Source organism: Protomyctophum bolini, assembly GCF_963924005.1.
Source record: "Protomyctophum bolini genome assembly, chromosome: 16".
Taxonomy (NCBI): Eukaryota; Metazoa; Chordata; class Actinopteri; order Myctophiformes; family Myctophidae; genus Protomyctophum; species Protomyctophum bolini.
Genome location: NC_137877.1, coordinates 5,995,477 through 6,139,655, shown reverse-complemented (window position 1 = coordinate 6,139,655; position 144,179 = coordinate 5,995,477). Strand labels below are relative to the sequence as shown.

Sequence of the window (144,179 nt, the reverse complement as noted above, 5' to 3'; positions counted from 1 at the left end):
ACGACCTGACATACGCAAAGCCAAGATGATGCTTGGTTGGGAACCTGTGGTATGTGCACAATAATGACAATGTTTTTGTTTTTTTTATGTTGATAATTATGCTAACCCTGCACTGCATGTTGAATTGATTTAGGTATGCTACAGAGCAGTGGTGGAAAGTAAGTACTTTTACTTAAGTACAATTTTGAGGTATTTGTACAAATTTCTTTACCTTTACTCCACTACATTTATTTTAAAACTTTAGTTACCAGTTACTTTGGAGTATTTAAATTTTGATTAGAAAACATACAGTAACCACTTAAACCCAATACATCTCGGCCATTTGAAAATAGCCGATCTACAAGCTCACAATGAGTCGCAAGGCGACGCATTGTGAGCTTGTAGATCGGCTATTTTCAATAGATTTTGTACACATTTTGAACTTGTGAAATGGGTGACATTCTGCAATATGAGCACTTTTACTTTTAGTACTTTAAGTAGATACTTTTGTACTTTTACTCAAGCACATTTTTCAATTCCATACTTTTACTCGTAACGAAGTAGTTCTAAATTGCAGTATTGGTACTTTTACTTAACCCATTCTGACCGGGCACCCTTTTTGGTGTTAGCATCATGTTATGCTTTAGCTATTGAAAAATAGCAGATCTACAAGCTCATAGCGCGCCACCGAGTGGCGCGCTACGAGCTTGTAGGTCTGCTATTTTAGAAAAATCGAAGAGCGACTGACATTTTTAGAATCTGATCTCAGGTCAGAATGGGTTAATCAGACCAGTGTGTGTCCAGTGGAAACCTCGTATGAATCTGATCTCAGGTCAGAATGGGTTAAGTAAAACAACTGAATACCTTTTCCCCCACACTGCTACAGAGTAGTAGTGTTGTTGCACTGATCACTGTCTCGCCCAATAAGAAGCCTCGTTTGTGTTAACAGGTGCCCCTGGAGGAGGGCTTGAATAAAACCATTCAGTATTTCAGTAGAGAGCTGGAGCACCAGGCCAACAACCAGTACATCCCCAAACCCAAAGCGGCCCGCATGAAGAAAGGACGACCCAGACACAACTGAGGACCCGCTAGCGTTGCCACCATTAAAGACTCCTGCAGCAGTGAAGGAATGTAGGACTCTTGTACTCTTGAAGGGGCAATTCTGCTGGAATAGAAGAAGTGCACTTCTTGTGGAACTCTGTGTGTTTCAAGACGCTGAGGTAAAAGTCTTGAGTCCCTGAGACGGCATCTGCTCAATGGCGTTGCTGTTTTGCTGGCGTTTTTTCGGTTGTTGTTGTTTTTTTTTTTCTTCACAGGGAGCCAACAGAATAAGGGCTTCCCTCCCAGAGACATGAAAGTCGCACGGACGCACCATGGCCCTCGGGGGGGGGGGGGGGGGTCCTGGAACTAAAGAACACGAGAAACACCAGGGTAGGGGGACGTTTGGGTATTCTTTTGTGAATTTACGCTTTTGCTATTTATAAATGTCGCATTTGGGAAAAGTGTTAACGCTCGCAGTGTGTGCCAGTGTTTTTGTTTCATTTTGGTTTTTAATTATTTCATGCTGTGTTGTGTCTCTGAGGGAGTAACTCACCCACGACTACAGAAGATTCGGGGGGGGGGGTTTTGCCAGAGGGAAAGTTGTCCCTTCTCTCTCTGTCTTTGAGGACACTAGTGTCGTGCAGCATGCTGCAGGATTGGACAACTTGTGACACCTCAGGCACCTGCAGAGGAAAGACTGTCGATGGATCATTGCATTTGTTTGAAGAAATCACCAATCCCATGGTCGTTTGTGAAAGATAAAATGTCAAAACCGTGAATCTTATAATCAGTTTCAGGTGCAAATGCTATTTTAATAAAAAAAGATCCAATATATACAGTATATATATATAGATTTAGCTCGTTTGCTTTTCTCCATTGTTGTGCTTTTCTGAGTTGTGTGCAGTGTTGTTTTTGTCGGCAAATTTAGATTTTAGTTTTAGTCATAGTCTCTTGAATAGCTTTCATTTAGTTTTAGTCACATTTTAATCACCTGGAATGTTTTAGTGTAGTCTAGTTTTAGTCGACTAAATATAAGATTTTAGTCGACTAAATCTACAGTTGATTTAGTCGAACAAAATTTTTATTTTGGCGGGCCTTGATGCCGTCTTAATGACTTTTTTTCCACTTGCTGTTGCTGTTTTCAGCAATTGTAAAATGACTTCTACTGGATCTCTTGTCCACTAGTCCTAACATCTCGTCTTCCCTTCTTCAGTAGTCATCGTAGCTTGGTTTTCATTTCGTTTTCATCTGTGGAAAAACGTAGTCGACGGACATTTTTCATCTTAGTTTTAGTCGACGAAAACAACACTGGTTGTGTGTGTGTACATCTGTCTGTGCGTGTGCACACAGGCTTGACCTGTTGAATCCCATTCCCAGGTGGCATCGTTAAGCTTCTCCGTTCGTGAGGTGCAGTGGAATGAGACGGTGGAGCCCTACGTCTTTATTTACAAGAATCCTTTGTTGGGAAAACTCAGCAAACACAGGAATTTGAACATGCTTACATACTGTACACACAGTACACACAGGCACTGATTTAGAGTTATTAACCCATTCTGACCGGGAACCCGTTTTGGTGTTGGCATCATGTTATGCTTTAGCTATTGAAAAATAGCAGATCTACAAGCTCATAGCGCGCCACCGAGTGGCGCGCTACGAGCTTGTAGGTCTGCTATTTTTTGAAAAATCGAAGAACGACTGACATTTTTTAGAATCTGATCTCAGGTCAGAATGGGTTAATCAGACCAGTGTGTGTCCAGTGGAAACCTCGTATGAATCTGATCTCAGGTCAGAATGGGTTAATAGAGCGGAGAGACAACGGTGTTCGTTATGGAAAAACATTGGCATTTTAATTTGTTCTCTTCGATTTACATTGTTGGTGGGACAGAATGGTATGATGTACACTAGCATGCTATAGTAGAGAATATATAAATGTCACTGACTAACATTGGTACTGCTCACTCAAAGTGACAGGGAAACATTATTTGTTTCCACACAGGAGAGCAATAGAGGGTATGCGCATGCACAGAGATGAGTGGTATTTAAAATACATGTATTTGAAAGACGTATTTTCTGTATTTGAAAATACATATTTTACATATTAAATTTGTATTTATTTCAGATTCTGCCCATCTCTGCGCATGCATAAAGTGAGTGGCAAAGTGAGTTTAACGTCGTTTAATGAAATCAGATAGGACTTTTCTGTTTGCATGCATGGGCTGTCGAGGCCAGAAAGTAGTTTTCTGCCACTTACGTAGTAGGCGTTCCTGCATAACTTCCTGGTATGATGATGTCACGCGCATACCCTCCATTGAGGCACCTAGTAATTAATTCACAATGAAAGGTGAGCAGGCAGTTTGGGGGAGACGTGGGTTATCTCTTTTCACAAGCTGTTGAAAGTATTCAATCTTTCCAAATGAAGCAACCAGCGGGCGTAACCCAGTGGAACTCTAATTCGTGCTCATGTCATGCACACCCCGCCAGACAGAGTTGAAATGTTTTGGAACTTTTTTTTCTCCTACTCGAGACATAGACACGCACAGGAGAACAGTGCGACTCCGCAGATCCAAGCAAGTATGCAGATGTAATGTGTGTGTGTGTGTGTGTGTGTGTGTGTCAGTCACTGAGGGAGTCAGTAGTAGTCATAGTTAACATCGGCTCCGTGTCTGTAGGTGCCGACGTCTCGCGGAACGATGGGGGAGTTCTCGTCGTAGTGGTGCTGGCGGCCTTGGTCATTGGCGCGTGCATGATCCATCCAGTGGGCCAGGTCAGTCTCCAGCCTCTGATAATGGTGGTGGGTGGGTAATAATGACCTCATTTAGTACTAGTAATTAGTACTCATTATACGCTCAACCCTCAACGTAAAGACGAGCATGAAAGGCCAACATCATTTAAAAGGCCACAGCTGTTCATTTCAGCAATGGCAAATCAATGGCGTCAAACTCCAGATCCATGGGGGCCTTTGATTACATGCTGCCGGCTGGAGGAGGGAATGGAAGCCACAATTGGCCTCCATTCCCCCCTCCATGTCCTGCTGTCCCTTGTGAATTCCTCAGCTCTGCTGTTCTTAACCCATTCTGACCTGAGATCAGATTCATCCACATGCAGATACTGTACGCAGGCCATGTATAAGCCAATTATTTATCGAGCTGTATATTCAAATCAGTCAGTCAAATCAAATTACTGCACGTCGAGATGGCTTAAAACCAAAAGGAGTTTAAACAAGGCTATCAAAGTGAAAGTAATTGAGGAGTGGTGAGTGTATAGACACCCACAGAGCCAGTGGCTGTAAATTCACTGTTCATGAACTTGTGCGTACTAATGTTGAACAATAATTGTAGGCAACTAGGTTTTCCAAAACAAAACTAGATTTCAAGTGCCACTAATAATTTCATGACTGGCGGAGTGACTCAATATATGGAGACTCAGTCTCTGCCATTTATCAAATTATTGGCTCAGGAGTGCGACGACAAAAAAAAATATCGCTTCGTGATGGGGTGTGTAATTGATAGAAAATAAGTCATTTCTTGGGCGCACTACTATTTAAGTTCTGTGAGAAAAAAAACTTATTCCAAATGATGCATTAATCTGACATTTTTGTTCATATTGTGTTGCAAGCTGGTGCAAATACAACAATACATTTGCACATGTTGTACCTATGCATGTAACCCATCCTAACTATTAGGAGCAAGGCAGCTACTGAACAGTACCCGGGGAAACAAACTCAGGAGATGTTTCTATGTCAGTCGTGCTCAACCTATTTTATGTCGAGGACCCCTAGAATCATTATGTATTTGGCCTCCGACCCCCATCACAAAATATGTTGTTCCAGTTTACTCACCTGCTCGTCAAAGCCCATGTACATGAACTGTCTGATCCACTGTTGTACGTCTGGTCTGCTGCGATCCCAGACGTTCCTTTTGCTTCTGCTCAGCGTTGCCAGGAACTCTTTAGCCTTGGAGGGAGTGACCGCTATAGCAGACTTTGAAGGAGCAGAATTCCCAGCGTCTGCCACTTGAGAGAAGCACAGAAGGATAGATGCGTCAGGCCTCATTGTGTCACACCTAGACCCACGCAAGACACACTTGTGTCCTGTGTCTTCTGTGTGTCATGGCCGACACAACCTTGTTGCATGGGGGGGGGGAGGGCAGAAGACAGCCATGCAACAAGGTTGTGTCATCAAACCACGTGACTCCCATTGGAAATGCATTGAGGCGGCCATGACACACAGAAGACACAGGACACAAGTGTGTCTTAGGTGTGAATGAGGTCTAATTAGTGGACAAAAGCATGTGAAATGTGTGCAAAAAAGATTGACGACATTGAACTGAGCCTGAATGCAGCAAGTATAATGTGAGTGTTACCGTCTCTCTTCCTCAAGACCTTGAGCAGGCTGCTTTCACTGGAAACATCTGTCAATAGAGAGTTAATGAGGACTGCCATGTTTCATTGAGACAAACGAATGACATACGACCAGGTTGATCTGCTTTACTAATACTATATAATACATCCAGTCAGCTGAAACCCTCCTAGAAGATACACACAAATGCTTATGCCGTATAATTTAGTCTTAGTGTCATCGTACAGTTTCAGTGTTTGACATTTCTGGTTGTCTGACATTCTGAATGGCTCTATTCTCTCCTTTTTGTCTTGACTAAAGACTAAAGCATTCTTTTTTTTGTGCTAATTCACCCTTTGTCAAGTCCCGCCCGTGGTTGTGCCCCTCTACGCACCCATTGGTTGCTGTTTTGTGGTTGGACAAAAATCCTTTCTCTCCATCCACTATACCATTGAAATAACGTGTTTTTCAGTTGCTTCGTATTGATATTTTGTGCATTAAATTCTTATTTTAAACTTGGTGTCAGTAAAAAAGGAACATCACAGGTGCAGGATGGTGACTGGGCATCATGTTTGTTTATAGTTTTTTCCAAAAAAGATTTTTTAACAAATTCAACATAAACAAGGCAGAAACGGTGCAGAACAAGGCAATTTTCCCATGTAGCTTCTTCCACCATCAGGCTACTGAAGGAACTTGGCATCCATGGACAGGCTCTGCGGCAGACAATCAGAACACTTTCTCAAGCAGCTGAAAGAGGCAGCCAGTGGATCTGGATTAAAAGGAAAGACCCTTGCTGGGCTATAAGAACATGACCCCCCCCCCCCCCCCCCCAAGACACACACACACACACACACACACATCTGAGAACTCCAGTCAAACCCCTCAAACATGAGGGCATATGAGGTATGCGGTCAGCTGCATGGCTGGCTCAGGGAAGAGGACGCCCCTGCCTTGCATAGTCCCGTGGGAGGCAAATCTCAATGATTGGGCATGGGACACAAGCTAAGGCTTGATCACCCTTTAGCTGGCCACCTTTGATGAGGGTGTATAGTGTTGGAAGGCCGAAACACCCGCTGATTCAAAGGCACACTGAGGATGTGTCCCAAAATTGACATCATACCCTAGTTGAAATGCACCTCCTAATGCCACTCTTAACATCAAGGTAATCTCATGTGAGCCCACACCATCTATTGGCACAATGGACAGTCTTAACATCACGTCCCGTGTTTTATGATTCTAAAAAATGTGTTGATCTGACCTCATCAAACCCTGTACACTCAAGACACGCTCCATATTTATATGGCCAGTACATATTTCATTCCATATGTTGATCTGACCCCCATTGCCAAAGCGTCAGCGCTCGCCCAGCAGCCTGCCACTGCCCAGGCGGATGGGTTCACGGGCGAGGTCGCTTCTCGCCCTCAGGGCGTCTTACTGGTTATTGATGATTTTGTGGGTATTTATTGTGGAACGAGAATAGGCGCACTGCGGGTGTTTGGCCCCATCCTACGTGCATCTTAAGGCCTATTCATAGTCTGGTTTTTCGGTTGGTGAGGTGACCACCGCTCCGGTGGTGAGCTGACCACCGGAGCTGAAATAATGTTGAACGGTGGTGAGTAAAAACAGAGAGGCGGTGGCAGTGGTTTGCTCTTCACCGCGGCTCGTGACGTCATGTTGTAGTTCGGTGGTCACCTCACCACCGAAAATCCAGACTATGAATGAGCCTTTACCCATAAACGGAGGTATTAAAGATCAGTGCTGCTCTGTTGATGTGAATGCTATGGCTCTCTGTACACAGTAGAGCCAGCCCCCTACTGGACAAGATGTGCAATCTTGTCCAGTAGGCGGCTGGCTCTACTGTGTACAGAGAGGCAGAGGAATTTTATCAAAGTGAAAAAATTATATGATCGTTGAAAGCTAACCTATTGAATGTCCCAACTTGTGACATACATTTGTGCAAAGTTTGGAGAGAATTGCACTATACTGGTGTGCCGCGAAGAGGCGAACGGATAAACACCGGGTGCCTTGCGGATTCTAATAGTAGCCTAAGAGAAGATACCCCGAACACACACACACACACACACACACACACACACACACACACACACACAATTACATTTTAATGTTACACATGGAGGTATTTAGAGGAAATTGTTTGCAGGAGTGTCTCTCTGTTTCTCTCCCAGTAAATAAAGCAGTGTAACAACAAACCGAACAGTATCTCAGCAGCGTATGAATAAGTTACATTTACATCTAAACTAAAGTCACACTTTGCAGATTTGTACCTGCTGTACTTGACTCATTTATTTACACTGTTGCTCGCTGGAAATGACACATTTAGAAAATCTGTTTTCTGCTTAATCTTCCCCATTAGCCATTGATTCCTTGTCTCCTGATTTAAACCAATCACATGACAAAGACCTTCTGTTTCAAAGATATTTATATAGTTATATAGATAGTAATTTGACTAGTTTACTGTGTGTGTGTCTCTCTCTCTCTCTCTCTCTCTCTCTCTCTCTCTCTCTCTCTCTCTCTCTCTCTCTCTCTCAGAGAGAGGACCGCATTACCTGCCAGCTGCCCAGCCAAGCGCCAACCCACAGACTTGTGAGTAATTTCAGGAAAAAACAACAGTGTCTTAGTAAGGTATTTGGCCGCCACGAGCTGCCAAAACAGCTTCAGTGTGCCTTGGCATAGATTGTACAAGTCTCTGGAACTTAAATGAAAGTGATGGAGCACCGTTCTAACAAAATACATTTCTCCACATCTGAGGAGAAATAGCCAGTGCCTATAAAGGTTTTTGTATATCACTGAACCCTCAAATATGCATTTTGTCTTTGCAATGAGGGGTTTATATACAGTATGCACTTGAAAGCCTTTCTGTAACATCCTCACTATGTAGTCATTAACGGACTGTTGTTGTTGACACCTGTCTGATAATCCTGCACTGACATTCCCAGTACCTGAGAGGAAGGCCTACATTAGATACTGTAATGCGCAATGTCCAACCCTATACTTACTAATGTCTTTGATCAGGCTCTGTGCATGTCTTATAGTTCCCTTTTCCAGAAGGTGGCATGATTCACGTTTCATGTTCCAAGTCAGTTTGTCTCGGCAGCATTTTTGAACGAGAAACGCATAATAAGGTTTCCTTCTGCAAAAGGGAACTACAGTCAGAGCCAATTGAAACACAGTTGAGCAGTCTTTGTGCATTAAGCTCCTTGAGAGACCCGGAAAAGAAATCCCCGTTAACTTTCCTCATATACTTTTCAGAAAGTATTTACTTAAAGACGTTTATGCCGCGGACAAAGCCAACTCTTGTCGTGACAAATCATGACCATAAACACTAATGTTTAGGGCCAAACAGAAAATTTGAAAGTAGAAAAAAACGGCAGGTTACAACACTTTTTTGTTGTTGTTTTTCTTCTTTGTAATTATTTGTTTGGTCCAAAATATTGTGTGTGTTGTCATGATTTGTCAGGACTCGAGTTGGCTTCGTACGACGCTTAAAAGGTCTTTAAATAAATACTTTTTGAAATGTCTATGAGGAAAATGAATTGGGATTCATTTCCTGGGCCTGGTGTCGTCATGAAAGGGGGCGGGGACTGCGACGCTCTATATAGTCTGGATCCAAAATGGAGATGAACTGAGCCTGCTCTGCTCATTTTGTATAGGCTACATGATGCCAGAGAGCTTAACCCATTCTGACCTGAGATCAGATTCATACGAGGTTTCCACTGGACACACACTGGTCTGATTAACCCATTCTGACCTGAGATCAGATTCTAAAAATGACAGTCGTTCTTCGATTTTTCAAAAATAGCAGACCTACAAGCTCGTAGCGCGCCACTCGGTGGCGCGCTATGAGCTTGTAGATCTGCTATTTTTCAATAGCTAAAGCACAACATGATGCTAACACCAAAACGGGTTCCCGTTCAGAATGGGTTAATATGATTAATTTCTTAATTATATTGTGTAGTTCACCTGTATGGAAGTAAAACTGGCATAATTTGTATTGTTGACCTGCTATTTCTACCATCTTAGAGCAGGGGTTTTCAACAGGTGGTCCATGGACCACTGGTGGTCCGTGAAGGTATTGCATGTAGTCCCTGACCATGCATTTAGTAATGTAGGATTTGTTGATTTTTTCTTTCCACTAGTTGAGAAACTGAACTGAATGACCTGGTGACCTATGATGACCGTCCATGTAGTCATTTACTGACAAGTTGGAGACCAAGAAATTCAACAGAAAAAGGGAGTTAGAATCTCAAGAGGGGACAAGTGCACAAGATCTGGTTATTAATTATTAGGACATTATTAGTAGTCAATGGACCATTGGTTAAACAGTGGGATGTATACACTGACATGGGATGCATTACGAAAGCACCAATCACAAAAATAAGTGTAAAACAGAGTAACGGCAACAACAAAAACAACAAAATACAAGACATTAAAGTGCCGTATGTCTCACCTGTGAGGGCCAACAGTGCCAGCAATACAGAAAGCCCCATTAACCTGAAATAGAGCTGCCGAGTAGCCATTGTGTTCCGCTCAGCCTTTGGTACCGACCTTCTAATAGCAGCAACAAACACAACACTGGTGTAGAAGTGAGAGGGAGAGAGGGGGGCGGGAAGCCAGATGCTCAGAGTGGAAACTCGCCCATGGCGGTGGAATGTTGTCTACCTCCTATCCTGCAGATACAGGACTGTCCTGCGCAGCTGGGATAACCTTTCTCCCTCTTAACGAAGTGAATATTCATGTGTGCTTTGGGTATAGTTTTCCGTCTCAGAGGCAGGGAAGGATTAAAGTGAAAATTGGCGCCATTATCTCTGCCTGGAACGGAAAGTCCTACAGTTACAGTATCTGCGCAGGTCAAAGCTTGTTGGAAGAAGTGTGACTTTGAGGACATTCCGAATCCAAGGGCCCGTATTGGCACAAGCCATAGTTCGCTCAGAGGCAGGCTGGTCTTAACATGATGCAGTTTTTGAGTGGTGCAACCACTCCAAGGAACAGCAATGTCCGTGTTGTTCACCTATGTGTCCACCTATGTATGTGACGTTAATGAGCACGAGTATGACTATTCGTACCAGTAGGGGCGCTGTTGTGCCAGAAACAGAGAGAGAGAGATAGTGCTGTACTGTTAACTTTCTTAACTTTCTTTGTAGTTGTTACGTCCACACCAAAGAGGTCCAGGTGTGTTTTTTTTTGCAAAAGCTCCTTATTGGCTATTTCCCCTACCATAAGCCCTAAATGAATTGCATTGAATTGAATGGGAATTGAATGGGGCTATGGGGTGTTGTGCTAATTCGCTTATTTCCATTGCTCAAAATTATAATTTCTTTGTATATATCCTCTCTTCATAATGTAAATAATATCCCAAGCGGCACACTTTACTACTTATTTCGATGGAAATAAGCAAACTAGCATAACACCCCATAGCCCCATTCAATTCCCATTCAATGCAATGCAATTCATTGAGGGCTTATGGTAGGGAAAATAGCCAATAAGGAGTTTTTGCACAAAAAAACACCTGGACCTCTTTGGTGGGGACGTAACAACTACAAAGAAAAGTAAGTAAGAAAGATAAGAAAGCATTCTAGCATGGACTTCTCCTTTAAGTTTACAAACTGTTCCCAGGCTTTTAGCTATAACGTGGGACACAGTGCGTTAGATGCGGTGAACAGAAATATCTTCGCCCACGCTCACCTCCTCTCTCTCTGTCCAACTTCCCTCACTCAAAGTGACAGGTAAATGCCATGAATAGGTAGAGTGGCAGCGCCCCAGCCCCGGTGACACGCCCACTACCTGTGCAGTGCCCATTAAAGTGACATACCTACGTCCATCATAAGGCACATGTAGAATGCAAACACATTACGGCTCCTACATTCCGGCCCCTAATTATGGGAACACAATAATTACATTATAATGCATTATGTAGGAGACAGTAAGAAAAGCTTTAAAGACGAGGTCTTCTTCTTCAGGCCAAAAACAAAAATCAGCCTAATAAAGTGTAATTGTCCATCACTCACTGAGTCAAGTTTGGGGGAAAACCAAAGTCATTGTCTGTGTGTGCAAAAATGTCAATCATGTGTGACAGTGTGTGCAAGTGTGAAGGTCAAGGTCACTGTAGTCCTCAGGGATCTTCTGCTTCCAGTAACCACATACAACACATGTGTATGCCAGTAGATTGCTGAACACTGTTGCCTATTCGCCCGAGCAATGAGGCATATGAACAATCTGGCCAGAGAAAAGAAAAATAAGCTTGGCTGAGAAATGCTGATACCATCCCACCACACTGCTCCCCCCCCTCCCCCCCCCCCCCCCAACTGAATATGTTCAAAATCTATGCCAGTGCTCTATAAAGGACTGGCACAGAAAGTCAATCCTGTCAAACATCAAAATGCATGAATCTAGTATGATGAAGAAGGTCCTAATTTGTTACCACATTGGACATAATGTCCGCATTGTTGTGTCCTATAGGCAGGGCCCCCCTTCACATGCACACGTAAATCTTTGTGCGTGCGCATATCGCACGCACATTTTCATCTGTTTTGGGGCGGTTTTATGCCTATCTATTGGCCAATCTAGCGCATTGTTGCTGCTTTACACACACAATTGCACTTTTCAGCTGCCTTCTCACCAACAACAAAACACTAATCTTTTTAGACACCATTTATGTCATTCGGATTAACAGGGGAAATTTCTGTGGAGGTCCCCTGGTGGTGCCCAGGGGCCCCTGGGCACGTGCCCAAAGTTCCCATATGATAGATCCGGCCCTGCCTATCGGACATATAACACACAACTGGTGAAACGGTTAACAATCAACATTTGGTTAATTTCTGTTGTCCCTGTCTTGTGGCCCCCTACTTCAAGTCATTTTGCAATTGTGGACCCCTGCCTAATCTAAATTAGTTGAATACCCTTTGCTATATATAGTATATAGAAAACAATTATTGGATAGTAGGCCTTGGTGTTTAGCCAACTGCTTAGTGCTTCTTCCTGTGATATAAGAGCCCTGGGTTCAAATCCCCAGATGCATGCTTGTTTTTGTTTGACACCACAAAAGTACATTTCAAATATAGATTATATATTCGGATATTCCAATCAATGATCTTTGCAGTCATTATCTCCGCCAGGCCGGGCAGTTTGCTCCCCTGTTGGTCAGTCCATGTGTCTGTGAGCAGCTAATCTCTGGCACCGAACGAAGACACTTACTTTTCATTAGGCTTTTAGGCCGTTATTGTAGTATACACATTTCTTACTTATGTGCACTTCTAATTGGATTACATTGCTATTCAAGGAGTCTTCTCAAACTACATGTCAAATGTCATTAACTGCTGCATTCCTTTGCATTGTTCATAAGCAACTGTATTTTGATATTTAGCACGCTGCTTTTTCCCAAATTAAGCCTCATTATTGTCATAGCAGTATGCCCTATTACTCCTAAAAAAAAATACAAATATACATCACTATTTCTGAAATCATTTCAGTTCTCTTCAATTCCCAGATTTCCCTCCCTTCCGGTGCATGACGTACTAAAAGCAACGATTTATGACATTGGCATTCAGCTACTGAATTATCAAATGTCAGCCGGTGCCACTTTATTTGTCAATCATTATTCTTCAGCAAAGCCACAGTGAAAAATGTATGTTATCAATTATCATAGCCTCGCTATGCTGCTGAAAGCCTGGGCTGGAACTTAAAATGTAAATTGTGATGTAGTCTAAATTGTGTGTGCATGCAGGCATGCTTTTAACTTACTGTACATGTGACCAGTGGTTTCATTCACAAGTCGGCGCTTTGCAAACATAATTTGAATGCATTATTATTGTCTCCACCAGGCAGAAGGCATGGGGAGAGAGTATGTCTTGCACTCCGTCCGTCTGTCCCTTTGTGTGTGTGTGTGTGTGTGTGTGTGTGTGTGTGTGTGTGTGTGTGTGTGTGTGTGTGTGTGTGTGTGTGTGTGTGTGTGTGTGTGTGTGTGTGTGTGTGTGTGTGTGTGTGTGTGTGTGTGTGTGTGTGTGTGTGTGTGTGTGTGTGTGTGTGTGTGTGTGTGTGTGTGTGTCCTTCCGTGGAAAGCTAATCTCCAGCACCGTTGGCTTGATCGCAGCCATACTCTGCACACTCACACTCAATGAATGCCAAAGCTGAACCTCTGCCCCAAGGTTTTCACATTGGCCTCTTATAGCGCCACCAGGAGGCCGCTTTGTGCAAAAAAAGAATTGGACAGTACACCTACAGATTTTGTCATTCAAAGAAAAGGGTCTTTCAGATTATTCAAAAGCTAATATTGGCCTCCAAAATGCTCAGTTTCAAACAAAATGCCGTACGATATGGGCTATAGCCCACGGTCCAAAATGATGAGAAACGAGGCTAACTTTTTTTTTCAAAATTTCAAAAAACATGGGCTATAACCCATCGTTTTTGTCATTTCGTCATTTTTTTCAAATCCTCAAAAATGATGAAAAACGGCGCGCTATAGTATGCCGTACGATATGGGCTATAGCCCATGGTCCAAAATGATGAGAAACGAGGATAACTTTTTTTTTCAAAATTTCAAAAAACATGGGCTATAACCCATCGTTTTTGTCAAATTGCGGAAATTGCGGAAATGGAAATTGCCGAAATGGAAATTGCGGAAATTGCGGAAAAAACACTTTCAACACTTTCAAAATTTCAAAAAACATGGGCTATAACCTATAACCCATCGTTTTTTTCATTTTTTCATTTTTTTCAAATCCTCAAAAATGATGAAAAACGGCGTGCCATAGTATGCCGTACGATATGGGCTATAGCCCACGGTCCAAAATGATGAGAAACGAGGCTAACTTTTTTTTTCAAAATTTCAAAAAACATGGGCTATAACCCATCGTTTTTTTCATTTTTTCATTTTTTTCAAATCCTCAAAAATGATGAAAAACGGCGTGCCATAGTATGCCGTACGATATGGGCTATAGCCCACGGTCCAAAATGATGAGAAACGAGGCTAACTTTTTTTTTCAAAATTTCAAAAAACATGGGCTATAACTCATCGTTTTTGTCATTTCGTCATTTTTTTCAAATCCTCAAAAATGATGAAAAACGGCGCGCTATAGTATGCCGTACGATATGGGCTATAGCCCATGGTCCAAAATGATGAGAAACGAGGATAACTTTTTTTTTCAAAATGTTTTTTTCATTTTTTCATTTTTTTTCAAATCCTCAAAAATGATGAAAAACGGCGTGCTATATTATGCCGTACGATATGAGTTCATATGAAATCATGAACACATCGTGTGATTTCCGTGAAATTGTGCACGCACATTCCCACTAGGCAGAGGACGAAATACCACTGGAACTCTGCCTCATGGTGGCGCTATAACTGGCAGATTAGTGTTTTCACTTCTAACTGCACGGATCTGTGTAAAACTTTGTATGCACACTCCCTAGAGGCCAAGGAAAAACCTTTGACTGGAATTTTTCACATCTGCTCTTTATAGCGCCACCAAGAGGTTGACATGTAAAACAGTGGTTCCCAAAGTGGGGTCCGGGGACCCCCAGGGGTACCTGAGGGAGTTCCAGGGGTGACCCATCTATTTTTTTTTTCATGTTCATAAAGTGCTAAAGTGTTTAAAGCAGTGGTTCCCAAACTTTTTCATGTCAAGGACCCCCAAATTGACACTACTTAGCCTGTGGACCCCCATTTGAAAAGATATGCCAGGGACCCCCATAAGAGAAGACGTACACATTTAAACGTCTACATTTAGACGTCTACATTTAGACGTCTGCATAAATACAATAAAAGTAGTGCAATTAAAACTAAATAAAAATCACTTATTGCAGGCTTATTTGCATAAGGTGTTCTTTTAACCCTGAATTAATTTTGTATTTGTTATGCAATGAGTTCCATCCTATTACAGCTCTATAGAGATAATCAAAGCTTGTCTAATCATAAGGGTCATGTTCATCTTTTATGTATCCTATACCCGCTCAAAGAAATATAGTTGTTGTTTTTTGTGGGTGTCCTCGTCATGCATGTTGGCAGCTTGTTATCAGACCATTACTTTCAAGATAGTCTTGGATCTGAACATTGGTGCCCATGAATCACTCACAGCAATTATGACACAAAGATGGAGCCATTACTTTGTAACCTTTGTAACCTGCTGATGCACCATGCTCTTCTTCAGCCTTTATAACCCCCCCCCCCCCCCCCCCCCACAGCTAACATACTATACAATTTAATACGGCATGCCAAATTTCTTTTTAGCATGTCCGAAGTGTAGAGAGAAGACTTCCGCACACCTGGTAGGCAATTTGGAGCAGGTGCGATGATGACAGAGAGTATGATCATGTGAAAGGAGGGACATCCGCACACTGCGCACATGTCCGAAGTGAAAGCCTATAGTATATGCTAAATAGTAGGCTGAAAATAGCATACTGTGTGTAGCATTAACATTAACATTAACTACACATAACCAACTATAAAAGTCATACTGAAAACCCATACGCTCAGACAAAACCCCAATTCCCCTCAGGCGTGATATATTAATTATACATATTTGGTTATGGTATGGAGCTGATGGGAGCAGAAATGAGATCACTTCACTTTGCAAAGAATCGTCGTTCGAGGATTTCAGATTCAGGTGAAAAAGTATATAATTCTTCATTTGCAGTACATAGAAGCGTGAAATGAGTCCCCACGCTCTCTGTGAGACTTGGATAAATAGGATGAATCGTGAATAATTGACTACCTAATATTATGAAGTAGTGAATATGGCTGCTTAATGAAGCAATTCATTAATTTGAATTCATCTATCTGTTCCTAAATACCTCCACCACACCCCAGGACTGCGCGCGCGCGCACACACACACACACACACACACACACACACACACACACACACACACACACACACACACACACACACACACACACACACACACACACTACACTTGCTTACTTGATGACGAAAGCGTGTTGACGATGGGAAGTGAGCCCAGAAGGTCCTGGCGAGGTCCTCAATGCGGTTGTATGCGGCCTGGATGCAGTTTGATGAGATAGACTTTTAAAGCAGTTACCATAAGAGTGTGCTTATCAAGGTCACAGAGAGACAGTACGATTTCTATATAGTGTCTGAAAAAGTAGGCCCAAAGACACGTCAGAGCTCCCCAGGACAGACGGCACCTCTGGCCTGTAAGAGGTGCCCCGACCAACGGACTGATATGGAGCGGATAATAGACCCATGATATAACCGGTCGTATCTGCTTGTATCCATGTTCATTTGCTGTTCATATGCATATCACGTGGGCCCATTCATTTCGGTATATGTATCCCGGTAATCATTAAAATATGCCATTTCTTAAGGTCCTATGAATGATGTCTACAGCCTTACTTTTGGACTCTAGATCATTCTGAACCAATACCGACGCATCAAGTTCCTCTATAGCCAACCGACCCAAGTCTCACAATGACATTTTCCAATAGGGCATGGTCCGTTCTGCCCTCTCCTCCAACACTTCATCCCCTTCTGCCCCTGAGAGAGAGAGAATAATTAAACCCTGGCTATACGTTGTTCATCAATAGCAAAAAAATGCGGATCCACAGGCTCACAACACATCATGTTGTGATGTGTTGTGTGTGAGCTTGCAGATCTGCTATTTTTTTGCCAAATGCTCACTTGTGTTCCCCAAATGTTCATCTATTTTTGACAGTCCTTTTTCACTTATTGTGACATTGACAGAAAAGGGACGATAGAGTTCAGGTCTTATCTCCCGTGGTCAGCACCTCCTCACTATTGTTGTGCGCTCCTACCTCTTTTGTTTGTTCTAATTGAACAATTGTTTACTTGCAAAGGTCAATTTGTTGACTCAGACTGTCGAGAGGATTCATGACAGATTTTCCCACAAAGAATGTGATTGAGCTGATGGTGTTACGCAACGCAAGATGTGTTAAAAGCTGTTTACTGACCTGTATGGCAGATGCAACCAAACAGAAAGAAATACAACAACACAGACTGTGCATGCTGACAGGAAATCTATAATGGAGTAAAGATGAGAACACACTAGAACAAACAAACAAAAAAAATAACTGCACAAAAATCGATATGAAGAGTGTAATATCCTGCTACCCTAATAGACCAGGTGGACCCTCACAGGCCCGCCAAAACACATTTTGTTCGACTACATCAACTGTAGATTTTGTCGACTTTAAAATCTTATGACATTTAGTCGGCTAAAACTAGACTAACACTAGAACATTTCCAGGTGACTTAAAATGTGACTAAAACGAAATGAAAACTATTCATTCAAGAGACTACTACGACTAAAACTATAAAAATCTAAATTTGCTGCCAAAAAACAAACAGTTTTGGAGGGGAAAGGAACTGGTTGGAATAAGGTGTTCCTTCCACGCGCTACGTCCAACCAGGGAAACTCCCCCCTGTCAGGTGTAAAGGAGCAACTTGGACACTCAGGCATGAAGGAAGCATGAGTTCAAGTCCGTTGCTCTCCCCTTGTCCCCCATATATGGGGACTAGGTTGGCGGAGGGTGTGTAGAGCCCAGGATCACATTAGATGATTGACACAGGGGTGAAAAATGGGTTACAAAATCGTGGGATAAAAAATGTATAAAAAAAATAAAACAACCACTGATTCATGCCTATGTGACAGGTTACGGCTCCGCCTCCCGTGGCGCCTATCCCCGTGGCAGTAGCTCCGCCCCCCGTGGTGGCGGCCGTCGTGGTAGAGAAGGTCGTGGTGAAAGAGGAACCGCCGCCGGTCCAGCAGCAGTAGCCAGGAGGAGGAGGAGCCTGAAGCCATGGAGCAGCAGGAGGAGGAGGAGCCTGAAGCAGCGGGGCAGGAGGACGCCAGTCACACGGTGACACCACCGGTACGTACTGGACTGTCTGGGGTCACACCACCGGTACACATTTAAGTTGACCATTTACCCATTCTGGTGTTTTAAGCATCATGTTATGCTTTAGCTATTTAAAAATAGCAGATCTACAAGCTCGTAGCGAGTGCCGCGCTATGAGCTTGTAGGTCTTCTATTTTTTTTTAATTTGTGAAAGTGTAGTACAAATCTTTGAATTCAGGTCGCGCTCTATAGTATGCCGTACGATATGGGCTATAGCCCACAGTCCAAAATGATGAGAAACGAGGCTAACTTTTTTTCCCAAAATTTCAAAAAACATGGGCTATAACCCATCGTTTTTGTCATTTCGTCATTTTTTTCAAATCCTCAAAAATGATGAAAAACTGCGCGCTATAGTATGCCGTACGATATGGGCTATAGCCCACGGTCCAAAATGATGAGAAACGAGGCTAACTTTTTTTCCCAAAATTTCAAAAAACATGGGCTATAACCCATCGTTTTTGTCATTTCGTCATTTTTTTCAAATCCTCAAAAATGATGAAAAACGGCGCGCTATAGTATGCCGTACGATATGGGCTATAGCCAATGGTCCAAAATGATGAGAAACGAGGATAACTTTTTTTTTCAAAATTTCAAAAAACATGGGCTATAACCCATCGTTTTTGTCAAATTGCGGAATTGCGGATTTTTTTTTTTTAATCTTCAAAAATGATGAAAAACTGCGCACTATAGTATGCCGTACGATATGGGCTATAGCCCACGGTCCAAAATGATGAGAAACGAGGCTAACTTTTTTTTCCAAAATTTCAAAAAACATGGGCTATAACCCATCGTTTTTGTCATTTCGTCATTTTTTTCAAATCCTCAAAAATGATGAAAAACGGCGCGCTATAGTATGCCGTACGATATGGGCTATAGCCCATGGTCCAAAATGATGAGAAACGAGGCTAACCTTTTTTTTTTTAATTTCAAAAAACATGGGCTATAACCCATCGTTTTTGTCATTTCGTCATTTTTTTCAAATCCTCAAAAATGATGAAAAACGGCGCGCTATAGTATGCCGTACGATATGGGCTATAGCCCATGGTCCAAAATGATGAGAAACGAGGCTAACTTTTTTTTCCAAAATTTCAAAAAACATGGGCTATAACCCATCGTTTTTGTCATTTCGTCCTTTTTTTCAAATCCTCAAAAATGATGAAAAACGGCGCGCTATAGTATGCCGTACGATATGGGCTATAGCCCACGGTCCAAAATGATGAGAAACGAGGCTAACTTTTTTTTTCAAAATTTCAAAAAACATGGGCTATAACCCATCGTTTTTGTCATTTCGTCATTTTTTTCAAATCCTCAAAAATGATGAAAAACGGCGCGCTATAGTATGCCGTACGATATGGGCTATAGCCCACGGTCCAAAATGATGAGAAACGAGGCTAACTTTTTTTTTCAAAATTTCAAAAAACATGGGCTATAACCCATCGTTTTTGTCATTTCGTCATTTTTTTCAAATCCTCAAAAATGATGAAAAACGGCGCGCTATAGTATGCCGTACGATATGGGCTATAGCCCATGGTCCAAAATGATGAGAAACGAGGCTAACCTTTTTTTTCAAAATTTCAAAAAACATGGGCTATAACCCATCGTTTTTGTCATTTCGTCATTTTTTTCAAATCTTCAAAAATGATGAAAAACGGCGCGCTATAGTATGCCGTACGATATGGGCTATAGCCCACGGTCCAAAATGATGAGAAACGAGGCTAACTTTTTTTTTCAAAATTTCAAAAAACATGGGCTATAACCCATCGTTTTTTTCATTTTTTCATTTTTTTCAAATCCTCAAAAATGATGAAAAACGGCGTGCCATAGTATGCCGTACGATATGGGCTATAGCCCACGGTCCAAAATGATGAGAAACGAGGCTAACTTTTTTTTTCAAAATTTCAAAAAACATGGGCTACAACCCATCGTTTTTTTCATTTCGTCATTTTTTTCAAATCTTCAAAAATGATGAAAAACGGCGCGCTATAGTATACCGTACGATATGGGCTATAGCCCACGGTCCAAAATGATGAGAAACGAGGCTAACTTTTTTTTTCAAAATTTCAAAAAACATGGGCTATAACCCATCGTTTTTTCATTTCGTCATTTTTTTCAAATCTTCAAAAATGATGAAAAACGGCGCGCTATAGTGTGCCGTACGATATGGGCTATAGCCCACGGTCCAAAATGATGAGAAACGAGGCTAACTTTTTTTTTTTAATTTAAAAAACATGGGCTATAACCCATCGTTTTTTTCATTTTTTCATTTTTTCAAAATCCTCAAAAATGATGAAAAACGGCGTGCCATAGTATGCCGTACGATATGGGCTATAGCCCACGGTCCAAAATGATGAGAAACGAGGCTAACTTATTTTTTCAAAATTTCAAAAAACATGGGCTATAACCCATCGTTTTTGTCATTTCGTCATTTTTTTCAAATCTTCAAAAATGATGAAAAACGGCGCGCTATAGAATGCCGTACGATATGGGCTATAGCCCACGGTCCAAAATGATGAGAAACGAGGCTAACTTTTTTTTTCAAAATTTCAAAAAACATGGGCTATAACCCATCGTTTTTTTCATTTTTTCATTTTTTTCAAATCCTCAAAAATGATGAAAAACGGCGTGCCATAGTATGCCGTACGATATGGGCTATATTCCACGGTCCAAAATGATGAGAAACGAGGCTAACTTTTTTTTTCAAAATTTCAAAAAACATGGGCTATAACCCATCGTTTTTTTCATTTTTTCATTTTTTTCAAATCCTCAAAAATGATGAAAAACGGCGTGCCATAGTATGCCGTACGATATGGGCTATAGCCCACGGTCCAAAATGATGAGAAACGAGGCTAACTTTTTTTTTCAAAATTTCAAAAAACATGGGCTATAACCCATCGTTTTTTTCATTTTTTCATTTTTTTCAAATTCTCAAAAATGATGAAAAACGGCGTGCCATAGTATGCCGTACGATATGGGCTATAGGCCACGGTCCAAAATGATGAGAAACGAGGCTAACTTTTTTTTTCAAAATTTCAAAAAACATGGGCTATAACCTTTCGTTTTTGTCATTTTGTCATTTTTTTCAAATCTTCAAAAATGATGAAAAACGGCGCGCTATAGTATGCCGTACGATATGGGCTATAGCCCATGGTCCAAAATGATGAGAAACGAGGCTAACTTTTTTTTTCAAAATTTCAAAAAACATGGGCTATAACCTTTCGTTTTTGTCATTTCGTCATTTTTTTCAAATCTTCAAAAATGATGAAAAACGGCGCGCTATAGTATGCCGTACGATATGGGCTATAGCCCATGGTCCAAAATGATGAGAAACGAGGCTAACTTTTTTTTTCAAAATTTCAAAAAACATGGGCTATAACCTTTCGTTTTTGTCATTTCGTAATTTTTTTCAAATCTTTAAAAATGATGAAAACGGCGCGCTATAGAATGCCGTACGATATGGGCTATAGCCCATGGTCCAAAATGATGAGAAACGAGGCTAACTTTTTTTTTCAAAATTTCAAAAAACATGGGCTATAACCTTTCGTTTTGTCATTTTGTCATTTTTTTCAAATCTTCAAAAATGATGAAAAACGGCGCGCTATAGTATGCCGTACGATATGGGCTATAGCCCATGGTCCAAAATGATGAGAAACGAGGCTAACTTTTTTTTTTCAAAATTTCAAAAAACATGGGCTATAACCTTTCGTTTTTGTCATTTCGTCATTTTTTTCAAATCTTCAAAAATGATGAAAAACGGCGCGCTATAGTATGCCGTACGATATGGGCTATAGCCCATGGTCCAAAATGATGAGAAACGAGGCTAACTTTTTTTTTCAAAATTTCAAAAAACATGGGCTATAACCTTTCGTTTTTGTCATTTCGTAATTTTTTTCAAATCTTTAAAAATGATGAAAAACGGCGCGCTATAGAATGCCGTACGATATGGGCTATAGCCCATGGTCCAAAATGATGAGAAACGAGGCTAACTTTTTTTTTCAAAATTTCAAAAAACATGGGCTATAACCTTTCGTTTTTGTCATTTTGTCATTTTTTTCAAATCTTCAAAAATGATGAAAAACGGCGCGCTATAGTATGCCGTACGATATGGGCTATAGCCCATGGTCCAAAATGATGAGAAACGAGGCTAACTTTTTTTTTCAAAATTTCAAAAAACATGGGCTATAACCTTTCGTTTTTGTCATTTCGTCATTTTTTTCAAATCTTCAAAAATGATGAAAAACGGCGCGCTATAGTATGCCGTACGATATGGGCTATAGCCCATGGTCCAAAATGATGAGAAACGAGGCTAACTTTTTTTTTCAAAATTTCAAAAAACATGGGCTATAACCTTTCGTTTTTGTCATTTCGTCATTTTTTTCAAATCTTCAAAAATGATGGAAAACGGCGCGCTATAGTATGCCGTACGATATGGGCTATAGCCCATGGTCCAAAATGATGAGAAACGAGGCTAACTTTTTTTTTCAAAATTTCAAAAAACATGGGCTATAACCTTTCGTTTTTGTCATTTCGTATTTTTTTCAAATCTTTAAAAATGATGAAAAACGGCGCGCTATAGAATGCCGTACGATATGGGCTATAGCCCATGGTCCAAAATGATGAGAAACGAGGCTAACTTTTTTTTCCAAAATTTCAAAAAACATGGGCTATAACCTTTTGTTTTTGTCATTTTGTCATTTTTTTCAAATCTTCAAAAATGATGAAAAACGGCGCGCTATAGTATGCCGTACGATATGGGCTATAGCCCATGGTCCAAAATGATGAGAAACGAGGCTAACTTTTTTTTTCAAAATTTCAAAAAACATGGGCTATAACCTTTCGTTTTTGTCATTTCGTCATTTTTTTCAAATCTTCAAAAATGATGAAAAACGGCGCGCTATAGTATGCCGTACGATATGGGCTATAGCCCATGGTCCAAAATGATGAGAAACGAGGCTAACTTTTTTTTTCAAAATTTCAAAAAACATGGGCTATAACCTTTCGTTTTTGTCATTTCGTCATTTTTTTCAAATCTTCAAAAATGATGGAAAACGGCGCGCTATAGTATGCCGTACGATATGGGCTATAGCCCATGGTCCAAAATGATGAGAAACGAGGCTAACTTTTTTTTTCAAAATTTCAAAAAACATGGGCTATAACCTTTCGTTTTTGTCATTTCGTATTTTTTTCAAATCTTTAAAAATGATGAAAAACGGCGCGCTATAGAATGCCGTACGATATGGGCTATAGCCCATGGTCCAAAATGATGAGAAACGAGGCTAACCTTTTTTTCCAAAATTTCAAAAAACATGGGCTATAACCTTTTGTTTTTGTCATTTTGTCATTTTTTTCAAATCTTCAAAAATGATGAAAAACGGCGCGCTATAGTATGCCGTACGATATGGGCTATAGCCCATGGTCCAAAATGATGAGAAACGAGGCTAACTTTTTTTTTCAAAATTTCAAAAAACATGGGCTATAACCTTTCGTTTTTGTCATTTCGTCATTTTTTTCAAATCTTCAAAAATGATGAAAAACGGCGCGCTATAGTATGCCGTACGATATGGGCTATAGCCCATGGTCCAAAATGATGAGAAACGAGGCTAACTTTTTTTTTCAAAATTTCAAAAAACATGGGCTATAACCTTTCGTTTTTGTCATTTCGTCATTTTTTTCAAATCTTCAAAAATGATGAAAAACGGCGCGCTATAGTATGCCGTACGATATGGGCTATAGCCCATGGTCCAAAATGATGAGAAACGAGGCTAACTTTTTTTTTCAAAATTTCAAAAAACATGGGCTATAACCTTTCGTTTTTGTCATTTCGTCATTTTTTTCAAATCTTCAAAAATGATGAAAAACGGCGCGCTATAGTATGCCGTACGATATGGGCTATAGCCCATGGTCCAAAATGATGAGAAACGAGGCTAACTTTTTTTTTCAAAATTTCAAAAAACATGGGCTATAACCTTTCGTTTTTGTCATTTCGTATTTTTTTCAAATCTTTAAAAATGATGAAAAACAGCGCGCTATAGAATGCCGTACGATATGGGCTATAGCCCATGGTCCAAAATGATGAGAAACGAGGCTAACTTTTTTTTTCAAAATTTCAAAAAACATGGGCTATAACCTTTTGTTTTTGTCATTTTGTCATTTTTTTCAAATCTTCAAAAATGATGAAAAACGGCGCGCTATAGTATGCCGTACGATATGGGCTATAGCCCATGGTCCAAAATGATGAGAAACGAGGCTAACTTTTTTTTTCAAAATTTCAAAAAACATGGGCTATAACCTTTCGTTTTTGTCATTTCGTATTTTTTTCAAATCTTTAAAAATGATGAAAAACGGCGCGCTATAGAATGCCGTACGATATGGGCTATAGCCCATGGTCCAAAATGATGAGAAACGAGGCTAACTTTTTTTTTCAAAATTTCAAAAAACATGGGCTATAACCTTTTGTTTTTGTCATTTTGTCATTTTTTTCAAATCTTCAAAAATGATGAAAAACGGCGCGCTATAGTATGCCGTACGATATGGGCTATAGCCCATGGTCCAAAATGATGAGAAACGAGGCTAACTTTTTTTTTCAAAATTTCAAAAAACATGGGCTATAACCTTTCGTTTTTGTCATTTCGTATTTTTTTCAAATCTTTAAAAATGATGAAAAACGGCGCGCTATAGAATGCCGTACGATATGGGCTATAGCCCATGGTCCAAAATGATGAGAAACGAGGCTAACTTTTTTTTTCAAAATTTCAAAAAACATGGGCTATAACCTTTTGTTTTTGTCATTTTGTCATTTTTTTCAAATCTTCAAAAATGATGAAAAACGGCGCGCTATAGTATGCCGTACGATATGGGCTATAGCCCATGGTCCAAAATAATGAGAAACGAGGCTAACTTTTTTTTTCAAAATTTCAAAAAACATGGGCTATAACCTTTCGTTTTTGTCATTTCGTCATTTTTTTCAAATCTTCAAAAATGATGAAAAACGGTGCGCTATAGTATGCCGTACGATATGGGCTATAGCCCATGGTCCAAAATGATGAGAAACTAGGCTAACTTTTTTTTTCAAAATTTCAAAAAACATGGGCTATAACCTTTCGTTTTTGTCATTTCGTCATTTTTTTCAAATCTTCAAAAATGATGAAAAACGGCGCGCTATAGTATGCCGTACGATATGGGCTATAGCCCATGGTCCAAAATGATGAGAAACGAGGCTAACTTTTTTTTTCAAAATTTCAAAAACATGGGCTATAACCTTTCGTTTTGTCATTTTGTCATTTTTTTCAAATCTTCAAAAATGATGAAAAACGGCGCGCTATAGTATGCCGTACGATATGGGCTATAGCCCATGGTCCAAAATGATGAGAAACGAGGCTAACTTTTTTTTTCAAAATTTCAAAAAAAATGGGCTATAACCTTTCGTTTTTGTCATTTCGTCATTTTTTTCAAATCTTCAAAAATGATGAAAAACGGCGCGCTATAGTATGCCGTACGATATGGGCTATAGCCCATGGTCCAAAATGATGAGAAACGAGGCTAACTTTTTTTTTCAAAATTTCAAAAAACATGGGCTATAACCTTTCGTTTTTGTCATTTCGTCATTTTTTTCAAATCTTCAAAAATGATGAAAAACGGCGCGCTATAGTATGCCGTACGATATGGGCTATAGCCCATGGTCCAAAATGATGAGAAACGAGGCTAACTTTTTTTTTCAAAATTTCAAAAAACATGGGCTATAACCTTTCGTTTTTGTCATTTCGTCATTTTTTTCAAATCTTTAAAAATGATGAAAAACGGCGCGCTATAGAATGCCGTACGATATGGGCTATAGCCCATGGTCCAAAATGATGAGAAACGAGGCTAACTTTTTTTTCAAAATTTCAAAAAACATGGGCTATAACCTTTCGTTTTGTCATTTTGTCATTTTTTTCAAATCTTCAAAAATGATGAAAAACGGCGCGCTATAGTATGCCGTACGATATGGGCTATAGCCCATGGTCCAAAATGATGAGAAACGAGGCTAACTTTTTTTTTCAAAATTTCAAAAAACATGGGCTATAACCTTTCGTTTTTGTCATTTCGTCATTTTTTTCAAATCTTCAAAAATGATGAAAAACGGCGCGCTATAGTATGCCGTACGATATGGGCTATAGCCCATGGTCCAAAATGATGAGAAACGAGGCTAACTTTTTTTTTCAAAATTTCAAAAAAAATGGGCTATAACCTTTCGTTTTTGTCATTTCGTCATTTTTTTCAAATCTTCAAAAATGATGAAAAACGGCGCGCTATAGTATGCCGTACGATATGGGCTATAGCCCATGGTCCAAAATGATGAGAAACGAGGCTAACTTTTTTTTTCAAAATTTCAAAAAACATGGGCTATAACCTTTCGTTTTTGTCATTTCGTCATTTTTTTCAAATCTTCAAAAATGATGAAAAACGGCGCGCTATAGTATGCCGTACGATATGGGCTATAGCCCATGGTCCAAAATGATGAGAAACGAGGCTAACTTTTTTTTTCAAAATTTCAAAAAACATGGGCTATAACCTTTCGTTTTTGTCATTTCGTCATTTTTTTCAAATCTTTAAAAATGATGAAAAACGGCGCGCTATAGAATGCCGTACGATATGGGCTATAGCCCATGGTCCAAAATGATGAGAAACGAGGCTAACTTTTTTTTCAAAATTTCAAAAAACATGGGCTATAACCTTTCGTTTTGTCATTTTGTCATTTTTTTCAAATCTTCAAAAATGATGAAAAACGGCGCGCTATAGTATGCCGTACGATATGGGCTATAGCCCATGGTCCAAAATGATGAGAAATGAGGCTAACTTTTTTTTTCAAAATTTCAAAAAACATGGGCTATAACCTTTCGTTTTTGTCATTTCGTCATTTTTTTCAAATCTTCAAAAATGATGAAAAACGGCGCGCTATAGTATGCCGTACGGTATGGGCTATAGCCCATGGTCCAAAATGATGAGAAACGAGGCTAACTTTTTTTTTCAAAATTTCAAAAAACATGGGCTATAACCTTTCGTTTTTGTCATTTCGTCATTTTTTTCAAATCTTCAAAAATGATGAAAAACGGCGCGCTATAGTATGCCGTACGATATGGGCTATAGCCCATGGTCCAAAATGATGAGAAACGAGGCTAACTTTTTTTTTCAAAATTTCAAAAAACATGGGCTATAACCTTTCGTTTTTGTCATTTTTTTCAAATCTTCAAAAATGATGAAAAACGGTGCGCTATAGTATGCCGTACGATATGGGCTATAGCCCATGGTCCAAAATGATGACAAACTAGGCTAACTTTTTTTTTCAAAATTTCAAAAAACATGGGCTATAACCTTTCGTTTTTGTCATTTCGTCATTTTTTTCAAATCTTCAAAAATGATGAAAAACGGCGCGCTATAGTATGCCGTACGATATGGGCTATAGCCCATGGTCCGAAATGATGAGAAACGAGGCTAACTTTTTTTTTCAAAATTTCAAAAAACATGGGCTATAACCTTTCGTTTTTGTCATTTCGTCATTTTTTTCAAATCTTTAAAAATGATGAAAAACGGCGCGCTATAGAATGCCGTACGATATGGGCTATAGCCCATGGTCCAAAATGATGAGAAACGAGGCTAACTTTTTTTTCAAAATTTCAAAAAACATGGGCTATAACCTTTCGTTTTTGTCATTTCGTCATTTTTTTCAAATCTTCAAAAATGATGAAAAACGGCGCGCTATAGTATGCTGTACGATATGGGCTATAGCCCATGGTCCGAAATGATGAGAAACGAGGCTAACTTTTTTTTTCAAAATTTCAAAAAACATGGGCTATAACCTTTCGTTTTTGTCATTTCGTCATTTTTTTCAAATCTTCAAAAATGATGAAAAACGGCGCGCTATAGTATGCCGTACGATATGGGCTATAGCCCACGGTCCAAAATGATGAGAAACGAGGCTAACTTTTTTTTTCAAAATTTAAAAAACATGGGCTATAACCTTTCGTTTTGTCATTTTGTCATTTTTTTCAAATCTTCAAAAATGATGAAAAACGGCGCGCTATAGAATGCCGTACGATATGGGCTATAGCCCATGGTCCAAAATGATGAGAAACGAGGCTAACTTATTTTTTCAAAATTTCAAAAAACATGGGCTATAACGTTTTGTTTTTGTCATTTTGTCATTTTTTTCAAATCTTCAAAAATGATGAAAAACGGCGCGCTATAGTATGCCGTACGATATGGGCTATAGCCCATGGTCCAAAATGATGAGAAACGAGGCTAACCTTTTTTTTCAAAATTTCAAAAAACATGGGCTATAACCTTTCGTTTTTGTCATTTCGTCATTTTTTTCAAATCTTCAAAAATGATGAAAAACGGCGCGCTATAGTATGCCGTACGATATGGGCTATAGCCCATGGTCCAAAATGATGAGAAACGAGGCTAACTTTTTTTTTCAAAATTTCAAAAAACATGGGCTATAACCTTTCGTTTTTGTCATTTCGTCATTTTTTTCAAATCTTCAAAAATGATGAAAAACGGCGCGCTATAGTATGCCGTACGATATGGGCTATAGCCCATGGTCCAAAATGATGAGAAACTAGGCTAACTTTTTTTTCCAAAATTTCAAAAAACATGGGCTATAACCTTTCGTTTTTGTCATTTCGTCATTTTTTTCAAATCTTCAAAAATGATGAAAAATGACGCGCTATAGTATGCCGTACAATATGGGCTATAGCCCATGGTCCAAAATGATGAGAAACGAGGCTAACTTTTTTTTTCAAAATTTCAAAAAACATGGGCTATAACCTTTCGTTTTTGTCATTTCGTAATTTTTTTCAAATCTTCAAAAATGATGAAAAACGGCGCGCTATAGTATGCCGTACGATATGGGCTATAGCCCATGGTCCAAAATGATGAGAAACGAGGCTAACTTTTTTTTTCAAAATTTAAAAAAACATGGGCTATAACCTTTCGTTTTTGTCATTTCGTCATTTTTTTCAAATCTTCAAAAATGATGAAAAACGGCGCGCTATAGTATGCCGTACGATATGGGCTATAGCCCATGGTCCGAAATGATGAGAAACGAGGCTAACTTTTTTTTTCAAAATTTCAAAAAACATGGGCTATAACCTTTCGTTTTTGTCATTTCGTCATTTTTTTCAAATCTTCAAAAATGATGAAAAACGGCGCGCTATAGTATGCCGTACGATATGGGCTATAGCCCACGGTCCAAAATGATGAGAAACGAGGCTAACTTTTTTTTTCAAAATTTCAAAAAACATGGGCTATAACCCATCGTTTTTGTCATTTCGTAATTTTTTTCAAATCCTCAAAAATGATGAAAAACGACGCGCTATAGTATGCCGTACAATATGGGCTATAGCCCATGGTCCAAAATGATGAGAAACGAGGCTAACTTTTTTTTTCAAAATTTCAAAAAACATGGGCTATAACCTTTCGTTTTTGTCATTTCGTCATTTTTTTCAAATCTTCAAAAATGATGAAAAACGGCGCGCTATAGTATGCCGTACGATATGGGCTATAGCCCATGGTCCAAAATGATGAGAAACGAGGCTAACTTTTTTTTTCAAAATTTCAAAAAACATGGGCTATAACCTTTCGTTTTTGTCATTTCGTCATTTTTTTCAAATCTTCAAAAATGATGAAAAACGGCGCGCTATAGTATGCCGTACGATATGGGCTATAGCCCATGGTCCAAAATGATGAGAAACTAGGCTAACTTTTTTTTTCAAAATTTCAAAAAACATGGGCTATAACCTTTCGTTTTTGTCATTTCGTCATTTTTTTCAAATCTTCAAAAATGATGAAAAATGACGCGCTATAGTATGCCGTACAATATGGGCTATAGCCCATGGTCCAAAATGATGAGAAACGAGGCTAACTTTTTTTTTCAAAATTTCAAAAAACATGGGCTATAACCTTTCGTTTTTGTCATTTCGTAATTTTTTTCAAATCTTTAAAAATGATGAAAAACGGCGCGCTATAGTATGCCGTACGATATGGGCTATAGGCCACGGTCCAAAATGATGAGAAACGAGGCTAACTATTTTTTTAAAATTTCAAAAAACATGGGCTATAACCTTTCGTTTTTGTCATTTTGTCATTTTTTTCAAATCTTCAAAAATGATGAAAAACGGCGCGCTATAGTATGCCGTACGATATGGGCTATAGCCCATGGTCCAAAATGATGAGAAACGAGGCTAACTTTTTTTTTCAAAATTTCAAAAAACATGGGCTATAACCTTTCGTTTTTGTCATTTCGTCATTTTTTTCAAATCTTCAAAAATGATGAAAAACGGCGCGCTATAGTATGCCGTACGATATGGGCTATAGCCCATGGTCCAAAATGATGAGAAACGAGGCTAACTTTTTTTTTCAAAATTTCAAAAAACATGGGCTATAACCTTTCGTTTTTGTCATTTCGTATTTTTTTCAAATCTTTAAAAATGATGAAAAACGGCGCGCTATAGAATGCCGTACGATATGGGCTATAGCCCATGGTCCAAAATGATGAGAAACGAGGCTAACTTTTTTTTTCAAAATTTCAAAAAACATGGGCTATAACCTTTTGTTTTTGTCATTTTGTCATTTTTTTCAAATCTTCAAAAATGATGAAAAACGGCGCGCTATAGTATGCCGTACGATATGGGCTATAGCCCATGGTCCAAAATGATGAGAAACGAGGCTAACTTTTTTTTTCAAAATTTCAAAAAACATGGGCTATAACCTTTCGTTTTTGTCATTTCGTATTTTTTTCAAATCTTTAAAAATGATGAAAAACGGCGCGCTATAGAATGCCGTACGATATGGGCTATAGCCCATGGTCCAAAATGATGAGAAACGAGGCTAACTTTTTTTTTCAAAATTTCAAAAAACATGGGCTATAACCTTTTGTTTTTGTCATTTTGTCATTTTTTTCAAATCTTCAAAAATGATGAAAAACGGCGCGCTATAGTATGCCGTACGATATGGGCTATAGCCCATGGTCCAAAATGATGAGAAACGAGGCTAACTTTTTTTTTCAAAATTTCAAAAAACATGGGCTATAACCTTTCGTTTTTGTCATTTCGTCATTTTTTTCAAATCTTCAAAAATGATGAAAAACGGCGCGCTATAGTATGCCGTACGATATGGGCTATAGCCCATGGTCCAAAATGATGAGAAACGAGGCTAACTTTTTTTTTCAAAATTTCAAAAAACATGGGCTATAACCTTTCGTTTTTGTCATTTTTTTCAAATCTTCAAAAATGATGAAAAACGGTGCGCTATAGTATGCCGTACGATATGGGCTATAGCCCATGGTCCAAAATGATGAGAAACTAGGCTAACTTTTTTTTTCAAAATTTCAAAAAACATGGGCTATAACCTTTCGTTTTTGTCATTTCGTCATTTTTTTCAAATCTTCAAAAATGATGAAAAACGGCGCGCTATAGTATGCCGTACGATATGGGCTATAGCCCATGGTCCAAAATGATGAGAAACGAGGCTAACTTTTTTTTCCAAAATTTCAAAAAACATGGGCTATAACCTTTCGTTTTTGTCATTTCGTCATTTTTTTCAAATCTTCAAAAATGATGAAAAATGACGCGCTATAGTATGCCGTACAATATGGGCTATAGCCCATGGTCCAAAATGATGAGAAACGAGGCTAACTTTTTTTTTCAAAATTTCAAAAAACATGGGCTATAACCTTTCGTTTTTGTCATTTCGTAATTTTTTTCAAATCTTTAAAAATGATGAAAAACTGCGCGCTATAGAATGCCGTACGATATGGGCTATAGCCCATGGTCCAAAATGATGAGAAACGAGGCTAACTTTTTTTTTCAAAATTTCAAAAAACATGGGCTATAACCTTTTGTTTTTGTCATTTTGTCATTTTTTTCAAATCTTCAAAAATGATGAAAAACGGCGTGCCATAGTATGCCGTACGATATGGGCTATAGGCCACGGTCCAAAATGATGAGAAACGAGGCTAACTATTTTTTTAAAATTTCAAAAAACATGGGCTATAACCTTTCGTTTTTGTCATTTTGTCATTTTTTTCAAATCTTCAAAAATGATGAAAAACGGCGCGCTATAGTATGCCGTACGATATGGGCTATAGCCCATGGTCCAAAATGATGAGAAACGAGGCTAACTTTTTTTTTCAAAATTTCAAAAAACATGGGCTATAACCTTTCGTTTTTGTCATTTCGTCATTTTTTTCAAATCTTCAAAAATGATGAAAAACGGCGCGCTATAGTATGCCGTACGATATGGGCTATAGCCCATGGTCCAAAATGATGAGAAACGAGGCTAACTTTTTTTTTCAAAATTTCAAAAAACATGGGCTATAACCTTTCGTTTTTGTCATTTCGTATTTTTTTCAAATCTTTAAAAATGATGAAAAACGGCGCGCTATAGAATGCCGTACGATATGGGCTATAGCCCATGGTCCAAAATGATGAGAAACGAGGCTAACTTTTTTTTTCAAAATTTCAAAAAACATGGGCTATAACCTTTTGTTTTTGTCATTTTGTCATTTTTTTCAAATCTTCAAAAATGATGAAAAACGGCGCGCTATAGTATGCCGTACGATATGGGCTATAGCCCATGGTCCAAAATGATGAGAAACGAGGCTAACCTTTTTTTTCAAAATTTCAAAAAACATGGGCTATAACCTTTCGTTTTTGTCATTTCGTATTTTTTTCAAATCTTTAAAAATGATGAAAAACGGCGCGCTATAGAATGCCGTACGATATGGGCTATAGCCCATGGTCCAAAATGATGAGAAACGAGGCTAACTTTTTTTTTCAAAATTTCAAAAAACATGGGCTATAACCTTTTGTTTTTGTCATTTTGTCATTTTTTTCAAATCTTCAAAAATGATGAAAAACGGCGCGCTATAGTATGCCGTACGATATGGGCTATAGCCCATGGTCCAAAATGATGAGAAACGAGGCTAACTTTTTTTTTCAAAATTTCAAAAAACATGGGCTATAACCTTTCGTTTTTGTCATTTCGTCATTTTTTTCAAATCTTCAAAAATGATGAAAAACGGCGCGCTATAGTATGCCGTACGATATGGTCCAAAATGGTCCAAAATGATGAGAAACGAGGCTAACTTTTTTTTTCAAAATTTCAAAAAACATGGGCTATAACCTTTCGTTTTTGTCATTTTTTTCAAATCTTCAAAAATGATGAAAAACGGTGCGCTATAGTATGCCGTACGATATGGGCTATAGCCCATGGTCCAAAATGATGAGAAACTAGGCTAACTTTTTTTTTCAAAATTTCAAAAAACATGGGCTATAACCTTTCGTTTTTGTCATTTCGTCATTTTTTTCAAATCTTCAAAAATGATGAAAAACGGCGCGCTATAGTATGCCGTACGATATGGGCTATAGCCCATGGTCCGAAATGATGAGAAACGAGGCTAACTTTTTTTTTCAAAATTTCAAAAAACATGGGCTATAACCTTTCGTTTTTGTCATTTCGTCATTTTTTTCAAATCTTTAAAAATGATGAAAAACGGCGCGCTATAGAATGCCGTACGATATGGGCTATAGCCCATGGTCCAAAATGATGAGAAACGAGGCTAACTTTTTTTTTCAAAATTTCAAAAAACATGGGCTATAACCTTTCGTTTTTGTCATTTCGTCATTTTTTTCAAATCTTCAAAAATGATGAAAAACGGCGCGCTATAGTATGCCGTACGATATGGGCTATAGCCCATGGTCCGAAATGATGAGAAACGAGGCTAACTTTTTTTTTCAAAATTTCAAAAAACATGGGCTATAACCTTTTGTTTTTGTCATTTTGTCATTTTTTTCAAATCTTCAAATATGATGAAAAACGGCGCGCTATATTATGCCGTACGATATGGGCTATAGCCCATGGTCCAAAATGATGAGAAACGAGGCTAACTTTTTTTTTCAAAATTTCAAAAAACATGGGCTATAACCTTTCGTTTTTGTCATTTCGTCATTTTTTTCAAATCTTCAAAAATGATGAAAAACGGCGCGCTATAGTATGCCGTACGATATGGGCTATAGCCCATGGTCCAAAATGATGAGAAACGAGGCTAACTTTTTTTTTCAAAATTTCAAAAAACATGGGCTATAACCTTTCGTTTTTGTCATTTTTTTCAAATCTTCAAAAATGATGAAAAACGGTGCGCTATAGTATGCCGTACGATATGGGCTATAGCCCATGGTCCAAAATGATGAGAAACTAGGCTAACTTTTTTTTTCAAAATTTCAAAAAACATGGGCTATAACCTTTCGTTTTTGTCATTTCGTCATTTTTTTCAAATCTTCAAAAATGATGAAAAACGGCGCGCTATAGTATGCCGTACGATATGGGCTATAGCCCATGGTCCGAAATGATGAGAAACGAGGCTAACTTTTTTTTTTCAAAATTTCAAAAAACATGGGCTATAACCTTTCGTTTTTGTCATTTCGTCATTTTTTTCAAATCTTTAAAAATGATGAAAAACGGCGCGCTATAGAATGCCGTACGATATGGGCTATAGCCCATGGTCCAAAATGATGAGAAACGAGGCTAACTTTTTTTTTCAAAATTTCAAAAAACATGGGCTATAACCTTTCGTTTTTGTCATTTCGTCATTTTTTTCAAATCTTCAAAAATGATGAAAAACGGCGCGCTATAGTATGCCGTACGATATGGGCTATAGCCCATGGTCCGAAATGATGAGAAACGAGGCTAACTTTTTTTTTCAAAATTTCAAAAAACATGGGCTATAACCTTTCGTTTTTGTCATTTCGTCATTTTTTTCAAATCTTCAAAAATGATGAAAAACGGCGCGCTATAGTATGCCGTACGATATGGGCTATAGCCCACGGTCCAAAATGATGAGAAACGAGGCTAACTTTTTTTTTCAAAATTTCAAAAACATGGGCTATAACCTTTCGTTTTGTCATTTTGTCATTTTTTTCAAATCTTCAAAAATGATGAAAAACGGCGCGCTATAGAATGCCGTACGATATGGGCTATAGCCCATGGTCCAAAATGATGAGAAACGAGGCTAACTTATTTTTTCAAAATTTCAAAAAACATGGGCTATAACGTTTTGTTTTTGTCATTTTGTCATTTTTTTCAAATCTTCAAAAATGATGAAAAACGGCGCGCTATAGTATGCCGTACGATATGGGCTATAGCCCATGGTCCAAAATGATGAGAAACGAGGCTAACTTTTTTTTTCAAAATTTCAAAAAACATGGGCTATAACCTTTCGTTTTTGTCATTTCGTCATTTTTTTCAAATCTTCAAAAATGATGAAAAACGGCGCGCTATAGTATGCCGTACGATATGGGCTATAGCCCATGGTCCAAAATGATGAGAAACGAGGCTAACTTTTTTTTCAAAATTTCAAAAAACATGGGCTATAACCTTTCGTTTTTGTCATTTCGTCATTTTTTTCAAATCTTCAAAAATGATGAAAAACGGCGCGCTATAGTATGCCGTACGATATGGGCTATAGCCCATGGTCCAAAATGATGAGAAACTAGGCTAACTTTTTTTTTCAAAATTTCAAAAAACATGGGCTATAACCTTTCGTTTTTGTCATTTCGTCATTTTTTTCAAATCTTCAAAAATGATGAAAAACGGCGCGCTATAGTATGCCGTACGATATGGGCTATAGCCCATGGTCCGAAATGATGAGAAACGAGGCTAACTTTTTTTTTCAAAATTTCAAAAAACATGGGCTAGAACCTTTCGTTTTTGTCATTTCGTCATTTTTTTCAAATCTTAAAAAATGATGAAAAACGGCGCGCTATAGTATGCCGTACGATATGGGCTATAGCCCATGGTCCAAAATGATGAGAAACGAGGCTAACTTTTTTTTTCAAAATTTCAAAAACATGGGCTATAACCTTTCGTTTTGTCATTTTGTCATTTTTTTCAAATCTTCAAAAATGATGAAAAACGGCGCGCTATAGTATGCCGTACGACATGGGCTATAGCCCATGGTCCAAAATGATGAGAAACGAGGCTAACTTTTTTTTTCAAAATTTCAAAAAACATGGGCTATAACCTTTCGTTTTTGTCATTTCGTCATTTTTTTCAAATCTTCAAAAATGATGAAAAACGGCGCGCTATAGTATGCCGTACGATATGGGCTATAGCCCATGGTCCAAAATGATGAGAAACGAGGCTAACTTTTTTTTTCAAAATTTAAAAAAACATGGGCTATAACCTTTCGTTTTTGTCATTTCGTCATTTTTTTCAAATCTTCAAAAATGATGAAAAACGGCGCGCTATAGTATGCCGTACGATATGGGCTATAGCCCATGGTCCGAAATGATGAGAAACGAGGCTAACTTTTTTTTTCAAAATTTCAAAAAAACATGGGCTATAACCTTTCGTTTTTGTCATTTCGTCATTTTTTTCAAATCTTCAAAAATGATGAAAAACGGCGCGCTATAGTATGCCGTACGATATGGGCTATAGCCCACGGTCCAAAATGATGAGAAACAAGGCTAACTTTTTTTTTCAAAATTTCAAAAAACATGGGCTATAACCCATCGTTTTTGTCATTTCGTAATTTTTTTCAAATCCTCAAAAATGATGAAAAACGACGCGCTATAGTATGCCGTACAATATGGGCTATAGCCCATGGTCCAAAATGATGAGAAACGAGGCTAACTTTTTTTTTCAAAATTTCAAAAAACATGGGCTATAACCTTTCGTTTTTGTCATTTCGTCATTTTTTTCAAATCTTCAAAAATGATGAAAAACGGCGCGCTATAGTATGCCGTACGATATGGGCTATAGCCCATGGTCCAAAATGATGAGAAACGAGGCTAACTTTTTTTTTCAAAATTTCAAAAAACATGGGCTATAACCTTTCGTTTTTGTCATTTCGTCATTTTTTTCAAATCTTCAAAAATGATGAAAACGGCGCGCTATAGTATGCCGTACGATATGGGCCATAGCCCATGGTCCAAAATGATGAGAAACGAGGCTAACTTTTTTTTTCAAAATTTCAAAAAACATGGGCTATAACCTTTCGTTTTTGTCATTTCGTAATTTTTTTCAAATCTTTAAAAATTATGAAAAACGGCGCGCTATAGAATGCCGTAGGATATGGGCTATAGCCCATGGTCCAAAATGATGAGAAACGAGGCTAACTTTTTTTTTCAAAATTTCAAAAAACATGGGCTATAACCTTTCGTTTTTGTCATTTCGTAATTTTTTTCAAATCTTCAAAAATGATGAAAAACGGCGCGCTATAGTATGCCGTACGATATGGGCTATAGCCCATGGTCCAAAATGATGAGAAACGAGGCTAACTTTTTTTTTCAAAATTTCAAAAAACATGGGCTATAACCTTTCGTTTTTGTCATTTCGTCATTTTTTTCAAATCTTCAAAAATGATGAAAACGGCACGCTATAGTATGCCGTACGATATGGGCTATAGCCCATGGTCCAAAATGATGAGAAACGAGGCTAACTTTTTTTTTCAAAATTTCAAAAAACATGGGCTATAACCTTTCGTTTTTGTCATTTCGTAATTTTTTTCAAATCTTTAAAAATTATGAAAAACGGCGCGCTATAGAATGCCGTACGATATGGGCTATAGCCCATGGTCCAAAATGATGAGAAACGAGGCTAACTTTTTTTTTCAAAATTTCAAAAAACATGGGCTATAACCTTTCGTTTTTGTCATTTCGTCATTTTTTTCAAATCTTCAAAAATGATGAAAAACGGCGCGCTATAGTATGCCGTACGATATGGGCTATAGCCCATGGTCCAAAATGATGAGAAACGAGGCTAACTTTTTTTTTCAAAATTTCAAAAACATGGGCTATAACCTTTCGTTTTGTCATTTTGTCATTTTTTTCAAATCTTCAAAAATGATGAAAAACGGCGCGCTATAGTATGCCGTACGACATGGGCTATAGCCCATGGTCCAAAATGATGAGAAACGAGGCTAACTTTTTTTTTCAAAATTTAAAAAAACATGGGCTATAACCTTTCGTTTTTGTCATTTCGTCATTTTTTTCAAATCTTCAAAAATGATGAAAAACGGCGCGCTATAGTATGCCGTACGATATGGGCTATAGCCCATGGTCCAAAATGATGAGAAACGAGGCTAACTTTTTTTTTCAAAATTAAAAAAAACATGGGCTATAACCTTTCGTTTTTGTCATTTCGTCATTTTTTTCAAATCTTCAAAAATGATGAAAAACGGCGCGCTATAGTATGCCGTACGATATGGGCTATAGCCCATGGTCCGAAATGATGAGAAACGAGGCTAACTTTTTTTTTCAAAATTTCAAAAAACATGGGCTATAACCTTTCGTTTTTGTCATTTCGTCATTTTTTTCAAATCTTCAAAAATGATGAAAAACGGCGCGCTATAGTATGCCGTACGATATGGGCTATAGCCCACGGTCCAAAATGATGAGAAACGAGGCTAACTTTTTTTTTCAAAATTTCAAAAAACATGGGCTATAACCTTTCGTTTTTGTCATTTCGTCATTTTTTCAAATCTTCAAAAATGATGAAAAACGGCGCGCTATAGTATGCCGTACGATATGGGCTATAGCCCACGGTCCAAAATGATGAGAAACGAGGCTAACTTTTTTTTTCAAAATTTCAAAAAACATGGGCTATAACCCATCGTTTTTGTCATTTCGTATTTTTTTTCAAATCCTCAAAAATGATGAAAAATGACGCGCTATAGTATGCCGTACAATATGGGCTATAGCCCATGGTCCAAAATGATGAGAAACGAGGCTAACTTTTTTTTTCAAAATTTCAAAAAACATGGGCTATAACCTTTCGTTTTTGTCATTTCGTCATTTTTTCAAATCTTCAAAAATGATGAAAAACGGCGCGCTATAGTATGCCGTACGATATGGGCTATAGTCCATTGGTCCGAAATGATGAGAAACGAGGCTAACTTTTTTTTTCAAAATTTCAAAAAACATGGGCTATAACCTTTCGTTTTTGTCATTTCGTCATTTTTTTCAAATCTTCAAAAATGATGAAAACGGCGCGCTATAGTATGCCGTACGATATGGGCTATAGCCCATGGTCCAAAATGATGAGAAACGAGGCTAACTTTTTTTTTCAAAATTTCAAAAAACATGGGCTATAACCTTTCGTTTTTGTCATTTTTTTCAAATCTTCAAAAATGATGAAAAACGGCGCGCTATAGTATGCCGTACGATATGGGCTATAGCCCATGGTCCAAAATGATGAGAAACGAGGCTAACTTCTTTTTTCAAAATTTCAAAAAACATGGGCTATAACCTTTCGTTTTTGTCATTTCGTCATTTTTTTCAAATCTTCAAAAATGATGAAAACGGCGCGCTATAGTATGCCGTACGATATGGGCGTTAGCCCATGGTCCAAAATGATGAGAAACGAGGCTAACTTTTTTTTTCAAAATTTCAAAAAACATGGGCTATAACCTTTCGTTTTTGTCATTTCGTAATTTTTTTCAAATCTTTAAAAATTATGAAAAACGGCGCGCTATAGAATGCCGTACGATATGGGCTATAGCCCATGGTCCAAAATGATGAGAAACGAGGCTAACTTTTTTTTTCAAAATTTCAAAAAACATGGGCTATAACCTTTCGTTTTTGTCATTTCGTCATTTTTTTCAAATCTTCAAAAATGATGAAAAACGGCGCGCTATAGTATGCCGTACGATATGGGCTATAGCCCACGGTCCAAAATGATGAGAAACGAGGCTAACTTTTTTTTTCAAAATTTCAAAAAACATGGGCTATAACCCATCGTTTTTGTCATTTCGTATTTTTTTTCAAATCCTCAAAAATGATGAAAAATGACGCGCTATAGTATGCCGTACAATATGGGCTATAGCCCATGGTCCAAAATGATGAGAAACGAGGCTAACTTTTTTTTTCAAAATTTCAAAAAACATGGGCTATAACCTTTCGTTTTTGTCATTTCGTCATTTTTTCAAATCTTCAAAAATGATGAAAAACGGCGCGCTATAGTATGCCGTACGATATGGGCTATAGCCCATGGTCCAAAATGATGAGAAACGAGGCTAACTTTTTTTTTCAAAATTTCAAAAAACATGGGCTATAACCTTTCGTTTTTGTCATTTCGTCATTTTTTTCAAATCTTCAAAAATGATGAAAACGGCGCGCTATAGTATGCCGTACGATATGGGCTATAGCCCATGGTCCAAAATGATGAGAAACGAGGCTAACTTTTTTTTTCAAAATTTCAAAAAACATGGGCTATAACCTTTCGTTTTTGTCATTTCGTAATTTTTTTCAAATCTTTAAAAATTATGAAAAACGGCGCGCTATAGAATGCCGTACGATATGGGCTATAGCCCATGGTCCAAAATGATGAGAAACGAGGCTAACTTTTTTTTTCAAAATTTCAAAAAACATGGGCTATAACCTTTCGTTTTTGTCATTTTTTTCAAATCTTCAAAAATGATGAAAAACGGCGCGCTATAGTATGCCGTACGATATGGGCTATAGCCCATGGTCCAAAATGATGAGAAACGAGGCTAACTTCTTTTTTCAAAATTTCAAAAAACATGGGCTATAACCTTTCGTTTTTGTCATTTCGTCATTTTTTTCAAATCTTCAAAAATGATGAAAACGGCGCGCTATAGTATGCCGTACGATATGGGCTATAGCCCATGGTCCAAAATGATGAGAAACGAGGCTAACTTTTTTTTTCAAAATTTCAAAAAACATGGGCTATAACCTTTCGTTTTTGTCATTTCGTAATTTTTTTCAAATCTTTAAAAATTATGAAAAACGGCGCGCTATAGAATGCCGTACGATATGGGCTATAGCCCATGGTCCAAAATGATGAGAAACGAGGCTAACTTTTTTTTTCAAAATTTCAAAAAACATGGGCTATAACCTTTCGTTTTTGTCATTTCGTAATTTTTTTCAAATCTTTAAAAATTATGAAAAACGGCGCGCTATAGAATGCCGTACGATATGGGCTATAGCCCATGGTCCAAAATGATGAGAAACGAGGCTAACTTTTTTTTTCAAAATTTCAAAAAACATGGGCTATAACCTTTCGTTTTTGTCATTTCGTCATTTTTTTCAAATCTTCAAAAATGATGAAAAACGGCGCGCTATAGTATGCCGTACGATATGGGCTATAGCCCATGGTCCAAAATGATGAGAAACGAGGCTAACTTTTTTTTTCAAAATTTCAAAAAACATGGGCTATAACCTTTCGTTTTTGTCATTTCGTCATTTTTTTCAAATCTTCAAAAATGATGAAAACGGCGCGCTATAGTATGCCGTACGATATGGGCTATAGCCCATGGTCCAAAATGATGAGAAACGAGGCTAACTTTTTTTTTCAAAATTTCAAAAAACATGGGCTATAACCTTTCGTTTTTGTCATTTCGTCATTTTTTTCAAATCTTCAAAAATGATGAAAAACGGCGCGCTATAGTATGCCGTACGATATGGGCTATAGCCCATGGTCCGAAATTATGAGAAACGAGGCTAACTTTTTTTTTCAAAATTTCAAAAAACATGGGCTATAACCTTTCGTTTTTGTCATTTCGTCATTTTTTTCAAATCTTCAAAAATGATGAAAAACGGCGCGCTATAGTATGCCGTACGATATGGGCTATAGCCCACGGTCCAAAATGATGAGAAACGAGGCTAACTTTTTTTTTCAAAATTTCAAAAACATGGGCTATAACCTTTCGTTTTGTCATTTTGTCATTTTTTTCAAATCTTCAAAAATGATGAAAAACGGCGCGCTATAGAATGCCGTACGATATGGGCTATAGCCCATGGTCCAAAATGATGAGAAACGAGGCTAACTTATTTTTTCAAAATTTCAAAAAACATGGGCTATAACGTTTTGTTTTTGTCATTTTGTCATTTTTTTCAAATCTTCAAAAATGATGAAAAACGGCGCGCTATAGTATGCCGTACGATATGGGCTATAGCCCATGGTCCAAAATGATGAGAAACGAGGCTAACTTTTTTTTTCAAAATTTCAAAAAACATGGGCTATAACCTTTCGTTTTTGTCATTTCGTCATTTTTTTCAAATCTTCAAAAATGATGAAAAACGGCGCGCTATAGTATGCCGTACGATATGGGCTATAGCCCATGGTCCAAAATGATGAGAAACGAGGCTAACTTTTTTTTCAAAATTTCAAAAAACATGGGCTATAACCTTTCGTTTTTGTCATTTCGTCATTTTTTTCAAATCTTCAAAAATGATGAAAAACGGCGCGCTATAGTATGCCGTACGATATGGGCTATAGCCCATGGTCCAAAATGATGAGAAACTAGGCTAACTTTTTTTTTCAAAATTTCAAAAAACATGGGCTATAACCTTTCGTTTTTGTCATTTCGTCATTTTTTTCAAATCTTCAAAAATGATGAAAAACGGCGCGCTATAGTATGCCGTACGATATGGGCTATAGCCCATGGTCCGAAATGATGAGAAACGAGGCTAACTTTTTTTTTCAAAATTTCAAAAAACATGGGCTAGAACCTTTCGTTTTTGTCATTTCGTCATTTTTTTCAAATCTTAAAAAATGATGAAAAACGGCGCGCTATAGTATGCCGTACGATATGGGCTATAGCCCATGGTCCAAAATGATGAGAAACGAGGCTAACTTTTTTTTTCAAAATTTCAAAAACATGGGCTATAACCTTTCGTTTTGTCATTTTGTCATTTTTTTCAAATCTTCAAAAATGATGAAAAACGGCGCGCTATAGTATGCCGTACGACATGGGCTATAGCCCATGGTCCAAAATGATGAGAAACGAGGCTAACTTTTTTTTTCAAAATTTCAAAAAACATGGGCTATAACCTTTCGTTTTTGTCATTTCGTCATTTTTTTCAAATCTTCAAAAATGATGAAAAACGGCGCGCTATAGTATGCCGTACGATATGGGCTATAGCCCATGGTCCAAAATGATGAGAAACGAGGCTAACTTTTTTTTTCAAAATTTAAAAAAACATGGGCTATAACCTTTCGTTTTTGTCATTTCGTCATTTTTTTCAAATCTTCAAAAATGATGAAAAACGGCGCGCTATAGTATGCCGTACGATATGGGCTATAGCCCATGGTCCGAAATGATGAGAAACGAGGCTAACTTTTTTTTTCAAAATTTCAAAAAAACATGGGCTATAACCTTTCGTTTTTGTCATTTCGTCATTTTTTTCAAATCTTCAAAAATGATGAAAAACGGCGCGCTATAGTATGCCGTACGATATGGGCTATAGCCCACGGTCCAAAATGATGAGAAACAAGGCTAACTTTTTTTTTCAAAATTTCAAAAAACATGGGCTATAACCCATCGTTTTTGTCATTTCGTAATTTTTTTCAAATCCTCAAAAATGATGAAAAACGACGCGCTATAGTATGCCGTACAATATGGGCTATAGCCCATGGTCCAAAATGATGAGAAACGAGGCTAACTTTTTTTTTCAAAATTTCAAAAAACATGGGCTATAACCTTTCGTTTTTGTCATTTCGTCATTTTTTTCAAATCTTCAAAAATGATGAAAAACGGCGCGCTATAGTATGCCGTACGATATGGGCTATAGCCCATGGTCCAAAATGATGAGAAACGAGGCTAACTTTTTTTTTCAAAATTTCAAAAAACATGGGCTATAACCTTTCGTTTTTGTCATTTCGTCATTTTTTTAAAATCTTCAAAAATGATGAAAACGGCGCGCTATAGTATGCCGTACGATATGGGCCATAGCCCATGGTCCAAAATGATGAGAAACGAGGCTAACTTTTTTTTTCAAAATTTCAAAAAACATGGGCTATAACCTTTCGTTTTTGTCATTTCGTAATTTTTTTCAAATCTTTAAAAATTATGAAAAACGGCGCGCTATAGAATGCCGTAGGATATGGGCTATAGCCCATGGTCCAAAATGATGAGAAACGAGGCTAACTTTTTTTTTCAAAATTTCAAAAAACATGGGCTATAACCTTTCGTTTTTGTCATTTCGTAATTTTTTTCAAATCTTCAAAAATGATGAAAAACGGCGCGCTATAGTATGCCGTACGATATGGGCTATAGCCCATGGTCCAAAATGATGAGAAACGAGGCTAACTTTTTTTTTCAAAATTTCAAAAAACATGGGCTATAACCTTTCGTTTTTGTCATTTCGTCATTTTTTTCAAATCTTCAAAAATGATGAAAACGGCACGCTATAGTATGCCGTACGATATGGGCTATAGCCCATGGTCCAAAATGATGAGAAACGAGGCTAACTTTTTTTTTCAAAATTTCAAAAAACATGGGCTATAACCTTTCGTTTTTGTCATTTCGTAATTTTTTTCAAATCTTTAAAAATTATGAAAAACGGCGCGCTATAGAATGCCGTACGATATGGGCTATAGCCCATGGTCCAAAATGATGAGAAACGAGGCTAACTTTTTTTTTCAAAATTTCAAAAAACATGGGCTATAACCTTTCGTTTTTGTCATTTCGTCATTTTTTTCAAATCTTCAAAAATGATGAAAAACGGCGCGCTATAGTATGCCGTACGATATGGGCTATAGCCCATGGTCCAAAATGATGAGAAACGAGGCTAACTTTTTTTTTCAAAATTTCAAAAACATGGGCTATAACCTTTCGTTTTGTCATTTTGTCATTTTTTTCAAATCTTCAAAAATGATGAAAAACGGCGCGCTATAGTATGCCGTACGACATGGGCTATAGCCCATGGTCCAAAATGATGAGAAACGAGGCTAACTTTTTTTTTCAAAATTTCAAAAAACATGGGCTATAACCTTTCGTTTTTGTCATTTCGTCATTTTTTTCAAATCTTCAAAAATGATGAAAAACGGCGCGCTATAGTATGCCGTACGATATGGGCTATAGCCCATGGTCCAAAATGATGAGAAACGAGGCTAACTTTTTTTTTCAAAATTAAAAAAAACATGGGCTATAACCTTTCGTTTTTGTCATTTCGTCATTTTTTTCAAATCTTCAAAAATGATGAAAAACGGCGCGCTATAGTATGCCGTACGATATGGGCTATAGCCCATGGTCCGAAATGATGAGAAACGAGGCTAACTTTTTTTTTCAAAATTTCAAAAAACATGGGCTATAACCTTTCGTTTTTGTCATTTCGTCATTTTTTTCAAATCTTCAAAAATGATGAAAAACGGCGCGCTATAGTATGCCGTACGATATGGGCTATAGCCCACGGTCCAAAATGATGAGAAACGAGGCTAACTTTTTTTTTCAAAATTTCAAAAAACATGGGCTATAACCTTTCGTTTTTGTCATTTCGTCATTTTTTCAAATCTTCAAAAATGATGAAAAACGGCGCGCTATAGTATGCCGTACGATATGGGCTATAGCCCACGGTCCAAAATGATGAGAAACGAGGCTAACTTTTTTTTTCAAAATTTCAAAAAACATGGGCTATAACCCATCGTTTTTGTCATTTCGTATTTTTTTTCAAATCCTCAAAAATGATGAAAAATGACGCGCTATAGTATGCCGTACAATATGGGCTATAGCCCATGGTCCAAAATGATGAGAAACGAGGCTAACTTTTTTTTCAAAATTTCAAAAAACATGGGCTATAACCTTTCGTTTTTGTCATTTCGTCATTTTTTCAAATCTTCAAAAATGATGAAAAACGGCGCGCTATAGTATGCCGTACGATATGGGCTATAGTCCATTGGTCCGAAATGATGAGAAACGAGGCTAACTTTTTTTTTCAAAATTTCAAAAAACATGGGCTATAACCTTTCGTTTTTGTCATTTCGTCATTTTTTTCAAATCTTCAAAAATGATGAAAACGGCGCGCTATAGTATGCCGTACGATATGGGCTATAGCCCATGGTCCAAAATGATGAGAAACGAGGCTAACTTTTTTTTTCAAAATTTCAAAAAACATGGGCTATAACCTTTCGTTTTTGTCATTTTTTTCAAATCTTCAAAAATGATGAAAAACGGCGCGCTATAGTATGCCGTACGATATGGGCTATAGCCCATGGTCCAAAATGATGAGAAACGAGGCTAACTTCTTTTTTCAAAATTTCAAAAAACATGGGCTATAACCTTTCGTTTTTGTCATTTCGTCATTTTTTTCAAATCTTCAAAAATGATGAAAACGGCGCGCTATAGTATGCCGTACGATATGGGCGTTAGCCCATGGTCCAAAATGATGAGAAACGAGGCTAACTTTTTTTTTCAAAATTTCAAAAAACATGGGCTATAACCTTTCGTTTTTGTCATTTCGTAATTTTTTTCAAATCTTTAAAAATTATGAAAAACGGCGCGCTATAGAATGCCGTACGATATGGGCTATAGCCCATGGTCCAAAATGATGAGAAACGAGGCTAACTTTTTTTTTCAAAATTTCAAAAAACATGGGCTATAACCTTTCGTTTTTGTCATTTCGTCATTTTTTTCAAATCTTCAAAAATGATGAAAAACGGCGCGCTATAGTATGCCGTACGATATGGGCTATAGCCCACGGTCCAAAATGATGAGAAACGAGGCTAACTTTTTTTTTCAAAATTTCAAAAAACATGGGCTATAACCCATCGTTTTTGTCATTTCGTATTTTTTTTCAAATCCTCAAAAATGATGAAAAATGACGCGCTATAGTATGCCGTACAATATGGGCTATAGCCCATGGTCCAAAATGATGAGAAACGAGGCTAACTTTTTTTTTCAAAATTTCAAAAAACATGGGCTATAACCTTTCGTTTTTGTCATTTCGTCATTTTTTCAAATCTTCAAAAATGATGAAAAACGGCGCGCTATAGTATGCCGTACGATATGGGCTATAGCCCATGGTCCAAAATGATGAGAAACGAGGCTAACTTTTTTTTTCAAAATTTCAAAAAACATGGGCTATAACCTTTCGTTTTTGTCATTTCGTCATTTTTTTCAAATCTTCAAAAATGATGAAAACGGCGCGCTATAGTATGCCGTACGATATGGGCTATAGCCCATGGTCCAAAATGATGAGAAACGAGGCTAACTTTTTTTTTCAAAATTTCAAAAAACATGGGCTATAACCTTTCGTTTTTGTCATTTCGTAATTTTTTTCAAATCTTTAAAAATTATGAAAAACGGCGCGCTATAGAATGCCGTACGATATGGGCTATAGCCCATGGTCCAAAATGATGAGAAACGAGGCTAACTTTTTTTTTCAAAATTTCAAAAAACATGGGCTATAACCTTTCGTTTTTGTCATTTTTTTCAAATCTTCAAAAATGATGAAAAACGGCGCGCTATAGTATGCCGTACGATATGGGCTATAGCCCATGGTCCAAAATGATGAGAAACGAGGCTAACTTCTTTTTTCAAAATTTCAAAAAACATGGGCTATAACCTTTCGTTTTTGTCATTTCGTCATTTTTTTCAAATCTTCAAAAATGATGAAAACGGCGCGCTATAGTATGCCGTACGATATGGGCTATAGCCCATGGTCCAAAATGATGAGAAACGAGGCTAACTTTTTTTTTCAAAATTTCAAAAAACATGGGCTATAACCTTTCGTTTTTGTCATTTCGTAATTTTTTTCAAATCTTTAAAAATTATGAAAAACGGCGCGCTATAGAATGCCGTACGATATGGGCTATAGCCCATGGTCCAAAATGATGAGAAACGAGGCTAACTTTTTTTTTCAAAATTTCAAAAAACATGGGCTATAACCTTTCGTTTTTGTCATTTCGTCATTTTTTTCAAATCTTCAAAAATGATGAAAAACGGCGCGCTATAGTATGCCGTACGATATGGGCTATAGCCCATGGTCCAAAATGATGAGAAACGAGGCTAACTTTTTTTTTCAAAATTTCAAAAAACATGGGCTATAACCTTTCGTTTTTGTCATTTCGTCATTTTTTTCAAATCTTCAAAAATGATGAAAACGGCGCGCTATAGTATGCCGTACGATATGGGCTATAGCCCATGGTCCAAAATGATGAGAAACGAGGCTAACTTTTTTTTTCAAAATTTCAAAAAACATGGGCTAGAACCTTTCGTTTTTGTCATTTCGTAATTTTTTTCAAATCTTTAAAAATTATGAAAAACGGCGCGCTATAGAATGGCGTACGATATGGGCTATAGCCCATGGTCCAAAATGATGAGAAACGAGGCTAACTTTTTTTTTCAAAATTTCAAAAAACATGGGCTATAACCTTTCGTTTTTGTCATTTCGTCATTTTTTTCAAATCTTCAAAAATGATGAAAAACGGCGCGCTATAGTATGCCGTACGATATGGGCTATAGCCCACGGTCCAAAATGATGAGAAACGAGGCTAACTTTTTTTTTCAAAATTTCAAAAAACATGGGCTATAACCCATCGTTTTTGTCATTTCGTAATTTTTTTCAAATCCTCAAAAATGATGAAAAACGACGCGCTATAGTATGCCGTACAATATGGGCTATAGCCCATGGTCCAAAATGATGAGAAACGAGGCTAACTTTTTTTTTCAAAATTTCAAAAAACATGGGCTATAACCTTTCGTTTTTGTCATTTCGTCATTTTTTTCAAATCTTCAAAAATGATGAAAAACAGCGCGCTATAGTATGCCGTACGATATGGGCTATAGCCCATGGTCCAAAATGATGAGAAACGAGGCTAACTTTTTTTTTCAAAATTTCAAAAAACATGGGCTATAACCTTTCGTTTTTGTCATTTCGTAATTTTTTTCAAATCTTTAAAAATGATGAAAAACGGCGCGCTATAGAATGCCGTACGATATGGGCTATAGCCCATGGTCCAAAATGATGAGAAACGAGGCTAACTTTTTTTTTCAAAATTTCAAAAAACATGGGCTATAACCTTTCGTTTTTGTCATTTCGTCATTTTTTTCAAATCTTCAAAAATGATGAAAAACGGCGCGCTATAGTATGCCGTACGATATGGGCTATAGCCCATGGTCCGAAATGATGAGAAACGAGGCTAACTTTTTTTTTCAAAATTTCAAAAAACATGGGCTATAACCTTTCGTTTTTGTCATTTCGTCATTTTTTTCAAATCTTCAAAAATGATGAAAAACGGCGCGCTATAGTATGCCGTACGATATGGGCTATAGCCCACGGTCCAAAATGATGAGAAACGAGGCTAACTTTTTTTTTCAAAATTTCAAAAAACATGGGCTATAACCCATCGTTTTTGTCATTTCGTAATTTTTTTCAAATCCTCAAAAATGATGAAAAACGACGCGCTATAGTATGCCGTACAATATGGGCTATAGCCCATGGTCCAAAATGATGAGAAACGAGGCTAACTTTTTTTTTCAAAATTTCAAAAAACATGGGCTATAACCTTTCGTTTTTGTCATTTCGTCATTTTTTTCAAATCTTCAAAAATGATGAAAAACGGCGCGCTATAGTATGCCGTACGATATGGGCTATAGCCCATGGTCCAAAATGATGAGAAACGAGGCTAACTTTTTTTTTCAAAATTTCAAAAAACATGGGCTATAACCTTTCGTTTTTGTCATTTCGTCATTTTTTTCAAATCTTCAAAAATGATGAAAACGGCGCGCTATAGTATGCCGTACGATATGGGCTATAGCCCATGGTCCAAAATGATGAGAAACGAGGCTAACTTTTTTTTTCAAAATTTCAAAAAACATGGGCTATAACCTTTCGTTTTTGTCATTTCGTAATTTTTTTCAAATCTTTAAAAATTATGAAAAACGGCGCGCTATAGAATGCCGTACGATATGGGCTATAGCCCATGGTCCAAAATGATGAGAAACGAGGCTAACTTTTTTTTTCAAAATTTCAAAAAACATGGGCTATAACCTTTCGTTTTTGTCATTTCGTCATTTTTTTCAAATCTTCAAAAATGATGAAAAACGGCGCGCTATAGTATGCCGTACGATATGGGCTATAGCCCATGGTCCAAAATGATGAGAAACGAGGCTAACTTTTTTTTTCAAAATTTCAAAAAACATGGGCTATAACCTTTCGTTTTTGTCATTTCGTCATTTTTTTCAAATCTTCAAAAATGATGAAAACGGCGCGCTATAGTATGCCGTACGATATGGGCTATAGCCCATGGTCCAAAATGATGAGAAACGAGGCTAACTTTTTTTTTTCAAAATTTCAAAAAACATGGGCTATAACCTTTCGTTTTTGTCATTTCGTCATTTTTTTCAAATCTTCAAAAATGATGAAAAACGGCGCGCTATAGTATGCCGTACGATATGGGCTATAGCCCATGGTCCGAAATGATGAGAAACGAGGCTAACTTTTTTTTTCAAAATTTCAAAAAACATGGGCTATAACCTTTCGTTTTTGTCATTTCGTCATTTTTTTCAAATCTTCAAAAATGATGAAAAACGGCGCGCTATAGTATGCCGTACGATATGGGCTATAGCCCACGGTCCAAAATGATGAGAAACGAGGCTAACTTTTTTTTTCAAAATTTCAAAAAACATGGGCTATAACCTTTCGTTTTTGTCATTTCGTAATTTTTTTCAAATCTTTAAAAATTATGAAAAACGGCGCGCTATAGAATGCCGTACGATATGGGCTATAGCCCATGGTCCAAAATGATGAGAAACGAGGCTAACTTTTTTTTTCAAAATTTCAAAAAACATGGGCTATAACCTTTCGTTTTTGTCATTTCGTCATTTTTTTCAAATCTTCAAAAATGATGAAAAACGGCGCGCTATAGTATGCCGTACGATATGGGCTATAGCCCATGGTCCAAAATGATGAGAAACGAGGCTAACTTTTTTTTTCAAAATTTCAAAAAACATGGGCTATAACCTTTCGTTTTTGTCATTTCGTCATTTTTTTCAAATCTTCAAAAATGATGAAAAACGGCGCGCTATAGTATGCCGTACGATATGGGCTATAGCCCATGGTCCAAAATGATGAGAAACGAGGCTAACTTTTTTTTTCAAAATTTCAAAAAACATGGGCTATAACCTTTCGTTTTTGTCATTTCGTCATTTTTTTCAAATCTTCAAAAATGATGAAAACGGCGCGCTATAGTATGCCGTACGATATGGGCCATAGCCCATGGTCCAAAATGATGAGAAACGAGGCTAACTTTTTTTTTCAAAATTTCAAAAAACATGGGCTATAACCTTTCGTTTTTGTCATTTCGTAATTTTTTTCAAATCTTTAAAAATTATGAAAAACGGCGCGCTATAGAATGCCGTAGGATATGGGCTATAGCCCATGGTCCAAAATGATGAGAAACGAGGCTAACTTTTTTTTTCAAAATTTCAAAAAACATGGGCTATAACCTTTCGTTTTTGTCATTTCGTAATTTTTTTCAAATCTTCAAAAATGATGAAAAACGGCGCGCTATAGTATGCCGTACGATATGGGCTATAGCCCATGGTCCAAAATGATGAGAAACGAGGCTAACTTTTTTTTTCAAAATTTCAAAAAACATGGGCTATAACCTTTCGTTTTTGTCATTTCGTCATTTTTTTCAAATCTTCAAAAATGATGAAAACGGCACGCTATAGTATGCCGTACGATATGGGCTATAGCCCATGGTCCAAAATGATGAGAAACGAGGCTAACTTTTTTTTTCAAAATTTCAAAAAACATGGGCTATAACCTTTCGTTTTTGTCATTTCGTAATTTTTTTCAAATCTTTAAAAATTATGAAAAACGGCGCGCTATAGAATGCCGTACGATATGGGCTATAGCCCATGGTCCAAAATGATGAGAAACGAGGCTAACTTTTTTTTTCAAAATTTCAAAAAACATGGGCTATAACCTTTCGTTTTTGTCATTTCGTCATTTTTTTCAAATCTTCAAAAATGATGAAAAACGGCGCGCTATAGTATGCCGTACGATATGGGCTATAGCCCATGGTCCAAAATGATGAGAAACGAGGCTAACTTTTTTTTTCAAAATTTCAAAAACATGGGCTATAACCTTTCGTTTTGTCATTTTGTCATTTTTTTCAAATCTTCAAAAATGATGAAAAACGGCGCGCTATAGTATGCCGTACGACATGGGCTATAGCCCATGGTCCAAAATGATGAGAAACGAGGCTAACTTTTTTTTTCAAAATTTCAAAAAACATGGGCTATAACCTTTCGTTTTTGTCATTTCGTCATTTTTTTCAAATCTTCAAAAATGATGAAAAACGGCGCGCTATAGTATGCCGTACGATATGGGCTATAGCCCATGGTCCAAAATGATGAGAAACGAGGCTAACTTTTTTTTTCAAAATTAAAAAAAACATGGGCTATAACCTTTCGTTTTTGTCATTTCGTCATTTTTTTCAAATCTTCAAAAATGATGAAAAACGGCGCGCTATAGTATGCCGTACGATATGGGCTATAGCCCATGGTCCGAAATGATGAGAAACGAGGCTAACTTTTTTTTTCAAAATTTCAAAAAACATGGGCTATAACCTTTCGTTTTTGTCATTTCGTCATTTTTTTCAAATCTTCAAAAATGATGAAAAACGGCGCGCTATAGTATGCCGTACGATATGGGCTATAGCCCACGGTCCAAAATGATGAGAAACGAGGCTAACTTTTTTTTTCAAAATTTCAAAAAACATGGGCTATAACCCATCGTTTTTGTCATTTCGTAATTTTTTTCAAATCCTCAAAAATGATGAAAAATGACGCGCTATAGTATGCCGTACAATATGGGCTATAGCCCATGGTCCAAAATGATGAGAAATGAGGCTAACTTTTTTTTTCAAAATTTCAAAAAACATGGGCTATAACCTTTCGTTTTTGTCATTTCGTCATTTTTTCAAATCTTCAAAAATGATGAAAAACGGCGCGCTATAGTATGCCGTACGATATGGGCTATAGCCCATGGTCCAAAATGATGAGAAACGAGGCTAACTTTTTTTTTCAAAATTTCAAAAAACATGGGCTATAACCTTTCGTTTTTGTCATTTCGTCATTTTTTTCAAATCTTCAAAAATGATGAAAAACGGCGCGCTATAGTATGCCGTACGATATGGGCTATAGCCCATGGTCCGAAATGATGAGAAACGAGGCTAACTTTTTTTTTCAAAATTTCAAAAAACATGGGCTATAACCTTTCGTTTTTGTCATTTCGTCATTTTTTTCAAATCTTCAAAAATGATGAAAAACGGCGCGCTATAGTATGCCGTACGATATGGGCTATAGCCCACGGTCCAAAATGATGAGAAACGAGGCTAACTTTTTTTTTCAAAATTTCAAAAAACATGGGCTATAACCCATCGTTTTTGTCATTTCGTATTTTTTTTCAAATCCTCAAAAATGATGAAAAATGACGCGCTATAGTATGCCGTACAATATGGGCTATAGCCCATGGTCCAAAATGATGAGAAACGAGGCTAACTTTTTTTTTCAAAATTTCAAAAAACATGGGCTATAACCTTTCGTTTTTGTCATTTCGTCATTTTTTCAAATCTTCAAAAATGATGAAAAACGGCGCGCTATAGTATGCCGTACGATATGGGCTATAGCCCATGGTCCAAAATGATGAGAAACGAGGCTAACTTTTTTTTTCAAAATTTCAAAAAACATGGGCTATAACCTTTCGTTTTTGTCATTTCGTCATTTTTTTCAAATCTTCAAAAATGATGAAAACGGCGCGCTATAGTATGCCGTACGATATGGGCTATAGCCCATGGTCCAAAATGATGAGAAACGAGGCTAACTTTTTTTTTCAAAATTTCAAAAAACATGGGCTATAACCTTTCGTTTTTGTCATTTCGTAATTTTTTTCAAATCTTTAAAAATTATGAAAAACGGCGCGCTATAGAATGCCGTACGATATGGGCTATAGCCCATGGTCCAAAATGATGAGAAACGAGGCTAACTTTTTTTTTCAAAATTTCAAAAAACATGGGCTATAACCTTTCGTTTTTGTCATTTTTTTCAAATCTTCAAAAATGATGAAAAACGGCGCGCTATAGAATGCCGTACGATATGGGCTATAGCCCATGGTCCAAAATGATGAGAAACGAGGCTAACTTTTTTTTTCAAAATTTCAAAAAACATGGGCTATAACCTTTCGTTTTTGTCATTTCGTCATTTTTTTCAAATCTTCAAAAATGATGAAAAACGGCGCGCTATAGTATGCCGTACGATATGGGCTATAGCCCATGGTCCAAAATGATGAGAAACGAGGCTAACTTTTTTTTTCAAAATTTCAAAAAACATGGGCTATAACCTTTCGTTTTTGTCATTTCGTCATTTTTTTCAAATCTTCAAAAATGATGAAAACGGCGCGCTATAGTATGCCGTACGATATGGGCTATAGCCCATGGTCCAAAATGATGAGAAACGAGGCTAACTTTTTTTTTCAAAATTTCAAAAAACATGGGCTAGAACCTTTCGTTTTTGTCATTTCGTAATTTTTTTCAAATCTTTAAAAATTATGAAAAACGGCGCGCTATAGAATGCCGTACGATATGGGCTATAGCCCATGGTCCAAAATGATGAGAAACGAGGCTAACTTTTTTTTTCAAAATTTCAAAAAACATGGGCTATAACCTTTCGTTTGTGTCATTTCGTCATTTTTTTCAAATCTTCAAAAATGATGAAAAACGGCGCGCTATAGTATGCCGTACGATATGGGCTATAGCCCACGGTCCAAAATGATGAGAAACGAGGCTAACTTTTTTTTTCAAAATTTCAAAAAACATGGGCTATAACCCATCGTTTTTGTCATTTCGTAATTTTTTTCAAATCCTCAAAAATGATGAAAAACGACGCGCTATAGTATGCCGTACAATATGGGCTATAGCCCATGGTCCAAAATGATGAGAAACGAGGCTAACTTTTTTTTTCAAAATTTCAAAAAACATGGGCTATAACCTTTCGTTTTTGTCATTTCGTCATTTTTTTCAAATCTTCAAAAATGATGAAAAACGGCGCGCTATAGTATGCCGTACGATATGGGCTATAGCCCATGGTCCAAAATGATGAGAAACGAGGCTAACTTTTTTTTTCAAAATTTCAAAAAACATGGGCTATAACCTTTCGTTTTTGTCATTTCGTAATTTTTTTCAAATCTTTAAAAATGATGAAAAACGGCGCGCTATAGAATGCCGTACGATATGGGCTATAGCCCATGGTCCAAAATGATGAGAAACGAGGCTAACTTTTTTTTTCAAAATTTCAAAAAACATGGGCTATAACCTTTCGTTTTTGTCATTTCGTCATTTTTTTCAAATCTTCAAAAATGATGAAAAACGGCGCGCTATAGTATGCCGTACGATATGGGCTATAGCCCATGGTCCGAAATGATGAGAAACGAGGCTAACTTTTTTTTTCAAAATTTCAAAAAACATGGGCTATAACCTTTCGTTTTTGTCATTTCGTCATTTTTTTCAAATCTTCAAAAATGATGAAAAACGGCGCGCTATAGTATGCCGTACGATATGGGCTATAGCCCACGGTCCAAAATGATGAGAAACGAGGCTAACTTTTTTTTTCAAAATTTCAAAAAACATGGGCTATAACCCATCGTTTTTGTCATTTCGTAATTTTTTTCAAATCCTCAAAAATGATGAAAAACGACGCGCTATAGTATGCCGTACAATATGGGCTATAGCCCATGGTCCAAAATGATGAGAAACGAGGCTAACTTTTTTTTTCAAAATTTCAAAAAACATGGGCTATAACCTTTCGTTTTTGTCATTTCGTCATTTTTTTCAAATCTTCAAAAATGATGAAAAACGGCGCGCTATAGTATGCCGTACGATATGGGCTATAGCCCATGGTCCAAAATGATGAGAAACGAGGCTAACTTTTTTTTTCAAAATTTCAAAAAACATGGGCTATAACCTTTCGTTTTTGTCATTTCGTCATTTTTTTCAAATCTTCAAAAATGATGAAAACGGCGCGCTATAGTATGCCGTACGATATGGGCTATAGCCCATGGTCCAAAATGATGAGAAACGAGGCTAACTTTTTTTTTCAAAATTTCAAAAAACATGGGCTATAACCTTTCGTTTTTGTCATTTCGTAATTTTTTTCAAATCTTTAAAAATTATGAAAAACGGCGCGCTATAGAATGCCGTACGATATGGGCTATAGCCCATGGTCCAAAATGATGAGAAACGAGGCTAACTTTTTTTTTCAAAATTTCAAAAAACATGGGCTATAACCTTTCGTTTTTGTCATTTCGTCATTTTTTTCAAATCTTCAAAAATGATGAAAAACGGCGCGCTATAGTATGCCGTACGATATGGGCTATAGCCCATGGTCCGAAATGATGAGAAACGAGGCTAACTTTTTTTTTCAAAATTTCAAAAAACATGGGCTATAACCTTTCGTTTTTGTCATTTCGTCATTTTTTTCAAATCTTCAAAAATGATGAAAAACGGCGCGCTATAGTATGCCGTACGATATGGGCTATAGCCCACGGTCCAAAATGATGAGAAACGAGGCTAACTTTTTTTTTCAAAATTTCAAAAAACATGGGCTATAACCTTTCGTTTTTGTCATTTCGTCATTTTTTTCAAATCTTCAAAAATGATGAAAAACGGCGCGCTATAGTATGCCGTACGATATGGGCTATAGCCCATGGTCCGAAATGATGAGAAACGAGGCTAACTTTTTTTTTCAAAATTTCAAAAAACATGGGCTATAACCTTTCGTTTTTGTCATTTCGTCATTTTTTTCAAATCTTCAAAAATGATGAAAAACGGCGCGCTATAGTATGCCGTACGATATGGGCTATAGCCCACGGTCCAAAATGATGAGAAACGAGGCTAACTTTTTTTTTCAAAATTTCAAAAAACATGGGCTATAACCTTTCGTTTTTGTCATTTCGTAATTTTTTTCAAATCTTTAAAAATTATGAAAAACGGCGCGCTATAGAATGCCGTACGATATGGGCTATAGCCCATGGTCCAAAATGATGAGAAACGAGGCTAACTTTTTTTTTCAAAATTTCAAAAAACATGGGCTATAACCTTTCGTTTTTGTCATTTCGTCATTTTTTTCAAATCTTCAAAAATGATGAAAAACGGCGCGCTATAGTATGCCGTACGATATGGGCTATAGCCCATGGTCCAAAATGATGAGAAACGAGGCTAACTTTTTTTTTCAAAATTTCAAAAAACATGGGCTATAACCTTTCGTTTTTGTCATTTCGTCATTTTTTTCAAATCTTCAAAAATGATGAAAACGGCGCGCTATAGTATGCCGTACGATATGGGCTATAGCCCATGGTCCAAAATGATGAGAAACGAGGCTAACTTTTTTTTTTCAAAATTTCAAAAAACATGGGCTATAACCTTTCGTTTTTGTCATTTCGTCATTTTTTTCAAATCTTCAAAAATGATGAAAAACGGCGCGCTATAGTATGCCGTACGATATGGGCTATAGCCCATGGTCCGAAATGATGAGAAACGAGGCTAACTTTTTTTTTCAAAATTTCAAAAAACATGGGCTATAACCTTTCGTTTTTGTCATTTTTTTCAAATCTTCAAAAATGATGAAAAACGGCGCGCTATAGTATGCCGTACGATATGGGCTATAGCCCATGGTCCAAAATGATGAGAAACGAGGCTAACTTCTTTTTTCAAAATTTCAAAAAACATGGGCTATAACCTTTCGTTTTTGTCATTTCGTAATTTTTTTCAAATCTTTAAAAATTATGAAAAACGGCGCGCTATAGAATGCCGTACGATATGGGCTATAGCCCATGGTCCAAAATGATGAGAAACGAGGCTAACTTTTTTTTTCAAAATTTCAAAAAACATGGGCTATAACCTTTCGTTTTTGTCATTTCGTCATTTTTTTCAAATCTTCAAAAATGATGAAAAACGGCGCGCTATAGTATGCCGTACGATATGGGCTATAGCCCACGGTCCAAAATGATGAGAAACGAGGCTAACTTTTTTTTTCAAAATTTCAAAAAACATGGGCTATAACCCATCGTTTTTGTCATTTCGTATTTTTTTTCAAATCCTCAAAAATGATGAAAAATGACGCGCTATAGTATGCCGTACAATATGGGCTATAGCCCATGGTCCAAAATGATGAGAAACGAGGCTAACTTTTTTTTTCAAAATTTCAAAAAACATGGGCTATAACCTTTCGTTTTTGTCATTTCGTCATTTTTTCAAATCTTCAAAAATGATGAAAAACGGCGCGCTATAGTATGCCGTACGATATGGGCTATAGCCCATGGTCCAAAATGATGAGAAACGAGGCTAACTTTTTTTTTCAAAATTTCAAAAAACATGGGCTATAACCTTTCGTTTTTGTCATTTCGTCATTTTTTTCAAATCTTCAAAAATGATGAAAACGGCGCGCTATAGTATGCCGTACGATATGGGCTATAGCCCATGGTCCAAAATGATGAGAAACGAGGCTAACTTTTTTTTTCAAAATTTCAAAAAACATGGGCTATAACCTTTCGTTTTTGTCATTTCGTAATTTTTTTCAAATCTTTAAAAATTATGAAAAACGGCGTGCTATAGAATGCCGTACGATATGGGCTATAGCCCATGGTCCAAAATGATGAGAAACGAGGCTAACTTTTTTTTTCAAAATTTCAAAAAACATGGGCTATAACCTTTCGTTTTTGTCATTTTTTTCAAATCTTCAAAAATGATGAAAAACGGCGCGCTATAGTATGCCGTACGATATGGGCTATAGCCCATGGTCCAAAATGATGAGAAACGAGGCTAACTTCTTTTTTCAAAATTTCAAAAAACATGGGCTATAACCTTTCGTTTTTGTCATTTCGTCATTTTTTTCAAATCTTCAAAAATGATGAAAACGGCGCGCTATAGTATGCCGTACGATATGGGCTATAGCCCATGGTCCAAAATGATGAGAAACGAGGCTAACTTTTTTTTTCAAAATTTCAAAAAACATGGGCTATAACCTTTCGTTTTTGTCATTTCGTAATTTTTTTCAAATCTTTAAAAATTATGAAAAACGGCGCGCTATAGAATGCCGTACGATATGGGCTATAGCCCATGGTCCAAAATGATGAGAAACGAGGCTAACTTTTTTTTTCAAAATTTCAAAAAACATGGGCTATAACCTTTCGTTTTTGTCATTTCGTCATTTTTTTCAAATCTTCAAAAATGATGAAAAACGGCGCGCTATAGTATGCCGTACGATATGGGCTATAGCCCATGGTCCAAAATGATGAGAAACGAGGCTAACTTTTTTTTTCAAAATTTCAAAAAACATGGGCTATAACCTTTCGTTTTTGTCATTTCGTCATTTTTTTCAAATCTTCAAAAATGATGAAAACGGCGCGCTATAGTATGCCGTACGATATGGGCTATAGCCCATGGTCCAAAATGATGAGAAACGAGGCTAACTTTTTTTTTCAAAATTTCAAAAAACATGGGCTAGAACCTTTCGTTTTTGTCATTTCGTAATTTTTTTCAAATCTTTAAAAATTATGAAAAACGGCGCGCTATAGAATGCCGTACGATATGGGCTATAGCCCATGGTCCAAAATGATGAGAAACGAGGCTAACTTTTTTTTTCAAAATTTCAAAAAACATGGGCTATAACCTTTCGTTTTTGTCATTTCGTCATTTTTTTCAAATCTTCAAAAATGATGAAAAACGGCGCGCTATAGTATGCCGTACGATATGGGCTATAGCCCACGGTCCAAAATGATGAGAAACGAGGCTAACTTTTTTTTTCAAAATTTCAAAAAACATGGGCTATAACCCATCGTTTTTGTCATTTCGTAATTTTTTTCAAATCCTCAAAAATGATGAAAAACGACGCGCTATAGTATGCCGTACAATATGGGCTATAGCCCATGGTCCAAAATGATGAGAAACGAGGCTAACTTTTTTTTTCAAAATTTCAAAAAACATGGGCTATAACCTTTCGTTTTTGTCATTTCGTCATTTTTTTCAAATCTTCAAAAATGATGAAAAACGGCGCGCTATAGTATGCCGTACGATATGGGCTATAGCCCATGGTCCGAAATGATGAGAAACGAGGCTAACTTTTTTTTTCAAAATTTCAAAAAACATGGGCTATAACCTTTCGTTTTTGTCATTTCGTCATTTTTTTCAAATCTTCAAAAATGATGAAAAACGGCGCGCTATAGTATGCCGTACGATATGGGCTATAGCCCACGGTCCAAAATGATGAGAAACGAGGCTAACTTTTTTTTTCAAAATTTCAAAAAACATGGGCTATAACCCATCGTTTTTGTCATTTCGTAATTTTTTTCAAATCCTCAAAAATGATGAAAAACGACGCGCTATAGTATGCCGTACAATATGGGCTATAGCCCATGGTCCAAAATGATGAGAAACGAGGCTAACTTTTTTTTTCAAAATTTCAAAAAACATGGGCTATAACCTTTCGTTTTTGTCATTTCGTCATTTTTTTCAAATCTTCAAAAATGATGAAAAACGGCGCGCTATAGTATGCCGTACGATATGGGCTATAGCCCATGGTCCAAAATGATGAGAAACGAGGCTAACTTTTTTTTTCAAAATTTCAAAAAACATGGGCTATAACCTTTCGTTTTTGTCATTTCGTCATTTTTTTCAAATCTTCAAAAATGATGAAAACGGCGCGCTATAGTATGCCGTACGATATGGGCTATAGCCCATGGTCCAAAATGATGAGAAACGAGGCTAACTTTTTTTTTCAAAATTTCAAAAAACATGGGCTATAACCTTTCGTTTTTGTCATTTCGTAATTTTTTTCAAATCTTTAAAAATTATGAAAAACGGCGCGCTATAGAATGCCGTACGATATGGGCTATAGCCCATGGTCCAAAATGATGAGAAACGAGGCTAACTTTTTTTTTCAAAATTTCAAAAAACATGGGCTATAACCTTTCGTTTTTGTCATTTCGTCATTTTTTTCAAATCTTCAAAAATGATGAAAAACGGCGCGCTATAGTATGCCGTACGATATGGGCTATAGCCCATGGTCCAAAATGATGAGAAACGAGGCTAACTTTTTTTTTCAAAATTTCAAAAAACATGGGCTATAACCTTTCGTTTTTGTCATTTCGTCATTTTTTTCAAATCTTCAAAAATGATGAAAACGGCGCGCTATAGTATGCCGTACGATATGGGCTATAGCCCATGGTCCAAAATGATGAGAAACGAGGCTAACTTTTTTTTTTCAAAATTTCAAAAAACATGGGCTATAACCTTTCGTTTTTGTCATTTCGTCATTTTTTTCAAATCTTCAAAAATGATGAAAAACGGCGCGCTATAGTATGCCGTACGATATGGGCTATAGCCCATGGTCCGAAATGATGAGAAACGAGGCTAACTTTTTTTTTCAAAATTTCAAAAAACATGGGCTATAACCTTTCGTTTTTGTCATTTCGTCATTTTTTTCAAATCTTCAAAAATGATGAAAAACGGCGCGCTATAGTATGCCGTACGATATGGGCTATAGCCCACGGTCCAAAATGATGAGAAACGAGGCTAACTTTTTTTTTCAAAATTTCAAAAAACATGGGCTATAACCTTTCGTTTTTGTCATTTCGTAATTTTTTTCAAATCTTTAAAAATTATGAAAAACGGCGCGCTATAGAATGCCGTACGATATGGGCTATAGCCCATGGTCCAAAATGATGAGAAACGAGGCTAACTTTTTTTTTCAAAATTTCAAAAAACATGGGCTATAACCTTTCGTTTTTGTCATTTCGTCATTTTTTTCAAATCTTCAAAAATGATGAAAAACGGCGCGCTATAGTATGCCGTACGATATGGGCTATAGCCCATGGTCCAAAATGATGAGAAACGAGGCTAACTTTTTTTTTCAAAATTTCAAAAAACATGGGCTATAACCTTTCGTTTTTGTCATTTCGTCATTTTTTTCAAATCTTCAAAAATGATGAAAACGGCGCGCTATAGTATGCCGTACGATATGGGCTATAGCCCATGGTCCAAAATGATGAGAAACGAGGCTAACTTTTTTTTTTCAAAATTTCAAAAAACATGGGCTATAACCTTTCGTTTTTGTCATTTCGTCATTTTTTTCAAATCTTCAAAAATGATGAAAAACGGCGCGCTATAGTATGCCGTACGATATGGGCTATAGCCCATGGTCCGAAATGATGAGAAACGAGGCTAACTTTTTTTTTCAAAATTTCAAAAAACATGGGCTATAACCTTTCGTTTTTGTCATTTCGTCATTTTTTTCAAATCTTCAAAAATGATGAAAAACGGCGCGCTATAGTATGCCGTACGATATGGGCTATAGCCCACGGTCCAAAATGATGAGAAACGAGGCTAACTTTTTTTTTCAAAATTTCAAAAAACATGGGCTATAACCCATCGTTTTTGTCATTTCGTAATTTTTTTCAAATCCTCAAAAATGATGAAAAACGACGCGCTATAGTATGCCGTACAATATGGGCTATAGCCCATGGTCCAAAATGATGAGAAACGAGGCTAACTTTTTTTTTCAAAATTTCAAAAAACATGGGCTATAACCTTTCGTTTTTGTCATTTCGTCATTTTTTTCAAATCTTCAAAAATGATGAAAAACGGCGCGCTATAGTATGCCGTACGATATGGGCTATAGCCCATGGTCCAAAATGATGAGAAACGAGGCTAACTTTTTTTTTCAAAATTTCAAAAAACATGGGCTATAACCTTTCGTTTTTGTCATTTCGTCATTTTTTTCAAATCTTCAAAAATGATGAAAACGGCGCGCTATAGTATGCCGTACGATATGGGCTATAGCCCATGGTCCAAAATGATGAGAAACGAGGCTAACTTTTTTTTTCAAAATTTCAAAAAACATGGGCTATAACCTTTCGTTTTTGTCATTTCGTAATTTTTTTCAAATCTTTAAAAATTATGAAAAACGGCGCGCTATAGAATGCCGTACGATATGGGCTATAGCCCATGGTCCAAAATGATGAGAAACGAGGCTAACTTTTTTTTTCAAAATTTCAAAAAACATGGGCTATAACCTTTCGTTTTTGTCATTTCGTCATTTTTTTCAAATCTTCAAAAATGATGAAAAACGGCGCGCTATAGTATGCCGTACGATATGGGCTATAGCCCATGGTCCAAAATGATGAGAAACGAGGCTAACTTTTTTTTCCAAAATTTCAAAAAACATGGGCTATAACCTTTCGTTTTTGTCATTTCGTCATTTTTTTCAAATCTTCAAAAATGATGAAAACGGCGCGCTATAGTATGCCGTACGATATGGGCTATAGCCCATGGTCCAAAATGATGAGAAACGAGGCTAACTTTTTTTTTCAAAATTTCAAAAAACATGGGCTATAACCTTTCGTTTTTGTCATTTCGTAATTTTTTTCAAATCTTTAAAAATTATGAAAAACGGCGCGCTATAGAATGCCGTACGATATGGGCTATAGCCCATGGTCCAAAATGATGAGAAACGAGGCTAACTTTTTTTTTCAAAATTTCAAAAAACATGGGCTATAACCTTTCGTTTTTGTCATTTCGTCATTTTTTTCAAATCTTCAAAAATGATGAAAAACGGCGCGCTATAGTATGCCGTACGATATGGGCTATAGCCCACGGTCCAAAATGATGAGAAACGAGGCTAACTTTTTTTTTCAAAATTTCAAAAAACATGGGCTATAACCCATCGTTTTTGTCATTTCGTAATTTTTTTCAAATCCTCAAAAATGATGAAAAACGACGCGCTATAGTATGCCGTACAATATGGGCTATAGCCCATGGTCCAAAATGATGAGAAACGAGGCTAACTTTTTTTTTCAAAATTTCAAAAAACATGGGCTATAACCTTTCGTTTTTGTCATTTCGTCATTTTTTTCAAATCTTCAAAAATGATGAAAAACGGCGCGCTATAGTATGCCGTACGATATGGGCTATAGCCCATGGTCCAAAATGATGAGAAACGAGGCTAACCTTTTTTTTCAAAATTTCAAAAAACATGGGCTATAACCTTTCGTTTTTGTCATTTCGTCATTTTTTTCAAATCTTCAAAAATGATGAAAACGGCGCGCTATAGTATGCCGTACGATATGGGCTATAGCCCATGGTCCAAAATGATGAGAAACGAGGCTAACTTTTTTTTCAAAATTTCAAAAAACATGGGCTATAACCTTTCGTTTTTGTCATTTCGTAATTTTTTTCAAATCTTTAAAAATTATGAAAAATGGCGCGCTATAGAATGCCGTACGATATGGGCTATAGCCCATGGTCCAAAATGATGAGAAACGAGGCTAACCTTTTTTTTCAAAATTTCAAAAAACATGGGCTATAACCTTTCGTTTTTGTCATTTCGTCATTTTTTTCAAATCTTCAAAAATGATGAAAAACGGCGCGCTATAGTATGCCGTACGATATGGGCTATAGCCCATGGTCCAAAATGATGAGAAACGAGGCTAACTTTTTTTTTCAAAATTTCAAAAAACATGGGCTATAACCTTTCGTTTTTGTCATTTCGTCCTTTTTTTCAAATCTTCAAAAATGATGAAAACGGCGCGCTATAGTATGCCGTACGATATGGGCTATAGCCCATGGTCCAAAATGATGAGAAACGAGGCTAACTTTTTTTTTCAAAATTTCAAAAAACATGGGCTATAACCTTTCGTTTTTGTCATTTCGTAATTTTTTTCAAATCTTTAAAAATTATGAAAAACGGCGCGCTATAGAATGCCGTACGATATGGGCTATAGCCCATGGTCCAAAATGATGAGAAACGAGGCTAACTTTTTTTTTCAAAATTTCAAAAAACATGGGCTATAACCTTTCGTTTTTGTCATTTCGTCATTTTTTTCAAATCTTCAAAAATGATGAAAAACGGCGCGCTATAGTATGCCGTACGATATGGGCTATAGCCCATGGTCCAAAATGATGAGAAACGAGGCTAACTTTTTTTTTCAAAATTTCAAAAAACATGGGCTATAACCTTTCGTTTTTGTCATTTCGTCATTTTTTTCAAATCTTCAAAAATGATGAAAACGGCGCGCTATAGTATGCCGTACGATATGGGCTATAGCCCATGGTCCAAAATGATGAGAAACGAGGCTAACTTTTTTTTTTCAAAATTTCAAAAAACATGGGCTATAACCTTTCGTTTTTGTCATTTCGTCATTTTTTTCAAATCTTCAAAAATGATGAAAAACGGCGCGCTATAGTATGCCGTACGATATGGGCTATAGCCCATGGTCCGAAATGATGAGAAACGAGGCTAACTTTTTTTTTCAAAATTTCAAAAAACATGGGCTATAACCTTTCGTTTTTGTCATTTCGTCATTTTTTTCAAATCTTCAAAAATGATGAAAAACGGCGCGCTATAGTATGCCGTACGATATGGGCTATAGCCCACGGTCCAAAATGATGAGAAACGAGGCTAACTTTTTTTTTCAAAATTTCAAAAAACATGGGCTATAACCTTTCGTTTTTGTCATTTCGTAATTTTTTTCAAATCTTTAAAAATTATGAAAAACGGCGCGCTATAGAATGCCGTACGATATGGGCTATAGCCCATGGTCCAAAATGATGAGAAACGAGGCTAACTTTTTTTTTCAAAATTTCAAAAAACATGGGCTATAACCTTTCGTTTTTGTCATTTCGTCATTTTTTTCAAATCTTCAAAAATGATGAAAAACGGCGCGCTATAGTATGCCGTACGATATGGGCTATAGCCCATGGTCCAAAATGATGAGAAACGAGGCTAACTTTTTTTTTCAAAATTTCAAAAAACATGGGCTATAACCTTTCGTTTTTGTCATTTCGTCATTTTTTTCAAATCTTCAAAAATGATGAAAACGGCGCGCTATAGTATGCCGTACGATATGGGCTATAGCCCATGGTCCAAAATGATGAGAAACGAGGCTAACTTTTTTTTTTCAAAATTTCAAAAAACATGGGCTATAACCTTTCGTTTTTGTCATTTCGTCATTTTTTTCAAATCTTCAAAAATGATGAAAAACGGCGCGCTATAGTATGCCGTACGATATGGGCTATAGCCCATGGTCCGAAATGATGAGAAACGAGGCTAACTTTTTTTTTCAAAATTTCAAAAAACATGGGCTATAACCTTTCGTTTTTGTCATTTCGTCATTTTTTTCAAATCTTCAAAAATGATGAAAAACGGCGCGCTATAGTATGCCGTACGATATGGGCTATAGCCCACGGTCCAAAATGATGAGAAACGAGGCTAACTTTTTTTTTCAAAATTTCAAAAAACATGGGCTATAACCCATCGTTTTTGTCATTTCGTAATTTTTTTCAAATCCTCAAAAATGATGAAAAACGACGCGCTATAGTATGCCGTACAATATGGGCTATAGCCCATGGTCCAAAATGATGAGAAACGAGGCTAACCTTTTTTTTCAAAATTTCAAAAAACATGGGCTATAACCTTTCGTTTTTGTCATTTCGTCATTTTTTTCAAATCTTCAAAAATGATGAAAAACGGCGCGCTATAGTATGCCGTACGATATGGGCTATAGCCCATGGTCCAAAATGATGAGAAACGAGGCTAACTTTTTTTTTCAAAATTTCAAAAAACATGGGCTATAACCTTTCGTTTTTGTCATTTCGTCATTTTTTTCAAATCTTCAAAAATGATGAAAACGGCGCGCTATAGTATGCCGTACGATATGGGCTATAGCCCATGGTCCAAAATGATGAGAAACGAGGCTAACTTTTTTTTTCAAAATTTCAAAAAACATGGGCTATAACCTTTCGTTTTTGTCATTTCGTAATTTTTTTCAAATCTTTAAAAATTATGAAAAACGGCGCGCTATAGAATGCCGTACGATATGGGCTATAGCCCATGGTCCAAAATGATGAGAAACGAGGCTAACTTTTTTTTTCAAAATTTCAAAAAACATGGGCTATAACCTTTCGTTTTTGTCATTTCGTCATTTTTTTCAAATCTTCAAAAATGATGAAAAACGGCGCGCTATAGTATGCCGTACGATATGGGCTATAGCCCATGGTCCAAAATGATGAGAAACGAGGCTAACTTTTTTTTCCAAAATTTCAAAAAACATGGGCTATAACCTTTCGTTTTTGTCATTTCGTCATTTTTTTCAAATCTTCAAAAATGATGAAAACGGCGCGCTATAGTATGCCGTACGATATGGGCTATAGCCCATGGTCCAAAATGATGAGAAACGAGGCTAACTTTTTTTTTCAAAATTTCAAAAAACATGGGCTATAACCTTTCGTTTTTGTCATTTCGTAATTTTTTTCAAATCTTTAAAAATTATGAAAAACGGCGCGCTATAGAATGCCGTACGATATGGGCTATAGCCCATGGTCCAAAATGATGAGAAACGAGGCTAACTTTTTTTTTCAAAATTTCAAAAAACATGGGCTATAACCTTTCGTTTTTGTCATTTCGTCATTTTTTTCAAATCTTCAAAAATGATGAAAAACGGCGCGCTATAGTATGCCGTACGATATGGGCTATAGCCCACGGTCCAAAATGATGAGAAACGAGGCTAACTTTTTTTTTCAAAATTTCAAAAAACATGGGCTATAACCCATCGTTTTTGTCATTTCGTAATTTTTTTCAAATCCTCAAAAATGATGAAAAACGACGCGCTATAGTATGCCGTACAATATGGGCTATAGCCCATGGTCCAAAATGATGAGAAACGAGGCTAACTTTTTTTTTCAAAATTTCAAAAAACATGGGCTATAACCTTTCGTTTTTGTCATTTCGTCATTTTTTTCAAATCTTCAAAAATGATGAAAAACGGCGCGCTATAGTATGCCGTACGATATGGGCTATAGCCCATGGTCCAAAATGATGAGAAACGAGGCTAACCTTTTTTTTCAAAATTTCAAAAAACATGGGCTATAACCTTTCGTTTTTGTCATTTCGTCATTTTTTTCAAATCTTCAAAAATGATGAAAACGGCGCGCTATAGTATGCCGTACGATATGGGCTATAGCCCATGGTCCAAAATGATGAGAAACGAGGCTAACTTTTTTTTTCAAAATTTCAAAAAACATGGGCTATAACCTTTCGTTTTTGTCATTTCGTAATTTTTTTCAAATCTTTAAAAATTATGAAAAATGGCGCGCTATAGAATGCCGTACGATATGGGCTATAGCCCATGGTCCAAAATGATGAGAAACGAGGCTAACTTTTTTTTTCAAAATTTCAAAAAACATGGGCTATAACCTTTCGTTTTTGTCATTTCGTCCTTTTTTTCAAATCTTCAAAAATGATGAAAACGGCGCGCTATAGTATGCCGTACGATATGGGCTATAGCCCATGGTCCAAAATGATGAGAAACGAGGCTAACTTTTTTTTTCAAAATTTCAAAAAACATGGGCTATAACCTTTCGTTTTTGTCATTTCGTAATTTTTTTCAAATCTTTAAAAATTATGAAAAACGGCGCGCTATAGAATGCCGTACGATATGGGCTATAGCCCATGGTCCAAAATGATGAGAAACGAGGCTAACTTTTTTTTTCAAAATTTCAAAAAACATGGGCTATAACCTTTCGTTTTTGTCATTTCGTAATTTTTTTCAAATCTTTAAAAATTATGAAAAACGGCGCGCTATAGAATGCCGTACGATATGGGCTATAGCCCATGGTCCAAAATGATGAGAAACGAGGCTAACTTTTTTTTTCAAAATTTCAAAAAACATGGGCTATAACCTTTCGTTTTTGTCATTTCGTCATTTTTTTCAAATCTTCAAAAATGATGAAAAACGGCGCGCTATAGTATGCCGTACGATATGGGCTATAGCCCATGGTCCGAAATGATGAGAAACGAGGCTAACTTTTTTTTTCAAAATTTCAAAAAACATGGGCTATAACCTTTCGTTTTTGTCATTTCGTCATTTTTTTCAAATCTTCAAAAATGATGAAAAACGGCGCGCTATAGTATGCCGTACGATATGGGCTATAGCCCACGGTCCAAAATGATGAGAAACGAGGCTAACTTTTTTTTTCAAAATTTCAAAAAACATGGGCTATAACCCATCGTTTTTGTCATTTCGTAATTTTTTTCAAATCCTCAAAAATGATGAAAAACGACGCGCTATAGTATGCCGTACAATATGGGCTATAGCCCATGGTCCAAAATGATGAGAAACGAGGCTAACCTTTTTTTTCAAAATTTCAAAAAACATGGGCTATAACCTTTCGTTTTTGTCATTTCGTCATTTTTTTCAAATCTTCAAAAATGATGAAAAACGGCGCGCTATAGTATGCCGTACGATATGGGCTATAGCCCATGGTCCAAAATGATGAGAAACGAGGCTAACTTTTTTTTTCAAAATTTCAAAAAACATGGGCTATAACCTTTCGTTTTTGTCATTTCGTCATTTTTTTCAAATCTTCAAAAATGATGAAAACGGCGCGCTATAGTATGCCGTACGATATGGGCTATAGCCCATGGTCCAAAATGATGAGAAACGAGGCTAACTTTTTTTTTCAAAATTTCAAAAAACATGGGCTATAACCTTTCGTTTTTGTCATTTCGTAATTTTTTTCAAATCTTTAAAAATTATGAAAAACGGCGCGCTATAGAATGCCGTACGATATGGGCTATAGCCCATGGTCCAAAATGATGAGAAACGAGGCTAACTTTTTTTTTCAAAATTTCAAAAAACATGGGCTATAACCTTTCGTTTTTGTCATTTCGTCATTTTTTTCAAATCTTCAAAAATGATGAAAAACGGCGCGCTATAGTATGCCGTACGATATGGGCTATAGCCCATGGTCCAAAATGATGAGAAACGAGGCTAACTTTTTTTTCCAAAATTTCAAAAAACATGGGCTATAACCTTTCGTTTTTGTCATTTCGTCATTTTTTTCAAATCTTCAAAAATGATGAAAACGGCGCGCTATAGTATGCCGTACGATATGGGCTATAGCCCATGGTCCAAAATGATGAGAAACGAGGCTAACTTTTTTTTTCAAAATTTCAAAAAACATGGGCTATAACCTTTCGTTTTTGTCATTTCGTAATTTTTTTCAAATCTTTAAAAATTATGAAAAACGGCGCGCTATAGAATGCCGTACGATATGGGCTATAGCCCATGGTCCAAAATGATGAGAAACGAGGCTAACTTTTTTTTTCAAAATTTCAAAAAACATGGGCTATAACCTTTCGTTTTTGTCATTTCGTCATTTTTTTCAAATCTTCAAAAATGATGAAAAACGGCGCGCTATAGTATGCCGTACGATATGGGCTATAGCCCACGGTCCAAAATGATGAGAAACGAGGCTAACTTTTTTTTTCAAAATTTCAAAAAACATGGGCTATAACCCATCGTTTTTGTCATTTCGTAATTTTTTTCAAATCCTCAAAAATGATGAAAAACGACGCGCTATAGTATGCCGTACAATATGGGCTATAGCCCATGGTCCAAAATGATGAGAAACGAGGCTAACTTTTTTTTTCAAAATTTCAAAAAACATGGGCTATAACCTTTCGTTTTTGTCATTTCGTCATTTTTTTCAAATCTTCAAAAATGATGAAAAACGGCGCGCTATAGTATGCCGTACGATATGGGCTATAGCCCATGGTCCAAAATGATGAGAAACGAGGCTAACCTTTTTTTTCAAAATTTCAAAAAACATGGGCTATAACCTTTCGTTTTTGTCATTTCGTCATTTTTTTCAAATCTTCAAAAATGATGAAAACGGCGCGCTATAGTATGCCGTACGATATGGGCTATAGCCCATGGTCCAAAATGATGAGAAACGAGGCTAACTTTTTTTTTCAAAATTTCAAAAAACATGGGCTATAACCTTTCGTTTTTGTCATTTCGTAATTTTTTTCAAATCTTTAAAAATTATGAAAAATGGCGCGCTATAGAATGCCGTACGATATGGGCTATAGCCCATGGTCCAAAATGATGAGAAACGAGGCTAACTTTTTTTTTCAAAATTTCAAAAAACATGGGCTATAACCTTTCGTTTTTGTCATTTCGTCCTTTTTTTCAAATCTTCAAAAATGATGAAAACGGCGCGCTATAGTATGCCGTACGATATGGGCTATAGCCCATGGTCCAAAATGATGAGAAACGAGGCTAACTTTTTTTTTCAAAATTTCAAAAAACATGGGCTATAACCTTTCGTTTTTGTCATTTCGTAATTTTTTTCAAATCTTTAAAAATTATGAAAAACGGCGCGCTATAGAATGCCGTACGATATGGGCTATAGCCCATGGTCCAAAATGATGAGAAACGAGGCTAACTTTTTTTTTCAAAATTTCAAAAAACATGGGCTATAACCTTTCGTTTTTGTCATTTCGTAATTTTTTTCAAATCTTTAAAAATTATGAAAAACGGCGCGCTATAGAATGCCGTACGATATGGGCTATAGCCCATGGTCCAAAATGATGAGAAACGAGGCTAACTTTTTTTTTCAAAATTTCAAAAAACATGGGCTATAACCTTTCGTTTTTGTTATTTCGTAATTTTTTTCAAATCTTTAAAAATGATGAAAAACGGCGCGCTATAGTATGCCGTACGATATGGGCTATAGCCCACGGTCCAAAATGATGAGAAACGAGGCTAACTTTTTTTTTCAAAATTTCAAAAAACATGGGCTATAACCCATCGTTTTTGTCATTTCGTAATTTTTTTCAAATCCTCAAAAATGATGAAAAACGACGCGCTATAGTATGCCGTACAATATGGGCTATAGCCCATGGTCCAAAATGATGAGAAACGAGGCTAACTTTTTTTTTCAAAATTTCAAAAAACATGGGCTATAACCTTTCGTTTTTGTCATTTCGTCATTTTTTTCAAATCTTCAAAAATGATGAAAAACGGCGCGCTATAGTATGCCGTACGATATGGGCTATAGCCCATGGTCCAAAATGATGAGAAACGAGGCTAACCTTTTTTTTCAAAATTTCAAAAAACATGGGCTATAACCTTTCGTTTTTGTCATTTCGTCATTTTTTTCAAATCTTCAAAAATGATGAAAACGGCGCGCTATAGTATGCCGTACGATATGGGCTATAGCCCATGGTCCAAAATGATGAGAAACGAGGCTAACTTTTTTTTTCAAAATTTCAAAAAACATGGGCTATAACCTTTCGTTTTTGTCATTTCGTAATTTTTTTCAAATCTTTAAAAATTATGAAAAATGGCGCGCTATAGAATGCCGTACGATATGGGCTATAGCCCATGGTCCAAAATGATGAGAAACGAGGCTAACTTTTTTTTTCAAAATTTCAAAAAACATGGGCTATAACCTTTCGTTTTTGTCATTTCGTCATTTTTTTCAAATCTTCAAAAATGATGAAAAACGGCGCGCTATAGTATGCCGTACGATATGGGCTATAGCCCATGGTCCAAAATGATGAGAAACGAGGCTAACTTTTTTTTTCAAAATTTCAAAAAACATGGGCTATAACCTTTCGTTTTTGTCATTTCGTCCTTTTTTTCAAATCTTCAAAAATGATGAAAACGGCGCGCTATAGTATGCCGTACGATATGGGCTATAGCCCATGGTCCAAAATGATGAGAAACGAGGCTAACTTTTTTTTTCAAAATTTCAAAAAACATGGGCTATAACCTTTCGTTTTTGTCATTTCGTAATTTTTTTCAAATCTTTAAAAATTATGAAAAACGGCGCGCTATAGAATGCCGTACGATATGGGCTATAGCCCATGGTCCAAAATGATGAGAAACGAGGCTAACTTTTTTTTTCAAAATTTCAAAAAACATGGGCTATAACCTTTCGTTTTTGTCATTTCGTAATTTTTTTCAAATCTTTAAAAATTATGAAAAACGGCGCGCTATAGAATGCCGTACGATATGGGCTATAGCCCATGGTCCAAAATGATGAGAAACGAGGCTAACTTTTTTTTTCAAAATTTCAAAAAACATGGGCTATAACCTTTCGTTTTTGTCATTTCGTAATTTTTTTCAAATCTTTAAAAATGATGAAAAACGGCGCGCTATAGAATGCCGTACGATATGGGCTATAGCCCATGGTCCAAAATGATGAGAAACGAGGCTAACTTTTTTTTCAAAATTTCAAAAAACATGGGCTATAACCTTTCGTTTTTGTCATTTTGTCATTTTTTTCAAATCTTCAAAAATGATGAAAAACGGCGCGCTATAGTATGCCGTACGATATGGGCTATAGCCCATGGTCCAAAATGATGAGAAACGAGGCTAACTTTTTTTTTCAAAATTTCAAAAAACATGGGCTATAACCTTTCGTTTTTGTCATTTCGTCATTTTTTTCAAATCTTCAAAAATGATGAAAAACGGCGCGCTATAGTATGCCGTACGATATGGGCTATAGCCCATGGTCCAAAATGATGAGAAACAAGGCTAACTTTTTTTTTTTACAAAATTTCAAAAAACATGGGCTATAACCTTTCGTTTTTGTCATTTCGTCATTTTTTTCAAATCTTCAAAAATGATGAAAAACGGCGCGCTATAGTATGCCGTACGATATGGGCTATAGCCCATGGTCCAAAATGATGAGAAACGAGGCTAACTTTTTTTTTCAAAATTTCAAAAAACATGGGCTATAACCTTTCGTTTTTGTCATTTCGTCATTTTTTTCAAATCTTCAAAAATGATGAAAAACGGCGCGCTATAGTATGCCGTACGATATGGGCTATAGCCCATGGTCCAAAATGATGAGAAACGAGGCTAACTTTTTTTTTCAAAATTTCAAAAAACATGGGCTATAACCTTTCGTTTTTGTCATTTCGTCATTTTTTTCAAATCCTCAAAAATGATGAAAAACGGCACGCTATAGTATGCCGTACGATATGGGCTATAGCCCATGGTCCAAAATGATGAGAAACGAGGCTAACTTTTTTTTTCAAAATTTCAAAAAACATGGGCTATAACACATCGTTTTTGTCATTTCGTCATTTTTTTCAAATCCTCAAAAATGATGAAAAACGGCGCGCTATAGTATGCCGTACGATATGGGCTATAGCCCATGGTCCAAAATGATGAGAAACGAGGCTAACTTTTTTTTTCAAAATTTCAAAAAACATGGGCTATAACCCATCGTTTTTGTCATTTCGTCATTCTTTTTCAAATCCTCAAAAATGATGAAAAACGGCGTGCCATAGTATGCCGTACGATATGGGCTATAGCCCACGGTGCAAAATGATGAGAAACGAGGCTAACTTTTTTTTTCAAAATTTCAAAAAACATGGGCTATAACCCATCGTTTTTTTCATTTTTTCATTTTTTTCAAATCCTCAAAAATGATGAAAAACGGCGCGCTATAGTATGCCGTACGATATGGGCTATAGCCCATGGTACAAAATGATGAGAAACGGAAATTGCGGAAATTGCCGAAATGGAAATTGCGAAATTGCGGAAAAAACACTCCGCAAATTTAGCCGTTATACAATGACAGCTATGAGCAGCATATAATTGTGTATTGCTCATGGCTATACGGTTGCGTCAAAACCAGTTAAAGCGGGTTGTGTATTATGTATATTTATCTGCTGTTATGGAAACACAACAGTACTGCAGTACATTCTTGTGTTTCTACCAGCATTCTGAGAGGACATAAGTGAACGAGCACTGGAGACACTAATAGAACAAAATTTAAATATGTATACAACATAGTAGGAAGGAAGTGAATGTAGGATTTCCATTTTGTCCATTTGCATTATGTACAGTTTTCAGTTGGAGTGACAGATTCAAAGACTTCAAAGTAAAGTAAGTGGTTCCCAACTGCTTTCCACTGCAGTATGTTGCAGCGTGAGCTCGAGGCCCTCATGACATTTTATGCAATGAACAGGTCGTAAGAAACAAAAGAAAAAAATACATTAACCTGCAAAAAGAAAGCCAAACATTATAGTTAATATAATAGGCAGCTCCTCTTGGAGAATTACACTATGCTCCATGTGTCATTTAGTAGGCCTATATATAATCAAGTGTGCCTTCAATCAATTTATGCATATTGTGTAAGTTTAGACATGGACAGTGTACATGTGCCAGCATGTGTGTGGAGGATGATCACTGACAGAGACACTTGCCAATGCTTTAATGATCCATACTCAGTCTATCCCATGGGGGTCGGCAACCTCTTTCACTTGAAGTGCTGTTTTTATTTTCTTGATAGTTAGTGTGCCATCTCAACATTATGTTGAATTATGACCATTCGCCATAAACATAACATTTCTTTCTTCTTCCTGACTATTTTCTTTCACATCAGGACATTGTAATGATCATTATTAAAACCCGCATTATCTCCCAGACTTTGAATGAATGTGGAATTGTGGCAGGATTTGCATGCATTTGAGAGAGCTTAATTTAATGTTATTTTAAAAAGAAAAATCCTCTCTCGCACACTTATGCCAGTGTGCCTGTGATCACCCTTCACTGTGGCAATGTTGGCACACCCATGCCTAAGGTTGCCTACCGCTGCTCTATCCAACAAGTCCTGTACTGCCATCTTTTGGTGGTTTGTGTGTACTGGACCCACAGCCCAGTCATTTCTCAGACGAGCCATTACCACCGCTCATTAGGACTTCCAGTTTTCTTCCATCATGTTCTTGATTGATTCCTATACTGTGGCTGGTGGACAGACCTCTGTCTTGATAGCTGCCCTTGGTGTTGGGAAAGTAAACTAATTGAACTGCAACATAGTGTATAGAACCACTACCTCGGTAGAGTAGTTTAACGGACATGGATCAATCATAACATCTCAATGGAATCATCCTTTGTGAAATCAATGTCAAGGCTGGCCTGGGCCTATAGCTATAGCCTGTGAACACATTGTCAATACTTTTTCTCTTATAGATGAAGGTCATATTCCACAGGCGTCACATTGAAGAGTGAAGACACATGGCGCACTGCATGTTTGTGCGTCATCTAGTAGTACAACGATGGCTCGTCCCCGCTGACGTAAAGAGACATTGGTAATTTGTTGCGATTGCTCATTGGTAAGAGCAGGGTAAAAATCTATATCTCACACGCCTCGGGTCAACCTGCAGCTGGCTTGGTTGGCGCCCACTGTTTTTGGCAGCACATTTTGATTTTAGCTTTAGTCATAGTCTCTTGAATAGTTCATAGTGGTTAGTTTTAGTCACATTTTAGTCACCTGGAATGTCTAGTCTAGTTTTAGTCGACTAAATATCATAGGATTTTAGTCGACTAAATCTACAGTTGATTTAGTCGACTAAAATGTATTTTGGCGGGCCTTGATCCCGTCGTAATGACGTCGCAGGCAGGGCGCTTGCAGATCGGCTATTTGCAGCATGCAAACCAAGTGTAAAATGACTTATACTGGATATCCACTATAGTCCCTTCCCGAGAGTTTATTTGTTGATGAAATTGTCAGTATATTTAGTCTTAGTTTTAGTCATCATAGATTCATAGCTTAGTTTTCATTTAGTTTTTGTCAGTGGAGAAAGGTAACCTGACGCTGCCAGATCCAAAAAGCTTGCTACACAAATTTGTTTCACAGCTTATTTGGATCTGGGATCGCGGAAGCAAATTCGATGACGGGGCTGTTCCTTTTTTTCAAGATACATGGTAGATGATTGGATGGGAGCGTCTGTCTATCACCGTGTGGGCGTGTAAACACAACCAATCATATCGACGTGTCTATATACCGTCACATCCGCATCCCGCCTTTAGCTCACGCTGATTGGTTCGGTACGAAGCAGATCTGACTCAGGGCTCAACTCCGTCAGAGATCCCAGATGAGTGTTGTGTTGGGGAATATGTTTCCGCAATACCGCCCTCATCTGGCAGCGTCAGGTTAGGAGAAAGGTAGTCGACGAACAATTTGCCTTAGTTTTAGTCGACGGAAAAAAACACTGTTTGGCACCGTGTAGCCTACCTGCCCACCAATGCAGAATTCGGAGGTTAGAATCCACCGCAACGCATCTGGCTTTGAGCGTCTTTCTGTACAAACAATTATTGGCCTGTCAGTCAGCACGTGTTGGGCAGGAGTAGGTGTGATATGTCACATGATGTCACGATGACCTTGGGGCTTGCCTGGGGGTAGAAAAGCAGTAGAAGCAGGCTTTATTTACAGATTGGGCATGTCATTAAAACTCCCTCGGCGCCATTGCCTCCGATTAGTGTCAATTAATTATTAAAGATTAAAATGTTCAACATTTTTCAAAAACAGCAGATCTACAAGTTGTGAGTTTGTGGATCAGCTAAGCATTTTTGGTACAACTGGAAAGGTGTCTTATCAAATCCCCCAAAAAACAAAACAGCGATGAATCACAACATAACAGCAACAGATTTTGACCCCCAAGAACATATTGTTTAAAGTATTCTGCAAAAAACTTTTATTGAACAAAAGTATTTCAATTCTTACCATGTTGTCGGTGGTACAGTACCATATAGCTGGATCAGAACGATTCATTTATGCAGCCGATCTCATTTTGAATATATACATACAGTGGAAATAAGAATTAAATAACAATGTTCAATAACATTCAGAATGATATATCATGTCTTATAAAAGCTGAGAACCCCATGATCCGATACTCTCATTGGTAAACAGAAGCACATAGCCAAAGGAAACAAAACCAAATGAATAAACAAAGGTTTGGTAAGACTAGAATAAATCTTGTTTTTTTTTATACGGCATTCATAAAGCAGAAGTAAACTGAAGACTTTGTTTTATACAACTTTTAAAGACAGAACATCAATGAAAATATGCTTTCAACTTGCTTTGAATCAGCATTGTTTTTTGTTACAGCCAAAAGTGTTGGACTGGTTTAAATTAACTAATTGCTGAGAAACTTGGTTGGTTTATGAATGTATTATTATAATAACATAGGCCTACAGCTTACGATTATGCCTGTTCTTAATACTCTGTTCTCAGGGTCTACTTATAACTAAAGAGAGTCATTGCTATTCCTCTTCTTCGCATCATAGCAATACTTTCAAAAATGTATGCGTTTGATAAATATGAAATCAAGAGGTAATTTTGTGTGTTTGCAGGAGGATATTGCGATGAGCAATTCTACATACTAAGCCATTTCATTTCATATCCGAGCGTTCAGATTAGTCCGTGAACTCAACATATATTATTAAACAAAATAAGCTGGGCCAGGAAGGCTATACCAAAGGTAGGCTTTTCCGTTTTGAAATAACGCCTCAACTCTTTTACATCCGAAGTGTTGGAGAATTATTGGAATTATTTGTTATTGGAGACATATTGGAATAGAAAAGTACCTGTGAGTTTGAATGCGTACAGTTCATTATTGTGGAGCTAAAACGGACAAATGGCAGTGCAGCGAGTGGGGAGGTGGGTGGTGGCACATTTGGTTGGTTGACAGACATTCAAACCGTCTGTGGACATCAGAGTCCTCCTCCTTTGTAGCTAGAATATATTAAATATTAAGCCATACATTTAAAACAATCACTCAAAGGATCAAGAAAGACCGGTTTGAAGGGGAAAAAAACAATATAAGAGAGGAGGAAATAAATACTAGGAAGACAAGTCTGGATAGAGGAGGGGTAGATATCACGTGGACGAATGACGACACTTGGGATTAAAATGTGTGTGCGCGTGCGTGCGCGCGCAGGGGGGTATTACGGTCACTTTGTGAAATCACCGGTGGATGATTGTTCCCTTCAGAGATGGTTAGATTACAGCATAAAAGTGGGTGCCTGGTGGCTCAGCCAGGTGCACAGATTATGCTCCCTGTGAGCTCAAGGACCTGGGGTTAAAATCCGAGCTCCATCTTTTCTCACATGTATCTCCTCTCTCTGTCCTAGGTTTCCCCCGTCTCTCCACCCAGGTAGCCAAGAGAGAGAGTTACGACACTCCCATAGACTATTCCTATCATATTCCTATGATATACATTATTTTCTATAATGTATTGTTCAAAATCAACTCACGACTTGATTTGGAGTTTGTTTGGGGCGTGCTTAGAGATAAGAACAAGAAGAATGCACAAGTATCTCTTGCCATCGGGTGACCAATATTTCCGAACACTAACTGTACAGTTTCAAACATTGAAACCTCATGATGGGTGTTGATGAGGCACATGTGATGCATGGCCCATGTGATCACGGCGAGATTGTCATAACTCTCCGCTTCAACGTTAAACAAGGAATAACAACGCCCCAAATTAAATCTTAAAAAAAAAGGGTTTCAAAAATAATAAAAACACTTTAGTTGAACAAGAATGGAACAAAATACACGCCGGGCAACAATGACAGGAATAACACGAGACAATATAATCTACGGTCCTCCGCCAGAGCACATCCTCTCTCTCAAAATGTTCTCAACACTTGTCCTGGTTGTCCTTATGCCTGGTGGTTTAACAACAATGCTTTAGCGTGTGTGTGTGCGTGTGTGTGTGCGTGTGTGCGTAGGCTAAAAGTCGCGGTGACCCCACAAAACAAGACCTTAAACATTTTTCCGTTAGCAGCTGATGTGCTCACTGACATACTGTAGTTAGCCTCTCACACCAAGACATAAAGAGGGGCTTGGATATGTTGTGCGCCTTAATGAAGGTGTTTTTGAGCATCTTGCTCACACATTGCTTGCCGTCTTGGGGATTCTGGGCTCTATGGCTACAGATAATTTCACCTAATAATTATAAATCCTGAAACAGTAGATGAGAGTGTGGGACGATATCAGCCCCTCCCGTGCTACTGCAAGGCTTGCATTAAGACAGGTAGTGTACAGTAATCTGTGTATGCGCGCGTCATACAAGCATGTTCCAGTGTTGGTGTGTGTGTGTGTGTGTGTGTGTGTGTGTGTGTGTGTGTGGGAGTCACAGTAGCCCTTTGACCAAATACAGCTTGTCACCGTGTTCACTGGTGAAAATAGGAGCTTTCTTGTAGTGCTCCACCAGCTCGTCCATGGAGCTGAAGCGGCGCTGGCCGATACAGTACACTCCCTCCGTCTGCTGCACCTTGAAGTGCTTGTTCTTCCCTGGCGCCTTCAGAGAGACCGAAAAGTCATTGGGCTGAAAGAGAGAGAGAGAGAGAGAGAGAGAGAGAGAGAGAGAGAGAGAGAGAGAGAGAGAGAGAGAGAGAGAGAGAGAGAGAGAGACACACACAGAAGGGTTACAAATGACAAGAGAACTGTGAAGTTTTATGGTTGTACATGCTGCTGTGTAACAGCAGATGGCAGTATACTACAGTGAGTGATGGTCTGTAAACAAAGTCTGTCTCTTTGGTGGCAAAAAGCTTTCCATTCAATGGACAGCGGAGTAACTTTAAATAACAATAATCTATTCAGCCTGTACTCATGAGCTGCACTTTTAATATATATTTTGTGGTTATCTTGCTGCTCTTTTAACCTTGTTCTCTAAAGCACAGTGTAACCCTGGTTCAGCTATACAAATAAATAAATACACTTTCATCATTAACCCATTCTGGGTGGTAACCCCTTTTGGTGTTTTAAGCATTATGTTATACTTTAGCTATTGAAAAATAGCAGATCTACAAGCTCATAGCTTGTGTAGGTCAGCTATTTTTGAAAAATCGTGAAAATCTTGGAATATATATTCTTTCAGAGCGAACTTTTTTTTAAAACTCAAATCTTTGCTTCTGAGGGGTTCCTGGAATCACATATTTTCAGATGGGGGGTCGGTGGCCGATTACACATCATTTTTGGGGTCCTGAAATATTGAGCATCACGGATACAGAAACATAGGTTTCATTTCAGAAAACTTGTCTCACTCACCGATGACTCGCTGTCCCGTATGAGGAAGTCTCCCTCCTCGGCCCTCTGGTTGAGAACGCTCTCGGCCTGGTGTCGGGTGATGTTGCCGTAATACCAGTCCCTCTCGGCGAACTTCCCCGAGCGCGCCGGCCCCAGCGCCGCGTGGCTCTGGGGGGACCCGGGCACGGACGACGGAGCCATGCCGCCGTGGCCCTCGTTCAGCACCACCACATAGTTCTTGGGCACCAGGCCCACCAGGCCCTGCGAGTTCTTACAGCGCCACCACTCGGGGTCGTTCTCCGGCTTCTCCACCACCTCCATCACCTCGCCCTTCTCAAAGTTCAGCTCCTCCTCCGTCACCGAGCTGAAGGGGTAGAGAGTCTGAACGAGCTGCAGCGGCCCACCGCCACCGCCGCCGCCGCGCCCGTTGGCCAGAGGCCCCGGGTCCCCCCCGTGGCCCGCCCGGGGCCCGCCTGGGTGGTCTTCCTCCCTCCCGTCGTCCGTCGGCCCGCCGCCGCCGCCCGGCTCCTCCTCCTGCACGTAGTTGGAGGGGAACCAGCCCACGCGCCCCGCCTGGCTGCCCCGCCACCAGCCGTCGCTGCACTTCTCCATCACCACCACCCGGGAGCCCTTCAGCAGGGTCAGCTCGTCCTCCCTCTCTGCGGCGTAGGCGAACTTGACCACGGCGGGAACGCTGAGGTCGTAGACTCTCTCGGTGGCTCCTCCTCCTCCTCCGTCTCCTCCCCCTCTGCCATTGGACGGGTACTCCGTGTCCGAGCTGGGCGTCGGGGAAGCATCGCGGGCACTCGTCTTCCTCTTGGTCTTTCCCAAGCCTGAGATTATCGGAGATAATCGGGGAGGGACAAATGCAGATGGAAAGAGTCAACTTAATAAATCAGTGAGCGCAGACAGACTACATGTTCTACAATCACCAGTGTGTGAGTTTCTACTATTATACATCTTTGTTACTAAGGCTATGCATGCTATCATAGAGCAGGGTGTCCAAAGTGGGGCCTGCATGCGAGGCCAAATGCGGGGACGAATTTTATATGGCCCCCGCAGCTTCGTACCTGAACATGAATAAAGTGACGTTGTTTAACGTTGGTTACTACAATAATCAGATAGGACTTTTCTGTTTGGATGTATGGGCTGTCCAGAAAGTAAGTTATGTTTTTTTGCCACTCAGTAGGCATTCTTGCATAAGTTCCGGGTACGATGACGATGTCACGTGTATACCCTCTCATTCATTGTATTATGAACAGTATGGGACATTTTTACATTATAGTTTTTTAACCTGGGCATTTTCCCAGAGTATAATTTATCAGTGTTCCTTGTATTTCTTTCTTCTTCTTTTTTTTACCTTACTCGTTACATTTGGTAATGTGAAATAATAAGGCTGAAAAAAGGCAGAATTATACTTTTTGTTTTTTGTGGCCCCGTTTGACCAACGTTTAGACACACCTTCTATAGAGGGAATGTGCGTGACGTGATCATCAGACCCGGGAAGTTACGCAGGAATGCCTACTGAGTGGCCAAAAGAAACTACTTTCTGGCCTTGACAGCCCATGCATCCAAACAGAAAAGTCCAATCTGATTGCATTAACCCATTTTGGACTGAGGTCGATTAAAAAAAAAAAGGCTTCTAAATCCTAATAGTTTTCTGAAAAACCCATTTCTATGTCAGTTGTGCTCAACCTTTTTCATGTCAAGGACTTTCATGTCAACAATTATCTCTATTGGGCCATGGACCCCCCATCTGAAAATATGTAGTTCCAGGGACCCCCCCAGAAGCCAACATTTTAGTTAAAAATGTTCACTCTGAAATATGTATTCAAAGATTTGCGCCACATTTTCACGACTTTTGAAAAATAGCAGACCTACAGTACAAGCTCGTAGAGCGCCACTCAGTGGCGTGCTATGTGCTTGTAGATCCGCTATTTTTCAATAGCTAAAGTATAACATAATGCTTAGAACACCAAAAAGGGGTTCCCGCCCCAAAATGGCTTAAACAACGTTAAACTCACTTCACTTTACTTTCATAAGTTTATGCATACGTGTGGTCGTGTGCATACCCTCTATTGACACGTAAACACTCAGATTGATGGATAAGTATACATCGAAAATCACAGGAAATCAATCACCAGCTACAACAACTATCAGCAGGACTTTATAGGATTTATAAAGTCAGTGAGAGGTTCTGGTGAATGAATCAGCAGATGATGAACAAGCACAGAAAGGTCTGAGTCTCTGCGTGCTTCCACAAACGGAAGCAAACGGATGGTTATTGGGGCAGCAATCCAATTGAGGAGCTGCACTAAATAGGGACAGAGGACATACTTAGAGAACGATTCCCCGGAGGAGGACTGCAGAAGAGACATTCCTGCCAAATATAGCCGGGAGAAAAGTACATCATGGCCATCATTTTGGGAATCCAGTGCTCATTATAACTCCTTGTTCCATCTGTATAATCTCCGCGCTCTTATACTGCAAATCTCTGCTAATCAAAGGGCTGAAAATAGGTTGTTGGAACTAACTTGGTAGACAGACAGGGGTGGGGAAAAAGTGGAGCAGCTGATACTGACAAGCAAGCCACGGGATCAAAGGTGCTTCCTTCCCTATACCTATACCACTCCAACAACACAACAAAGGCGTCATTAAAAAAACACACACACACGTCACACACATCCCACTCGGAGACAACAAAGGCGTCTGTTTAAAACACACAGAGCTTTGGAGGCCACGTGGGAGTCCTACCAGGGCCAACTACAACATCACACAGAAACTAGTTTTTCACCTGTCAAATGGAAGAACGTGCAAAGCAGACTAAGTAAGAAACGATTGCCGCAGACAACGCACAAAGTGAACGTACTGGAGCCAGCGTGAGCTGCTGTAGCACCTACACGCACAAATGCACACACACACACACTCACACACACACACGCGCAGTCGCGCACACACACGCACACAAGCCATTTCATCACATGTAGTACTTAGACTACTAGTCACATCAATGAAGATGGTTTAAAAGGAAAAAAAACATGAAAAAGATGAGAATAATGAGGGAGTTGAAAAGAGAGCGATAAGAGGACAGGAATACTGATCAGGTACAACATAGACCTTGGTGATCTGCATTAGCTCATAGTCATATCATTTGAGACTTGTACAGAATATCATATCCAGGAGCCAGGCTGAAAGGCCATGGGTTCGAAAACAGAGATGTCACTGCGGGTAGCAGACATGCACTCCCTTAAGCCCTCATCAACTCAGCAAAAGCATGCACGCCGTGCACACACACACGCACACGCACGCCTACATTATCCCGTCCCACACCTTCACGTTCACTCCCCAACCTTCACCTATCTCTTCACCATGCGGACATATAGCATGTTATTCAATAAGCAACAGTCCCTTGGGCTCCACCACACGCAGGTCTCCAATGATGCATGTAAAGATCTGGAGAACTTAAGTTCTGGGTCAGAGGCTCCTGGCTGAAGTGAGTCTTCCTATACCAAACATACCATACCAGCATACCCATTGCATTGGGAGCTATGAAATGTGTTCAGTAGTTGGAAGTAAGCCATGCATGCACTACCGATATCTCAACGGCATGATGTACAAGAGCACTTAGGACTCAATGAAATGGAAGATGGACTGTATGGGGTTGGTTTTATCCTCGTGTCATGCAGGGCTGCCCTGTGGTGGTACCGTTCTACACAAACATCTGCCACGTTAAGTTCTCTATCTTCTAGCCCATTCTGTCTGGGAACCCCTTTTGGTGTTTTTAGCATTACGTTTTACTTTAGCTATTGAAAAATAGCAGATCTACAAGCTCATAGCTTGTGGTCTGCCATTTTTGAAAAATCATGAAAATGTGGCACAAATCTTTGAATGTATATTCTTTCAGAGCGAACGTTTGCCAAAAAAAATGGCAACTAAAAAATACGGGGAAGCAGCTTTTTGCTTCTACGGGCCGTCGGCATGGAACAAGCTCCCACTGTACCTTCGTCAGGCAGCCTCTGTAGACATTTTTAAAGCTCAGCTCAAGACCCACTTCTACAACATTGCTTTTAATTGATCTTTTATTTTTTATTTTTGTTATTCATGTCCTCACTGTATTGCATTACTGCTTGTTTTTAATGTTGTTGCCTTGCTTTTCTTTTATTCTCCATTTTTCTGTAAAGCACTTTGAGCTGCATTTCATGTCATGAAAAGGTGCTATACAAATAAAGTTTTATTATTATTATTAACTCAAATCTTTGCTTCTGCTTTCAGATGGGGGTCGGACGCCAATTACATATAATTTGTGGGGTCCTCGACATGAAATATTGAGCACCACTGAATATAGAAACATAGGTATTTCAGAAAACTGTCACGCTTTAGAAGAATTCTTTAAAATTTCCGACGTCAGGCCTAAATGGGCTAGTCTACAGGGCCGTACGGAAACCACTGGAAGTGCTCAAAGTTCACAAAATACGCCAACATAATTTGCAGCATATCCTGTTGACATAATGTGCATGCGAGTGTGTGACAGTCTTTTAAAAATATTTTTTGAGATCATTACAGGCCTGTAATGAAGGCCTTGCGTTATAGATGGATTGTTCACAAACTGGTTGACGATACAATCTATCTATAGTTCAGAAACGCATCCCAAAAGGGAATCCCAGAGATACTTCAAAGATATGGATCTATGGATCATTGTGCCAGACAGTACAAGGAATCCGATTTTTCTTCCTGCTTCATATTCTCTGATACAGTAGAACCCTCACACCTTATGTGGATACACTACGTCAGTACAAAGTGAAAGGAGTCAAACAGGCACTAGTGTGTACTATAGGACGGTAGGACGCTTGTTGAATATCTTTAACTCAAGAGAACAGCGTGCATCCATTTACAATTGAACTCTGCCTTGACTGGGGAGTGGAGACGCACATTATTGCAAGATAAATGAAAAAACTAGCATTGAAAATACGGACATTATTGACCATTTGACATCTGTATTCCACACTAGTGACTGAATTAAGTCAAGATCCATCAGATTCTTCTGTTCTTTTTACGATCCAATAACTCCCATTAGATGACCTTGCCGGGACAGGACTTTAACCCATTCTGACCTGAGATCAGATTCATACGAGGTTTCCACTGGACACACACTAGTCTGATTGACCCATTCTGACCTGAGATCAGATTCTAAAAAAGTCAGTCGTTCTTCGATTTTTCAAAAATAGCAGACCTACGCGCGCTATGAGCTTGTAGATCTGCTATTTTTCAATAGCTAAAGCATGACATGATGCTAACACCAAAATGGGTGCCCGCCCAGAATGGGTTAAGGCCCTGACACTTAAAGTGTCAGATGCTCGTGTCATCAAATGTGCCGAGGAGCTGCAATCATTGATGATTTTCTTAGCAATTATCTTGTCGATGACTTTTTTCGATTTACTGAATAATCTACAAGAGTGTTTTGATATTTTAGTCATTTTATTTATATCAACAAATCAAAAATGTTTCAATCGATTCCACACCGGAGTTGTAAAATGGGTGCAGCCAGAAACCTTGTCTGATGCATCTTTCGGTTCCATTTTGGAGATTTGACACGCAAGCACAGACCCAACTAAGATGGTAGCAGGTCTCATTGAAAATGAACTATAGTAATCCTGGTCTCTAAACTGCCTCCCCCTGGCCAGCCGGGGCGCCTGATGGAGGGGAAAGGAACTGGTTGGAATAACGTGTTCCTTCCACGCGCTACGACCCAACCAGGGAAACTCCCCCCTGTCAGGTGTAAAGGAGCAACTTGGACACTCGGGCATGAAGGGAGCATGAGTTAAGTCCGTTGCTCTCCCCAGGTTGGTGGAGGGTGTGTAGAGCCCAGGATCACAGTAGATGATTGGCACAGGGGTGAAAAATGGGTTACAAAATCGTGGGATAAAAAAGATATTAGGAAAAAAAAGAAAATTAACTATAGGCACGGTTTATCGCTCCCCGTTTCAAAGGTCCTTAAGACCGTTTAAAAAAGGAAAGACAATGTGAACAATGTGACACAACAAGCGTCACTCGTGCTCTCACGTCAATGATTCTTTTTTGTGGGTCAGGGCCTTTAGACCTATTTAGACATCGCCTCATCAGCTAAATGTTCTCACCCGCTGGATTTAATCAGGCTTTTTTAACAATGAAAAATGGAGTGCTAAAGATTGAAACAGAACTAGGCCATAATGTGCTACTAGTCAATAATATGTGACGTGGTCGGGGAGGACAGATGGATAATCCATCATTCCAGCGCTGCCATTAGTGCCAGCGACTCTTCTTCTGATCATCAATCTAGCAGAGAATATACAGTACAGTAACAAACGGAGAGAGGCCAAAGACAGTGACAAAGAGCGCAGAAAAGACGGGTATTGGCCAGTGGTGGAAAAAAGTTTACTACTCAATTGTTTGTTTTACTTAAGTAAAAGTATCAATAATGAAATTTAGAACTAATTCGTTACAAGTGAAAGTATACAGAATTGAAAATGTACTTGAGTAAAAGTATCGGCATCAAAATGTACTTAAAGTATAAAAGTTAAAGTATTCATATTGCAGAATGTCACATTTCACAAATTCAAAATGTGTAGAAAATCTATTGAAAATAGCCGCATTTCGAGCTTGTAGATCGGCTATTTTCAAATGGCCCCGATATGTAAGTGGTCGCCAAAATCGCCAAAGTAACTAGTAACTAAAGTTACTCAAATACTTGCAGTGAAGTAAAAAAGTACAAATGTGGGCTCCGAGATGTAGTGGAGTAGAAGTAAAAGCACTGGAAATTACAGTACAAACTACAAATACCTCAAAATTGTACTAAAAAGTACAGTACTTAAGTAAAAGCACTTGGTTTATTTCCTCCACTGGTATTGGCCTGGGGTTGGGGGCCGGGGCCGAGGTGAGAGAGAGAGAGAGAGAGACACGCTGGTCCTGTCAAAACAGACACGCTGCTCAAGTGAAGGGAACGGTGGCAGGCGGTGCCATGCCATGCCATGCCATGCCATGCCATGCTGTTGGCACACATTGTCTGGTATAGACGTTTCCCCCCCGAGGGGAGTCGAGAGGAAATCAGTGTGTCAGAAGCAGAATACTGTACTCCCTCTGTCGTCCCTCATCTCTCTCTCCTTTTCTCTCTCTCCCCTTCTCATTGTCCTCTTTTCACTGGCCTCGACTTCCTTCCTTAATCCAAATATGACCTCTATTTGGAGAAAAAAAATCACTAGCCTGATTGAATTTTGCCTGGCGTCTCTTTGCCCGTTTGTTTCTTTCTTCTCTTGCAATTTTCTCGTTCTCCGTTTGCTGACAACAAGAGTTGGCCCAATTGCAAGTGGCCCAAAAAAAATAAAATCAATGACCATTCCCCCCCCCCCCCCCTCAGCTCTTTTTTCCTCCCGTTCTCATTCTTGTCGTAGGAAAGCAGACGTTCTTGAGCATTTCTAATCATCTGTTAAAAAATAGGTATTGACACGGACAACCCTGCACTGCACCGCGGTAATCCCTTCTTCTCCAACATAGTTTAAATTAAGTGGAGTTTAATCCATTTCACCCTCAGCTGATTTCAGCTCGTGACACTTCTGTCACTCAGTCCGGCTACATCTACTATTATTCAAGTGATTCAGACAGACAGACAGACAGACAGACAGACAGACAGACAGACAGACAGACTTCATGGTTTCATCTTGCTTAACCCATTCTGACCTGAGATCAGATTCATATGAGGTTTCCACTGGACACACACTGGTCTGATTAACCCATTCTGACCTGAGATCAGATTATATAAAAATGTCAGTCGTTCTTCGATTTTTCAAAAATAGCAGACCTACAAGCTCGTAGCGCGCCACTCGGTGGCGCGCTATGAGCTTGTAGATCTGATATTTTTCAATAGCTAAAGCATAACATGATGCCAACACCAAAATGGGTTCCCGGTCAGAATGGGTTAGTGTGTACCCCCAATAAGGTTATAAGTTTGAAATCCAGGGTACACGGACGACAGACAGACAGACAGACAGACAGACAGACAGACAGACAGACAGACAGACAGACAGACAGACAGACAGACAGACAGACTGACTTCATGGTTTCATCTTGCTTAATTCATGGTTTCGTCCTCAGGCTCAGAGTAGTAGTTTTTGTATTGACTTTCGTTGCAAATGTACCCATTATTCCACATACTGTGAAATACATCAGTCAATCAATCAAACCAGGGCCACATTGAGAAGGGAGAAACGGCAAGGTTGAATTGAATCTAAATATTCTCCTGGAATACTTTTTCAATAATATATAAACACATATTTGTGAAAACCTTTGGGAGTCACTTAAAGGCATAATATTCTTCACCCAATATGCAAATTGCTTTTTAACCCATTCTGAACGGGAACCCATTTTGGTGTTAGCATCATGTTATGCTTTAGCTATTGAAAAATAGCAGATCTACAAGCTCATAGCGCGCCACCGAGTGGCGCGCTACGAGCTTGTAGGTCTGCTATTTTTTTTTTATCGAAGAACGACTGACATTTTTAGAATCTGATCTCAGGTCAGAATGGGTTAATCAGACCAGTGTGTGTCCAGTGGAAACCTCGTATGAATCTGATCTCAGGTCAGAATGGGTTAACGACCACGTCTATCTCCTCCAGAAGGTGAAAGGTTGAGGGGGAGTAGCAGCAACGTTGGAACAACTGAACAGGAAGAGGGGAAAACGAGGCTCCGAAATAAGTAACGATCCCGACGAGAAAAACAAACCACCTCTTCCCCCCTCGGACAAAACACCGACACAGAAACATTTCTCTTCTTCTTACCCAGTGTGTCTTTGATGTTCTTCACCAGCGAGGCCTTCTTCAGGCTGTTCTTGCGCTCCACATAGTTGGAGGGGACGTAGCCCGTCTGGTTGTAGCCGTTGCGGACGCGCCACCACGTCTTGGAGTCGTCCAGCAGGAAGAGACGCTCGTTCTTGCGGATGTCAAGCTCCTGGTCCTGCTGAGCGGTGTAGTCCCACTTGGCTACAACAATCACCTCCTCCGTCATCTTTCATGGAGTCTCCCCTGCAGGCGGGAAAACACCAGGAAGAATGGTCGCGTTAACCCCATTTAGGACAGACGTCAAAAAAAAAAAAAAAAAAAGTCTTCTAAAAATATATATACCGGTATATATATATTCAAAAGTTTGTGTCGCATTTTCACTTTTATCAAAAAATAGCAGACCTACAAGCTCGTAGCGCGCCACTCGGTGGCACGCTATGAGCTTGTAGATCTGAATAAAGAAATCTTTTAGGTCTACTTTACAAATATTTACAGTTTACAAGTATAACTACCACAATCAACATACATTGATTAACCCATTTAGACCTGAGCTCGATTCTCCAAAAGTCTTCTAAATCATGACAGTTATGAAAAATCTATGTTTCTATGTCAGTCAGTGGTTCTCAAACATTTCCATGTCAAGGACCCACAGAATGATGTCTGTGTAGCGACCCCCCATCTGAAAATGTGTTGTTCCAGGGGCCACCCCAGAAGCAAATATATGAGTTACAACGTCTGTGAAAGAATACATATTCAAAGATTTGCACACGTTTTCACAAATTTTCAAAAACTAACAGACCAACAAGCTCCAAAAGATCTACAAGCTCATAGCGCGGCACCGAGTGACGCGCTATAAGAGCTATTTTTCAACAGCTAAAGTATAATATAATGCTTAAAACACCAAATGGGGTTCCCGCCCAGAATGGGTTAAAGATGAATTATTACCAACAAACGTTCTAAATACCATAAACATGAATAAAGTAACCGGCTCACTGAACACATGCTCCTCCCCCACATGCTCTGAGACTAGTCATGAGAGAAGCCAATGAGGCAGAGGAGTCAGTAAGGCTGAAATCAAATGTGGGAAATGTGGCACGCAACTACTGTACATACTGTACCTCAATACAGGCCAGGTTAGCTTGATAAGGCAAATATGTAACATTTCAGTGCAGAGCTGTCAACTCTCATGCATTGAGTGAGTTGACAAATGACCCTATGGCCCCCCCACCTACCCACCCACCCACACGAGAGAGAGAGAGAGAGAAAAGGGAGCCGCCATGGGTTAGAAAACAAGAGATGTGGGCCTGGGCCGCGGTCGAGTGGTCCAGGCACCTGCTGGGGCTGGTAATGCAGCCCTGGCGATGTGTTGCGGGTTCGAGTCCCGGTCCCGACGATCTTTGCCGCATGTCTTCCCCCCCCCCCCCCCCATCTCTCTCCCCCTTTCCTGTCATAATACTGTAAAAACCTATCAATAGAAACAAAACAAAAATAATCTTTAAAAAAAAGAAAACAGAGATGTACATTGTGCAGCCACTGCGGGTAGCCCGTGCACGCACGCACGCACACACACACACACACACACACACACACACACACGCACAACCCCAAACATGTGCAAATGTATCCAGTAACGTTAATGCTCGTTCCTTTGAATTTGACCAGAAGTCAGGCGAGCAACTTGAGCTACATTTACAGAGAGATTCCATACATACACCCCAGTAGTGTCACTCTCAACCTACAGATGGTATGTCTTTGGAGTTTGATAGATGGACAAATCGACATCAAATGCACAACACCTTGTTTGCCACCTCGACGGCTGCATGTGGTGATCCTTCGATATAAAGGCTTATTGATTAATCTGGCGCTCTATAAATTAACTGCAGTCCAATAGTGCTGCGTTCGCAACAGCGGCACAAATGTCACACAGAGCTTGGCCAATCCGCAAAGCCCATGGGTTGGGGTTGGCCCATAATAAAGTCAAGCAGGCTGGATGCCCAAATATGGCATGTAGAAAGATTAGTGGAGAACATTCTGAAGCTTGAGACCAGAGACGTCATCGTTCAGACTGCTCTTTATCTTTATTTAAGGCAGGCCATAAGAATATGTTTTGCCCCTCTGTGTGTGTATACATATACAGTATGTTTATGTGTGGTATGACACATTAATAAATTATCGGGAAGGTTTGATCTAGTCTGCCGTACTTCTGTCCTGTCAAAACGTTTTGATAGGAGAACCGATGGCATGAAAAACATCAGAGCAATCTAGCCTATGTTTAGAACACTGCAAAGCTCACAGACTGGAAAACAAGTAAATGAAGGAAGGAAGTTTGGTTAATATGAGAGAGATTATCTGGAATGATACAGAGTACACAGACTGAAGAAAGCCATTGTTTGTTTTTGTTTTACTGGACACCATAAATCTTGTCTAATTACTACCAATAAAACGAACCGATTGCGCATCCGATCTGAAGAGAATAGAGAGCAATACAAAGCCCTACTATTGTGGGATGTGGTCAATTCTGGAACATTTTTACTTTAGACTTTGCTTCCCAGGGGAAATTCCTTTCCAAATCACTGTACATATTAAATAACCGTTCACAGTTCAACAGAATAATAATAATAACATAAAACATATACAGACAAAAGTATACAAAGTGAGTCCTGGTGTTTAACCCATTTTGCGCGGGAACCCCTTTTGGTGTTTTAGCATTATGTTATACTTTAGATATTGAAAAATAGCAGATCTACAAGCTCTATGAACTTCTAGGTCTGCTTTTTTTTTTTTTTTATATTCGTGAAAATGTGCCGCAAATCTTTGAATATTCTTTCAGAATTTCTGTTTTTTTAACTCAAATCTTTGCTTCTGGAGGGGTCCCTGCCTGGAACAACATATTTTCAGATGGGAGTCCGCGGCATATTACATATAATCTGTTGGGGTCCTTGACATGAAATATTGAGAACCATATCATAACAATCATACGGTTTTTCAGAAATAAATGACAAAATGACAAAATCGAAGTCAGGCCTAAATGGGTTAACCCATTCTGACCGGCATTTTGGTTTAGCATCATGTTATGCTTTAGCTATTGAAAAATAGCAGACCTACAAGCTCATAGCGCGCCACCGAGTGGCGCGCTACGAGCTTGTAGGTCTGCTATTTTTGAAAAATTGAAGAACGACTGACATTTTTAGAATCTGATCTCGGGTCAGAATGGGTTAATCAAGACCAGTGTGTGTCCAGTGGAAAACCTCGTATGAATCTGATCTCAGGTCAGAATGGGTTAAGGTAGCTATGCCAGAAGGTATCAGGCTTTTCCCAAAGCGAGCCCTTTCTCCCCCTCAGTGTCCTAAACTTGCACCCTTACACCATAAATACCCTGGCCCGACCCCGACAACCAAAGAGCACTCGCCGAAGTGGACATGTTTAATGCATCCTTTCCTTTCAACCTGAAACCAGGGTGCAATTGCATCAGCGTACCTTTTACAGAGGTATGAAGGTCTTTACACCATGTTCAATCATTCATGAATAATGTATCATGTGCATAGCAATGCGACGATTAACTATTCATTGTGTTCCAGGCGTGTGTACTATAAACACCTGCTGAGTGAAACACCCTTAACTGGCCTGCGGGTAGGGAAAAGAATACTTTAAACAATTAAAACCTTTGTCGTTTTAGATAGCACAAGCACAAAGCTGCGAGCTTGTAGTGTGTGTGTGTGTGTGTGTGTGTGTGTGTGTGTGTGTGTGTGTGTGTGTGTGTGTGTGTGTGTGTGTGACTGTGTGTGTGTGTGTACTACAAAGACTGAGCATTCCAGAGTAGAATGTAACAGACACACTGTATGAAAACGGGATGCCAGAGATCACACGTCGCTTCCTTTCTCATATTGTCAACTGCACTTTGTTCTTTAACGAGGGGGCATAAGAGTAAAGCCTGGCCACAAAAGAGAATTATGCCTCGTGAGAAGTGCAAGCCTCCCAAATTACACCATAATAAAAGATTCCATTACCGCAGTGAAGATTCATATCTTCTCTGCAGATAATATTGGGAACACTTTGAGGCATTGGGCGTATTTTTTTTTCATTAGAGCAGATATTAAATTCCACTTCAATTAGGGCCAGGGACACAGAGACGGCAGCGCACTTGACAGGGAGGAGAAATTGCAGTTGATCACCGATAGCAGATACTGTAATAAGCTACACTGACAAAACGGAATCAGATTTGTGTCACACGACAGGAGAACATCTCACAAATATATTATGTCTTCTTTCCATATCTACAAACTAGTACGCACAGCTCAGAAGGAGAAAAAAAAACGACGGAATGCTGCGTTGCTGAATGCGCCCATGCTTGTAGTCACTAAAGCTGTCAAACTGGATTCCCTCACAGGCTGGGACAGGGACAGCAGGCGAGGTGAGACAGCGGAGAAGAAGGGAATTGTACAACATGCCACCGGAAGAGGCGAGGCGAGGTGTGGTTAACAATAACTCCATTTGTGTTTCACGGAGCATTATTTATAGGCAACTCTTTCCATTTCAAATTTGACAGTGCCAGCAATAGCGTCCCAGGAAAGAATCCAGATAAGTTCAACTCAGTGCATAATATTCCAAACAGGTCCCAATGTTCAGTCAGGCTGGACCGTTTCTTTGTAAAGTACACATGAAGTAGAACTGGAGAAGATCTTTACGGGGACATGTCGACTGTCCCCCGTGGTATGTGAGCAACGAGCATGTGGCTTCTATCTGCCTCAGGGCCAGCAGGGCCAGAATAGATTGCAACGAGCCAAAATGCCAATTTAATTTCCCCTTTATATTTATCATTTCATTCTAATATAACTCTTTCCTCATAAAATTCCATCTTCCACCCTACCATCTGCCCATGTCTCTGAGATGTTAATCAGCGATTTAACAGATGAGTCGTATCATGTATTTCGTATGCTCCCATCATTGCCAGAGTGTCCCCCTCCCCGCCACCCCCACTCCTCTGTCGCCCTGACAACCATGCTCATTAGGGAGAGTGATGGGAATGCCACCGAGAGAACAGGATCAATCCTCCTCCTGTGTGCATCGACACATGCCAGAGTGCCACGCACGCCATCAGTCTTACACAGCACGCACCGATGGTCTGCCAACACGCCATCACTGTCAGTCTACAGAAATCAGTTAGGAGAGAGCCTTGTATAAACAACTGCTGTAGTAACAGTCTGCGAGGCTTACTCCAGCGTGAGTCATTTAAGCTATGGGCCATAAATGGGTTCATTAAATGGTATGTTTTAGAATCAAAGGGTCTTTAAAATCAATTAGCTCCACCTGCTGTATTGATCGGGGGCCACAGGAAGACATAAGGCGTAAAAAATGGCAAGAGATTGCATTTTAAGAAAAGATTTGTGTATATTGTGCAAGCCCACCCAACCGGATCCACCCCCCTGTGGGTGTGGGTGGGTGTGCATGTGCACACAAGCCCGCCCCAAGATATGGGAGGAAAGGGGGTTAAAAACGGAATAGTGGGAGCGCTTGTGCTCCCTGTGACCCTCCATTCTGAGAGTGTTAAGAGAAGAATGGAGGATCCCACAGACTGCTGAGTGGGACTAGGCCAGCACTTCACAGCTCCCTTCACTGAGGTGGGAAGGGGAGGGGGGGGGGCTCAGAGGCTCTTTTAGCACAAAAGAGAAGAGATGGTAAAAGGAGGATTATGAAAAAAGAGAAAAGAAAAAAAGTCTGGCAGAGCTTTCCGTTTTTGGCATTCAGGTCAACCCCGGCCAGATCAACCAATAGGAGAATGTTTTCCACCCCTCTCAATCAACTCCCTTCATTCCAGCCGTTCAGCACGTTTAAGGGAGAGGAACCGTTTTACCCCCTATGAGCACCACTGAGTGTCTGCAGCTTTTTGAGCAACCTCAAGAGGTCGGAAACATAAGGAAATGCACCCCTGGCATGCTAGTATAGTGCATCCCATTTGGTTGACAGTGAATGGGTGTCTGTGATCAGGAGAGGCCTAATAGACCTCTCTAAATGCTCTGGCTCTCTAAACACAGGCCAGAGACTGAATGAGCAAGCCTAATGGAGGACAAAATATATATCGAGGCAGCATTGTAAATGCAGTCGGTCTGTCTGTGTTAACGTCATGCACTTCTGCTGTGAACACGTCTCAAACAAATGCATCGCCAACAGAGCAAAAACTAAAACTAAAATTGGTGAGTGACAGATCTAATTGTCGACATCATAAAACAGGGATGCTTTTCCATATAACAAAATCTCTCGCATTGCAGAGAGGGCGTGGTGTGCGCGAGCGTTCCTTTGCAGCTCATCTCTGGCTTCCTGATGACAGAGATGGTGGTTTGCTTTTCTTCTGTGTCGGGGTGGAAAATGGGTACCATGCGTGCGTGCAAGAATATCCTCAAAGGGACCAGGATAAAAAACATCAATAGGCTCCCCGATACTCAAAAACCTCTCGAGGAGGTCTTGGGGAAAGACCTCAAGCTGTTCCTTTTTCCACTGCCGGCTCAGAAATAGACCGAGGAGATGAGTTCAGCTACCGGCGCACTCCCACAGACCACAGAATTAGATCCAGGCCTGCTATCATCCCTCGCCACATGACTACGCAGTGGAGGATAGGGCAGCGCTCCGTTTAGAAAAAGATTCTCATTCTGCTGTGCAGAGCCTTCCAACTAAACCCCGACGAGACCAAGGATAGGACAGACAGTCAGACACACAACTATTTTGTATATGAGCCGAATTAAAACAGTTTAACCAATTCGGATGTCTGCGGTTCGAGCACGCACTCGCCTTTAATCTATTTATTGTTCATGGCAAAAACACAGAAGGTCCAGAGCGAGCAAACATCCAGTTTGGATTACATGGGCCAGAAATTAGGAATTCCTTTCTGCCCCCATTCCTAATTTCCTATGCACAGATTTCTCTTTCAAAGCAACTTCTCACTTTCATTTTCGGACTCATGGAGTGAATCTCCATGACTACACTATACGTGTTGGTGGGTGGTCCTGGCTTCAATGGCAGACCCTTTATTACAAGACCGGTCATAATTACATAATTGACCATTCGCAATTATTTGAGGTAATAGCAATTATTTTGTCATAATCATTCCATGTTGAAAAGATTTCTGATCTACTCACTACGCGAGTGACGCGTTGTAAGGTTTTTCTGCAATTGTTTTGAACCTTTTCTTGTATAAAATTAATAAATGTCAGTAATCTCTTGACATCGTCATATCTTCCCTGTGTATCTTCCCCAATGTAATTTTGTATCCGTTATGTTCCAATGTTCAATGCCAAAAACACAATTAAATCATTATCAATTGTCAACTTCAATGTTTAATCGTGACAGCCTGATTTATCCCATGCATTCCACTCTTGTTTTCTAGAATGCATCAACACTCATCATTCGATATTCCTTTTCTTTCTGCTGTTCAATTCGGGACATATAATACGGTTTATTTCATTGGGCCGTTTGACTGTCAAGGGTTCAGCCTCCAGGAAGAAACCCTAAATACAAGGTTAATACACCATTGCACATAAAAACGACTCCAGGGTGTCTAATGAAGTACTGTCACCTCATAGACACGTGGAAAACTGGTAAAATGTTACTTTGGGAAGACCAGGCCACGCAGTTCCGCCGGCTGTACGCCCGGGGCGAGTTGGTCTGGTATTCGCTTGAGTTCCAACCTACTTGTCTCCAAGTTGTTCTCCAACATTTTCTCTTATAACAGAGCTGTGCTGCTGGTTCATCACACAGTCGAATCTCAAATAGCATGCTCTCTCTGGTTCATTACCATATAGCTTTGTAGTTTTCATTTTTCTATCCATTGTGCATCACTTGTTCATAAAAGAAAAGTGTGTTCTATTTCCTTAGGTGATAGCCTGTTACTCGTCTCCTCCCGGCTCTGTGGTATTAAAGCAAAACAAACTGATGCAGCCTGTAGTAGTAAAACAATGGCTTTGATGTGCGGTCCTATTTGTTTATCTCCGGAGGAGTCGGCCGTGCTTGTAAGACAGTATATCTGTTTGTTTGTTTGTTTGCCAGTGCTTTCTAGCAATCAGAAATTGGGGTTATTTCCTGGTCAAATTAGTTACTCTTGAGGCCACAGGCTACAGAACCGAGCACCCGGCTGTACTGTGCTATATTTTATTTTCAGGCTTTGCAAATATTGTGTGCTTTACAACAGAGGAAAACAATCTAGTGAAGAACACAAAAGCCACGAGTCTTCCCCCCCCTCTGTGCTATATTGTATTTTCAGGCTTTGCAAATAGTTTTCCTCTGTTGAAAAAAGCACACACTATCTAGTGAAGAACACAAAAGCCACGATTCTTCTTCCTCCCCCCCTTCATCTCTGAGTAAAACCTAACCAGAAGCAGTGGTGAATTCCAATAAAGTAAAAAAAACTCACTGTAGACGTCTAAATCGAAGCTGCTCCGAAACGTATTGAGAGCACTTTGAGCATCTACTACACTCTGTATTATTGGCTCTTCTTGGGAACACTGCCGAGTTGGAATACGGAAAGAAGCAGGTGGAATCGGATCAATTAAATGGCGTATAAAGCAAAACAAACAACCACAAATTGCTTACGCTGCAGTCCTTCAGCCAGTGAACCAACCAAAGTGCTCGACTGCCAGCGTCTGGCACTAGATGTAACACCATTTAGATGCTTTTAGGACGTGTGAAGTGCCATGCTGCTGCTGCCTGCTCCCTCCGAGAGTTAACGACTGCAGGAGTTATGCAGGGAAGGTTAACCCATTCTGACCTGAGATCAGATTCATACGAGGTTTCCACTAGGACACACACTGGTCTGATTAACCCATTCCGACCTGAGATCAGATTCTAAAAAATGTCAGTCGTTCTTCGAATTTTTCAAAAATAGCAGACCTACAAGCTCGTATCGCGCCACTCGGTGGCGCGATATGAGCTTGTAGATCTGCTATTTTTCAATAGCTAAAGCATAACATAGTGCTAACACCAAAATGGGTGCCCGGTCAGAATGGGTTAAGGAGCGCGGAGACTCATTCCAGATCTGCTAGTGTAAGCAGTAAGCACTCAGGAGGTTCAGCTCCAGCGGACTGTTAACGTTACAGTAATCATCATACACATCCACTTTAAATTGATGAAATCCGACTCTGTTCTCATGTTACCTGCAGATTCCACCTCGTAAAACAGTTACACTGCCCACAATCTACTGCAGGCTATAGCTCTGCACCTCCCATACATACAGTACATCAGGTCATAATATACAGTATACAGTAGGAGCACATGCATAGAACTGTGCACCGTTTGTGTGTCTATACTCCATTCATTCTGCCTGGTGTGTGTCGTTAGTCGACCAAGACTTTGTTAGTTGATAAAAAAAAACCTTAATTCCGCCAGTCTATAACTTTCAATACGCCAGCAGCCTTAAATCAACATTAGAATATTCAGTCCAGGGCTCAACCTCACCAACCATGAAATGGCTGATCTCAGCGTGATTGAATGTGTGCAGCAAACACACATTTACAGAGGATTACATCCATTAAATTGATTAGGCAAGTGGCCAACTCTCCCCGTGTATGAATATTATATATTACCACCTGATATAGTCAACTAAGAGGGCAGCACGCAGCATAATGTAAACCAAAATTTGACTCCAATAAGAACATACATACAGCTTCTGAGAATTCATGCAACACAATTTAGGTCCCTGCAACCAACGGTTCTACACACACACAAGGGTACATTTGTAAGTGAGTTTACTCTGTTCTACTTCTGCTCATGAAATACTCTGCTGTTTCCAACTCCCATCAGGGGACACCACAGCAGTGGTAATGTGTGTGTGTGTGTGCGTGCATGCGTTTTCATGCCAACTTCCTATTCCTGCAACCCTCCCAACGAACGCTTCCCTCCATAAGCCAGTGAAAGATATTTTCCTGTCCTGTTGAATTCAGTACGTCAGTATCACAGCGTCACAGTCCCGCCCCCTTTCATGACAACGCCAGGCCCAGGAAATAATTCCCGATGGATTTTTCCCCATAGACATTTCAAAAAGTATTTATTTAAAGACCTTTTAAGCGTCGTACAAAGCCAACTCGAGTTGTGACAAAGCATGACGGGTGCAGTACTTAGTTTAGACAGTTTTTGGCTTAGACTAGTCATTGGGTTAAACCAGTCATTAGTCCTACAACTACAATCTATCTCAAACCCTCACCCTAAACCTAACCTGATAGTATGCCATATTCAGGTTCATATTATGTGCATATATGTGGATGAAAAGGAAATATATGTCTCTATATAGCTTATGCTATTTATATTTCCCTGTGGGGGGGGGGGGTGCACCAGCTAAGTCGGGAGCTAACAGGGGCATAAAGGACATAAAGAACCCCATTACATCAATCAGCCAAAACGGTTTATTTGACATGATTTGGATCGCACTTAACGCAATGCCAGAATAAGTGAGAAGTGTGCTGTGGACTGCATGGGGCGGGGGGTTACAGTACTCTGACTGGTTCAGCATCACAATCCCTCCATGTAATGATGCCGGTTAACATCTTCTCTGAACCAATGTCCCACTCTACAGGCAATGAGTAGCGGCCACAGAGGCACAGACACTACCATAATGAGGTAACTTGGGGGAGAGAGAGAGAGGTGTTTGTGTGTGTGTGTGTGTGTGTGTGTGTGTGTGTGTGTGTGTGTGAGAGAGAGAGAGAGAGAGAGAGGGATAGGGAGAGAGATTAGCCCTACTACAATACGTGTGAAGGCTGCCAGTCAGAAGTGGTGATGGGAAGCACTGGAGTACGCCCAGGGAACCGTTCCGTCACCTTTCCTGTTCACCATCTATACTTCCGACTTCAGCTTCAACTCCGGAAAACATGCCATCTTCAAGAAGTTCTCTGATGACTCCTCCATTGTGGGCTGCTGTCACTGAGGACAATGATGAGGAGCTGCTATCACTGAGGACAATGATGAGGAGTATACAGAAGCGTGGTGGAGAACTTCATTGGCCCGGGCTGAACAGAACCACCTAACTGTTGAACATCAAGAAGAAAACCAAAGAGCTGGTGTTCGCCGCCATGGGGCGGAGCAAGAGGAGGACCCCAGCACCCTGCATCACCATCCAGGGGGAGGAGGTAGAGAGACTGTGGAGTCCTACAAGTTCCATGGTGTACACCTGAACAAAGACCTGGACTGGAGAGACAATACAGAGGCTGTATACAAGAAGGGTCAGAGCAGACTGTACCTCCTGAGGAGGCTCAACTCAAGTTAAGTCCTTTGGTGTGTGTGTAGCAGGCTACTGGTGATGGTGATGTTTTACCAGTCTGTTGTGGCCAGCGTTCTGCTTTATGCAGTGGTATGCTGGGGGTGGGGGGGCATCAAGAACGGTGAGCTCAACAGGCTCAACAAGATCATAAAGAAGGCCAGCTCTGTTGTTGACCTCCGAATGGAGAGCCTGCAGTCAGTCGCGGAGAGGAGAGGAGAGGAGGATCGGGGACAAACTGAACTCCATGCTGGCTAATCCCTCCCACCCCGTCTATGGTGTGCTGCAAGATAGGGTGAGCACTTTCAGCCGTAGGCTCACACAGTCACACTCCCACCCGAGGATGCATTGCACACGGAACGATACAGACTCTCTTTCATGCCAACTGCTATCAGACTATACACTGCGAATGCATAAGAACTGCCTCCGCCCAAATGGCATTATGGTCCTTGGTGGTCCTCCTGGTCTTGTGTGGTTATGTCCATTTGTGTCTGTTTTTGTGTTCTTCTGTCTGTCCCGTTGTTTTAGCTTTTTATGTGTCACATTATGCTGTTGTAACGCTTCAATTTCCCCTCGGGGATTAATAAAGTATATCTCATCTCATCTCATAGACGGCTGTGTAGAAGCGGTCAACGAATATTCCATATTCAAATATTCCTTTGAATATAAAAAAATGGTGCAACTCCGTGTGGGGGTCCCAGGGGCGGGGGGGACCCACAGGAACGCACCCAGGGTGCCGGCCCGATTCCGGTGAGCCGCCCGCGTCCGAAACGGTTGAGAAATGACAGAGTTACAACCATGCTGTTTCCGTGCTCACACATACCCAGCCAGCCAGCCAGGCAGGGACCCACACACTGACATACTGTACTCACTTAAGGAAGTGGTGTGCACCACTCAAATTAAAATGAACTTAAAAATAATGTGCTGTGCAAATTCTCGCGAGACCCTGTAACCTTACACGGCAGCTGTCTCTCTCTCTTTTTTTAAATACTTTTTGGGCTTTTTCTGCCATTATTCGATAGTTTACAGTAAGCCCGACAGGGACTTGGGTGAGAGAGAGATGGGGAGAGACACGCAGTGAAGGTCGTCGGGATCGGGAGTCGAACCCGTGACACGCCGTCAGGCTGGATTAGCACTGCAGCCTAGGTGCCCGGACCGCTAGGCCAGACCAGGCCCGGGCCGGAAGCCGGTCTCTTGCGAGATCACAGAGCCGTCAATCCGAGAGACCACAAGCAGCAGTTTATACTTCATCATACGTTGGCGTCACGCACAAACAACGTCCACAATGACTGTGTCTCTAATGCAACACATTATATGGGCTTGCAGATTGGCTGTGTTTGCCGCAGGACACCGTCCTACAACGAAGGATAAATCAGCTGCCTTGCTGTAAACACGACTTGACAACGCAGACACACACACACACACACACACACACAAATCGCTCTGCACTAGAAAGCACACGTCATCGTCAAACAAACCAAACTATATGGAAATGCAAGAAATGCATTTGAAGCATTATTTTCATTTGATTTAAACAAAAACAAAATCACGTTTCATGTCAAGGTAAATATTGTTCCAACTTCCCTGGCAGCATAATGAACACATCCTTGGAGCCATGCGTCTCCTTTCTACAGATAATTCTAAACCACTACAGCTTTATTAAAAAGAGGGTATAGAATACATTAGGTATGATGAATCATTCATTTTATCTCAGAAGAGTGCGGGTTTCTCAGCACCAACCAACAAGAGAAAGAAAGAAACTTCTGCGGTCTTGGAATGAAGTTTTACTGCAAGCAACATTTTATATTACAAAATGAAATCGATAGGTTCGAATGGATCAAAGGGAATAATCCATCCATCCATCCATCTTCAACAGGCTTAACCGAGTGCTCCAGACTTCCCTCTCCAGAGCAACATTACTGACTTCCTCCTGGAGGATCCCGAGACATTTCCAAGGCCAGTGAGTCGATGCGTTTCCTCCAACTGCGCCTTGGTCTGCCCCGGGGTCTCCTCCCAGTGGGACGTGCCTCGAGGACCTAGTCCCTAGGGAGACGCCCGAGAGGCATCCTAACCAGATGCCCGAACCACCTTATTAACCCATTCTGGGCGGGAACCCCTTTTGGTGTTTTAACCCATTCTGACCGGGAACCCGTTTTGGTGTTAGCATCATGTTATGCTTTAGCTATTGAAAAATAGCAGATCTACAAGCTCATAGCGCGCCACCGAGTGGCGCGCTACGAGCTTGTAGGTCTGCTATTTTTGAAAAATCGAAGAACGACTGACATTTTTTAGAATCTGATCTCAGGTCAGAATGGGTTATTCAGACCAGTGTGTGTCCTTACATATAGTTTTTGGGGTCCTTCACATGAAAAACTTTGAGAACCACTGACATTAGAAACATGGGTTTTTCAGAAAACCGTCATAATTTACAAGACATTTTGTAGAAGTGTCAGGTCAAAATGTGTTAACCCATTCTGAACGGGCACTCATTTTGGTGTTAGCATCATGTTATGCTTTAGCTATTGAAAAATAGCAGATCTACAAGCTCATAGCGCGCCACCGAGTGGCGCGCTACGAGCTTGTAGGTCTGCTATTTTTTGAAAAATCGAAGAGCGACTGACATTTTTAGAATCTGATCTCAGGTCAGAATGGGTTCATCAGACCAGTGTGTGTCCAGTGGAAACCTCGTATGAATCTGATCTCAGGTCAAAATGGGTTAAGGGAATTAATCAATAATATTCAAAAGTTACAACTAACACCTGCTGAGGCGCAGCAGGTACAGTTAGTACATGCCGGACCAAAGATAATGATGTAAGTATACGAAAATATGTGGTGCAGCCAGCCAGCCAGGACAGAAAAGTACAGAACATGCTCCTCTCTGAACAACTCTGCCCTGAGGAGTCTCTCTGGCCCCCCATGTTCCTTCACGGAGTTAACACAACCCATTGTTGACTCTCGCCCAGCTAGAGCTTTGGCTTCTCCGTGTACCTCCTGTTTCTCCTCCACAGTCCACCCCACAGCTCTGAATTATTCTCTTTGATCAAGTGCAACCTGGTGGCTCCCCAGAGACAAACGGCTTCTTATGGGGAGAGAGAGAGAGAGAGAGAGAGAGAGAGAGAGAGCGAGAGAGCCAAATAAAGTGATGCATCACTAATAGACCTGCTGTAATCCTTGATGCTCCACCAAACCCCTTTGCTCAGGCAAGTACTGTACAATCAAATTAAGATAATCTATCTAGTATTTGGTGTCAGGGTCCCGCTGCATGGACTGAGTTATTATTATGGATCCCACCACAGCTCCAGGCAAACCCCGCCCACAGCGCTGCTCAGAACCCCAATTTCACTGTACACGACAACACAGTCTTAAATTCACACTCTCCTTCAGCAAGTGGCCATTTGGTCCAAATTGTTAAAAGAAAAACAGAATTTAAGGAATTAGTATACATGATTATATTGAATATTTTGGCATGTACAGACGCTAGGAGATTCCTTTACGGAGATCAGATATGAAAACATACGGGCAGGGTTTTCCTGCGTCACCAGGGCTTTGGAGCAGCGAGTGCGGGGTTTTGCCTGGATGCTGCGGTGGGATCCATAATAAAACGCCATTGGACTATCCATCTGCAATGTCTGCCATGTACACTAAGTGGCCCCATGGAAGAAAAGAAATTAGTATCATTATCCCATTCTGACCGGGAACCCGTTTTGGTGTCGGCATCATGTCATGCTTTATCTATTGAAAAATAGCAGATCTACAAGCTCATAGCGCGCCACCAAGTGGCGCGCTACAAGCTTGTAGGTCTGCTATTTTTGAGAAGAATCGAAGAACGACTGACATTTTTAGAATCTGATCTCAGGTCAGAATGGGTTAATCAGACCAGTGTGTGTCCAGTGGAAACCTCGTATGAATCTGATCTCAGGTCAGAATGGGTTATACATCGACCTAAAGTTGCCATATCTGTATCAAGTGTCTAGTATAGGGAATGAGAGTAACGGTATAAATCGTATACGTTTTTCAGGCCCAGGAGGAGGAGGACCCTTCATAGCTGAGAGATAGAATCCTATACATTCAAATTGCTTTAACCCATTTTGGGCGTGAACCCTTTTTGGTGTTTTAAGCATCACGTTATACTTTTAGCTATTGAAAATAGAAAAATAGCAGCTCATATAAGCACGGCACCGAGTGCCCGCGCTATGAGCTTGTTGTAGGTCTGCTATTTTTGAAAAAATCGTGAAAATGTGCCTCAAATCGAGTGAACATTTTAACTCAAATCTTTGATTCTGAGCAGGTCCCTGGAACAACATATTTTCAGATGGGGGGCGGGGGCGGAGGCATATTACATATAATTTTTGGGGTCCTTGACATGAAATATTGAGCACCACTGCACTGATACAGAAAACTGTCAGGATTTAGAAGACTTTTTTTTTTATTTCGACGTCAGGCCTCAATGGGTTAAGAGCGGACCTCTGATGGGGGTCACGACCATGACGCAGCCATAAGCATAATCCTAATGCAGCCACGCCCAAATATGGAATCTGTTGTCCGACCTCAATGTGTCGTCATGGCGTCAGGAAACAAATCAGTCATCTCCACATTATGATAAAAAAGGGCCGTATATGCCCATCTATTTTGGCCAAAAGATGAGATGTGGCCAAGATGTGGCAAGCCAATCAGAGTCACCAGCTCTCAGCCCACACCAGGCCCGCCCCCGGCTCACACGTCACTAGCTCTCAGAAATTCAGAATCTGCAGCGTTCTCTCCGTCTCTCCGCTCTCGCAGGAGAAGACACAAACAAGGAAGGGGAGGAATTGGATTTTGCTTATTCCTTCTAAATGTCTGTATTTAAAATATCACTGACACAGCGATTCCCTGTGGCGAAATATTAAATATTAACATTACACATATATCGCTTTGCCTCTTTTCGCCTGACAGCCAACTGCCCAGTACACATACACAGGGCTGCACGCACACACAGGAATAGCCTGCAGGCAATTTCCTTCTTCCCATAGTGCGCGGCAACGTAATCTGGAATGAGTGTCCGTGAAGCGGGTATTAAATTCTAGTTAGCCATATATAGAAATATACTGATACTACATCTTGAACAACCACACACCACAATAATAACCATGCAGGGATCTAATATGGTAAACCCTAGATTACGTGATATCCCACCGTCTAACTTCAAATGCACATACTGTAAGCCCACATTCACTGATGTCACGGCAAATTCACATGCTGCAATACTGTATATGAAGTTGCACTGATGCCATATTGTCTTATCAACGTGTTGTGTTGACCATTGGCGTTGAGAGACTTTTCCAAGGTTTTTTTTTTTTCTTTTCTTTTCTTTAAAGTGACTCCATGCTGCAGCTTTTGTGGCTTCATAGATTTGTTTGACAATCCTATCGTCAGTCTCAATGTGCACTGCAAATAAAAAGGTTTGTGTTTGTTTACACATTGATAATATTAAAGATTTGGTGGCCTGCCTATAGTAACTCCCTAGGACCCCCTGTTGATGACCACTGGTTTGTGTAAACATTTACATACTACACATTGAGCGTCGCAGTCCGGCCCAGAATGACGAGGGCACCAGGAAATAATTCCCTATTCATTTCCCCATCAAAAAGTATTTATTTAGGTGACGACAACTCATGACAATAAACACGTTCTTTTTGGGACGAACAAATAATTAGAAAGAAGAAAAACAACCAAAAATCTAATTATCTGTTCGGCCCAAAAAAATGTGTTTATTGTCATGAGTTGTGAGCCGAGTTTGGCTTTGTCTGAGGCTTTAAAAAGGTCTTAAAATAAATACTTTTTGAAACGTCTCAGGGAAGACTGAATGGGGAATTATTTCCTGGTGGCCTCGCAGGGGGGCGTGACTGCGACGCTCTATACTGTACAGTATATAACTTTCTTCTCACAGCCCCATGGGGAGATTGGAGAGCTATCCCAGATACTTTAGTACAGTATCTATAATATCTGGCGTGATACTAAAGTCTGGATGCACCCAATACAAATTCCCCTCCACAATTTCTAAAAACAACCTCAACCAGCAGGACCAATATAAGCACACTCACCAGCTGAAAACAGGTGGTCAGCTTCTTTCGTGGTGAATGTACAAACGCAGCAATGAATGAAAACAAGAGGCAACTGCATATTTTCTTAATAAAAACTACTACAATTCACAAAATAGTTTTTTTTATGCAGACCACAATAACAGCTGCACCACGACAACTTCTGCCAGTACCTGGCGCAACAGTTGTTGATGGCACCAACATTTAACAATATCAGGTCCATATTATAGCAAGAGACCGTGAGAGACTTTAGACTTGTGGGTGTGTCGTTTTTCTCACATCGTCGTTCTCAGCCCTACCGGGGAAGGCCGTGCCAAGCCGGTTAAGAGTTAAGGCCAGTGAATTCCAGGAATTATATTTTGGGCAGGCAAGATGTGTTAACTGTCGTCGTCCCCCAGCAGTAGCACTAAAGGTTTTCAAAGAGATATACCTGCCAGAGAGTATAGGATACAAAGGCTGAAAGGCAGGCATTTGCATTCGAATGGGTGATTGAGGGTCGCGCTCTATCGCAACGGCCAGTCCACTAATAGTTCTCAGGTCTTGTTTTTTGTCCTCTGTGTATGGATTCTGGCCAGGCAGAAAATGGATTTGGACAGTCCTTATTGTAGATATGCCACTGGTTAAGGCTCTTTGCTGTGTGATGGCCAATACAGTGCAAACATAAAGAGAGCATGCCAATGAGATCTTATACATTCATAAAATGTAAAAGTTAAGCAGAGATTGAGCGCATCGTTTCTCAACTTATTTTTTACATGCTGAAATTCCTTTTATAATGTGTTTCTCTACTTCATGTTTTATATAAAAGCAAAGCACAGTGGATTGCCTTCTTGTTGAAATGTGCTATACAAATAAATTGGCCTTGCCTGTAGAATGTAGCAGCCATAGAGGGAAGGACTACACTGTTTGATCAACTAATTGCTCCCTCACAAATGCAGTTTGCTGCAGTTACCCGTTACAGTATTTTACCTGTACTAATGTTTTTATTTTTCTTCACTTACAAATATCTTTATGTAACTGTGTTCCTATGCCATTATATAAATATGAATTAAGCTGAATGAATACTACATTGTATTATTGCTCCCTTTTGAAAACAGCCAGAAAATAGGCCAAACGATAATATACCATGTTGTCAAAAATATAAATTATGGAGCTGTATAGTATGGAGTTCAGAAGGTGAATGTGAATTGGACAAATATGTGCAGAATGGACCCCCTGGGCCATCCCAAGCCAAGGGTAGCCAGGAGACGGACACCACCAGGGAAGAGAAAATGAGGCCAAGTTGGCCAAACCCAATGAGACATGGAGAAGATCTATAGTGGAGACGGAAATGAAAGAACTGGGATGGACCTGCGGGGGCCAAGTTGCAGCATTGGCGTAAATTGGCCGCAGACCTTCACCTTAAAACCCATTTAGACCCGAGGACGATTCTACAAATGCCTTCTAAATCCTGACAGTTTTATGGAAAAACCCTATGTTTCTGTGTCAGTGGTTCTCAAACTATTTCATGTCAAGGACTCACCGGAATTATATGTATTTGGCCACCGACCCCATCCCAAAATATGTAGTTCCAGGAGCAAAGATATGAGTTAAAAACGTTCGCTCTGAAAGAATATATATTCAAAGATTTGCGGCACATTTTCACAATTTTTTAAAAATAGCAGACCTACAAGTTCATACGAGCTTGTAGATCTGCTATTTTTCAATAGCTAAAGCATAGCATAATGCTTTAAACACCAAAAGGGGTTCCCGCCCAGAATGGGTTAAGTAAGTGCATATGGATGATTTCAAGTGTGTTTGCTTGCATTCAATTGCGTATGTGTATTTTGATATGTCTCATTTCATTTGGGTCTGTGCAGTGCAAATTTTACTCCTGTCCGTCCGTGCCATTTGTGCCACACTTAAAACACGTTCTGCTACTACTCTGCTACTACAATTATTGTCCAAACCTCAAGATGAATATTTATGTCAGATAATTTGTCATACATCCATTTCTGACTGAATTCAAAACTTTGCAGGCCGGGTAGGCTGGCCTGGTGCCGCCAGGCTGGTGGAGTGCACGTTTCTAGTTAATTTGCTAAATACAGACATTTCGAAGCTTAAAGAATTCCCACCTTCAAGGTAAACAAGAGGACTAACTTGATGCATGTCAAATATGCTTTCAGTGTGTCATTTTTGTATGTGTGCGACAGTGCTCAACCAAGTTAAAAGAAAAGTGGGCATTAGTGTTTTACAGTAAGTTCATTCAGGGAGTATAACATCTGGCCAAAATGTCAAGATGTACACAAGCAACTTGTCATTTGTTATTTATAAACGTGTGTGTTGTTAACTTGTTGATCAGCTATTTTCGGTGCATGACAACAAGTATAAATCCAGCTTTATACTTTTGTATATACTTGTTTTCCACACTGTGTTTTCTGTGTTTTTGACTGCATACCGGGTTGCTAAAACCATTCAATGCCACTGGCACTAGTCATTTTTTGTGGCTTAACCCATTCTGGGCGGGAAGCCCTTTAAGCATTATGTTATACTTTAGCTGTTGAAAAATAGCAGATCTACAAGCTCATAGTGCGGCACTCAGTGCCGCGCTAAAATATCTGCTTTTTGAGAAATCATGAAAATGTGGCGCAAATCTTTGAATATATATATATTCTTTTACAGCAAACGTTTTAAAATCTTTGCTTCTGGGGGGTGCCTGGAACTACATATTTTCAGATGGGGGTCAAATACATGAAATATAGAGCACCACTGACATAGAAACATTTCAGAAAACTGTCAGAATTTAGAAGGCTAAAATGGCTTAATTCTGCCGGGGAGGATGATGTTTCTGTTCCTGACATGAAGCATGCTGGATGATATCATTTCTTCCACAGTGCTCAGTGTGGCCACATAAAAAACACTGAAGCGCCACATTCAGCAAACATCTGCCAGCAGCCCTCCAACACACTGTGCAGACAGAGGTCACACTCAAAACAGCTCTGCCTCTGCCGCAGATAAAGCGTAAATAGGTTGCCAGCAATATACAGTATGTCACTAGACCGGTGTGTTTGTGTGTGGAATACCATGCATGTACTGTACCCTAGTGCCCTGAGGCACTTTGAGCTGTACATCTCATAAATAAAGCATGATTTCTATACAGCACCTGCGTGCATGCGCATGCATACGTACGTGTGTGTGCATGTGTGTGTACTGTATAAAGAAAGCCTATCACTAATACTACTGTATGCCCCGCCATCCAGCAACTCTGAATTCACCCTGAAGCAGCACACTTCAGAATATTGTGTTATTAATATTATATATAATAAGGAGGTATTCTAAGAATAAACTTGGCCTTCCATCTGTACAGATACAATCATTGACAGAAAGCACACAAAGGCCACAACAGCTCTCCGTCTCTCTGCGTTTGTATTTGTTATTCACTGCTCAGAAATTAAACCAGATTTACAGTACATTAATGATCAGAGTGTTGTGCATTCAAGGACCCACTGGGGGCTCCTAAATGTACCACAGCTCCTCTTTGGCAACATGGAACGAGTGGAACTGCAAAACCCACAGAAACAGAACTGAAACATATTGTAATATGACTGAGGCTGTGAATGAGTTTATTGCCCTGTGGGGGTGCATACTTAGTTTAGACTACGTAGTCATTGGTTAGATATGGGTTAAGGTTAGGTTTAGGTGTGCTGCCCCGTGGGAGGTTAGGTTTAGGGTGAGGGTTTGAGATAAGTTGTACTTGTAGGACTAATAACTGGTCTAACCAAGGACTAGTCTAAACCAAAAACTGTCTAAACTAAGTACTGCACCCGCCCTGTGCACTCTGCTGCGCTGGATGTCTTGGCCAGACTAGTTTATACAAACTCCATAGTACGCAGGTACGGTCGGTACGGCCATATTGCTCACAGAAAATACATTTATTTCAACTACTTAAGTATAAGAAAAATTGCTTTATTGCAAGCGACGTCTTGCAATAAACAAAGTATAAATCAAGCTCAAGATATTTAAACTGGTGTGTATGTTGTAGCTCAGTATATAATTGTGACAGCCTGACCTTTGTTTTGCTCAGGCTGGGGTTGGGGCTAACAGAGCATGTGGCAGGTTTTCACTGGTGTTGAATTCCATCTCCCTAAGCTGCCCTCTACTCTCCGACGCATGTCTCAGCAAACCCGCATTCTATTGTGAGACATGAGATTCCTCTGTGGCACTATTTCGCTTTCCCTTTCAAGAGAGTAATGCATTAATGGCACTTCTCTGGATTATGCCGGATCCTGACTGACTGCAAACAATCCTAAAGGAAACCTGGACGCCATGATCTCAACAACCAGCTCAAGTCAAGACGGTCCCACTGATTTGTACTCATTCTACTGTGACTCTTTCACAAGGGGTGTAATTAAAATTATATAAATCTATGATGAGCAACTGGCTGCCCACACAGGCCACATCCGGACCCTGTTACTTATTGATAGTTCTCTCCCATTCATTTTGGGAAACTTGTCAACCTCAATATGTATTTGGAGAAAGTTACATTTCTATTTGTTCCATCTCATTAACATACTTTTCAGATGAAACGGATGCATGCCACCGAAGCTCCAAGACGCTTGTTATTGTGGTTAACAATAGATATATAATAAAATAAATTAGCATATTGTTATATCAAGGGTCCTTCTTCTTAACACAATCTGTGCTGAAACGAGATCATCTCGTGAATAGCTATTGTACCCCACTGTGGCAAAACGAGATTACGAGATTTGATTATTTGGCATTAATCTTTATTTTTTAATTCTTTAAATATTATTATTATTATTTTACGGTAGAACAGTCTAAATGCGAATCCGACGTGCGCGTGCAGCCGTGCACACGCTTATTAGTCCTTTTTTTGCTCAAAATGAGACAGAATCTGACGTTTGGGAGCTTATAAATCCATACTGAAAACATCGCGCTGATCAAAACAACAACGATAGACTAGAGCGAAGCCACACTACAGCTGGCGGGGGCCCAGGGGCTCTTCTTCTACTTTGGTATTTTGCATATTTGACTGGCACTGGCCTCGCGATCCCGCCTAGTGTAACGGCCCAGCAGGCCCAGACCAATTTCAACCAATAATATGATCTGGCACCCGTTCGTTTAATGTCCCTCTTCCACACAAGAGCTCCCGAACACGAGTTAATCGACTGTAGAATAGCTTCCCTCCCAACAGCGAGTTACACGAGTTATGTTTTCATCGTTTAATTGAATTCGCGTTTTTAAGACTTACGGGAAACCATCAGGTGACGCGTTTGGATGACGTCATCGGAAAAAAACATCCATCGCACTGGCATGCAAAGGGTTCTGGGAAATTGAGGCCCAATGCATCGCAAAGGTGGCTGTGGCGGTGGCGCGCAGCGGGCGCGTTCCTCCTCTGCTCCGTTGTTGTGTTGTGATCGCCACTTTGGATTATTTAACACTACGAAAAGCGATTACACTATTTTAAAGCGGATTTTCATGAAAAGCAACGATGATGTTGGCGCAGCAGTTCTTCAAATGTTAGTGAAATCCAGGCAGTGAACGTGGCATTGTGATATATTTAATTCCCGCAGTCAATTCCACTGTTCATTTATGCTAGACAGTAGACGGCAATTCACCGCAGTTGAATCTAAAGGTAGGTGCGTGGTGGTCGGACAGTGCGTTACAATTGACAAATGGCAAAAAACTTTTAAACGTAAACAGTATGCCAACGTATGCATCTGAAACATTTGGGGTTAGAAATAGGCAACGGAAACTTGATTCAGCACTGCCTTGTTGCAGGTTGACTAGAGAAAAGGATGCCCTCGGAAGAGCATGGCATGGAAAGAGTCTACTGCTAATGAGGCTGAAGCTCAGAGGGACGTATGTAACACGGGTCATGGTCCTCTGAGAGGGGACTTGGGAATATGGCTCATTCTGTGGTGTACAGATAAGTAAAGCTCTCATGTTCTGTGTGAGATAACACACAGAGAGAGAAGTGCCTGTGTGTGTGTGTGTGTGTGTGTGTGTGTGTGTGTGTGTGTGTGTGTGTGTGTGTGTGCATCAGCAGAGCCACAAGAGGGAAAAGTCCACTTAATTGAATCAATTAAGACCATGAAGGACCTGCCAATGCCTTCACTAATATGAAATGATAAAGCAGACTCATAAACAATGACCAAACTCTCTTCGCCCAATGGCGTTGTGTATAATGCACTCAGACTGAATGCAGTAACTAGGTACTGCATTGACTTCCTCTTCCATTCAGTTATAACGGAAAGATAAATGGATTGTTGGCGACTTTTGAATTAGGGCTGCAACTATCGATTATCTTCTTAGTAATTATTCTATTTATGGATTCCTTTTTCGCTTAATTCAATAATCGAGAATCAACTTTTTTTCCCCGATTTTATTGATTAGCCACTTAAATGATGTCATTTTATACTTTGTTGCACAACGGTGTCGTGCCAATATTTAAAATAGCTGATCTACAAGCTCACAACGATTCACCACGCAAAAATAAATACAAATCGAGGGATAACTAGTGTGAGCTGTGAAGTGAGGGGCGCTCCGCTCATATCGTAAAACATCATCATAAATCACATTCTGTGCTCAGCCAATAGAATCATCTCAAATTTGGTACACACAAAGCTAGCCAATCAAATCATCTCAAATGTGGTACACACAAACACACAAACAAGCTGGACATAGGACTAGGAGGGGCTGGCGCCCCTCAAAATTTTAATAGCGAATACAAGCTATACATTAAAGTTTGCGAGGCATTGTGATCTTGTAGATTCATTATTTTCACACAACACCGTAATACCACCAAGAAATCAGACTAATCCATTTCAATCTGGTTGAATAGAATGTTTTCTTTTTTTGGTCACGTCAGTTTTGTAGACTGTTGACATAATGCTTCTCGAATAGTAAGTAATTGATAGAATAGCAGTGATGCAAATAATAGCCTGCATCCTTAAGACTCACTAAATTGAGAAAGGACGCAATCATGTCACGCTCCGGGGTCTCCTGGCTGGGATGGAAGACTGTACTCAGTACTGTACTCTAACGTCATTGTAGTAGGACTCATAAAATGTCCCTGGGATCCATCTAAAAGACCATCCCTGGGTCCCGGGACCCATTACATTGAAAACCTATTTACATCACTGAATAGAATAATCACTTGCGAAAATAATTTATAGTTGTGGTTTCGGATAAATATTTAGACAGATTTAGGATCATGGTTCTTACGTCTTCATCTGATGATAATGTTATATAAATCGAAGACACAGTTAACATGTTTCCATGCACCTGTGGGTTTTGAACTTTCACTGACATTTCTCACTGCCTAATAAAAAGCAGTGTGTTTCACCTCTCACCTCTCACCCTGACTCGCCCCATAACATACAAACGTTAGGGCCGGTTAATATGAACCCAGCCATACACTGCAAACTGAAGATAATGTATGGAGGGAGGGAGCACCATCAACCCATAATCTGGGTGAACGGGATTTGGGGGGAAAAGGAGCACCACTAATGATGGTAAGAGTAGGGAGGTGTTTTACAGTCCCTCAACTAATATTTCCCCAGCAGCAACCCTCTCATGGTTTTAATATTCTCTCACATGTTCAAACATGAGAGGCGTGATTTAAGCAAACGTTTTTACTTCAAGGATGCCTAGTCATTTAGCAACATTTCCAGATAAATAAATAAAATCTTGCCATGACCAAGTTGTGCCGTTCAAGTGGTATAAAAGTAAATCAGATACAGACTATAGGAAAGGTCTTCAGGGGGTCCAGGTCAGGCCAGGCAGGGCCCCATTTTTATGTCGTGGGAAAATAACTTGGTAGCAACTAGCAAGCCGGCATTATTTTGTAACAAACCATATCTGTATGAACCAAACTGTTATCTGACTGCCATGATAAAGTCATACTTTTCATAACTGGTTATGATTACTTAAGTGGCCACTGACTGAACGCCAAATCTTGACCTTCTCCTGGCTTTATGGTTTGGGAAAATAGTCCAGGGCTGATAGGGTGAGTGCATGGCAGAGATTACCAGTATATATAATACTATACTATACTATAATACTATACTATGTAATACTAGTGCCAGCTTTTTCCTCTCACTACTGACACACTTCCACTACCCCTCACTCTTCATCTCACACCGACACAGGATAGTGAAACCAACAGTCAGCAAAAGGCAGCATTGGGAGGGATACACCAAATGGACCGAGTCTGTGATGACAAAATGAAAGGACTTTGAGACTAAAACCACAGAAAGTAAAGTATAGTGTGCGCATGGAAGGCTAAGAGACCCACAGAGAGAGACAGCATTTAACAGTTTTCAGACTGAACGATTTTCCTAAAGATTTTTTTAACACATAAGAAAACGGGTGATTTTCTCAAATAAACTAGGGATGCACCGAAAGGGACTTTCTTGGCCGAAACCGAATACCGAATATAAGAAACAGTTGGCCGAAAACCGAATACCGAATAACCGAAAAGATTTAATATTATATATATTTTTGCCTACCATTGCCGTCATTGCCGTACCTTAAAGCTACCTGATTTATGGTTATGGCAAAACTTAACTTCAATAATAATCACTGTTATGGGTCCATAAAACATTTATTCAGCTCATTTGAATGCATTAATTGCATACACTATTCGGTGATATATTTTCTGCCTATTCGGGCCGAAACCTAATAGGCCGAAAATGCTTTTTTAGCCATTTTCTGCCAAATATTTTCTGCGGCCGAATATTCGGTGCATCACTAAAATAAACCACAGGAGGTATGCATGCATAAGGACACCATTTTATTTTAATTGTCAACCAACTGAGCCCATATTCTCTATAGCAGCATAAATCCTCTTTCTCCTCTAGAGGACTCGGGTTATGGGGTCACAGTATAGAGCTTCACCCTCATTACTGTACCCACTGCCCATTTAATAGCTGCCCTGCCCCAGATTTAAGATGATTAGAGACATATAACAATGACAATATAAGATGGCCTTTGTCTCCCTCCCACCCTTCATAAACATATCGCTGTGAGTCCCAACTGTCCATCTGCACTTGTTTATTTCCACAGGGAGGGACAAGTCACAGAGCGAGATCGTCAACTTACACAGCCCACAAAACCCCCCCCTCCCCTAGGGAAGAGCTGTCATGGGAGCCCAAATTGTTTTTTTCAGCGTCACAAATAAATCACATGCCAAAATAATAATTAAAAATAAAAGTCACCATCCCGTAGAAAAATGTGTGAATGCAGCCTTGGTCTTTGATTATCAAATAATATAAGTAAGATTAAGCCTTGTACCTGCATTACAAATATACAATGCAATTTATTCAGATCCTGCATGTCCTCAATCAATGCAAGCAGCAGATGTAAGGAGCACGAGACACTGGCAGACAAAACCCAGATATTATTCATGTTGTAATTCCATGTGAAAGGTCTGATTCCAAAATGAGCCTCCTTTGTTAAACCTAGTGAACCAATACATTTCCCAACAGTACTTCTGTTGCTCCTTTACGCTCAATCCACGGTACTAATAGGAAAAGGGCCCTGTTGATCATCAATGAGCAGCAGTGGTTCTCAAAGTGGGCCTGGGGCCCTTAAGGCTGGGGGTTCCAGGGCATCCCCAGGTAGTTTAGTTAATCAAAATAGGTTCAACCACTTTAACCGTGTATACATTGACTCTTGCATATACAACAAATAGCAGATCTACAAGCTTATACATTTGCCATTATCAAAAAATCTTGGAAAATTTGGGAGGGGGGAATTGAATATTTTGAATCATTTTAACAAAACAAATCTTGTTTGGGGGGCCAAACGCCAAATATTTTGGCGTTTTCCACTTCAACTGGACAGAGCTGCCTTGGACCCTCTTTAAAGCACCTTCTTACCTCCTTCCACACTGATTTTGACTCATTCAAGGTATAGAACTTTGAAAGAATTTGTGTGCTGTTACAACATGAAAAGGTTTGAGAATCCCTTCTCTACAGTATGTCAGCAAGCAGTAAACAGAGACATTCAGGGACATGTATCCAGGATATCTATTACCGATAAATGATAAGTCTCCTGTCTGTACTCAACTCATCTGCACTAGTCAGCAGCTAATGGCATATTCATTGATTTACTTCTTTAAAGTCGTGGGACTTTCAAGTACATGTGCTGCTGAGCCTTTTGTTTTTTGTTTTGTTTTTGTTTGGTACTTCTGAATCTCAGCCAATAAAAGGCTTAACCTGCCCTGAAGCTAAATAAAATTCAACGCGGCTTCATTTGAATGAAGTTTATCAAGGAAGTAATGTCAAAAGAAAAGAATGCCCTTTCTTTCCCAGACATGCCTTCTTCCACATACTTATCATTGCAAAGCGAACCTTTGGCCTATAAAAAACAGTGTTACCATGGTGATCTTAGTGGAGGGCGTGGAGGTAAAATAGGTGTGTCATGAAACTATAGCCTACCTGAACAACAATACTGGCAATCTGAAATCTCTCCCCAACATAGTTACTCATAGATCAGGAACAATGCTTTAGACACAACTTCCATCCCTCTAAAAGTCTAAACATTTCCAAATACTTTAAAGAAAAAAATGTATTGGTGGCTGCCTGGCTGGCTTTGGTGTTGACCTCTGAAGGGAGGGGTACACTAAATCATGCCATGACATGCACCCCCTACAATTAGCCTACACATCCAGTAGAAACCTTGACAAACTAGACATGCAGGGAGTGCAATTAACTATAATCCTATGTTTAGCTGTGTGTCAACTACTGCAGGTCTACCTGCCATTTGACATAGGCAACACATGGCACACTTGACACTTGTAGTAGTAGACTGTAGATAAATTAAGGGGGGGTACTGAGACTAGACTAGACCTGCAGCCTAAACCCAAACTGCAAATAGTACTAGGCCTTACAAGATCGGTCCCACTAAAATCGGATAATTGCAAGAGGGGGCATATCCTGCTACCCTAATAGAAAGGGGTGCATGAGCACCTGGCCGCTCATTCGTGCTCTATCTCCGACCAAGCCACACTTCCACCACACATCTCTCTATGCAAAATAAAACCTGCACACTCCCACAAAAGACATAGACTACATAGCATTCGCCAAAAATGCCTTATTTACTGCTTAAATATTACTTTTCTGAAACACGCTATTCTTGCTCAACCTCAACAGCCTACGTCAGAATCGTCATGTTGGCGTCTACTACGCCAACTACGTTCACTTAATGGGGCCAGTCCTTCACAGTGACACACGCGTTAGATGAACCACGCGACCGGGATGGTTTCTACCCCTCAATGTCGTGCCTACTCTACACTGCCATCCCAAGTCCCCTCCCCCTTTCACTGCTCCTGTGTGTGACCTGTGAACTACACTCTGACTGCACTGTAGGCTACTCACTCCACCAACAACAAAGACACAAACAACAACGACTCATGCTTGCCACCGCCAACTGGACTGGAATATACTCTGCCATCACCCCCCCACAAACACAATATGCCACGAAGAAAACGCAGCGCACTTTCTAAATACACGCGTGCCTCCAAACTTTTGCGAGCCAGTCGCGCAAAACAAACCCAAACAGGTAAATCACACAGCATGTTGCATCCTTCTCAATGTTTCTTGCTTAATCGTTCGTTTGATTTATCCATACATCGCCCTGTGTGTGTGTGTGTGTGTGTGTGTGTGTGTCGCGAACCGAAACAGGTAATCACACAGCATGTTGCATGCTTCTCAATGTTGCGTGCTTAATAATTTCATTTATCCATACATCGCAATTGCGCCTGGGCGGGCTGCAACAACGAATCGATTAAATCGATTAAAATCGATAATTGAATTCGTTGCCAACGAATTATCTTAGCGATTATTATCGCGGGTGTTTTCCAACATTAAAATGCAACATAAAGCTGCTTTCTTTTTACCGTTCAGTAACGGCACTAGGCTGAACGAACAATATGCAACGGGTCGTATAAACACAACACAAGATTGTCTTGAACGTGACCAGAGTGCTCCGCATCTATTCTACCCCTCTCTCTGAGTCTCTCACAACTTCAGTCTCCCCCCCCCCCACACACACCGCAACGATCCTGTTGCAACGTTAGCTTGCTAGCCTAGCAAGGTTGTGTTTACTGTTGATAGCTTTAGCAGCTATCGCTAACATGAGGAACAGCAACAACAAGTCCTCTTTGGCTCTCCGTGTTCATCGGATTCTTTATCTTACATAAAGAAATACGAGCGACCTGTTAAAGAAGTTAAGAACACAGCGTGGGGACAGAAGTCACAGTGACAGACAAAAATGGAACCAAATGGACTCAAAATTGATTTTACAATAGAAATTAAAATATAAAAATTGGGGTCCCAGAGATAGAAATGGAAAGAAAGACAGTCAGCTATACACGGTCAACATTACAGATTACAGTATCATTACAAGTAGGAGTGGCAATGAAATCAAATTGGATAAAAAAGGGGGTAACATATTAATTTTGAAGGAGTATTCATTTTTATTATCTTTATTGTTAGTTACAACATGCCTAAAATAACTTGAAGCTAATTTTTTTAAGTAATTGCAAAAAGGTGCCATAATCCGATGAATCGATTCATCGTTTAAATAATCGGCCGATGAACCGATTATGAAATTAATCGTTAGTTGCAGCCTCACATATATATTTACTACAGTACACTATGCCTACACGCTGGCCCCAGTGTGTGTGTGTGTGTGTGTGTGTGCCCCTCCTCCCTCCCCCATGGCGCTGGCGCTGTGGAATGTCTAAAAAGTTACAGTGAACCTCACCACAGCCATTCACACAAAGCACGCCAATTGTTGCAGCCTACACAGATCTATTCAGGCCCATTCAATTAATCTATCACTACATTAGTTGCCTGTTCAATCTATCATCTTTTGTTTTACTGCCCATTATATGAAGCATTAACACATTTGCAGACTTTTTCTGGTTGGAGGACTATGAAAAACTGGAATTTTGTTTTAGGAAAGGTACTTTTGCTTTGCCAGACTTTTTATGCAGGGCGTGGGAAATAAGGCAGAATGTTTTGTTTGTGTAACAAAAAAAAAAGGGAATATCAACAAAACATATCTGTTTATTGTACACAATGCAATATTGAATGCAATGACATGGTGTGTCCTGTAAGCCCATGTGGGCTGGACGCCTTTGGTGCATGACACAAAAATCAAGAAATCTATCTATCTATCTATTCAGGCCCATTCAATTAATCTATCACTACATTAGTTGCCTGTTCAAAACTATTTTAAACTACGCTTTATGAAATCATTGTTGCAGCCTACACAGATATATTCAGGCCCATTCAATTAATCTATCACTACATTAGTTGCCAATCACTCAGCAACTCCATAACGACTCATCAATTAATTGGAGCAGCCTTACCACAGAAACACAGATTACATGGACATTCAGAATTTCTACACAACAGACATTTGATGCATGGGGATGCCATTATTTCACCTTCAGCTTTGCCAATGTCAATGTATGCTTATTGCTTTCTCATTCCTATACAGCCCATTGCATTGCTCTGTGTGTGCGTGTGACACACAGAGAGTGACACCTCCCCCCTGCTCAGTGTGCGCGTGTGTGTGTGTGTGTGTGTGTACACATCTATGTTACATTATGTATGCACTACTGACATTCTGCAATAACACATTTTACTGACATACAGTTTATCATTACTTCTCATAACCCAATATCTACATTTTTCATCTACCATCTCAGCACAGCAGCATGACGACAGCCACCAAACACGGACACATACCTGTTCATTGGAAACGCCTCTGGCCACAGGTAACTACACACTAATATCATTACCCACATGGTAGTACCAACTTCACAAATATTTACATTGACTGCATTAATGCAACAGCAGCATTATTACATAACTATTGCACCACAGATGATAACATTAGCTATCATAACAACATACAATTTACGTTTCTCCCCTACCATCTCAGCTCCCAGCCATGAGGACAGGACAACTACCACATCACCCCCAGAAACACACATCAGACCACAAAGAAAACGCACATCACTTTCAGCAGATACACGCAACGCCAAACGGAAGCGTTCCACTCACGCAACAGCACCAGAAACAGGTAATCACACGTTCATAACATGTTGCATGTGTGTGCTTCTGACAACTTCTGTCTGTGTTTAATAGTTTTCAAGCCCGTGCATTGTTATCTTTCTGTGCTTGCATGCACTTTCCTATTCTCCATTTTATCAACATACGTGTGTGTGTGTGTGTGTGTGTGTGTGTGTGTGTGTGTGTGTGTGTGTGTCACTTTAATGCAACAACACCATCATTAAATAACACTTCTTCCATTGATGACCTACACTTGCAGTTTATCATTACTTCTAACAACACAATATTTACATTTCACCACTACCTTTACAGCTCAGCATCATGAGGCCAGCCACCACACAACGACACACACCCGCTCATTGGAAACGCCTCTGGCCACAGGTAACTAACTACTCATCTTCTCCCATTACCCCTGTACTGCACTTTTGCTGATAACCATTCACTCCATGACCTAACATGCATACATTTCACAACTCTCATCACTTCTAATAACTCATTAATACTCTCCTATCTACCTTCACAGAACCACAATCACGCATGACCAGACAAAAGACAACACACTTCCGAAAAGCCTGGACACCACCTCAACTACTTACACACAGCAATCCATTACAGACACCTAGGATGGACTCGGTCTGCATTTCATGCCATGCTCTCATGTTCCCCTGGGAGACGTCAAAAGGTCCTGTTGGAAAAAAAACCTTCAGTGCCTGTTGCCGTTATGGCCAAATTCAACTCAAACCATTCATGGACCCACCTCCTGCACTAACATCTCTGTTTGCCAGAACGTCACCACAGTCAAGGGAGTTCTTTGACAACATCAGACAGTACAATGGCTTGGTTTCTATGGCTTCTAAGTCTGTGTCTGGCACGAAAATGAACTTCAGAGGACGTGGCCCACAACCATTCAAGATGAGTGGCCAGATGTACCACCTCACTCCCTCAGCAGTCTTTCCTGACAACACACACAAACCCAAATACTCACAAATCTTTGTCTATGACCAAGACAATGAAATTAAGAACCGCCTTCATCACGCAAGGGGAGATGGAGTTAGGGAAGACACTTTGACCTTGATTCAGGATGCCCTGAAAACAGTTAATCCTTTAGTCAGGTCCTTTAAGAGCGGAGCGGAAATGTTCAACCTCAACCCAAGTGAGGACTTCACCATTGTGTTCAAGGCCAAAAGCTCACAGGGAGCACACAAACGTCATCTTAATCCAGATGTGACTAATGTGGTTATTCTGGCACCCGGGGAACAAACACAGCCGAGGGATGTTGTACTCTACAGAACTGCAGCTAATGCACCTAATCAGAGACAAACAACACGAATCAATGCACTCCATCCTATGTATGATCCAACCGCCTATCCCATAATCTTGCCACATGGAGATGCCGGCTACAGCATTGATAATCACATTATGAAAGTTCATGCAACTTCAACCACACAAAAAGTCAGCCTTCAAGAATTCTTCCGATTCCACATGCATCCCAGAACTACCTCCTTCAACACTCTACTGAGGTCGGGGAGACTTGGCCAAGAGTACTTTTGCGATCAGTACAGCAAGATAGAAAGCTGCCGGATGATCTTCTACAGGAGGAAGGAACTGCAAGACAAATACAGGGTACATCAGTATTCAGGTCTGTCTGACATCCTGGCTACTCAACAAACCCAGCCAGGACAGACTGAGGCTGCCCACATTGGTCAACGCATCATTCTTCCAGCTAGCCACACTGGGAGCCCCAGATACCTGTACAAGCACTATCTTGATGCCCTTGCAATAGCAGCCAGATACAAGAACTTTGACTTATTCATCACCATGACTGCAAACCCACGGAGTGACGGTGTTCTGCAAAACCTCTTTCCAGGACAGCAGCCCAATGACAGACCAGACATTGTTAACAAAGTTTTCAAATGGTTCTTGGATAACCTCCTCAAAGACATTAAGTTGGGTGTCTTTGGGAACATGAAGGCTAGAGTACACACCATTGAGGGACAGTTGAGAGGACTGAAACACGCTCACATCCTCCTACTCCTACATGAGACCTTGAGTGTTGATGACATCGATCACATCATTAGGGCAGACATACCCAACCCACAGACAGAGCCACAGCTGTATGAGCTGGTGTCTCAAACAATGCTGCATGGACCCTGTGGAACAGTCAACCCCAACAGCCCCTGCATGGTCAATGGCATCTGTACCAAGAAATTCCCTAAAGCATACTGTGATGAAACTCGCCTACCTCACAATGGCCATGGCTACCCAGAGTACAGAAGACCCATCAACGGTCACACTGCTAGCAAGCACGGCTTTACCTTCGACAGCAGATGGGTCGTGCCTTACAACCCCTGGGTCCTTCTGAAGTACAAGTGCCACATTAATGTTGAATTTGTCGGCTCCTTTCACACCATCAAGTACCTCTACAAGTACATCCATAAGGGAGTTGATGTTGGCACTGTCACCATTGAAGATAAGGATGAGATTTCCAGATTCATCAATGCCAGGACAATTGATGCTCATGACGCACACTGGAGAACAATGGAGTACAAAATCCAGCACAGAGTCCCTGCTGTCTTCAGTCTCGCTATCCACACAGAAGGCCAACAAAATGTCATCTTCACAGAAGGCCATGCACAGGAGGCCCTGACAGCAGCCAAACCCACTACATTACTGGCCTTCTTCCAGCTAAATGTCAGTGACCATCACGCAAGGCAACATCTGTACATGGACATCCCAGAACACTACACTTGGAATTCAAACAGCCACATGTGGAAGGAAAGATCTCCAACATCCACGCACACGCACACTCCAACGACAATAGGAAGGATGTCCAATGTATCAGTACTCCAGGGAGAAAGATTCTACTTAAAAATGCTCCTGGCTCATATCAGGGGACCAACAAGCTATGACGACCTTAAAGTGTATGAGGGCAACCACTACACAACTTTCAAAGACACAGCACGAGCCATGGGCTTGCTGGAGGACGATGGAGAATGGATCACTGCCATGCATGAAGTCTCAAGTTATGCATCCTCAAGAAAACTCAGAGAAACCTTTGCTATCATCCTCCAATACTGTCACCCATCACAGCCCAAACACCTCTTTGAAGAATTCTTCGAAAAGCTCAGTGATGACTTCCTCCATGCAGAAGCCACTGCACAGATGTGCCCTACAGATGCAGTAGACAAGGCATTTATCCACAACCAGGTACTACTTGCACTGGATGATGAGCTCTCACAAATGGGAAATCGTCTATCCAACTACACGGACATGCCACAGCCAACACCACTAACTGAGCAGGAAAAGCTGACACAAATTTTCACATCAGAAAGATTCAACAACACAGAACAAGAAGAAATTGTACAGCTGCTTAGTCCTCTACTGAATGTGGAACAGATGGCACTCTGCCAGGCGGTTTATCAGGCAGTGAATGCACCAAAAGAGGACACCATCACAAGACAATTCATTCTCAACTCCCCAGCAGGCTATGGCAAAACCTTTACATTTAAGGTCATTGCAGCCAACATTAGAGCACAGAATGGCATTGTGCTGTGTGTTGGCAGCACAGGCTTAGCTGCTCAGAACCTAGAGGGTGGCAGGACAGCTCATTCAAGATTTAAAATACCAATCCCTATCTTTGAAGACTCCGTCTGTGCCATAAAAGCTGAGTCCTCCCTGGCTAAGCTAATCAAAGAAAGCAGCATAATCATTTGGGACGAGATCTTCAGTGTTAACCGCTTCAATGTAGAGTGCGTGGAAAGAACACTGAGGGACCTGATGCATTCTGACCAACCTTGGGGTGGCAAAACTGTCCTGTTAGGTGGAGACCCTAGGCAGACACTCCCCGTTATCAAGAGAGCAAGCAGAGCCCAAATTGTTAGAGCTTGCATCCAAATGTCTCCACTCTATCCTCTCATGAAAGAACACAAACTACACTTCAACATGAGGACTGACATAGCTGAGAGGGAGTTTGCCAACTACCTCCTGGACTTGGGGGAAGACAAAATCACACATGGAGATACTGCCATTCAAGTCCACATTCCACCACAGCACTTGGTAAAGGATATGGATACTCTCATTTCAAACACCTTTCCTGACCTGCACAATGGCTGTGTCCACAAAGACAACCTTCTTAAAGGCACTGTATACACTCCATTAAACAAGGACATACGCGAAATCAACAACAGGTGCTTAGCTGAGTTCCCTGGACAAGAGAAAATCTACTTTTCAGCTGACTCAGTTAAAGAGGACAACTACAAGGATTCTCTGCCTATAGAATTCCTCAACTCACTAACACCCTCTGGAATCCCTGACCATAACCTGAAGCTCAAACTAGGAGCTCCTGTCATGCTGCTAAGAAACTTGCAATCAGGTCGCGACCGCACTCTCAAGAACGGCACCAGAATGGTGCTGGTGCAGATGATGGACAAAGTACTTGAGTGTGAAATTGCACTAGGGACAAACAGAGGTGAAAGAATCTTCCTTCCAAGGATCCCGCACTATGACAGAGGTGAGGAGTTTCCCTTTACCTTCATCAGACGACAATTCCCTGTCAGGTTAGCTTTCGCCGTTACCATAAATAAAGGTCAGGGCCAGGAAAATGACAGAGTTGGCATCTACTTGCCTCAGCCTGTGTTCGCACATGGCCAACTGTACACAGCCTTCTCTAGGGGAAAGAAAGCCAGTGCTGTCAAAGTTTTAATAGACAATAATGATGAGGGCAAAACTGACAACATTGTTTACACTGAACTCCTTTAATTGTCTATAAATCACACTTCAGACTCTGCAATGGCACCAAACTGTTTTTCCTGAGAACCCTCAACAACAAACTGCTGCTGTGCAAAATTGCAGCCACACAAAAGGAAGTCCTGATTCCTAGAATCAAGTTCATTTCTGATACTCAACATTCCTACTTTGAGTGGGCCAGACGGCAGTTTCCAGTCCGCACCGTTTTTGCCACCACCATCAACAAATCCCAAGGACAGACACTTACAAGAGTGGGGGTCTGGCTTTCGTCCCCTGTCTTCACTCACGGACAGCTTTATGTTGCCAGCTCAAGGACGGGTAACCCAGAAGCTCTCACCTATGCCATAAAGCAAAAAGAAGGACAGCCAGAACATCATACTACCAATGTGGTTTTTCAAGCCTTGCTTCGCGCTGTGCTTCCTGGCCCTACAATCCCCATTGAGGTAAGGCTGTTGCATTGCTACATATGTCATTTCTACACATAATATAAAACTGCTGCTAACCTGAAGATCATTATGATCAAACAAATCACTATCCTTTGTTTCACGTCTGCCCTGGTGGACATGTTTCTCCCATTATGCAGGCTCTACTGACCAAAACTTTTCTGTGTCTCCTTTTCTACAGGCTCAACCATGACAATCTCTGGAACCAGAAACACCCCTTCCACATCACCCCACTCCTCCACGCCCTCCTCTGGATCAGCTGCCCAATATAATTGTTCCTTTACTAAGTTGGCCTTTCCACAACAACTGTGTTCACTGTTGGGGGGGGAGGAGGGTCCACGTGTTGCAAGGCCAGGGCTCTAAGGGTGTTTTACACTTTGAAGTATTGTAGTAGTGTATCTAACATGTTAAAAATGACATAGTGCACTTGATTGTAAAATGTAAAATATTTTGGTTAGTAGAACAGTTTCGTTAATTAACCTCAGGTATACATTTGATGAATATAGTGCACTTAATTGTACAATTTAACATGTTGATTACAAACTGCTGCTATGCAAAATTGCAGCCACACAAAAGGAAGTCCTGATCCCTAGAATCAAGTTCATTGCTGATCCTCAACATTAACATTCCTACTTTGTGTGGGCCAGACGGCAGTTTCCAGTCCGCACCGCTTTTGCCACCACCATCAACAAATCCCAAGGACACACACTTACAAGAGTGGGGGTCTGGCTTTCGTCCCCTGTCTTCACTCACGGACAGCTTTATGTTGCCAGCTCAAGGACGGGTAACCCAGAAACTCTCACGTATGCCATAAAGCAGAAAGAAGGACAGCCAGAACATCATACTACCAATGTGGTTTTTCAAGCCTTGCTTCGCGCTGTGCTTCCTGGCCCTACAATCCCCATTGAGGTAAGGCTGTTGCATTGCTACATATGTCATTTCTACACATGTCATTTCTGAATAATATAAAACTGCTGCTAACCTGAAGATCATTAGGATCAAACAAATCACTATCCTTTGTTTCACGTCTGCCCTGGTGGACATGTTTCTCCCATTATGCAGGCTCTACTGACCAAAACTGCAGCTTCTTTTACTATTCACTGTTAACATTAACACTCACATTTTGTGCTTGAGTCATCCCTTATCTGTGTCTCCTTTTCTACAGGCTCAACCATGACAATCTCTGGAACCAGAAACACCCCTTCCACATCACCCCACTCCTCCACGCCCTCCTCTGGATCAGCTGGCCAATATAAGTGTTCCTTTACTAAGTTGGCCTTTCCACAACAACTGCGTTCACTGTTAACATTAACATTCTTTCCTACAAATACACTCAGACTCCATTAAAAATACACTGAGACCAACATTTTACATGTTTTGACTTTGTCAACCTTTGCTCCCACAGAAGCTCTCACCTATGCCATAAAGCAGAAAGAAAGACAGCCGGAACATCATACTACCAATGTGGTTTTTCAAGCCTTGCTTCGCGCTGTGCTTCCTGGCCCTACAATCCCCATTCACGTAAGGCTGTTGCATTGCTACATATGTCATTTCTACACATGTCATTTCTGAATAATATAAAACTGATGCTAACCTGAACATGATTATGATCAAACAAATCACTATCCTTTGTTTCACGTCTGCCCTGGTGGACATGTTTCTCCCATTATGCAGGCTCTACTGACAAACTTTTCTGTCTCCTTTTCTACAAGCTCAACCATGACAATCTCTGGAACCAGAAACACCCCTTCCACATCACCCCACTCCTCCACGCCCTCCTCTGGATCAGCTGCCCAATATAATTGTTCCTTTAACAACATGTTAAAAATGATATAGTGCACTTCATTGTAAAATGTAAAATCTTTTGATTAGTGGGACATTTTCGTTAATTAACCGTAGGTATACATTTGATGAATATAGTGCACTTAATTGTAAAATGTAACATGTTAATTCATTTCATGTATAGTAAATGTATGTAGGATAAATGGACAGTCATGGTTCCTATTGGGACCACGACTTTAAGGGGGGGGGGGGGAGTGTGATACCCCACACACATACTGAGTAGTGGATGTGCCTGCCTATTGCCTAACTTTCATCCTGTAGGTGAGCCTGGGTAGGGCATTGGCCCGATGGCTGATGGGAGAGCACCTGGGCCCGGTGTCTCCCAGAGGCCATAAATACCACACTCATCCCAGTTGAGAAGAGAGATCCAGAGGAGCCACACCTGCTGCCTCCACTCCCTTCATTAGCCTCCATGCCTCCGTTCCTTTATGTTTGATTGTTCTTTCCATCCACACATGCACCACACCATGTATCACACATCCATACACTACACCTACACCACTGACTCACTGACTACACATTCCATATAATTTGTTATGTTAAGTACTGCAGTTCTTTTTAGTTCCTTATATAGGCCTATTATTTAATAAATCATATATTGTTCATCTTTCGCACGTCTCCTGCTCCGAATGTTTGTCAAGGCAAGAACCAGCCATGACAATTCTTTCCTACAAATACACTCAGACTCCATAAAAAATACACTGAGACCAACATTTTAAATGTTGTGACTTTGTCTACCTCTCACAATTTCCTTCCTCCAATTTGCGCTGCGCGCCGCTAGGATGAGCGGGCCGAAGGCCCGCGAAATTCTAGTCAACAATAATAACAATGCCTGACTTGTCTCAAACAAAGTGAACCACTGGCTATTTGAATCAAAGTGGTATAGCCTCAACATGTTGGGCCACATCAGACTGGACAAAGACCCAGCGCCAAAGAGCCTTGTCTTGAAGTGAGACGCGAGAAAGCTACCATTTTGATCACAACTTTAGTTATTGTTGTGATGTTTTAGTTTAAAAAACAACCCATACAGCAATATAGCACTGCAGCGACAAGCAACAACAACCTTGTAAACAAAACACAAAACCTGCCAACTTGTAGTTAAACAGAGCGTTGTACGCTTGCTTACCTTTAGTGTTCACTCCACTGTGAATACATGAGCAAACCACCGGGCTCGGCGCGCGGAACGAAACCCCTTTTGTAAATCAATTAAGTGAACCTGGACAAAAGAAACAACACATACACAGCGAACGCGCGAAGTCTTCGGGTTCTCATACAGTTCCCTTTGTTTGAAATAGGCTAAACTATAGCTGTACTAGTACTCGGTCTGTCCTTGCTTGTTTTTCGTCGCAGGGGTGACTACTACTGCCTCCACCTCCTCAATCCATCCACTCGCCCGACGAGTGACGTCACCAACGCCGGAGCGCGTGTAGGACCCGCCGGGGACGCACGGTCTGCTGAGGGGTATTACTGCCACTTGCCGATCATAATGGGAAAGTGACATATTCAGCTCATACTGTAGGCAGAGAAGATGGGCATGTATTTTAAATACGTGTATTCTTAAATACTTTTTCTTGTATTTTAAAATACAGTAGGCCTAAATACGTATTTTCTATCATTTTAAAATACAGGAAATACGTGTTTCGAACTTCGAAGACATGTATTTCGAATGCATGGCATGCCCATCTCGGACTGTAGGGGTCAATCGGGGATAGGCATGACAACAATTTCATTCATTGGTCAATAAAGAAGGATTCGGACATTCAGTGTTTGTATAATTGCATCAGTGTGTGGATGATGGAGCAGCTTAAATGTTAATTACAGCTAAATCTTCATATTGGTCCTCATTAATGGACCACACATATTGCCCCTGTTGCTGCAACCGGTACTTTAATACTTGTGTTGTGTGTTTCAGAGAAGAGGGATATGGGGACAGTTCCAAAACCTGTGACATAATCGGCCAAGCAGGTATTTTTATTTTATTATTGTATTTGTTATTATTTTGTATTAATGCAAGAACAAATCTTATGAGCATATTAGTGATGCTGAGGGTTCAAAAGTGCTCATTTAAGCATTACAGAAAAAAATATATATATTTGAGAAATAAATTAAGTCTATCACAGTATGAGTAAAATCAAATGACCAAGCATTAGGTAAAGGCTGACTAATTATACTAGCCTAATCCATCCATGACTGACTGACCGACAGCCAGACAGACAGGGACCCCATAATAAATAGATCAATATTGATTTATTTAAAAGTCAACTGAAAACATGTTTTTCACAATTTGGATCCGCGCGTGCGCGCGCGCGCACACACACACACACGCACACACGCACACTATGTCACACACACACACACACACGACACACACACACACAGACACACACACACACACACACACACACACACACACACACACACACACACACACACACACACACACACACACACACACACACTTTCTTTGGACCAATTACTGTTCCAAGCCAAGTTCCAAGCCAGTGATGCCACATTATGCACACATTATGTTCATTTCCGTGTTCCTTGTCCCAAGGCGCCCCCATAATTATGTCTTACTTTATTCCTACTCTGAAAAGAAGTAATGGATGGCATATTTCTTATAATTTCTACACCTGCTGCTGTCTGTCTGATATGTAGCAGATTTTGGACAGAGATAGGCTATACGCTACACTATAGCAAGAATAACGTTTTTGAAGTTAAATAGTAAAACAATGAATCAATATACTCTATCTCTAGTCTAAAATATCTTGGATTCCGGCTGAAAGACAAGCAAAGTGCTTGTTGTAGATTTATACGGAAACACTGTAGCCTAATACAGTGGTTCTCAAAGAGGGGTCCCCATCTTGATTTTGTTTTTAAATTATTATTATTATTATTATTATTATTATTATATATATTTTTTAAATAGCACAAAATTCACGGATGGGGTGGGAGTCCTTGGCACAAAATAATTCCAGATGCAGGGGGTCCTCGGCCAAATACAGTGACATGAAAAGGTTTGAGAACCATGGCCTCATAATCCAGAAAACCATGTCAAAACTGCAACATGCTGAGTTGCTGACAGACATCAGATTCTGTATGCAAAGGTCAGTACATGTCATAGGCTGTCACAAGGGGGCAGAGTACTCCTGAGTCCTGAGTCCTGACTGACCGCAAACAGTTGCAGGCCTAGTAATCATCATCACCATCCCATGAGAAAGAGATAGACAAGCGCACTATAGGGCCAACAACCCAAATACATGTTTGTACAAACAAACATGGTGTGGCGCGCGTGCACACACGCACGCACGCACGCAAACACACAAACACACACACACACACACACACACACACACACACACACACACACACACACACAAACACACGCGCGCACACACACACGCGCACACACACACACACACACACACACACACACACACACACACACACACACACACACACACACACACACACACACACACACACACTTTAATCATTTATTTATGTCCATATAAGAGATACAACACAAGGACATAAATATTTACAAGGTGCTGTACAGAATGCAATCAGCAAATCCTGGACAAATACCCGCTCTCAAAGGGCACCTATACGGACAGCCGCAATTCGAAACTGGCCCCCGTAAAATCTGAATCCCCCACCACCACCCCCCCCCCCCCCCCTTTTCCCCTCACTGTATATGTTTCTTTTCCCTTTTTGCTTCCTTTATGATGAATTCCTGTTCTGTTCTTTAACTATATAGAAGTGTCTATTTGTACGTATCTAAATGTTTTGATGAATTGAACATGGTGGACCCTCTTGTAAACAAGTGTAATGCTTAATTGGGTCGTCCACTCACAGTTAAAAGTCTTTGTATTGAGTTTGTGCTTGAAATGCGTACTGTAATTCTGCAAACTGTTAATAAATATTTCAATCAATCAATCAAACATACCCTTCAGGGGTACAAGTAACAGCGTCTTCGCCATATTTGGCGGCTACCGATATAGTAGAACAGAATTTTGCAATCCGTTTAGCTGCTTTTTTTGGCATCCCAAGTTGTTGGAAGCCTCTTACAACCAAACTATGTACATGTCCTAGGCTGCTGAAGATAAACACAAGCAGATTGCACCTATAGCCTAGCTCTATGATGGTCTGGAGGAGCGGCTGGTATTTAATGACTTTGGTCATAAAGGCTAAGGCTAAAGCTAGAATCAAAGGTGCAGGCCACTTCAAGAATGGAAACTGATCTGTTCTCTTCATTGACATTGACAACAACATCTCTGTTAGCAGAGAGATGTGCAAAGATTTCAGATTTGAAACATGGAAGGTTTGACACAGGAATGTTTGCGCATTCTCACAGAGAATGTAAAATGTTTAGATACTGTATGTCCTTTGTTATGATCGATTAACTATTCTGTCGTGGCGTGCTATGCAAAGCCCTTCATGGGCATTCAGAATGTGTGACATAGTTTCTGTAACGAGTGTGATGCAAGCAATTAGGAGCATGGGTGGAGGGAAACCAGAGGGAAAGGTTGAGTTTGGTGGGAAGGATCTGGAACCTGGCTTTTACTGTAAGTGTAAAGGTGATAATGTCCTCATTGAGAGCAGTGTTCCTTAATAGAAATGAAGGGGAAACGGAATGGTCAGCATGGGGAAGGCAAGCAAGTTTCCCCTGGAGTTTAAGTCCAGCCCAGTGATGTTGGAACACGTAAGATCTAACCAGATCCCTGACATCCCTATCATCATTATTCAGCATGCTCAATAGATGTGATATGCGTATGCTGATATAGATCCATCATGACACATTCGGTACACCAAGCCCGCCCCCCCACTGAGGATGGAAAATAATATCACGGGTGCTGTGTGTGTTCAGTGCAAACCACTTACGTATACTAAGCTCACTGTGTTATTAATTCGCCTAGTACGTTCTGCTGGAGGTGAACATTGGAGAAGAAGTGTTGGGCACCCTCTTGAATTCTTAAGAGGTGACCCCAAGCTACAAGAATCAGTTGAGAAAAAAACTTTTATCTGACGAAACCACGTTCACCCCCACGGCTCCCAGACTAGTAGCCCTGTACTAGGTTAGGTGAAATCACACTTTAACCACTGGTTGAGGGCAATTATAAAATTAACTGCGCTCCATGGGCAGCCAGTTTTAATCCCTATCTTTAGTGGTATAGGTGGAGTTAGCTGTTTCCACAAATAACCTGGATGGAGGACTCACAGTAAATATATTTATGTCGATGTAATTTTCATTCATTAAGACATGTGAATCCCTTGACTCCTTCAAAACCCATCTCAAAGGGCACCTTACGGACGGCTGCATTTAGAAACTGGCCCCCGTAAAATCTGAATCCCCCCCCCCCATCCCTTTTCCCCTCACTGTAAATGTTTTCTTTTCCCCTTTTTACCTCCTTTATGATGATTTCCTGTTTTTTGGCTATATATAAGTGTATATTTGCATATCTCTAAATTAGTTCGGCAGCCAAGGTATAGACGGGCGAAAAATTTGGTATATAGTCTTTTTTTATTGGCCTAAAATATTATATATACATTCATGAATCCACTTGCTGACCGGCTGAAGTATTGGGCCATTATTTATAGGGGATTCTTGTGACCCTATACCATTGAGATCCTATGGCAGGCAAAAATGTCAAACTTTCCTTTTGCTTTAAGTAGCATGTGACTGTCAAACTAGGGGGTTTTTTCTTAATCCATTCCAAGCATTAATTAGTTTTGCACAAAATACACTCCTTGGACAAAAAAACGGCCATAGACGTCATGACAAATGTGATGAGGTCGATCAGCACATTTTGGGCATATTTCGGCAAGTGGCTATGGCTGCTTTTTTAGCCCAAGGAATGTATTTTGTGCAAAACTAATGCTTGGAATGGATTCAGAATCATGAAAACCCCCTAGTTTGACATGTCACATGCTACTTAAAGCAAAAGGAAAGTTTGACATGCCTGCCATAGGATGGTAGGGTCACAAGAAACCCCTATTAAAACAATTGCCCTTTCTGTGTGGAGTTTGCATGTTCTCCCCGTGTCCCCTAGGGTAGGTACCCTCACAAAAACATGCAGTAATCCTGGTCTCTAAACTGCCTCCCCCTGGCCAGCCGGGGCGCCTGATGGAGGGGAAAGGAACTGGTTGGAATAACGTGTTCCTTCCACGCGCTACGTCCAACCAGGGAAACTCCCCCCTGTCAGGTGTAAAGGAGCAACTTGGACACTCAGGCATGAAGGAAGCATGAGTTCAAGTCCGTTGCTCTCCCCAGGTTGGCGGAGGGTGTGTAGAGCCCAGGATCACATTAGATGATTGGCACAGGGGTGAAAAATGGGTTACAAAATTGTGGGATAAAAAAAAACAAAAAAACAAAACAATTGCCCAATACTAACAGCCGGTCAGCAAGTGGATTCACGAATGTACAGTATGTATATAGACAATATTTTAGGCCAATAAAAAAGACAATAATTATACCAAATCTCCCACTTTAAACAAAAGAAGCCTGTCGGCTGCAGGACTAAATGTTATGATGAATTGAACAAGGTGGACCCTCTTGTAAACAAGTCTACTATAGTGCTTTATTGGTCGTCCACTCACAGTTAACTCACATACCGTGCCTGATTGCCTGTTAATATATGCTTTTTGTTTGCTAGACAAAATATCTGCATCTTCTAACCATGGAAGGATTCTACACACACGCACACGCACACGCGCACGCACACACACACACACACACACACACACACACACACACACACACACACGCACACGCACACACACACACACACACACACACACACACACACACACACACACACACACACACACACACACACACACACACACACACACACACACACACACAGACCAATAAAGTAGGCTATAAGCTATGCTAAAAGGATCTCTGGCGAATAATACAATATGCCTTAAATGACCACTTCACCACTTTTCAACCTATCTTCATATAATAGGTTCTTGTAATGATTAACTGTATTCTAAAGTATTGGACCCTCATCTGGTTCTGGTGTGTGAAGACCCGGTTGGCATTGCATGGTTCGGCGGCGGACAGACAGACAGGCCGGCCCGGGAGAAGATTAACATGACACGAGACATGGTCACATTAAAACGTTCACAAGGTTTATTACCCTTACAGCAACATATATAGCTTTGATACTTCATGTCCTAATGACGTCACAGACTAGACATCACAATCACTGCCTGCAGCACGGCCTTCAGCGTGCTCTAACACAGCTAAAGTATGTTACAGATCAGACAGTGCATGCATATAAGTACATTGCTATCGTACCAGTACCAATTCTCAGTACACAACTGTTGTATATCACAACAGTCCTCACTAATAATCATGATAAAATGGCACAATTCTTTTCTACTCAGTCTGTGTCTCATTTCATAGGAGCTAGGGCTGTGGGCATCATTGTTATAGGCTAAAAGATTTTTTTTTACAAAAATGTTTACGATGGCTTCCATTTTCGCATTGCAACTTTTCAGGACTAGAAAGCCTGCAGTCGGATTCCCCATCGATGATGTTACTGGTTGACGGGTTTCTGAACTGCCCACAGCCCTCCCATGAGACACAGACTGAGTAGAAAGAAATGGTGCCATTTTATCATGATTATTAGTGAGGACCTATTATATGAAGATTGGATTGAAAAGTGGGGAAGTGGTCCTTTAATATATGATAATTGCCCTCCTATTCCAAAATAAAAAAACACCTTAAATATATTTTATAAATAGATAATCTTTCACTCAATAGGGACTCCTCCTGTTGCAAGCTGTCCATGTCTGGTCTAGCCCTGGAATGTGTGGAATGCATATGCTAATAAATTACCGTAATCAGGGGTTAATATGATCAAAATATTTGAAATACTTTTTATAGCACATGTGCATTCCATAAATTCCATAGGGCTGGACCACAAATGGACAAATGACATCAACTTAATAATAATAATAATAATAGCTTGAATTTATATAGTGCCTTTCATGAACGCAAGGAAAGGGAAGAGAGTTCCACAGGGTGCTGTCCCTATATTGAGTGAACGATTTGATATAGAGGGCAATTATAATGTATTAAGGCATATTTGTCTAATTATCCTTTTAATATGTTATTCTGAAGTAGCCTGCACGCACGTACGTAGGCCTAGCCTACTGCTTATTTGTTAAATGTCATGGCAGCCTGTTTGAAACAGAGGGAGGGCTAATTGAATGCAGCTGAGTCTGCACGTGAAATGTCCTATATGCCATCATTAGATTTCCCGTTTGATTTTAATTGGATACACTATAGGCCCAATCTGTTTTACCACACCGTTTATCGCTGCCATATTACTATTGCGCAACATAATTACAGTGAGTGGTATGATTATAACCGGCTGACACAAAACATTCTGTGTCAATAAACTAAACTGTACACAGTGTACGTGTGCAGATGGGTAACACCTCCTCCTTTAAGTTCCCAGGAGGGCATGGCTTATTCGAGTATGTCAGCACTCTGACCACCACTTCTATAATCAGGATGTCTTCCATTTTAGACCCACACACTCCTCCTTCCATTCCCACCATTCAACACAGGAACACCCCACTGCGTGACTGACTGCTGAGCGCCCTGCAACAGAGCAGAGCTATACAATCCTGACCAAACTAGACGGTTATTTTGGCACAAAGGTGCCCCTCCTGGAGCCCACCAGACCATAACTGATGATGTACAGTATATCCCAACGGGCCGGGGAATACCGCTGAGGGCATTGGCGCACGTTTGACTTTGAGGGTTCTCTCACCATGTTTGCAATGTGCACTATCCCATGGAAGTATGTGTGAATAATGTATGGTGTATTGGTGGTAAGATATTGGATCGTATAATATCATAGGTAAGGGCAAGTTTAATTGTACAGCACATAGCCAGGCTTACACAAAGGCAATTCAAAGTGCTTTACAAGGCATTAAAGGGCATTTAATTATTTAATAATATAAAATAAATGTTGCATTCTCTCATAATCAGCAATATCATGACACACATTCCCCTGTCATATGCACATTTTCCATTCTACCTACAACATGATACTCCATCAGAAACTATTCACTTTTATTCACCATAGTGCATCAGAATAAACAGTTGTTCATTAACTGTTTTTTTATGCAACCATGGAGCTAGCACTGCACTGTCAGCCGGTCGGTTTGTTGGACGAATGGCCGGTGTGTCTGTCCAAAACATTTGAAGCGTGATCTTATCACAGATTACGTGTTTGTTTTTAGAAGAAGGCTATGGAGAACAAACATTTTTAGCCTGGATTTAAAGGTAGTCAGGGTTGGCACAAGTCTCAGTGTCTCCGGAAGTGTATATGTTCCAAATACGTGTGGCCTAATAACTGACTAATATCTCATTGTCTGTATGAGACTAGTAAGCTATCACCAATATCATCTCTAAACCATTTCATTTATTGTTAAGTCATGATAAACTAACAGTCCAAAACCATTCTGATGTCACTTGATAGGCACAAAGGCACATGCTAATATAATAAAGATGTTAAGATGGAGAAAAACACATTTCGGTTAATTAACCACAACTAGAAAAGTGTGATCACACTGATACAGTACAGAAACCTTTTTCGCCCGGAGGCATGTCCTAAAATAACATTAACGTATGCGGTTAAATCTCCTACAGCCATCAAAGAGTAGCACAGCATGTTGTACCCGTTTATTGTCTATCTCTATCAATCTTTCATACGGCTTGCCATAAATCACATGCCCGATGACAATGTTTTGGGGTTGTGCGTGTGAGTATGAAAAGGATCGTTATTACATTATCATGGTGCAACCAGAGAAGACAGGCTATGTGGAGACAAATCTTTGGACACCGAACACATCGTAAAGTACAGTATGTGCCATGTTGTCATCACTAGGACAAACCAAACAATACAAAGCCTTAGTACATTGCAATATGCGTGTGCGACCATCACAGCTCCAAGTAATTTACAACCGATGTCTCTCATTCAAAGTTATTTATATCAAAAAAATCTCTTATAATCAACTTTACATGAGTAAAAACTAGGGATGGAGCTTGATAACCGTTACCCGAAAGAATCTGATGAACAAGCTCATTGAGTACCCGTTATCAATAAGCTTTGGGCTTATCAAGCCTGTTATTGAGCATATAAGCAGCCCATGATGTCATGTTTAGACAATCCAGACAAGAGGCGATCAAGAAATAAATGTAATCACCCACGCTGGCACAAACATATCGGTCTAAATGTGTTTCAATACCTGCCAAACAGCACTGTCCGGGTAAACAAATTAACCAGTTAACCAGTTTTCTTAGTAAAAAGGTCAATTGCCTTCCGTCTGTTAGAAGGGTACTGTATTTGAAGGCCCTTGTAAAAGATACGTCTTTCCACAAAATAATTGAAAATGCTCGATAGTGGGCTCGATAAGAACCTGGCTCGATAAGCCTGATCGATAAGGTGTCATTAAATATTGACGAGCTCCATCCCTACTAAAAACGCTTCGAGAATCAGCTATTTCAAAACTACAGGGAACAACGATGTTGCATTTTAGTCATCCCTACAAAAGGCTACATCAGCACATCAAAATGGCTGGATCAGTTGACAACTTTAATATAATCCATTAATAAAACAGACATTTGAAATCTAGCAGTTTAACTGTATTATTTAAATGTATTTATGGAGTTTGTCGTCTGTTCGGCCAATCAGTTGGTCTGTATGTCGATTCAATATACTTTGATCCCAAACAATATATCTAACTACTAATAACTACTCGGTTGAATTGGAATTCGCTGTGCACCTTCATGCTCCCTAGATGATGGGCCATATTGATTTTGGAGAGCCAATATTTAATGCAACCTGTAGGTCAAAATGTCCAATTGCACACAGGATAATGTAAAATCTAATGGGGAGATTGCCATGAAACTTGCTCAGTGCGTTCATGTCTTCTGGAATATCAACCGAAACTATTTGAGTGACCCTACAACGTAATCTGTAGTGACACCCTCAGACCCAAATATCAAATGTTCACACAATATATCTCATAATCTAATAGGCAGCATAAAAGTTAGCAGATGGCTAGTTTTGGTGGGTTTTATTCACAAAGACACAAACTGTCCCAAGATGAGGTATTCACAGCTAGCCCCCAAAATAGTAGGCCTACTGACAGGCCAAAACTTTTACCAGCTGCAAGGTGGTTAATGAAAGCCTTCAGAATGTACGCAACATCGTCATCAGCTAGTGTACTGTCTGAATCGCTACTCCTAATTGGCTGCTTCTAGGAAATAGGACGGCAAAGCGACCTCTGGGCAATGTTGGGGTCTTCAATTTGGCTCCGAGTCCGCTGTGTCTGACCCCGTCACCCCACCTACATGAGTGTGTGGGTTGGATTTTACCACTGCTGACTGTTGTAATCTAATCGCCCATGGCTGTGTACAGTACTTGTACGTGAATACACAATGTACTAGATACAGTATGTGTTGTGTACTGCCTGAACTGTAGCATACTTTATATTTAGCTGCGGAGACATCTCAGACAGCAAGGTCAGCTTGCTGCAGTTAGCGGTTGTTATGTCTCAAGTTGTGGTTACGTCATTGGGATCCAGCTCTATATATTTCCTGTATGTGTGTAATAAACTTTGTGAACCTTTAGCGTGATACTGTCTTGTGTCGCGTTATTGTTCTCCTGGGCCCGTCGCCTAGCTCCGCCGTACAAACTGGATTGTCACACACCACCCAGCCGGCAGCCCGGCACACACTACCTGTCTGTCAGAACCACACACCACCCAGCCGGCAGCCCGGCACACACTACCTGTCTGTCAAACCAGACGAGGGTACTGCTATACTTAGAGTTTTACAACAAAATTAGAGCACCCGCAACTAACAGAAGTGAGCCCCCTCACAGGTTAAACAAGAAAAGCACCACCTTTAGCTTTATGAAATCCCTGTCAGAGCTTTGTCCGTTGTTCAGTTGTTGACTTAATTTGTCACTGTAGCGCTGAACGGTAATGAGCCACAGCTGTTGTTCTTGCTGATTCTCCGATGCAATTGCGAATCTGCGTCGCGATCATCATTTTGTAATTAAAGAAAGCGTTCTGCAAGTCGTTTTCAACCGTTTCACAACTTTCCAACTTTCTCTGTCTGCTGTTCTCTGGGAATTAAGCCTCGTTTATATTCTGCAGCAGTGCAGCACGACGGTGTCGCACGCCTAAAAATGGCAGATCCACAAGCTCACAGCGCGGCGTGGATGCGACACGCCGTGAGCTTGTAGATCTGCATCTGCTATGTATTTAAAACGTTTTGCCTAATAATGGCACAATGCTGGATAATGGATTATATTCATATATACGTACATATCACACTATTAAGGCAACCGGACGGTTCCACGCGCTGCACAAGGTGCCCTTTTTTCACTTGAGCACCTGCCCCTCTAAATGTCTGTGCACGCCACTGGCTATTATAAAACTGTGTTGCAGATTAAACTAGTCATAGACTTGTTTGACGGCACCAGCATCAGTGTGTGACATGTAAATTAATATTTGTTTATTTGTTTATTTTCTATTTATATGTTAGTAACATGAATTGATGAACGATATTACATTTTAATCTCTTCAAGCCTCTATACTCAAAACCTCAACCGCATGGTGCCATGCTTTTTGTTCTTGCTTAATATAAATCACTCTGGATTAAAAGTGTCTGCTAATGCCTAAATTGTAAATTGTACTATCAAAACAAATATGCAAATAATCCAGTTGTTTGATAGAAAGGGTGTTCTTTCTTTTAGGTCTAATCTTCTCCGGACATACCTGTCCTGTATCCCTCATGACTTAATATTCAAACTTTGAATAGAGTCATTGTGGTCATTGCAATTAGAGTTTGGGTTGATTGGTTGGTATTAGATTGTCCTAACCTGGTCATAGACAGAAAGCACGAGGGCTGTATCATCAAAGGTCAGCTGCCTCATTGAATTGTCAGGAGACTGGCATTCTGAGAGGGAAGATACTTGGTAAAGTTAATGTAGGATAGTTAAAACGGAGAGTAGACTGAAGCTGATTTAGGTGCACCAAACTACTATGGAGAGCCGCGGTCAGAGCTCTGTGGTTCAAAGATGAGGCCGGTGTCTTAATGTTACAGGTGTGGTTCTGAAACAAATACAACAATACAAAATCAACCTAACTTATACAAAAACATAGCTCTTAACATGAACCTAACGTAAATATGACTCACTTGCATTTCCATGGACGCAGCGGCACACATGAAAAGAAAAGGCTCAACACTGCACACCAAACTTTTCTCTGCTAGAGCTGTCGTCCAGCTGCCTCACCTCGCAATCAGTGAGTTCTGTCCAATAATGCTAATTGGCCCCACCTGGAGGGCCTTTTAGTGGTAGTGGTTCTGTTTCTGTATAATGTTACATACTGTATGTCTGCATTGTGAACTCTCCTCCTCTTCTCCTAAGATTTGTGACCATGCAAGCACTAACCTACCCTACTCGCGTGTGTGAAGAATTTGGGAACTTTTTGTCTAGACCTCTAATTAAACATTTGGACTACTGAAAGAGAGACTTTCATATTCACAAGATGCAGTGCACTGAACACTTTCAGCTGACTTCAGTGGCATTACAAGACTATTTTAATTCCTAGGATTGTCCACAGTCTCCTAAAACAAAAAAACTACTAGTGTACATGTTTGATTGATTGATTGATTGAAATATTTATTAACATGTACTGTAGTTTGCAGTACATTTCAAGCACAACTCAATACAAAGACTGTTAACTGTGAGTGGACGACCCAATAAAGCATTACACTTGTTTACAAGAGGGTCCACCTTGTTCAATTTATCAAAACATTTAGAGACGTACAAATAGACACTTCTAAAGAACAGAACAGGAATTCATCATAAAGGAGGTAAAAAGGGAAAAGAAACATATACAGTGAGGGGAATAATTCGAATGAGATTTCATCGGCAGTGCATGAGGTGTTACTTCCAATATCCTCCTCAATGGCAGTATCTGCCCGACTGTTGTTCGTTTTGGGGGCGGAAGCCGTTCTGTGAGTTTCTCAGTAGAGGGACTAAGACGGTTGAGGATCATCCTGTTAGCTGTCTTGGCGACTTGTGAGCTCAGGGTGATGCCACGATAGTTGTCCGTCTTGGTGAGGTCGCCTGACTTTGACATTACATAGAGCTGAGGAAACATAGGGCTGAGGGATCATCTAGGCCTGGGTCTATTTTGGGATGAGGGAACATACAGTAGGGTTGAGGAAACAAACGGCTGAGGGAACATAGGGTTGAGGGATCATCTAGGGTCTATTTTGGGGGAAGCACCCTATGATCCGACGGACCATTGCTCCGAAGGAGCAATGGTCCGAGGTGCGCTGGGGGTCGGGAGAGGGTGGGTGGTTAGGTTTAGGTGTCTGCCCCGGGGGAGGTTAGGGTTAGGGTGAGGGTTTGAGGTAGGTTGTCGATCGGACCAATGGACCGTCGGCATATTGACGCGGACCCCTATTTTGGGATGAGGGAACATAGGGTTGAGGAAACAAACGGCTGAGGGAACATAGGGCTGAGGGAACATAGGGCTGAGGGAACATAAGGCTGAGAGAACTTGAGTACGCTCCTTACCCTGTCAGCTGATTGCAGTAGCCTCTTTACCTAATCAGTTGACATGGTTTATTGTGCCTGTGCCCTGTGGTTTGGAGCAAGCCTGTTTCTGTCATGGTACTAAAGTTCATTGCAGATCTCATCCAGGTTCAGTCTGCAATCACATGCGGCTCAGCGAGATACGATCTTTCAATGCGTGCGTGCGTGCTTAATGCGTGGCATTAAGCAGTGAGTTATGGCAAAATGAGTGGCTAAATAAAGAGGCTAAATAAAGTGTGTCCAGTGACTGCAAGCACTCAAACATCCTACCAATCTCTGAGTGGATTTAGCAGTCTGGGAACACAAGGCCGGGTTAAGTGACCATGGATTTGCTCCTTCATATATAGACCCTCATCACTCTACTGTCATGCTATAGGCCTACTAGGACAAAAAGGGTGAAAAAATGACAACAGAAGATTGTGCTTTAATTGTACTCTCCATTCTTTTATTTTATAGGTTTATCAGTGTTCTTTTTCCTCTGAGATGGTCAAATCCTTCACTTCAACCCATAAAGACCTGAGGCCGATTACAAATGCCTTTAAAATCAGTCATTTCCACCCAAAATGATATGTTAAGATTTTTCAAAAATGCAGATGCGAAAATAGTAGATGCGATTTCCACTGCAAGCTTGTAGATCTGCTATTTCTGAGAACCAATGTTCTAAATCCTATTTTATTTAATTTTTTACTTATATGTTGCTATTGTGTATAGTTAAAATCTAAAATGACACTGATGTTTTCCCCTACTTAACCCATTCTGAACTGAGCTATTGAAAAACAGCAGATCTACAAGCTCATAGAATCTGATCTCAGGTCAGAATGGGTTAATCAGACCAGTGTGTGTCCAATGGAAACCTCGTATGAATCTGATCTCAGGTCAGAATGGGTTAAAAACAAGAGTGGCAGTCTCTGTCCAATCAGTACTGTAACTGTATGCATGTACTCTGTACACATACTACTGTGTGTGTGTGTGTGTGTGTGTGTGTGTGTGTGTGTGTGTGTGTGTGTGTGTGTGTGTGTGTGTGTGTGTGTGTGTGTGTGTGTGTGTGTGTGTGTGTGTGTGTGTGTGTGTGTGTGTGCGTGTGTGTGCGTGCGCGCGTGCTGTGTGTGCACACACACATGTGACATAATATGCATCACGCGAGGCATACTCGTGGCACACGCGTGGACACATGCCAAAAAATTCAATTACACAGGCACACACACGTGCCTGTGCATGTGCCAGATGTTTTCAATACGGATTACACGCTATAATGTGTGTGTGCTACCTTTAAACACATACATCTGAGGGTATTTTTGTATACAATTGAAATAGTCTTGAGAAAAAATGCTGCTATTTGTGCCAAAGTGACTGCAAAAAAAAGTGCTATTTGTTTAAGAAAAAAGCTTTATACCCTGTATAACATGTATATAATGACGCAACGTGACATAGCTCTGTTTACAAAATGCTGTACGCCCTCCAACAGTATATTTCCCCATTTCAACATTTTGTTTTTATTATTTTGACACTTAGTTGCTTTGGCAATGTCAGTATGTTTTCTCATGCCAATAAAGTAAAAATTTGAATTGAAATTGAATTGGTTAGT

At 39.9% G+C, this 144,179-nt stretch overlaps 4 protein-coding genes and 1 long non-coding RNA gene across 6 annotated transcripts in view; 3 read left to right on the top strand and 2 right to left on the bottom strand.

The window, feature by feature from the left end:
• The window catches only part of uxs1 (UDP-glucuronate decarboxylase 1), a 60,131-nt gene extending 58,270 nt beyond the window's left edge, over positions 1-1,861 (top strand). For both annotated transcript variants that reach the window (XM_080786539.1, XM_080786538.1), the window contains exons 14-15: positions 1-49; positions 929-1,861. The exon at positions 1-49 is cut by the window's left edge and continues 55 nt beyond it. In XM_080786539.1, coding sequence (XP_080642665.1) covers positions 1-49; positions 929-1,060 — 181 coding nt within the window. In that variant the 3' untranslated portion in view covers positions 1,061-1,861. The remainder of the gene's footprint in view (positions 50-928) is intronic.
• A 1,023-nt stretch (positions 1,862-2,884) lies between these two features.
• Positions 2,885-10,104, bottom strand: ecrg4a (ECRG4 augurin precursor a). Its single transcript, XM_080785531.1, has 4 exons — positions 9,825-10,104; positions 5,382-5,429; positions 4,859-5,031; positions 2,885-3,799 (listed from the first exon to the last, which is right to left on the bottom strand). Exons 1-4 carry the CDS (start codon positions 9,892-9,894, stop codon positions 3,650-3,652), a joined length of 441 nt encoding a protein of 146 aa, XP_080641657.1. The 5' UTR covers positions 9,895-10,104; the 3' UTR covers positions 2,885-3,649.
• Positions 10,105-77,391: 67,287 nt separating this feature from the next.
• On the bottom strand, positions 77,392-129,300 carry nck2a (NCK adaptor protein 2a). The gene is made up of 4 exons (XM_080785486.1): positions 129,070-129,300; positions 89,513-89,755; positions 80,727-81,538; positions 77,392-80,004 (listed from the first exon to the last, which is right to left on the bottom strand). The coding sequence occupies exons 2-4, from the start codon at positions 89,736-89,738 to the stop codon at positions 79,810-79,812; spliced, it is 1,233 nt and encodes a 410-aa protein (XP_080641612.1). The 5' UTR covers positions 89,739-89,755; positions 129,070-129,300; the 3' UTR covers positions 77,392-79,809.
• Positions 120,503-125,670, top strand: LOC308330393 (uncharacterized protein; the record flags this gene model as incomplete). Its single annotated transcript, XM_080785240.1, has 3 exons — positions 120,503-120,922; positions 121,225-121,293; positions 121,436-125,670. The coding sequence occupies exons 1-3, from the start codon at positions 120,643-120,645 to the stop codon at positions 125,668-125,670; spliced, it is 4,584 nt and encodes a 1,527-aa protein (XP_080641366.1). The 5' UTR covers positions 120,503-120,642.
• Positions 125,887-128,634, top strand: LOC308330514. The gene is made up of 4 exons (XR_013965488.1): positions 125,887-126,101; positions 126,283-127,010; positions 127,267-127,622; positions 127,814-128,634. It is a non-coding gene; the product is annotated as an uncharacterized lncRNA (long non-coding RNA).
• Positions 129,301-144,179: the final 14,879 nt, after the last annotated feature.

What these genes read in the sequence shown, in the direction of transcription:
- ecrg4a (XM_080785531.1), bottom strand. Translation starts at nt 9,894, where the DNA reads ATGGCTACTCGGCAGCTCTATTTCAGGTTAATGGGGCTTTCTGTATTG. An exon ending in GGCACTGTTGGCCCTCACAG is followed by an intron (nt 5,430 to 9,824) that starts GTGAGACATACG and finishes CTCTATTGACAG; the next exon opens with ATGTTTCCAGTGAAAGCAGC. An exon ending in GGTCTTGAGGAAGAGAGACG is followed by an intron (nt 5,032 to 5,381) that starts GTAACACTCACA and finishes GCTTCTCTCAAG; the next exon opens with TGGCAGACGCTGGGAATTCT.
- nck2a (XM_080785486.1), bottom strand. Translation starts at nt 89,738, where the DNA reads ATGACGGAGGAGGTGATTGTTGTAGCCAAGTGGGACTACACCGCTCAG. An exon ending in GAACATCAAAGACACACTGG is followed by an intron (nt 81,539 to 89,512) that starts GTAAGAAGAAGA and finishes CGATAATCTCAG; the next exon opens with GCTTGGGAAAGACCAAGAGG. An exon ending in TACGGGACAGCGAGTCATCG is followed by an intron (nt 80,005 to 80,726) that starts GTGAGTGAGACA and finishes TCTCTCTTTCAG; the next exon opens with CCCAATGACTTTTCGGTCTC.